The 140113-nt window shown below is 38.7% G+C and overlaps 4 protein-coding genes across 13 annotated transcripts; 3 read left to right on the plus strand and 1 right to left on the minus strand.

Annotated features, from left to right (window-relative positions):
• The first annotated feature begins 18724 nt into the window (after positions 1-18724).
• Positions 18725-37006, plus strand: LOC139696215 (uncharacterized). 8 transcript variants are annotated; one of them, XR_011702597.1, is made up of 6 exons: positions 18725-18843; positions 23723-23834; positions 29900-30064; positions 30162-30604; positions 30678-30786; positions 30876-31090. XR_011702597.1 is itself a non-coding variant. In XM_071594875.1 (5 exons), exons 1-5 carry the CDS (start codon positions 22414-22416, stop codon positions 36894-36896), a joined length of 762 nt encoding a protein of 253 aa, XP_071450976.1. In that variant the 5' UTR covers positions 22338-22413; the 3' UTR covers positions 36897-36996. The 8 variants fall into 8 exon arrangements, 4 of the variants coding, with proteins under 4 accessions (XP_071450976.1, XP_071450980.1, XP_071450979.1 ...); XR_011702596.1 differs by lacking the exons at positions 18725-18843; positions 30876-31090 and adding exons at positions 22338-22507; positions 36615-37003; XR_011702595.1 differs by lacking the exon at positions 18725-18843 and adding an exon at positions 22338-22507.
• A 16584-nt stretch (positions 37007-53590) lies between these two features.
• Positions 53591-78460, minus strand: D2hgdh (D-2-hydroxyglutaric acid dehydrogenase). 2 transcript variants are annotated; one of them, XM_071594874.1, is made up of 7 exons: positions 77921-78460; positions 77625-77822; positions 75204-75397; positions 71793-71961; positions 70304-70593; positions 65685-65853; positions 53591-54931 (listed from the first exon to the last, which is right to left on the minus strand). In XM_071594874.1, the coding sequence occupies exons 1-7, from the start codon at positions 78180-78182 to the stop codon at positions 54798-54800; spliced, it is 1416 nt and encodes a 471-aa protein (XP_071450975.1). In that variant the 5' UTR covers positions 78183-78460; the 3' UTR covers positions 53591-54797. The 2 variants fall into 2 exon arrangements, with proteins under 2 accessions (XP_071450975.1, XP_071450974.1); XM_071594873.1 differs by having other exon boundaries at positions 53591-54977.
• A 174-nt stretch (positions 78461-78634) lies between these two features.
• Positions 78635-88357, plus strand: LOC139696897 (uncharacterized). The gene is made up of 8 exons (XM_071595778.1): positions 78635-78724; positions 78919-79012; positions 81782-81864; positions 82390-82492; positions 82914-83043; positions 83803-83988; positions 88219-88288; positions 88348-88357. The coding sequence occupies exons 1-8, from the start codon at positions 78711-78713 to the stop codon at positions 88355-88357; spliced, it is 690 nt and encodes a 229-aa protein (XP_071451879.1). The 5' UTR covers positions 78635-78710.
• On the plus strand, positions 88342-121658 carry LOC139696778 (RNA-binding protein 33-like). 2 transcript variants are annotated; one of them, XM_071595615.1, is made up of 13 exons: positions 88342-88539; positions 90517-90827; positions 93602-94126; positions 97761-98169; positions 102359-102573; positions 104606-104695; positions 105197-105371; positions 107310-107500; positions 109047-109295; positions 109943-110077; positions 113572-113712; positions 117268-117432; positions 119818-121658. In XM_071595615.1, the coding sequence occupies exons 1-13, from the start codon at positions 88362-88364 to the stop codon at positions 119953-119955; spliced, it is 2922 nt and encodes a 973-aa protein (XP_071451716.1). In that variant the 5' UTR covers positions 88342-88361; the 3' UTR covers positions 119956-121658. The 2 variants fall into 2 exon arrangements, with proteins under 2 accessions (XP_071451716.1, XP_071451717.1); XM_071595616.1 differs by having other exon boundaries at positions 109047-109232.
• The last annotated feature ends 18455 nt before the right edge of the window (positions 121659-140113 follow it).

A 140113-nucleotide genomic window follows, 5' to 3' on the forward strand; every position in this document is an offset into this window, starting at 1 on the left:
TGGAGAAATGCGAGGTATTAGGGGAAAGCTCTAAAGAGCAACTGAAGAATGAAGAAGTTTTGAGCAAAGCAGGTGAAGAGGGGCGGATTCTATAGAAGACGATTTGAAGTCAGTCATCAGCAGTGGCATTACGAGTTGACGAGTACCGGACAGTTTAATTGAAGGCATAAAACCAAAGAGAAGAAGCCAGGCTAAAGTATGTGAAACTAATCATTGAAGAAGAGATGTATTCGTCTCTCGGAAATTAAATGGCGCGTTAGATAACATTGATAAATCGGGCAAAACACCAACAAACCCTGTTGAGGTGATAACCGAAAAGGATGATACACTAGGTTGGAAAATATATATCTTATAAAGTTCCTCATCTTTGGATAATTGGGGAAACCTTTCGAGCCTTAATCTCATTCCACCTGTTTAATTCTCAAATAACACGCGACGAAGACTAAAAACTGGAGAATATATTATATAATGACTGTTCATTGATGATTATTCAACGCGAATTAAAAATCCTATGTACATTTTCCTCTTTAAATTTAATGCGCAATCTCTGGAGAAAAAGAATCATTGATCTAACTCGTACAAATACTTGAAATCCTTCAAAATACTCTCCCCCTGCATCAATAATACACTTGCGGGGACGTGTCTGCAACGCCTCTGGTATGCACCCTGGCACTCCTCTCTACGAAAATGTCTCTCAACATGTTTTTGGATATTTTACACTGTATTCCAATGCTTTCCTTTCAGCTCATTCTCTCTTCAGTCGGGCGAGCAAAAAACAGTCGCGCGGAACCAAGAGGGACAGTAAGGTTGCTGGGGGACCACCCATGGGGGTGCTCCGCGCCAGGAAGTTGGTAACGATGAAGGACGTGTGGCTGGGGGCGAACGCTCCATCGCGCCGTAGTACAAAGTCGAAAAACACGTATTTCCATTTAGACTGCTCGGAGCAAACTGGCAGCCAGCAGCGTTGGACGGGTAGACCCCCACTACATTTCCCGACAAGTTTAACCGCGCAGCCGTGGATTGTCGCGTCAAAAGAAAAGCATGCGCATTACTTTCATGATGGCCCATGCATATTGTCTAAGAGGTGTTTAACTGGTAAGAAGGGCGTTCGGCTATTGGCTGAAACTGTCTTTCATTGGACTGGGTTAATTCGTCCCGTAGCCGTGGCACAGATATACTAATGCAACGGAGTCATTGGCATGGCACAGTGATTATGGATGATAGCATAGCAAAAAGGATAACCTTAGCCATTTAAAATATTTTCATAAATTCATGATAATATTTTACACTGGCCGGAGGACTCGCGTTCGATTCTCATGGAAAACCCATATTTATAGCGGTGTCATTTTCTAGTAACTGGAGCTTCGTGAAAAAAATTGAACCCTGTCCTCTTCCTTGGAAATCAACCTTCGGGCTGAAGAATGTGGACGATGATCAGAGGTACAGTATTATTAACTTACGACGATCCTCCACAAAAGCCTAGCCCGTGGAATAGGCATATTTCGCCGGAGGGAAGAGCTCCCGGGCGAATTTTCATCTCCCGTTTACTTGAAATAACATTTTTCAAAATCACCCTATCGCGGGAATATTCAAGCTATTTGCACTGCCTTTAATAGAGACGGCGCGTAAACTTACCCAGAAAAATAGATGTCGAATTCCCCAACCGGAGCAATTGACACCCACTCGTTGACTGTTTAAACTTTTCCTCCTTTCATTATCTAATCGTAAGAGAGTGTCAGATATCTCGCATCCCCTTACACGCATAAGTACTTAACCGTGTTTAAATCGGACTAATTGAAACCGGCATTCCATCTTAAAAGGCCTGAGGGGGCGATGAATCGACGGCGAATGAAGAACTGTAGCAAAAAAAATCACGTCAAGGTTCTGCAAGACGCCAAGCCGTGTGATTTGGGGAACCGATCGCGCAGCCACTTATACCGCGAGATAATGCGGCGAGGAGGCTCCCATCAAAGGAAAATAGATAAGCCAACGGCGATAGTAAAAAAAAGGACCAATTTCAAAGAAAAAAACATGCTGAACATCCATCTGAAATAATCTCAAGTGAGGGCTTTGACTATTTTTAAGTACCATTCGGGAAAAAATGAAGATCACAAGAGGCTGAAATTCATTGAAAAACTCCACCTGAAATATTTCCACTTCACAATTTGGGAATGCGTGCTTTTGAGAGTCAATCTCAATCGACTTCATTCGCAAAGGTGATAAAGAACCCCTTGTTCCTTCCTGCTTTTTTTATTACGAGCATTTCCATACGCCAGACGAGAAATTAATATCCAATCGACGTCTTTTCATTTAAATTATTAACTACTTCCTGAAAAATTCATAGGCGCACTATTCACTATCATTGAACTGTTATTCGCGACCTAGGTATGTCACTATCTGCTATCAGTTGTTTACCATCACAGGAGCATGGGATTCAATTTTCGCGTGCTTTCTGCACTTGCAATGTCACCATTACAGGACAAATGTCTTGGTGGGCCTTCTATGCAAAGGCCCATTTAAGCAGCATGTCTTTTTTTTATTTTTCATTCGTGAAAAAAAGTAAAAAACTACATTTATATACAAATTTAAAACTTCGAATTGGCTTGTGCCACCAAGGAAGTTAAATCTTATCACAAAAATGAAATTGGATACATGGCTAAAAAATGACTGAATGAAATGGAAAATTGGTATTCTTGTTGATTGTGACACTTGTTCGCCATTATGGGTTTGACATTAACACATTATGACGAACCTTTTGCCATTCTAAATGCAGAAATTGCGACCGGAAGTCACCATAAATATAGCGCGGTGGCTATCCCCTACTATAAACCCAGCATAATGACCATGAGGGTAATAATATTACACATTATAATTGCGACCCTATTTTCCAAAATAAAAGGGCTGGTAATGTGTGTCCATTATTTTCATCCTCAGCTGTGGGAAAATTGGTGGGACACGTACAATCACATCTGTTTCAAACGCCAGATTATGAAATGGAGATGTGAGGAGAGGATCAGCTTTATCTTTGTTGGCAGTCTACTGTTTACGGTAAGTTTAGGATGAGCACAGACTGATCATCAAATCAATTCATAGATTCCTTTAAAAATACACTACTTAAAAACCCACCATACATTAAACTTTCCATCCCATTTACTCTTCATCTGCCTTCATTTTGACTAATATGTCTATTCTATTCCTTCCCCTCCCTTACTAACTTAATGTTCTCCCTTATTCCACAGTCTTCAACAGCCCATTACCAATCAAAATAATCTGCATCCACTCTTTCAACAACCCTCTCTCTCTCTTCCCCTACCACAGTTCGCACTATTTCCTTAATTTTCCATTCTGTCCATTTCATCTTCTCCACACTCACATTACAAAAGTCTTCAATCCATGTCTCTCATTCTGCTTTGATCATCATGTGCCTTCAAACTCCATATCAAAATTTTACTTACAATCCTTACAAAACATGCCTGTCCTCAATTCCCACCTCCTGGTGAAAGGTTCTTTGCCTAATTAAATTCTTCTTCTTAGTCCAAACTGCTTCAACCATTATGGTCAAAAACACTTCCAAGTTAGGTTAACTATTCCAACTGCTCTAATTTTTCACCTCCTATTTTAACAAAATAAAGAACAGATAGTAACAATTTTCCACGATATAAGTGGCAAATTGTTACTATCTGTTCTTTAATATATTTGAATTCCACCACATCACGCTTGAAACTACTCAATTTGCTTCTATTTTAATGTTTACCTTAACCTTCCTCCTCCTCAACCTCCAAATAATCCAAAATTATTACACCAATTCTTCAATCATCTCAACAATGATATTAACACCTTCGCTGACTGGCTACATAAAACTTGATCTACCTGATTTTATGAATCCACCACAGACTTTTATTCCTATCTCCAATTTTTCCCATATATGCATTGAAAAGCAAGGGTGATAACGGGCACTACTCTTTCAAACACTGCCCATCTGCACTATCCATCCCCCACTTGTACCTGAGCAGCCTCCAAAATCTACATGTTGTGGATAAGACCCCTATCTTTCCAATATACTCCTATTTTCTGCAATTCATTCATTAATTATACCCAATTCACTCAATCAAACATCCTTTAGAAGTCTACAAACAGGCAAATACTTCCTGGTTGAATTCCATATTCCTGTCTAATTGTGACTTCTTCACTGCTCTGGCATCACAGGTACCTCTCCCCTTCCGGAGCCCAAACTATTCGTCCCATTTGTAATCATTAGCCCTCCTCTTCATCCTCTTATTGATATTCTTATGTACCATCGTATCTGCGTGTGAAATCAAAGGTACCTTATGTAGACCTCACCTTTTCCTTTTTTGAAACAGAAACAGACTCATCCAAAGAAATCTTTCAACCAAATTACTTCCTCATTTATGCTACAAATTAACCAGTAAAACCTCTTCCTCCCACATTTTCCTACACTGTTAAGGAGTTCTGCAGGAATGTTGTCTACCCCCACAAACTTATTTGATTTCAATTCCCTCACTGTCATCCCCATTTTAATTCTCTTGAAACGTATGCTACCATTCTTCAGCATTAAATTATTATCTGAATCTACATCCAGTACAGGAAATATGTTCAAATGAATTGCATTCCAAACTCTGTGTCTAAAAACCTAATTAAGTCTTCACTGATATCCTTCTGAATTTCTGGGATTTTCAATCAATATTGGGGTGTTTTCTGGGGATTGAGATGGTGCGGTGGCTATTGTACTGGCTTCCCACTCAGAGGGCCCGGGTTCAATTCCCGGTGGTGTTGAATATTTTTCAGAGGTATTTCTATCCCTACTTGAGGTGCTTTATGGAGGGCACTTTGAGTGAGTACGCCGTCCATTGGATGGGACGTTAAGCAGCAGACCCCTTGGTGCCTTTCGCAAAGAGTAGGCTGATGTCAATGCCGGCTTTCTCTCCACCCTTCATCATCACCTATTCATTCCTAATGGTGCAAATGACCTCAGCTGTCAGTCAGCTCCCCTAAATACTGAGATATTTTATCCAAGTGTTCCTTCTGAGGGATCTCTGTCTCCAGCAGAAGCCTATTGCTTCCTCCCCACAATAATTTCTTGCTCCTATTCTAATTGGTTAAGTCCTTGTCTGAATTTTCTTCTTTACTGCTACTTTAACCATCATCGATAGAGATATACTATGGACCCTAACAACTGAACATATTTACCTCCGCATAGACAGGTTAACTACAGCAATAAAAGAAACCATCAATGAAAGCATCCCAAAATACACTAAAACGGAAAACTTTGTTCCGAATACCAGAAAGGTATTACGTAAGACAAAAATATCCTAAGCAGTAGATACAAGGCCAAATTAAAGGAATATAAACTTAAAGTGAAAGAGTCTAAAAACAAATCATGGGAGAAGTTTAGCTCCTGAAACCTTGAAGAAAATGCCTAAGGATTCATTTATAAATTGTTCTTGGAAAAAATGAAGCTACCAACCATCCTAGGGACTCCCCTCAGGGATGACGGAAGCATCCCTTTGTTGGAGGAAAAAATCAAGCTATCCCTTGACACTCTGCTTCCGGATGACACATTTGACAACAAGGAGCATGAACAAATCAGGAAGGAATCTAAAATAATCCCCGAGTCTGAAAAACTTGATCCATTCACGGAAGAAGAAGTTCTCCATGCAATCGGTCAGATTAAACTGAAAAAAGCACCTGGACATGACCAAATCCACGGCCTTGTTATCAAAAAACTTGTTAACAACATAACAAGTTTCCTATCAAATATTTACAACGACTGTCTGCTGCTATCATACTTCCCCGACACTTGAAAATCAGGGACCCTACATGCAATTTTAAAATCATAAGAAAAAGACCATGCAGATTCCAGCTCTTTTCGTCCTATCACACTCCTACCTGACCTAGGGAAAATATTTGAAAGATTAATTAAAGAGAGAATACAAATAATTCGCGAGGACACGCTATATCAATCTAATCAATATGGCTTCAGGAAAAACCGAAGTACATCGGACGCAATCAAGGCCCTCTTAAATAACTTAAATAATCAAAGTAAATATACATTAGTGGTTTTCATTGACATAAAAGGTGCATTTGACTCTGCTTGGTGGCCTTCTGCCCTTCAGGAGCTGAAAACACTAAAAATTCCTTTGAACCTAACTAGACTCTTTTCAAATTACTTGACAAATAGACAGGTCGTATACAAAATGAAAACTATTTCAACAAAGAAAATCCTCACCAGGGGCTGCCCACAAGGATCTGTTTTGGGCCCATTAATGAGGAACCTTATTACTAACCAGGTCTTAAGGAAAGAATTCCCCATAGGATGTAGATTAATAGCTTTTGCTGAAGATATGGCTTTGTCTATTGAAGCTAACTCAAGAGCTAAAATGGAGCAGCTGACAAAAAGTTGTATTGAACAAATAGAACAATGGGCAATAGTTAATAAATTGGTAATTTCAACAACCAAGACAGAATACAAGGTCTTCGGAAATAAAATGTCTAGGAACCCCACTGTTAAAATCTACAATAGCAATATCCGACGCACACCATCTTTTAAGTATTTGGGCATCATTTTAGACGAAAAATTAACTTATCAGGCCCGCATTAATTTCATAGTCAGCAAAACCAAAAAAATTTTTCAAGCTGCCCGTAGGTATTGCAAAACTCATTTTGGAATGGACTCCCTTCAATTGATATACAAAGCTGTAGCAATACCCATTGTTACCTACGGCTGCTCCAATTGGGGTCATAAAAATTAATTACAGCAGAATCGAAAGAAAACTTCGAGAAGCACAAAGACCCTGCCTCTTAACAATTAGCAAAGGTTACTTGACAATCAGTACGGACGCACTATGTTTAATTACTGGACAACCACCTCTAAATACGAGGTTATGGAGCAAATTAGCATAATCAAAGTCAAATCGGGCCAAGGCACAAAGTACTTCAACTCCAAAATCGAACACATTTATTTTACTATTTATTTATCTATTATTTTGTCTAGAGTACGATAAAAAAAACTTGTATGACTCTGTAAACTGAAATGTTATCATAAACTAATATATTTTTTCTCATAATAATTATTATCTCTAATTGTACTAAATTTGGGTTCTACATTACTTCTGTAATTTAATGCTACTGTGTCATCTTGTTTGATATTTCTTTTTCTCATGTTGTGTTATTGATGTTAATTATATCAGAACAATAAAGGGGGATTAAGCGAGAGCAGGAACCCCCTCGACATATCATGCTATTTTATTGTATGCAATTTTTTTGTATTTGCTTCCACAATAAAAAAAGGAAAGGTGTGATGCGGGAAACTCCTTCACCACCTTTCCTTATTATTATTCATTCACTGTCAACTATACACTTTGCAAGGGTTATGTGTGATCATGGCAATGGAAGCCTTGCCTACCCTGCTGCCAAGAACAATGCACAACCCAAATCCTACCGTTAATAAATGATCTATTCCCATCATAGTGGCATGGGTCATTCAATTGAGGTAGTTTCCTGTTGACTTCCTAACCAGTTTTATTAACATCACTCAGTGGTTGCCCCACAGAGGTCAGATGCCTTTTTAGCAACCTCACTGAGGAACAGATGGTCACGGAGGTCACCAGGTGGGCCTCATGCTGCAGATGGCACACTAAGAGATGAAAGGGGTATCTGTAAACAATTGACCTGTATACAGAGCAAGGATACCATTACAAATGACCATCTTTCCCCTACAAAATATTCCACAATCACTTAATAACAGAACTCAAGGGAACCAACTAATAACCTTCCCCCCCAACCAGGACCCCAATGGCTCGCCACTTTAAACTTATCCCCACCCCACCCTCCCCATCAATTCTCACCCTCATACCTCCTCTCCTCTACCCAACCTCACCTCTTGACAGTGCATAATTAAGCATAACTTGACTTGTACCACTAGTCTCGATGATTTTACAGTGCAATAAAAATAGTTTCCAATAAAAATCTATTCTATGGAAACCCAGTATGTGTTATTTCCCTTTAATGACAATATAAAAAAAATATTTTTGCATGGTAAATTATGCAAATAAAAAGTTGATGATTACTATATTTTGGAAAATCCTTGTACAATTTAGTTCATATACATCTCAAAAGTATTTTTATAGTAAGCATAGTAAATATCTGTGCATGTGTAAGAATAAGTGCAAAAAGGAGTGATAAGCAACCACATTAATCAACCTGGAGGTTGGTTCAATGTGGTAGGGTAAAGCTAACCCTAATACTGAACACTAGCAGTTCATGAAATTCATAAAGAAACAGTTTAAGGGTGTGAGGGTAGCTCTCCTTTCCCTTTCATTCCTGCCGTTTCCCATTATGGGATTGGAGACTTACAAAATTATAAAAATTGGATGAGACTGGGATCACCAACAATTGAATCCTCCATTTAGGACCCAAAGCACTACCATCCTCTCGGCTGCCACACACCCAGAGTGAAAAACATAAGGACAAGGAAGAAGATAAAAGTTTGTAAATAACTATTTCCCAGGAAGGACAAAAGAAAAACAAAAACACATTTTAGGCATGAATCCACTCTCAGACAGGTGCAAAATGAAAACAAATTAGTACCAAGTCATCATGAAACAGTTAAATGCAACAATTTTTGAGTGTAAAACTCATTCAATAACTTAACTGGCTAAAGCACTCGACCGGACATTGAGGGATCCAGGTTCGAATCCCGGTCAAGGCAAATGTTTTTAGACTCTGAAATTGTTGCATTGAAATTCACATCAGTGGATGACTCCGTTAAAAGTTACTGTTGCAGCATCCCCTACAGTTTCTTTGAAATTTGTCAAGGTATAAACAGCCTGAGTGTTTAAAGTTGGCTTTAACCTCGTGGACTGTGTTGCAAGACTACGAATGCCAGTGACATTGTATGTCTGGTATTTTGTCACATCTTGTTCCTTTAAAGCTCCCAAAATGTCTGAGTTTAAGAGGATGCCTCAATTGCTTAACTGCCTATAGCACTCAACCGGAGATTGAGGGATCCGGGTTCGAATCCTGGTCAATGCCAATGATATTAACACTCCGAAATTGTTGCATTTAAATGCACTTTAGTGGATGACTCTGTTGCAAGTTACTGTTTCGGCATCTCCCGCAGTTTCTCTGAAAAATGAAACAATTCCATCTCAAAACCAACATGGTGCCAACTCATTTTATATATTCTGATTATCAACGAACATTCCATCCTCTTTCAATAGGGCCAGGAACTTCATTAGTTATTTTTCATGTGAGCCATTTCTCATTATTTCACGTGCCAATGGTATCAATGAAGCCCACCTCACTAGTTAGGGTTTTTGGTAGGGCCTGCTCGGACCAAGAAGCACAAATTCATAATACAACTAGGAGTATTGTCCTTACCTGGATATCCTGAGTTGAAATAACATATTCCCAGCATGAAATGAATTACTCTGGACAATTTTCTCTCAATTCTAGAGAAAAAAATAAATTTCTGACTCTTTCCTGAAATCCAATTAGTGACCAAAGAATATCTATAAAAAATTAATGCAAATTAATGATGAAAATGTTCCCCGTAATTTGAATCTAAAGAAGAGACCTTTAGAATAGTAGTGTCCACCACATTCAGTGACCAACACAAATCACTGATATGGTAAAAAAAATTAATTACTCATTTTTTGTCACATATTAAATGTTTTTTCTCATAAATTACAGATTTGACTAACCTTAAGGGAATATTTTAATGGTAAGATGGGTGTGTCATTAAATTATGACAAAGAAAAAGTTTGCTCCATTGATTGAGATCTGCAGGACTCAACGAACTGCTTTTATCAAAGGAAGACCCAATGCCGGCTTTTGGGTATGTCTTGATAATACTAATTTACAGTACAAACTAGGCACTTCATTCTTTGAAACCTCTTTTCAATCATGAAACCTGGGCCATAAATAAAACTTTTCCCAAGGAAAGAAAAGCATTTTCTTTCTTCATGAATGATTTCCATCTTTTCATGACAGAACCTTGTCTTATTGATTCCAGGTCATCATAATTGCCATAACAGAACATTATTTATTCATGAAACATTTTTATTTTCAACACGGTAGTAAAATTTAGAAACTAATATGAATAATATACCTCCAGATTTTTATGTCTTGTTTACAAAATATAAAAATTATATTCTTGTCTTCAAGCCTCCAGTGACGATTTTAAATTTCTGTCAGTCTGATGCTTTGGTGCACTCAGCTTGACAGGCTGTGAAATGAGAGTGAGGGTTGATTAGGTTGGAGTAGACAAATTTTTGCCCGCATGATACCCACATCACGTCAAGTACTGCAACCTGAGAGTTCCTTTGAGAGGCAAAGGTAGCGCTTCCCTCTCTAACAAGATGTCTTTACTGGAGTTTGTGAAACTCGATAAGCTTCACAAATTGATGGCCAGGTAAGAACTTCCCCGTAAATGTCACCCATTTAACCTGTACCTTTCAGTTTTAAGTTAAAGCTTCTGGCATTTTCCCTACATGCTTATTAGGTTTTATTTCCTGATATTACATGCTCAACTTAAGCAATGGTTGGGGCATTTTGTCTCCTATGATTCTTACAACAGGCTGGTAAAAATTACAATTTGTGATCCTTTTACAGCACTCGTTTTCTATTAGGCTAGGATGTTTAGATGAACCCCTAATACAGTGTGGTGGCTCTTTAAAAAAGACTCGCACATCTTAATCTTTGTGGTTCCAAGGATGGAACTCAAGGACCTAGGTTCATCAAGTCTTCCGCACAGTCCATCATTATGTAAAGGGACAGCTTGAGGGGAGAAATCATCCATTTGAAATGGCTGAAGATAAATGACTAAGCTGGGAAAAACTTCGCTTGAAGAAAAGCTGACTGTTTAGAGAAAATGATTAAAGAGGCCATGATGGAGTAGGTGGATCCAGTTGATGAGGTGGCTAGCATACTGGCTTCACACCCAGAGGCATTCAGATCCTGGAGACGGCAGATATTTTTCAGTGGTATCACGTATTGTTCCTTGAGGTACTCTGTGGAGAGCAGAGTAGGCTAATTCCTCCTTTCCAATCCATCCCTAATGGTGCATATAACATCAGTCGTCGGTCACCTCCTTTCATTCTACTACCACTACTGGTGGTACTGAATCATGCACAACAACGATAATAAAAATAGAGAAGTCTGGATACAATAATGAGTGGTAAAATAAAAAAGAATAAAAAAATCAACCACATGAAAATGAGAGCTTTTATGGCAGCGTGAGCAACACATCTGAACCTCTCAAATTAACATCACACAACATGGAGAACATTTTCTATTAACAATCATTCTTATTTCATTTTTACCATACAATTGGCATGGCATTTTCATTTCTCCCAATATTGACCACACTTTCAAGGCTAGAGCCAAAATAAATTCAACATCCCACACCGCTATAACTACACTGGTCAATTTAAGCATTCAAAACGAATATTTTCTAATCATGGATACTTCAGATTACATTGAGAAATTACCAGCTATTCCTCTTCATTGCATCACTAAGAGCCACACACATGAAAATATTTATACTAATCGCGCCAATACGCCTAACCTTAAACGGATTGAGCATCGACGCTTATTGTCCAAATCTAAACCTACATTAACGCTACATGATGAGGAATATCCATTCTCCATTTGGTTTCGTCCGTTGTTTTCTCCATTCGACGTCTTCGTGGGTTGATGGCTTGATGCCTGTAAAAGAGCGGATTAGAACAAACAATAAATGTACTGGGTGTGAGTGGCTCCAACGACAGAAACATCCGCAACCAACACAGCATTGGGAGGGCAACTCACAACAAAACCCCAAACAATTCGATGGAAGAGCAAGAATCAATCACTGAGGGCAACACACATGAAAATATTAATACTAATCGCGCCAATGTGCCTAACATTAAACGAATTGTGCCGTATAACCCTAACGGCGTGCCTGATAAGCCCTATACGGCGTGTGAAAATTCACACATCAGGGTAGGGGGGCCAGTTCCATGTATATATATATATATATATATATATATATATATATATATATATATATATATATATATATATATATATGAAAGAAAATGCATGAAATCTTTTCATGCAATAAATAGCTTATTTACATGTTGATTTAACCTCTTTTTTTTTAATTAGGTCCTCCTCCAGCATTCATAGATATGTGCATGTTATTTGTTAGAATTTTACTAAATATTTTCCCCTTCCTTCCTTTACCCTACCCTTCACACCTGGTTATTTCACTCCCTGTTACACACCTTTTTGGTGGATCGCACAGTATTGATGTTGATGAAGAGAATTATTATTTCCACTAGAGTGAAAACTATAGACAAAGCAAAAACAATGGGTGACAGTATGCAATTGTATGGTCAATTACATTTGAGCTCCTATACCTCAGTCGATTGGCCAGTTTTCATGTCTTGCATCAGTGAAAATGTATTCCTATGGGGCTGCTTATGCCCTTTCTTTTTGCCACATGCACACAGTACCCCCCAAGCCATTGCAAGGACATTAGGCAGGGGGTGGTAATTCACCAGCCAATCTACTCGTACATATATTTCTTCTCGTTTCTCATGCAACTGGCACCCCGAGATCAACCCAAAACCCAGGTCGAAAAGGGGCAACCAAACATCATTCATGCAACAACCTACACATATTACAAGTATTACATGGTTAGCAGCTATTCCTGTGTCTACACAAAGAGACAAGAAAAAACATTTAATAAGGGCAGGAACAATTGCAACTCATACACTCATTACCGGTTAGTATTGAACACATTCTGGACAGACAAACCCCAAATACAATAGACTTTATATACACTCACCAACAACTCACAACAACACACAGCAGGGGGCATTAGGATGCAACACTTGGAGAGAGTTTACAAGGGAGTTTAACCTTGCATGCCCCTATTTTCACTAGCGAATACCTATTGTTTTCATAGGTTTTCCCCTTTTTATTGTTGTTGTGAAAAATGTGTGGAAAAAACAATACTTTATTCCAGCAGTTCGACAATCTTAACTCTCTAATATTGTAGCAATTCTTGGCCGTGCAAACATAATCTAGCCCTGATTCTTTAAGCATCCAAACGTTCCAATGCCATTTCTGCATTAAGTGTCTGAGGCTTTGTATCCTTTCGTTCGAATTTTTCACAAGCCTAGCAGGCTTTCACTGTACCCTTTTTTAATTCTGCAATTAATTTTTTTTTAATGGATCCAAGATGCTTGTCATATGCTCAATGTGAGGCCTTACTAAAGACAATTAGAATGTTTCCTTTACTTTTTCATCACTAAACTTTGTCATACATGACATTATGTAAATGAATAAATATTTTAATTTCCACTGTAAAAGCATATTACTGTTTAAGCCGAGAGCAAAACATTTACACAAATTGAGTACACATTATTGAGTATTGCCATTGGCAACCAGCCTTGAGTTCACGTTTCGGTTATTTCATTTCAATGAAAGTTGCAATGATTTCAAATTTTGCCACATTTTCACCTTTTTTCTAAATCAGCTCCAATACTTTTGTTGATGCAGAAATTTAGCGCTGGTGCCCATGCTCACGGAATGCATGGGCACCCTAGCTCTACCACATCATTTTCCATCAAATGACTTGTATAGGTTCAACCATAAAAATAATATTTTTCCTACCATTAAATTTTTTCCCTGGGTGAGAATCTAAGATTGCCTTCAGGCATTCAAACAGGTATGCAATCAGCGTTTTGAATTTTAAGTTACTGGGTACCAAATGTGCACAACTAGCGATAAATGTAGATCCTTGACCAGTTGAAAATTATATTTGCACAACTAAATGATTCCTTTGGAAGAAATCAAATCAAATGCTAAGTCATAGCAAAACCTAATGTGATCCCATATTTATGTCACCCCTTCATAGTTTCTGGTCATCAAAAATGGAAGTATCTGGGCAAGCTACTACACATGAAGCAATTTGCTCATTACCTTATGTACTCCATCAAAAGGTGGCAGCAGCCATCAAAACTACAGGTGTATACGCTTCCAATCTGCCAACCTCTCTTCATACCCTCCCAGCTCCTTCATTCACCCATCTGCCCTTCATCGTGACTCTCCCTAATCCTTCCTTGGTTTTTAAGTCCTTCCACTCCATTTACCCTTCGATTGATGGTTGACATTCCCCTGGGTGTGTGTGCCCAACTATTAGTTCCCCATTCTCCTCACAAGCATCATATTCCTTAGACTCTCCGACGCTTCAGTGAATTTCTACATTTGCCAATCTGCCATCAGATTCATTGTGGTTCCATTCCAAGGGAAAAACACAAAGTTAAATAAAATAATACACTCCAAACAGAAATTTCATACACAATTATAATTTTTGCTGAAATTTGGTGTTGTAAACAGTAAATTGTTAAAAATCAGTTTTACTCCATACATTTTAGATTAAAAAAACCACAGTAATCAATCCAAGGTTTGTTTGATAGGTGATGGTATTATTAATTATTATTTTTTATTTTTTTATTAGCTACTTAATTATTATACTATATTTTTATTATATATTATCAGTACTAGGTGATTATAAATCACCTAGTACTAAGCCCAACAGGACAAGGGGACCAGTTCCTTTGCCCTCAGCCAACTATGGTTTAACAGGAAGATGTTGTCCCTGAAAGATCACAAAGCATGAGTCAAGCTGAGGGTGCTCAGAGGATTCCCCAGAAATCAAACCCAGGCCCAGCAGTTATTATCCCACCACTCCACCAAAGGACTACAATGCTCCAAAATATAAGGAGATCTGTTTTTTTAAGATAAGGGTGGCATAGAATATTAATTTGAAAATAAACATTAGCAAAGGTGGTATTATTCCCCTACTCCATATACCAATTCATTTAATTTCATATTCAATAACGATGCCACCATTTCTTTCTTGAATGCAATAAACCACATCTGGCATCATTGCTGCCCTTAGAGGACATCCATAAATGAAACATGCCTTCCACCATCGACGTCAGGGTCAAGGTTCAGTATACGTCATGCTCAACAGTAGACCAGAGATCATACTGCTCATTGCAAAATGCATATTGCCAAGTGATGGGAGACTGGAGCATACTGCTCAGGAGGATTTGAAGATGACAAAAAAGGGAGAATGGAGGAGAAGGAGGAGTTGCATGATCCGTGGGACTTGGCTGGGGCAGGGAAAAGGCACAAACTCAACTGGTGTCTTGATTATAGCATCTCAAAATACTTCAATCACATAAATGTTTTTTTTTTAAAGTCAAAATCTGAGCATGAAAATTATAGCATTTCTCTTTTTCTGAATTTGGAGTGAGTAAAACTGTGTAGGGTTGTTAAAGAGAAATTAATTACTTGTGAAGAGTGGACAGGTCATGACTCATTTGTATTACGCAAAAATGGATGCTCAACCACCAATTTGACAAACCAGAATAATATTTTATGCCAAATGTATTTCTAAAATATGTCTAGTTTCAAGATAGCTACAGAACACACTGGATCCACTAGAAAACATCACAAAATGGTGGCAAATAAGCAAGAAGCACTTACATGAGGTGTTTGAGAAGATGGCTCTTTACTGGCCCCAGTTAGCGGAGGCTTGAGCAAATTTGTTTCCAGAGAGGGATCTGAAAGTGGAATCATACTCTCTCTTGAAAATGGTCCATATGAGTCCAAAAAATGCCAAATCTGAAGAAGGGCACTTCCCAATGAATATATGAACATATCTGCAACCAAGAGACCCTTCTTTAGCACAAAATCATGAATCGTTTTGAACATAGGCATCACAATATATTGACAGCCCCAGCTGAAATGAAGTGGCAGTCATGAATGTGCAATCAGCCACAAAGGCTGACGGTAAGAATTTCCTATTGCACTAATACACTGTGTATATTTAGAAGTTATTCACAGCAACAGAACCATTACCAAGACAAAGGCTGCACTTTTATAAGGGAGAATGCCAAATAATCTCTTAACTAATCTATGCTACAAGCTCTCTCCATTGATGCTTTCTGTACAAAACAGATATTATGGGAAAAACTAATTTTAACTTTTCCAAACTTGTAGAAGAGTGCAAATTTGTTTTTCTCATATTGACAAACTTCCACTACATCCCACCTAAATATGTTCATTGTAGAAAGCAGGAAGATGAAACCAGAAGTAATAGCAAGCAGTATTAAATAAAGAGAAATAAATAATCTGAACTTGATGAGAACAATGAAGAATCAGCCTATTGAATGGAATGATGGTGGGTAGAAGAGAGCTGGACTTAAGAAGAAGTATTTCATTAGGTGAAGAATCTTTCACAAAGAGGTGGGAATTGATGAGAGGCATGTTTTGTGACTATTTTAAGGAAAGATTAGTGAAAATTTTGATATGGAGCGTGAAAAAAAATGTTCATCAAAGCAGAATGAGAGACATGGATTGGAGGCTTTTAAAATATGAGTGTGGAGAAGATGAAATGGACAGAATGGAAAATCAAGGAAATAGTGCTAACTGTGTTAAGGGAAGAAAGAGAGAGGGTTGTTGAGAGAGGTCTCAATGAGGTCAGAAAGGTGGATGCAGATTATCTTGATTGGTGATGGGATGTTGAAGACTGTGTTATAAGGGAGAACACTAAGTTAGTAAGGGTGGGGAAGGAATAGAATAGACATATTGGACAAAATGAAGGCAGACAATGAGTAAATGGGATGGAAAATTTAATGTATTGTGGGGTTTTAAGTTGTACCTTTTTAAAGGAATCTAAGAAATGATTTGATGATGTCTGTGCCCATCCTAAACTTACTCTAATATATAAGGAGAGTAATTCGCAAGGGGAAATATGAATAATTCAATAAATGCAGGTGGAGATGGCATTGAGACTTGGCAGGAAGTTTGGAGGCTGTGATAGAAGGGAGAATGTTGAATGAGCGTAATCTGGGGAGTAAGAAATGACAGTTTTGGACAATGTATAGCAGAGTAGAAAATATGAAGAACCAAAGGAAATCTTCTGTATTAACAAGAGTTCAGATATATGGGAAATTTCTTAGATGCTCACGGCTGTTTATAATAGTATCAGGTACAGTCTGAAGTCAATGATGTAAAGATATGCCTGTGCCACCTCTTTTTTCCTAAATGAGAATTTAAGAAAATGTCACTTCAATATATCTACTTCAGTAACTGCCTTCAATTGCATTCAATCTTACAAACTAATCACAGAATTAATGTTGAGCCTTCTCCAAAAAATATCGGGTGTGTGGTTACTGGCATTGAAAAATTCCCCGTATTAGGTACTGGTGTTGAAAACAGAACAGTGAGGGCAATAAGACTATTGGGGAACAATTTTTAAAATATCCTCAAGGTCCTACAATCCCTCATGATAAAAATATATTTGACTCAATGGAAATGAGTGCGGATGTCTTTCCTTTTTTTCAGTTAACTCAGTGATATTGGCTAGACAATGATTACCGGTAAAGCTGGAAAGAGTAACGAAAAAAGATAACGACTCAGCTTCAGTGACCACTTTAAATTTTTAATAATTTACCAGTGTCAATCACAAATTAGTTTGGTGTGTAAATTAGTCTGGTGGGTAATCACTCCCTGCCACACACCCTACCGGTGGTTTGCTGGGTACTAAAAACAAACAAACATATTTGGTAAAATATTTTGCCAGTAAACTTTTAGAATTCCCACTTTTTGTGGAAAGGAAAAAAATTACTGATTAAAAATTTTAAAATTTACTTATTAACATGGCAGGTGTTTCTATGTATAAATGATATTATCCAATGAATATTTAACACTGAACTGTGAAATTTGACTCGGTTTATTTCTTTCTTTGTCTATTTGTAAAGTCAGGGGTAATAATGACTTTTGATACAATTATAAAAGCAGGCTTGAGTGATGAGTGAAACAAGAGAGGACATTGCCATATTCTTTCAACAGAAAAGTTTTCACTCCAACATAAACAATAATGCATACATTTGAATGACCAGAATTTTTTCTGGCAAATAAATGAAGCTGTATGCACAGATTAAAAAAATAAAGTATTATTATTTGCTATTTTAGGTTTTTGGGAGGGATTATTTTGATATTTTCATAACGTGGTATCTTTTTCAGTATTCTCAAGTGATAATTGCGCCACTTGTGCGCCGTCCCTTTCACTCGGACCTCGGCGCGGTCTATTAGGTATTTTGCAATGACCGTTCCTCACTTATGCTGGTGAAAATGTAATTATATGGTGGTGTAAACAATAATTGGAAATGTTCAGTGAAAGTTTTTTGGGCTCAATCGTGAAGGGGAGAGTTGTTGAAAATAGAAATAATCTTTAAATGTTATGCGAAAGTGGAGAAAAAGAGTAATTCCAATATTTCACAAACAAATTTTACATTAATGTCGCAATTTATCTTGAATTTGCATTCTTTTCTTTTTATATTGCTCCTGGATGAATTTATTAGTACTATTACGGCGGCTAGTGAATCAATCACCCCTTAAGATAACAAAGTTTAAATTTGGCGGTGAAATAACAGCACTTGTAACAGCCGCGTTGGCTTTTGCATATACTTATTAAATAACTGTTTTCAATTTAATTCATGATTTCTGCTAAGAATTATAATAAGGTTCATTTTATTTATACTCTAATAATACTTGCGGATACTGGTGACTGATATTTTATGAGGTCGGAGCCGTCTTGTGGAATGTTGAACTCTTCGCGAACAGCCGCTGCGAAGCATCGGTGCGTGGCAATTGTTGTGTTGAGGTAGGTCACGTACTTTGCTGCCATTAAAGAATTTCTTTTGGAAGACGTAAGAAGAGGAAGAAGGCCTGGATATAAAATGCATGCGGTGGCATGTAAGTAGGATATTTTTATTGCAATTGTGCGTCGAAGGAAATGACACCGTAAAATTATCCCTGGAAATTTGCATTGAGCAGTATATCCGCGAATGTAGCAATCAGATTTGATGACGTGGACAAACCTAATTCTTTGACGTCGAACAAAATTTCAAACCCTTTGGTATTTAGAAAATCGGTAATTCATAATGTACACTTTTTGTCGCTAACCTTTGTATTTAAGACTGTGCAATGAGCATAAAGTATGTATTTGGTTCAACATATTCTCGCTGATGAAGATTAATTGCGCATACTGTTATATTAGCTGACAGCTTGGCCATGGGAGTTCATGCTTTACCCTTGTAGTATTAATATATATTTTGTGTCGTAAGTTATGGTGTCAGATGATAGTAGCATAATATACTTAGCTTCTCAAATAAATTTTCTTCCAAGGGCTTTAATACAATCAAAATATGATATGTAATATAATGTTGGTTTTAATTATGCTTATTTTTCGTATAAATATGTTGGAGCTGTGCGTGGCCATTCACCTGGTGACTTCTTCGAAGTAATTGCTTCCAGGTGACTGCTCTATATGGCTATATATTTTCACCACAGCTGTGGTAAAAATATTTAGCCATGGCATACCTATGCTTTGAGTTAGGTGCCTACTAGCTTATAAATTTGTTTATTGATGTTGAGAACATTTTACAGGCATGTAATATATGAATTGGTGTTAATGTTTATGTCCTGATGACCTAAGTACTAACTGTAGTAAACTGAATTGAGGAGCCTAATTTAATTTAACTTAATACTGTGTATCTTTATCTGGAGTTGTCCGCTTGTGTACTGTCAAGGTTATAACTACCTATAATTTATACCAGTAAACAAGAAGTACTTAATTATGAATAGAAACCAATATTTAAATGGTGTGTTCATGTTTATTAGAATAAAATAAGGCGTCATTTATAAAATATGAAGTTTTGTGGGTAATGAATTTTTATGGCTACAATTCTCGCCTACCAAATCGTTTTTCTGGTTGGTTACTGTGTTATATTATATTTTAAAAACCATAAACACAGTAATCAACCCGAAGGTCGGTTTGGTAGGTGATGGTTGAGTTCACCCAGTACTAAGGTCATTGGAAATTTACATATCAGGGTAGCATAATTTGATGGCTGTGGACACCAAAAATTTGGACATTTCAAAAACTTACAATTTCGAACAATTTTTAGTGGTGAAATATTAGATTCGTTAAACAAATCAATTTTTTTGTTATCTAGATACATTTAGTATTTTGACACTCAAACAATGATTCATTTCATTAACGGTGAGTAAATAAGAAATATGATAAAGGTTTACAAGACTGCTTGTACAATAAATTATTTACAGAAATTTGCAGTATAATGGTTACATTTTGTGGCAATGTGTAGCATTTTTATGTGCAAATTATGGCTCACTGGAGTCAATGTTAGGTATAAATTTTATGGGGGTCAACTTTTGAATACTAAACTTGGGGTTATTTAATTATTATTGACTGGTCACAATGATGGTGGAGTATTATCTGTCATTTTTGAAACTGCAGTTTTGACGTCTACCTCTGTGAGTTTTCCTACGCTTGGGATTTTGGCTTTCGTGGTTCAGATTCATGCGCACCGTAACTGTTCTGTTGAGTTGACCTTTAAATAAGTATATGCATAATTGGATCAATTATGATTTACATTAACCATATTTGTTGAATGGAAGTCATTTGATGAAATGAAATCATGAGATGAAATATAAAAATTTACCCATTATATCATTTCTATTAAGTTCTTACAGAAAACATTTAGATCAATTATTTATGTCTCTTCAAGTCTACGGAATAATTCATGCAGGTGCGGGTCAGAGGTGAAGTGTGATGCCAGTGTTATATTTTCATGCAGTGCATATCATATATTATCAGTATGGCTCTTCCATCAAGCACAAATAGATTTTATGAAGTGTGTCTTAATGTGTCATCTATTGATTGCCAATGTTGTTCTATAAAATTCTGGAAAATAATTATGTACACCAGATTTATATTTTAAAAATTTAAGAGTCTCAAATATTCAGATATGTCACTATCAATTTTGGATAACCTATTGAAACTGTAAAATTCAGTTTTTTTCTGGTCTTGTGTAGGCGGCACAGCCATGTGAAAGGTTTACTTTTTGTTTTATGGTCACGCACAGAGCCCAGCCAGTTTTGGTTTTGTGCTTGTTAGGCAGCTGACTGGAATACTGAACCCCTGTTATGATAACTTCTGTCAAGATTCTTTCCTTTTTGACATTCCTATGTGAAATTTAAATATATATTTTACATTGTGACGTGATCAGCTTTTGTCTTAGTCATGTGGTTTGAATTATTATTATTACTTTTTCACCAAAGTTAGCTTTTGAATGGAAACAGCCTATAGTTGTAAGCACAACGATACACATCATGGCCTTGTCTAACAAAACAGAACCCAGCACCGCAAACTATAATAATCCTCTTCAATTCAGAATACTTTCTTCCTCCTTTTGTAACATCTGTCATGCCAATTTTTTGCCTACCCATTTCTGTCTTACCTACTGTTCTCCCCTCTATCACCGATCGTTATCAACATACCATTGCTAATCAAAAGGCTCCACATCCATCTTTCCTGCTGACATTGGATTTCTCCCAGTGGCCTCCTCCACTCCCCCGCTCCTGTCTACCTCTTTCCCATTTGTTTTCCTTTTCACCTTTTCCATCCTCCTCTATTCTCCCATTTCCAAAGCCTCCAATCTATGTCTATCCTCCTGATTCGCTGACCATGTTTCCACTCCGTATGAACCCTTTCTTGACATCATTACCCTGACATCCCTGTTATCAATTTCCTCCTCCTTGTAAAATCTCCTTTGCCTAATGTAATTCTTCTTCTAATGTTCATACTACTTTGACCATTTAGTCCCAAGACACTTCATAGTTAGGTAGCCTTCTCTAGTTTACATATTTAGAAAATATTACCTTTCCTCTTTCTCATGAAAAGCATAATATCTTGTTTTATTTACATTGATTCTCATTCCATACCTATCGCACTAACTTTCCAATGCGCTCAGCAGGACTTCCAATCTCCTGGCCGACTGGCTAATTGGAGCATCATCATCCAGAATCCTGACTGTATGAATTCCCCGCCAATTTTCATTCCTATCTCCAGTTCTCGCCATTTCTCTTCGACCATTTCCTCCACTTATACCTGGAAAAGCATGGGTGACAATCGATACCCCTGTCTCATCCCTCTTCCTATCACTGCCCATCCTGACTCTCACCTGAGCAGCCTGGATGTGTGAAGGTTATGGATAAGTCCATTAGCTAATCCTATTTACTGTAACACATTTATTAATTGTACTTATTCACTCTATTGAACATATTAACATTCTGGAAATGTATGAATGAAAAAATACATCAACTATGATCTAGTGCTTTCCCAGTGTATTGCTTGCTGGAATTCCTCTCTGGTCTTTCAGTGGGTGAGAATAGCCATTCCGGCTGGTGCTTTGATGCTTGAATCAGGCATTGTCTTCCGGGCAAGAGTGGAGAATCTCTTGCATGGAAGACGATGCCAGAGTTGCTACATTGAAAAGTCAACAGGAATGGAGACTCTCATTCAGTGACAGACCCAAGAGGAAAAAAATACATCAAGGTTATATTCCATTTTCTTCTCGATTAGTGATCTCATTACTGCAATGGCATCACGTGTGCCTCTCCCCTTTCCAAACCCAAACTGATCATCCCCTAAGTAATCATTTTCCATTCTCTTCATCCTCTTATTGATTAACCTGAGCACCTCTTGAGGGGTGTGTGAAATCTAACGACGTAATTGTTTTATTGTGCTCACATTTGGCTGCCTCTCCGTTTGTGGAAGTGGGAACTTGATTTGATGAAATCTTTTGGCCAAATTCCTCTGTCATAAATGCTGTGAATTATTCCGTAAAAACTCTTTCTCCCAAGTTTTCTTAAATCTTTCAGTAGTTCTGCGGGAATGTTATCTAATCCACAACCTTTTTTTTATTTTAATGCTCTTTCTGTCTCGCCATCAAGCGTGCCTGGGCTTAAGCTATCGTCAACTATGTTATAACTTCTCCTTCTATGTCGAAGCTTGCTGGTTTATATGCCTTTACTCTATGGATCTTTTACATAATATTCTGTTTATACTCTTATACATATTCCTGCCATCTCTCTTGAATCTTCAGTGGTTGCATTAATAATTTTCCTGACATAAAACGGTAAACACAGTAATCAACCCCAAGGTCAGTTTGGTAGGTGATGGTAGAGTTTACCCAGTCCTAAACTCTTTACGGCATGTGTGAAATTCACACATCAGGGTAGGGGGGCCAGTTCCTTTCACTGTGCTGGTTATTATTTCCGAGGAAAATCTGTCCTGGGAAACTGTGTCTGTCCCAGGTGCCCAGAGAGGCTTGCCTAGAAGTCGAACCCGGGCCCTCCGGTCAATAGTCTACCCCTGGACTACCACTACCCACTTTCCTGACATCTTTGATATTTTGCATGGATTTTCCCTCATACTTGATGATAAGTTATGCAATTTCAAATTGGAACTCGGGCTACTCCTTCTGATCAAGTGTTATAATTCATCGGATGATGTTTAAAATGACAAGCAGGTAAAATTCGTTGTTTTTATTACATACTTAAATGTATATACTCTTTTTTAAGCATGTTCATGGTGTCAAAATGTAACTGTATTTTGTACTTTTCTTTGTTTGTGATGACTACAATACCCCTATGGTACGTGTGATCAGTGGGCATTAGAATATTATTTCTCACCATGGGCATCTGCATCCAGCCCTTGTATGGAGAAGGAATACTTAAGCCTGCACTTTCTTTCTTTCTGCCACTTCAGAATTCTTGGACCTAATGGCTTTGGGAGATATTCTCCAGCAATGCAGCAAAACGGCTGGTGTATGCAAGGATTCAACCTGGCGGTGGTCGGAGATCATTGAGGAATTGTCAGGGTAAGAACTGCAAAACCCAGTTGACTAATGATCCTCCAGAGGTAACGCATTGAGCCCTATGGCCCTCTGTTTTGCCTAGCTTTACCTTTGAATTGCCACACTTAAAATGAGTCGTAATGTGTCAAACTGATGTGCTTGTATGGTCACATGCTTCTTCACCTAAGTACCTGTCATTATTTGCTGAATGCATCCCATCTATTGACATCATAGTCTCGTGGGTGGAGTGACCCATATACTGCATTTTTAAAGTACGAAGTGGGCTGACCACAGAAGAAGCTCGGTGCCAGTTGGGACTTATTGCATTACAAGATGGATGACGAGTAGTTACGCGGGCCTACTTGTCCACTTTTTAATGTGCCTTACAATAATTGCACCATAAATGACTGTGTGTATATTTTTCCTAAGTACTTCTTTGTAAGTGATATTTAAATTGAAATAGTCACACTAATCGCCCAACAATTTCATGTATAATTTACTGCATTAATTTAGTAGATTTTTGGTTTTTAATTTAGCTGTGATCTTCTAATTTAATTTGTCCTTGTCAAATACAATGCAGTATTCACGGTGAAGTGCTTTTTATCTCCCCATGACCATATTGCACAAATGTGGTCACAGGGAGATCAAATATGCTTGTCACAATTGTGGCAATTCATGTGTGCTTTCTCACATTTTTATCCTTCAATTTAATTGCAGTCACTGAATCGTAATAAAAAGCAATGACTTATGTTTTTTAAAGCATTATCTGTATCCTGTATATCACAGAACGTCCTTCAGTGATATAGTGATATATTGTTGTGTTCTTCATTGGTGATATTTGGTTCACACCCAAGCCCCATAAGTTTCGGCTTTAGAAATGTCAGCTTTCCAGTTTATGTGACAACTGGCCACAAATATATGCTGCTTGCTTCATAAGAGTTGACGATTTGTTGAAAAAATGTATTATTTGAGGGTAAACTATTGTTAGAATGTTGCCAAAATGAGGTCAATGGAGGATATATTTTCATTTGCTGTCTCAATGAAAATTTTAAATTTTTCCTTCAAATGAGAAAAATTGTATATATTTTGCAGTTTTGGCATCCTAACTTCAATCTCGTTAAGTGATGAAATTTGTAAATGTTTTCAATCATTGTTTTTCTAATGTGCATCTATAAAACATCAGGCTGATATGATTCCTTTTGTTGGTAAAAGATTGATTTAAAGGCGATCTCTGCAGGAGCCCCTTGGGGGAAGGAAAATGAAAACCATAGCTTTTTTTTGCTATTCTTGTCAGGTTTCATGGGTCTTGGTTTAACTGATAGTATTTTGCTTCTCCTTAGTGTAATTTGTGGCCTACCAGCACACAAGTCACCGAAGAAGGTCGAATTAACTGGAATAGGCACTTAGAATGTTAGGACAATGTCGAGGGCAGTAAAATTAGAGAATTTAGAGAAAATTACAGAACCGGTTTGACCTTGAAACTCAAACCCGAATACATCAAGAAGTATCGGTCGCAGAGAAAAACGAATGACGTCACATGAAAGAGGGGACATTTGTCCTTCATATGCAATCTAATTGCATCACGTCAACCCAACCCACGCAGGAAAAATCATGAAGAGTAGCGTCGAGAATTTTCAAAACACCTCCTCCTTCTTCCTCCATGAGATAGAAGGAGGGAGGTGCAAGCATCAACCTAATTCCCACTTCGACTCGATCCAGCAATAGTTGCGACTGATTGAACAAGTCCACGTGCAATTTACCGAATAGTTCCACCTCGGCGCCATTGTTGAAGCATGATTTTCGTGTCGCGTACCCTGCATTGGAAGAAGCCATTTTATCGATATCATTTCCCATATCCAATTCCCAGCCTACATTACGAAGGTGCGTTCTGCTCGCATCGACCCCATAGTTTAACGTGTTTTCGCAATCGCTTATATGGTGGTAATTATCCACGGAGGGTGTGACAAGAGTTCCATTGAAATATACATTACACTGTTCAAAGAGAGAATGGAGAAGATTGTTGACAACTCCCGGCTGATTGGTATTACTCTCGGTTAAGTCAGTTAAATTCTTTTTACCGAGTTTCACTTTAAGTCTCAGATAAATGCTATTCAAGTCCTTGTATGCATCTCCAGAATCTGATTAGAAATTCGACAACGGATCTATTATCCAATGAAGAAATGGGTTTATATTATACAAGTCGCTTCTAGAGAATGTTCGTCTGTATCAGGGGATTGGGTTGGAATATGTCCAGCAAACTCAGCATGGGCTCACTCATTATGAAATCACTCGGCGCAATCTCTCCTCGTTTCCGCCTGCTAGTCAAATGCTGTTTTTTCTTACCACCAACGGGTTTTATTTTATTTAGCCTTGGACGTTTCACGAACCTCAATCGTCCACCAGTCATACCTTTCAACTTATCCTCGGCCTTGCATTTCAAGTTCTGCCCCGCCTCGTTTATTCTACTGCGCAGTATATCCTTTACAGGTTTAGTCCCAAGGTCCGCGAGAGCCGCCGCTCCCACACTCGCTGCTTCCTTACCCACACTTTTCAGTCCACTGAATAGTAATGGCTTAGCAAAACGCCACAGGCCTGCGAGAAAACTTCCAATACCTCGTCCCTTTTGTACCCTGTACAAAGCTCTATACAATGGCCCAATCTCTCCCCCCACCTGCTTCGCATAATTACTGTAATATCGGTCCACCACCGATGCCATCTCGATGCAGAATGATAAACTAACGTGAATTAGTTCTTTTTTATAAAGTGTAACCCTATTATAGAGCTTTGCTCACCACTACGAAAAGATATGGGCTCACCGAGTTTATCACTCAGTAGAATTTCGATGCTTTAGATATGGTTCTTCTCAACGGGGAAATAATATATCGGATTGAATGTTTGATGTTCACCAATTTTAGTATTCAAGATGCATATGCATCAACTGAGCGAATCACCCACAAACTGCGGTTTGATTATATCAGTGTAGACATATATGTTAGAAGAGGAGTTTGCTATGCTTCCTTTTACCACACCGCTTTTGTTTATTGCATGTGCTTCCTTCGCTGCTAGTAGGGATATTATACCTGATATGTCTCCACGAATGTAATTTCTACTAATCGTACCAAAATCCGACAGAGTAGTAATAAATAAATCTCGAAAGGAATTATACGTGCCCGGAAGTAAAGTGTAAGTAACGTTTTTAGCAGTAATTAACATGCCAGGTTCTATACGATCATTCAATCCTGACAAGTTTTCAGTGAATGGAAGATCATCGTTATTCGCATTAAAGATTTCCGTTTGTACTGCTATACGTTTCGCTTTATCTAGTTTTAGGAATGGTTTGACAAAGGCCTTACCTAGTGATTCGTATGCGCCAGTAGGTACCACAAAGAACGAACCATCTATTAATCTAATTTTAACGTCGCTAGATGCATCCTGTGGTCCTCCTATTTCTCCGCGAACTAATCCCTTTTCATTTCGCGTTCTATTATGTTTAGAAGACGCTTCTTCTTCTTCCTCCAAAGTTCCAGCATCTCCAATTTCCTCTCTAACTTCACCAGAAAGAATATGAATAGATGGAAGGAAAATTTCTGCCAGACCTACGTACCAATCATCATTCATCAAATCGATACGATGACTCAATTTTGTTTTGTAGTTAGCTATCGTATTTCTCGGATAAAAATCCCTCGAACTGTCGCTAGGTAGTGTAAGATAAAATCTGTTCATAATGTCCGCACGGAGGAGGTAGGAATCCAAGAATTAAATGAGGATGGTATCCTTCCCACTTGACAAAGTATTCCAATTTAGGTCCACTCCCTTTACGTCTCAAAACTTTTTCTATCCTATATTCCATCTCGGAGGAAACATTCACCTTGACTAGTTCTTCCACATGGAAACTACCCTTTATATCCTCACTGTTAAGGTCCTTCAATTTATATGTCAGTATTGACCTCGATCGATCCACGTCCGCGATTTTGAATATTTCACTAGCATTGTTTGGAGTGTATCCTTTGGTAAATGGAAGTCGCTCCTTACTGATTCTCACATAATCATTCGCGTTCAATTTAAAATCTTTGCTAGTAAGTGGTTTCCTCATGTGAATAGCAATTGAAAATGCATTTTTTGCATTCACTTTGGAGGGTGCGATACCTGTGCTAGAATGAACGCTATTGTTATATCTACTAATGAGTTTTGGGAGCACATCGACATATTTGTAGGTTGTGTATTTCGTGAAATACTTCTACATTTTAGACTTTAGCGTGCGATTGAAACGTTCAACGAGGCCAGCCTTAATGTCCGGATTATTTGTGGTGTAAAACTTTACCCCTCGATTCGAGAGAAAAGTTTTAAATTTACTATTAACAAATTCACCCCCTTTATTGCTCTGAATTTTCAACGGTTTGCATTCGCGAAATAAAGCCTTAAATACTTCAATTATCTCCTCCGGCCTCTTTGTCCTCAAAGCTTTCGCCCACGCAAAACGAGAGAATAGGTCTATTATAGTCATAATGTTAACAGCACCCGTTGTTGTATTTTTTCAAACTTCTCAAATCATTCAAATCGCACTGCCACCACTCATCAATGTAAGTTACGTTATAGTGATTTCTGGGGAACCTTTTCCTCACCGGTTTGTGTCGTGTATATGCCTCTTGAGATTCTAACCACTCACGAATCACCTTTCGACCTATTCCCGTAGCTTTATGCAATTTTTCAACCGATGAAAACCCGGCAGGGTGCTCTGGGCTATTATAAACTACCTTGATCAAAAATTTCCCGGACTTTATTCAGAAAATTAAAAATACAAGTTTATTCATCTAAATCTATATTGTCCCCTTCAAAGTAATCCCCATCGACTGCAACACACTTATGCCAGCGCTTGATCCAATCCTCGAAACATTTTTTATATTCGGTTTTCGGTATGTCCATCAGTGCTTCCTGCGGTTTTTCCATTACTTCCTCTCGGCTGCTAAAACGCGTTCCCCGTAATGGTTTTTTAACTTGATTGAACAGAAAGAAGTCACAGGGAGCCAAATCAGGTGAATTCGGTGGCTGTCGGATGGTATTTGTTGCATTTTTCGTCAAAAAATTACGAATAATGATAGCACTGTGCGACGGTGCGTTATCATGGTGCAAAATCCACGAGTTTTCTGCCCACATTTCTGGTCTCTTTCGGCGAATTGCTTCACGCAAACGTCTCATAACGCCCAAATAATACTCTTTGTTTACTGTCTGGCCTTCTGGCAAAAATTCATGATGCACTACACCGTTGTAATCCATGAAAACCGTCAGCATTGCCTTCTTTTTTGACTGAAAACGACGTGGTTTTTTTGGTCTCGGCTCATTTGGTGAACGCCATTCACTTGCCTGATGTCTGGATTGCGTGTCGTACTCATAAACCCACGTCTCGTCTCCAGTAATGATCCTTTTGATGAATGTAGGATCGGATTCAGCCCCGCAAATCATGTCTTTTGCGACGTCAACACGGTCTCTTTTTTGCATGAAATTACCAACTTTGCTGCTACACGACGGAAACCCAAATCATTAACCACAATGTCTTGGGCGGATCCATAGGCAATGTTCAAGTCCTCCGCTATTTCTCTGATGGTTAATTTACGGTTATTGACCAACATTTCTTTTACTTTATCAATTTTTTCACCGACTTTCGATGTCGATGGTCTGCCACTGCGTTCATCATCTTCGATTGACTCACGACCACTTCTGAACCGCTCGTGTCACTGGTAAACGACCGTTTTTTTTAGAGAATCGTTGCCGAAACACTTTTCCAACATTTCCAACGTCCGTGCGCCACTAAATCCGTTTTTTACGCAAAATTTAATACAAGTTCGTTGTTGCAAATTTAAATCCATTTCTGCAATTGTAAAAAATCGCCAACACACACAGAGATAGATGTACTCTTGGCTACGTAACTTTTGCAAATGTCAAGTTATGACACTAAGATTTAAAGGGAATATCAACAACAGATGTACCAATTTAACAAAAAAAACAGAACTCAAATCGGAACGATGGGAGTGCCACACGGTGGTTATTCCGGGAACTTTTTGATCAAGGTAGTATAAACCCTCAGCTTTCAGTCTCCATCATTCAACACCTGGCAGAGATAGTCTACTACCGTCGCTATCATCCGCTCTGCTCTCCTCTGATCATCGCCACTCATTGCCGCATTGCACCATATTCCGGTCTGATTGTCACCACTCCTGCACCAAAATCACCATGGAGGCTTCTACTTCTGCTTCTGGGTAATTATGACTTAGAGATAATTAACATTTTTTTAAATGTCATTTAAATATGGTTGATTAGGGATCTTAAATATATTTATAATATTAAAATTTTCAGAATTTCCATCATCATTAGGAAATTACACCCGTTTGCAATTGTCCCCATGCCTTGCTATGAATGCCCAACTGGATATGATATTAGTGCTGTCCAGTGGGATATAATTCCTAAGCGGGGGCAGGCTTTAATACCTTGCGGATTCTCCCTTGAAATCCCCAAAGGATTTTACGGGAGACTCGCATCCCGCTCTAGTCTTTCGTTGAGGTATGGGAGAGAAGTTGGGGCGGGTGTAATTGATCCTGATTATAGGGGGGAAATTAAGGTTCTCCTCTATAACCATGGTGATGAGGATTTTTTGGTGAGAAGAGGAGCTAGAATATGTCAAATCATCCTCGACAGAATCGCTACAGATGTTTCATTTGTAGTGTCTGATGACGTTACCTCTAATACTAGCCGAGGAGAGGGTGGTTTTGGCAGTTCTAATCACCCTCCAGTTGATTGATGTGAGTAACGATTAATATATATATATATACATATGATTTATTATATACAAAGTTATCGTTTTTACCTTTGTAGGATGGAGTCCACCCCCTCAACCACGACGCTGATCAGCACCCCCACTGTCAGCGTCACCACCTCCAACTCAACGTCACCCGAAGCGTTGACCTCTCCATCAACTTCTGTGGTAGCTTCTTTTAACTGGTTATATCAAATTTTAATAATGCTCGATGTGTAATTAATATCTACTGATGTGGTCTTTTTTTATTCTGGCAGGCTAGCATCCGGCAAAGATTCTTTCGGTTGCAGGAGGAGGGGTCATTTCTGAAGGAGGACTTGGAGGAGGAAACCCGCTACCGGGTGGAGAAGATGACCACCCGATTCGGGGAGGGGCTGGTGGCAACCATCTTTTTTCGGGGGAGGGAGAAAAAACTTTTTCTCCCCCGAATGTTTACAATGACGGTGGGGGAGGTGATGATTTACAATTAACAGTACAGAAAAGTTTTTTATATTTAAAAAAAATAATTTAATAAAAATTGTTTAAAAACAAAATGTTCATTTTAATATATATATATGAATTTCAACAATTTTGTATCCCTATTCCTTTTAGAAAACATTATATATTTGGTCCACCTATTTGGTATATCAAAATTTTAGAAATTGGGAATGTTATACCCTATGTCTGGTATTAGAATTTTAAAAATGGTACCTCAATTCGGGTTGTTTTCCATACCCTTAGTTTTCCAAGGGTAAACCCTTATAATTTTATGGGTAATTCCATGCGGAATAGATAATTTAATTTTCACTGGTAAACTTTTAAATTTAAACCATATTTTTATTTTTTCAAACAACGGAGTTATAAGGGTTTTTTGTGTAACGCCACCGCCTAATTCTTATCCTTTCCTATTAAGAATAGTGGTCCACCTATTTGGTATATCAAACTTTTAGAAATTGGGAATAGTAAACACTTATGCTCGGTATCATTTAGCATTTTGAAAAGGGTACTTCAATTGCGGATTTTACTATACCCTTATTACCCTAGGGTAAACCCTAATATTTTTACGGGTAATTCCACGCGGAATCAGTAGCCAGCTCTTTTCTGATAAACATTCAAATTTAAATCATATTTTTATCTCTTCAAACAACGGAGTTATTGAGCATAATTCCCGAAAATTTCGGCTTTTTTGGCCATAGGGCCAAAACTGCTGGTCCGATCGGTCTGAAAGTTCTGGAAAATACTGCTCAACCCGCTGCTCAACCCGCTAAGGGGTACATAGGGGGTGTCCTTACGACAATGATATTCCCGTACCCTAAGAACCCTAGAATACCCTGGAAAGGGTCTCCGGTTTTCTCACCAGGATTCGAAGGCGGGCATCGAGAGTGACCCATCTTCACATTTGCTTGCTTCTAGAGCGTATAGAAAAAATGAAAAAAATCCGAAAAGCCAATTTGGCTAAGGGGTCATACTTACCCCACAGCTTTTGGTGTTAGCCCCACGGAGGAAGATCTCATCTGGAACCCTACACGATGAAAAGTTGGGCCTATAGCCTGAGAATAGCTCCCAGACTGCTGGCGACTTACCGCCGATTTGCTCCCTTTATATACTGCGTAGAAGGTGTAGTGGAAAGGGAAAAAGCTAGGGGTGAGGGATGGGCGTTTCCCGGTTAACGCAATTCTACTCTCTTCATGCCTCCGCTTTAAATGTCAATTTCCGAATAGGAGAAGGAGACTGATTAATCGGGATAGAATGAGAGAATAGCAAAGCGGAATTAAAGAGAAATAGCGGCATGTTCAAAAAATTAGGTCTTGAGAACTTTAATTAATTTTTTACGGGCTTATTTAAAGTGCTATCAAAAAAATGATGAGGAACTTTTCTACGTATAATCACGCTGTCTTTTGATTATTTTTGTTTACTTGTTGTTATCCTTATTATTAAACGAGATAATTGATGAAATCTATATATTGTCCTATATAAAGAGGACACTTTAAGGCATCTATCTGAAGTATTATTGCCTCCTCTTTCAATTGGCACCATTTGTTGTACTCTACACTCGATAGTTCTGGAGATATAAGAGGCGACAGCCTTGGGTCATGATTTTTCCTGCATGGGTTGGGTTGACGTCATGCAACTAGATTGCATATGAAGGAAAAATGCTCCCCCCCCCTCTTTCACGTGACGTTATTTGTTTTTCTCTGCGACCGATAGTTGTTGATGTATCCGGGTTTGAGTTTCAAGGTGAAACTTGTGCCAGGATGATTTTTCCTGCGTGGGTTGGGTTGACGTGATGCAATTTTATTGCCTGTGAAGGACAGATGCCCCCTCTTTCACGTGACGTCATTTGTTTTTCTCTGCGACCGACACTTCCGGGTTTGAATGTCAAGGTCAAACCTGTGCCAGGACAAACATTTTCCCCCTACTATTTGCAACCTGTCTCTAGGATTCTTAAAGGCGACGGTATACTTGGAATTTAAAGAGATGTTTCTCGCTTGCGGGCTTTGATAAAAAATATTCTGCGTAATTAAGAAAACCAAAATCTTAAAGTGATGGCTTCCCCCTGGTGATTTATACTTTTGTTTTCTAGAGCTACTTTTCTGTAAATGCTCACTAGCACCTGTTCTAGTTCATCTTCGGTTCTATGTAAGTTGTTTTTGAAGTTTAAAAGGATATCATGAATGGATGTCATGATGGATTTATAATCCGCAATAATAAGAATGACAATCAAAACCAACGAAAAATTTCTAGCGCAGTATTTTCAAGATCAGAAAAAATTTCTTTCGGTAGATTAAAATATTCTTTATTATATATGTGTAAAACTTCACCTTTCAACAAATCATAATAATGGTGTTGATTCAATGATTTATGTAAATTTCTCTCAATACGTAATCGTTCATTTGTTACTGAAAATATATTGTTTGCAATTGTTTCTAAGCATAGCTGATATAGAGAATTCATTTAAAATTTTAGATTAACGATGTTTTGATGGGGGACAGAACTGAGGTGGTGCGGAATTGAAACCTTTCTAGGTTTGGCTTGCGTTTTATGGTTTCAAGTATCTGAAAATATTTGAAGAATTAAAATTTTGATATTTTTTCAACGTCTTCACAAATTACGTCGGGTGAACTTGGAAATTCCTCACCACACAGCACTCACTATATCAATATAGTAGTTCAAAAAACGCCAAAGGTTACTTTTTTTAAATGGTTATTCGGAAACTCGTCATCATTCTGAAGTTTTCCCGCCATATTGTGAATTTTATCCCCAACAACAACTAGGCAAATCTGGTAAAGGGTATTCATTTTTGTTTATATGTATAGCTGTAATAAAAATATATAATTACAATTATAAATGAAAAGAATTATGATTTTGTTTTGCTAAGCATTAAATCTTTAAGATCAAGGGGTTTTGTTGTAAATTTTATTCTAATAACTGGTGCTTCTAACTGATTAAATTGAATAGAATTAGTTGAATTTAATGAACCACAAGCATTAATAAAAGGTTGTAATGCATCTTGAGCACCAACTATTGTAATTTTGTATAAAGTTTTTAATGAGATAATCTGTACAAATTACGACATATGTATGATATTCTATGGTAAAATTATAATTAGATACTATCCTTTCATAGTCCTCAATATCCTTAATTGATGTTGCAGTTGAGCTATAACATTCGAAACATAAGAAAAACAGAGCACCATTTTGACTTGAAACAACCCAACACTTTTTCTTGACATTAAAAGGCGTCATGATTTCAAAATCAAACCAATCACACTTATGAACAAAATCCTCCAGACCACGAGTCATTAACAAGACAAATGTATACTCATCCATAGTAATAAATCTATCATTACGGTTAATAAATAGCTGAAGAGTAGTTACACTTTATATTCAGTGCATTTATTATTAGGAGGAATTAAGCTTACTGTAAAAAGTTCACGTTTGCTTATCCCAAGTCGTGAGAGAAACTTTAGGATATCATTTATACATTTTTCATTTTCCCATAAATTTATCCAAGTATTCACAGGAGCATAGTATGGCCGATACATAGTCAATAGTGCTGTTTAAGTTAAAGATTTTAAGGTAGGTACTTTAAACATCACTGAGAATATTAGTTCGACTTACCAAGATCTAGATAAAGATGATGATCGTCTTTGAAGAGAGCACTAGTTGGTTTCCTGGTGGAAGTTCTCGGATCAATTGACAAGATTGCAATAAATGTTTCTGTCTTCGTTCAGTATTTATAATAGAAAAATCTCCTTATTTATTTATTTATTTATTCAGTATAAGTCCGAAAACAGCACATTTGGGCCTTTATATCGAACTATTAACAACGATAACAATGGTCACATTTACAAACACCCAAGCCCTAGATGGAGGGAAACTCACCCAGGCGGGAATCGAACCCGCAACCCTTGGAATGGCAGACGAGGACGTTACCCCGCCGCCACCGGGGCCGGCATCCTCCTCAACGGATGTTGGTTGAGGGGGACTGGGTAAGGATGATGGAATACGACGGATGCTTTTAATTTCAAGGCTTGGGTGGAGCCGTTTTCAACCAGATTCTCTTCCTGGGCACCAAGGCTGATACAATGGCTCGAAGCCAATACAAATACCTCAAGGAGCATTCTAACTTTTTTTTCGATTCAAGGCTTGGGTAGAGTCCTCTGTGAATAAGTGGAAGCTGATACAATGCCCCATGAATATTGAGTGGAAAGAGTTGTTATTGAAAGAGGTTAAGGGGATGAGGAATTCCTCAAGGATGTTGGGATATGTCTAAAGAGTGCGCTTCGACAGAAACTGGGTGAGGTCAGCAGAGTGAAAAAACCCACTCCGCTCTCCTAGGCATCTTGCTGAATGCAACCTCCTCTTGCTTCCTAGTTTTTGTAAGTAGCATGAAGCTCTGCTGAAGCGCTCCTGTATATAAACCCTCAGCTTTGAGAGAGTCTCCATCATTCAACATCTAGCGGAGAGATAGTCTACTTCCGTCGTTATCATCCGATACAGCTCTAGCTCCGTTATCTCATCATTCTTCTTCTCCGCTCAACTCCACTGCACTGTCGTCTTCATCTTCTTCGCTCTCCAATCACCAACTTTGATCATCGCTGCTCATTGCAGCATCAATAGCACCATCTTCCACGGTCTGATCGTCACCATTCTCTCGTCTGCACTCAAATCCAATTATGGAGGCTTCTACTTCTGCTTCTGGGTAATTATGACTTGGAGATAATTAACATTTTTTTAAATGTCATTTAAATATGGTTGAGGAGGGGTCTTAAATATATATATTTATCATATTAAAATTTTCAGAATTTCCATCATCATTAGGAAATTACACCCGTTTGCAATTGTCCCCATGCCTTGCTATGAATGCCCAACTGGATATGATATTAGTGCTGTCCAGTGGGATATAATTCCTAAGCGGGGGCGGGCTTTAATACCTTGCGGATTCACCCTTGAAATCCCCAAAGGATTTTACGGGAGACTCGCATCCCGCTCTAGTCTTTCGTTGAGGTATGGGAGAGAAGTTGGGGCGGGTGTAATTGATCCTGATTATAGGGGGGAAATTAAGGTTCTCCTCTATAACCATGGTGATGAGGATTTTTTGGTGAGAAGAGGAGCTAGAATATGTCAAATCATCCTCGAAAGAATCGCTACAGATGTTTCATTTGTAGTGTCTGATGACGTTACCTCTAATACTAGCCGAGGAGAGGGTGGTTTTGGCAGTTCTAATCACCCTCCAGTTGATTGATGTGAGTAACGATTAATATATATATATATATATACATATGATTTATTATATACAAAGTTATCGTTTTTACCTTTGTAGGATGGAGTCCACCCCCTCAACCACGACGTTGATCAGCACCCCCACTGTCAGCATCACGGCCTCAACGTCACCCGAAGCGTTGACCTCTCCATCAACTTCTGTGGTAGCTTTTTTAACTGGTTATATCAAATTTTAATAATGCTCGATGTGTAATTAATATCTACTGATGTGGTCTTTTTTTATTCTGGCAGGTTAGAGTATCCGGGAAAGATTCTTTCGGCTGCAGGAGGAGGAATCATATCTTAAGGAGGACTTGGGAGGAGGAAACGTGCTACCGGGTGGAGAAGGTGGAAAAGATGACCACCCGATTCGGGGAGGGGGTGGTGGCAACAATTTTGTTTCGGGGGAGGGAGAAGAAAATGTTTCTCCCCCGAATGTTTACAATGACAGTGGGGGAGGTGATGATGTATAATTATAGTGAAGATAAGTTTTTCTTATTTGAAGAGAAGAAGAACCAAGTAAAAATTGTTTGAAACCAATGTTCGTTTTAATATATATATGAATTTCAACAATTTTGTATCCCTATTCCTGATTAAGATACATTTCCTTTTATAAAACATTAAAAATTGGCTTACCTATTTTTTATATTAAAATTTTAGAAATTGGGAATAGTATACACTTATGCCCGGTATCATATAGTTTTTAAAAGTGGTACCTCAATGAGGGATTTTACCATACCCTTATTAACCTAGGGTAAACCCTTATAATTATATGGGTAATTCCTTATGGAATTGATAACTAATTGTTATCTGATAAACTTTAAAATTTAAACTTTTTTTTATCAAATAAAAAAGTTATGGAGCATTATTCCCAAAAATTTCCAAAATTTTGGCCCTGGGACCAAAATTGCTGGTCCAATCGGTCTGAAAGTTCAGGAAAATACTCAGTACGATAGTACTGAGTACCCCCCACCCTGCTCAACCCCTTAAGGGGTACTTAGATAGATAGACAGATAGAGGTCTTTATTTGGGCAAAATTGAGACCAAATGGTCTCTTCTTCCATTTAACTCATCTTCGTATACATATTATATTAGGCATTAAACTTATAGTTACATTCATAAATACATATGGACACAAATTCATTTAGCACATATTTACACATCGAAAAGAAAAAAGTATATATATATGTGTGTGTATATATATATATACACACACACACATACATACACACACATACGTGCACACACATACATACACACACATACATACACACACATACGTACATATATGCATACACATACCTACACATATACATACATAGCCACATACACATACAAACATACATGCATGCATACACATACATAATTATGCACATATACACCCATACATATACATATATAAATTAAGAATACACCTACACATACTCAAATTAAATGACAGTGAAGATAGAGAACAATAAAATGAGAAAAGTCTACGCAAAGAATGATGTTTGTGGGAAAAGCTAGGGAGAGCGTGGCATTGCCCGACTAGTAAAAACCCACGCAGGAAAAACACCCACAAAGAGAAGGGGGGTGTGAAAAACCTGCCAAACTCCTATTAATTAGAGGAAAGATACATCTACATTGTAACAATCATTTTTACATTGCATACATATAATTAAGTTATTGAAATTGAGAAATTAAATACATTGACAACACATGCGGAGTAATGAGAAGCGTAATATTTCTAAAAATAATGATGCAAACTCCTACCGCTTGAAATGACAAGACAAAAAGCAGAAAAAAAGTAGACACAGTGATCTGTATAACAGCTGAGTGGAATGACGGAGGGTAAACTGGTTAAGTTAATTACCTGAGGAAAATGAACTTGTGGAGTGCTCTTCTAAATGTTGTTATTAATGAAGAGTTTTTTATGTCATCTGGGAGAGAGTTCCACAGACGGCATGCTGTAACACGAAAAGATTTGTGATAGATTTCCGTGCAATTGTGTGGGACAAGAAGTTTATTATTACCCCGAGTATTTCTGTTGTGGATTGAGCTGATGAAGAGGAAATTTTTGTATAGATATTTAGGTGTGTGGTTTGAAAGTATTCCGTAGAAAAGTGAAAGAATATGTAAATGCCTGCGGCCTTCTAGCTTTAACCAGGATATTCTATTAAATGAGTCGGAAATATGATCGTATTTCCTAAGATCACATATGAACCGCACACAGGAATTATGGGTCCTCTGGAGTTAGGTTTTCAGTTTGCCTGAAAGGTCTTGGTATACTGCATCACAGTAATCAAAGTGGGGTATGAGAAGAGAGGACACAAGAAGCATCTTTAAGGAGGGGGGAGCAATGTGCTTTAACCTTTTCAGTGAATGCTGGGATGAGTTAATTTTTCTGCATATGGCAATTGCATGATCAGTCCAATATAATGTTTCATTTATGGTTAAGCCTAAATTATTTACTATCCCTAGGTATGGTATGATAGATACTTGCAATTTTAGTGGTGGTAGTTTATCAATACTTATTTAAGAATGTAGTTTATGGTATCCGATTATAATGGACTGACTTTTGATTGGGGACTTGGGATTGGGACTGATTTGATTGGCTTTTAATAAATTTTTTATTTCCCATAGCGACAAAGCAGCTGGGTCTGAATTAATTTCGTTTATAATTGTAGGTAGGTCTTGAAGGTGGGAATGGTGATATATTTGTAAATCATTGGCATAAAGATGATGATTGCAATTTAAAATGCATTTACTAATATCGTTTATATACAGGGAAAAAAGCAAGGGTCCAAGAATGGATCCTTGTGGAACACCCCTGTGTATTTGAAGCCAGTTAGAGGATGAATTAGGTGTAATGACTCTTTGGAATCGGTGACTTAGGTATGAGCGAATCCACAGTAAAGACGAGGAAGAAAAATTCAGGTTTTGAAGTTTTGCTAAGAAAATATCTTAGTCAATAGAGTTGAAGTCTTTGATAGTCTAGGAGAGTCATTATTGTCACCTCTTTGCGATCCATGGATAGTCGGATGTCATCTGTTTTGTTAAGGAGAGCGGCAGCTGTGCTGTGAGAGGACCGAAAGCCTGATTGTAGAGGATCAAGTAAGTTATTTTCATGAAGAAACTTCGAAATTTGTTCGTGAATGAGTCTCTCGAATGCTTTTGATAAAGGAGGCAAAATGCTGATTGGTCTGTATTCAGCAATGTTAGTGGGTGTGGATTTTATGGGGATGGGACGGACGAGGGCAACCGTTTCCAGAGTAAGGGATATGTTCCAGTTAGACCAATTAAAGATATGAGTTAGAACAGGAAGTACAATGGGAAGTAACTTTTGTATGAGAATAGCTGAAATTCCAACAGCTCCATCTAAGGAGGACTTGATTTTTCTTGAGGGCCTGGAGGACTTCCATTTGTGTGACGGGAGAAATTTTGAATGAGCTTCCAGCAGAAACTGGAGTTGGTCCAGAATTATACAAATTGTATAAGTATTCATTTTTTGCATTGAAGTCGATTTCCGTCGGTGGGGTTGTGAATAAACGGTTTAGGTCGTCAGGAGAAATGTCAGCAGGTAAGGAGTGTTGATTTTTAGTTTTTCCGACACCAAGTTACTTCAAGCTTTTCCAAATATGTGACGGGGGCTCTTTAGATATTTGGAAGGCATATCTGATTTTGGAATTTCTAATGACTTGTTTACTTTTGTTACGTAGTTTTTTATAGATATTGAATACATTTTCGTTTTTATGTTTTTTAAACAGGCTATAGACTGCGTCACGCCTACGCTTCAAGTATTTTATTTCATCTGTTATCCAAGGGGAGCGTGGTTTTGATGGTTGGATTTTTCTAAACGGTGCATGTTTGTGTCCTAGATCATTTAAGAACGTATTAAATAGTTCTACTTTTTTATCTATGTCGTCGATGAATTCTATGGACTGCCATGGAATGGTAGCTGCATCGGATACTATGTTTTTGTCATCTATGGACTTGAAATCGCGAGTAAGAATGAATTTCTGCTTAAATTTAGGACATCTGAGTATGTTAAAAATAATGCATCATGCATGGATATTCCTGGGCTAGAAAGTTGGCCATGTGTTGTGATTTTGTCAGGGTTGGCTGTAATTATTGCATGAAGCCAAGTGGCTGATGAAGATATATGATGGGTAGGTTCTAGGGGAAGTATGCTAAGACCGAGGTATGACCAGAGTTAGTAATTGTTTTAGTCATGAGTTGAGGAAAGAAGGTTGGCATTGAAGTCACAGGTAATAATAACATGGTCATAGTTCGGAATGAGGGAAGATAATGCTTCTTCCAACTCAGAAAAATAACCTACCTTTGGTGGGCGGTAAACTATGCCTAAAAGAATTTTTTGTAGATTGAAGGTTATCTCTAAGAATGCGAACTCGGGTCTTTTGCAGTAAATGGAAGAACTTTTTGATATAATTTTGAATGAGAGATCTTCTCTCACGTAGACACCTACGCCTGTACCACCCTTGCCAATACGATCATGTCGATAGAAGTTGTAGCCAGGGATGTCGATGGACGTGGTAGACATATGAGGCTTAAGCCAAGTCTCAGCGATGGAAATTGCATGAATGTCATTGTCAGGTAGAAGTTGACACAATTCGTCAAGGTGTGCAGAGAGACTTTGGGCGTTGAGGTAAATTATTTGAAAAGAACGAGGATGAGATCTAAAAATGTCGCATAAGGTTAATTGATTGTTAAAGAATTTACTTGGAGCCACGTATCGTTCACGTAGATCAATGGTTGCAGAGGAAAGGCTTCGAGATGTATTTTTACCTTCAAGTTGGAAAGAGACGAATTCCGGTGCCAGAGGATTTAGGGATCTGTGGTGGCTTTTAGGGAAGAATTCTGGCGCAAAAGGGTCTAGGGGTGAAAAGGTTTGAGAAAATCCAAACCGGTATTTTGTGGGTAGTTGGGTAAAATGTGATGTCTCAAGGTCATTATCGGGGAATTCAGTCGTGTATGAGGGACAAAGATTAGCGATGTTACCTGTGGGGGTCAAGGTATTTTGAGTGGAAAGGAGTGGGAGAGCATCCTGTGGTGATGGTGTTACTGGCGGGGTATTGCCGAGGGTGTCCTGCTGTGGGGGTAAGATGGTGGGTATGTGATAATGAGTTTGGGAAGGGGTAATGGCTTACGGGTGATGACCGGGAGGTAGTGTTTTTAGGAACCTGGAAGTCAAAAGAGTGGTTCATCATACTTCTTAGATAATTCAATTCAATTTATTCATTCACCATAAGCATAGAATTATGCATGGCTTTGTCAATACATGTTTTACACTTCATATCAGTAAAAAAACATTATGCAAAATATCAAAACAATATGAAAAATACAAATACATACAATTTACAATTTTTTTGGGATTAACACATTTAAATTATACATTTAAAATGGTATGCATTAGAAAATCATCTACACTATAGAATAATTTACATGAAAGTAGTTTTTTCACGGCACACTTGAATTTAAAGGAACTTTTGATATTTTTAATATAAGCAGGCAATTTATTGTACATAAGTATTCCCTGATGATCTATCCCTTTAATCGTTTTATTTACTCTGTGCTGACTTACATGGAATGCATTTTGGCTTCTCGTATTATGAATATGAAGGTCACAATTTTTAATAAACATGTCTTGATTTTTGTTAATAAGAGACACTGTTTCAAGGATGTACATACAAGGAAGAGGTAAGATTTCTAGTTTTTCAAAAATAGGTTTACTGGGAGCTGTATTATTAGAATTGGTTATTATGTACTGTAAGATGCACCTTGCTATCCCTGCAGCAAAGAGCTAAACACCGAGAAAACCAGTGGCTACTAAAGAAAATGAAATAAATGTGACACTCACCACCGACGGTCTCAAGGTGCCATGAATCGGCAGACTGGTCTTACACTCTCTGCCCGATAATTCTGTCGAGGAAGTCCTATAATGAAATAAGCAAAAAGGTAATTAATTGAAAAATAATACCATTCCAAGATATCTCTAAATGATAAAATGATCTATGTATCTAGAAAGGGATATTATATTCATGGTTATTTTTCGACGAATTTTTAAAAAATAAGAAATAATTTATCGTACGCATGATCAGTTACACTTCGATCTGCATGGTACAGCCAACCCAGCGTCCCATCACATTGTTGTTTCCTGCCCTCAGATCGGTCGTGATTACGGGACAGTATTCTTCTGAAGACGTCCTGCAAAAAAAAACAAAAATGAGAACATATCAAACAACGAGCCCAATAACATATTAATGAATTACTATGAGAGGACGAAGATTAAATTAAAATGTATGCCAAAAATAAGAATCAAAGGAATTTCCCCTGTAAATTACGACTTTCTTCGCGCGGCCACTCAGCCCCTTCATTCCAGGAGCGAGAGCCCGGTTCGATACCTTCGAGGAAATGAGAAGATTCATCGGAAGCCGAAAGAAGGCGCTGGGCACGCGGCGTTTAACTTGCACAATTAACGTAGTGAATGGATTTCTTCCCTGGGCGAATAATGATTCTGATGGCGATAAAAAGTATAACTGCGAATGCGTCCATTTGACCGTGAAATACTACCAGCCAAACAGAGTTAGGGGCCTCAAATAGGGGGGGGGGGGGAAGAGAGGGAATAGGGGCTCGTGGTCCTCCTTTGTTGCTGTTACTGGGCGACCCGAAATGAAATTCCGCGATTGAATGGCGCAAGTGTGGAACGGGCTTATCACGGGATGGGAGAAGTGACGGGCCTTCAATTAACCTCGTCTGACTCTTACTACCTCACCCATTGTATGGATCCTTTAAATATTAATTCCCTCGTATCCTTAACTGTGTCTTTTATTTTATGCTGGCTTACGCTAAAGTCAAACATTCCTCAGTTTTAAGGCTTAGTGAATCCCTGTTTTGCATTTACATGATTCGATAAGGGGGATAAAACATATTGAAGATGCATTATGTGCCTAGGGGATTATTTGGAGTTCGACAAAGGAGGGTAATATATGTTTCGAATTCACGAAGTGTGGCACCCGCGCAGATGAAATGATAGAACTAAAAATTGGAAGAGTCCCAAGGAAGGGGGAGAGATATGCATTTCGTTTAAAATACGAGTAAAAAGACCTTGAGTGGTTCAGTGGCTTCATCTTAAGGAGAACTTCAGATTAACTCGGATAACTTAAAAAAGAATTTAATAAAATAAATGAAAAAAACGAACGAAAATAAAAATTTGCGGAAAAGTACATACAGTGTAATTAGTATGGATAAACTAAGTATGTTTAATAGGTTATACAACCAAAAGCACAATATTAACAATCGAGAAAAGGCCAATCCCTAGGTTTGAAACAATAAATGCAATGCATTCTAAAATACACATGAGCAGTACGAGAAAGGAGCCGATCGACTTTAAATAACCAAATGAGAACGTGAAATTAATAAGGTAAGACCGAAGGAGTGAAATATAAGAAGGATTTATATGATAGTGAAAAATAAATTACTTGGTAGTAGACATCATGTATGGTTCATAATGCAGTAATTATTATTTGGCGGGGGGATGAGTGACAGATGAGGAAATTCGTTTAAATTAGGGATAAGTGTATGATTAGGCAACGGTGGTATTTCAGGGAATATTGAAGTACGGGCGTAAAAATAATACCAGTGCCGGAATTACCTTACTTCCAATAACGATAGACGCCGAAGTAACCGTGAGTGGGCTTACTTTCATGAAATACCACCCATGTGTACGATACAAAATTGTGACCAGGAAAGTGTTCCCCTCCTTCCATTAAAACACTGAACGGAGTCCAATCATTATACAAGGTCAAGGGTGTACTGCATTGATTGAGGGAAGAGTGTGCGAAGGTCTCTCTTTGAAAAATCATAACAAGCTGATGTTTCCGTCTATCTCCCGTCCTCGTCTTCTCGGGGGACTGTTTGCATCCTTCCATTCTTGGAATATCAAGCCAATTCAATTCCCTCTTTTCTTGGGACGGTTGCATCCCTTCTTCTGCGGCAAAGGCACTTTCTTAGCTTGGCAATTCTCCAAGTACGAGTCATTCTCCAAGTCGTATATCATTCCGCGCGCATCACTCAGAAAACTGATATGGGTATAATTACAAAGGTAAAGGCACTTCAAAACACAATGTTTAGGGTATTTTATGGTCTTATTTACTTCAAGTTCATTGAAATAACAAGAGGTCAGATTTTGTTTTAAGACTCTCACCGTTGTCCTCTAAGTACTCTGTGTTATAGAAATTCTTCCCTCCACATGAAACACACATTGCCCAATGTACTTCTCGCATTAAAAACATGGAGAACACCAGGGACGCTAAAACAAGTGAAGATTAACATGCACGAGAACATACGAACACACCCATGAAAAAACAGCTATAATAAATGTGTTCGCAGTTACCCAAAGAGCATTCATGCAGGTCCCGTGGAACACATTTCAGGCTGGCAAAGGAAAATTACGTCTTTCAGGAAATTCTACTGCGCCCAGGTTTCCTTGAAATCGTGTCAGTAAAATGGCAACATTTAGCCGTTAAATTCTCAAAGTATGCGCTGAGAAGGAAAGAAATTCGACCTGCTTTCTTCAATGTTTGGTGTCCGTTTAGTCACTCCCACGAATTTCAGCTAGAAGAGTCTCTATGGTCCTGCTCTTGTTATTCAAAGGAACGTCGGTCGAGCAGTGCTTTGTTGATATGTCCGCCTTTTCCACGGATTAACCGTACCAATATTATCCAATATCATGTTAAATATAACAGTGGTCGGTGTGAATGCAAATGGTAGACGGGAAGTGATTGAAAGGTGGCATGGGACGATGTCATATTCTGACTTGGAGACGATTGGTTCAACCATGGAAAAGAGTGATATTTAAACATAAAGTGCCCTTAAAAATATCACTCTACGGTCAATCAGAATGTTTCATAATATCCACAGAACGACGATTTGCCCCGCCAACAGTGAGTTCCGAATTTCGTGTGATTGTGTTTTAAATCCAGGTGGATCGCCTTAATGTAGTGTGCATGAGCAATGCAAAATATTGAACAACCGAGATGATTTCAAGAGGAAATAATAATATTACTTCTTGCTAGGAGAGAGGACAGTAAGCATATATTGCCGGTGGAAGTGAAGGATGGACCGCGACACAAATATCTAATCCGATATTTCTCAGGTACGTGTCTCTGTGCAATTACGCCCCTTCGCCGTGTCGTACTAAACGTCCTGAGATTGCATATGCAAATGGTTATCTATTTCCCTTGGCGCCATCTTAATCTCCTTCCCGTCTGGCCTATGTAAATCCGGTTACAGTCTTTGCAGAAGAGTTTGTACACCCCACTCTTGTGTATAGGTTTTACTTGGTCCTTCGTGTTGCATAACAGGTTGATTAATTTAGATTTATTTTAGAAGGCCGGTCTCACCTTTTCTTTTGGGAGGATTCATTGTACTTTTAATGACAAGTGGCCAAGAAAAGGAAATCTCCGCCACTGTGGTTGGTTTTCTGCAGATGTGGGAGAACTACACAAGGCTAACTTGGCTAAACAGGATAGTTTCTTGTTGTAAAGTTTATCAATCAACCCTTCTCTATACCCATTGTTCACCGCAATCTGTTTTATGATGCTGTTCTTTCAGTGTGTTCTCTTTAGACATGGGGATAGAACATGCTTTGTGTACCATGGCGTGGAAAGCTGGTAATTTTTGAGAGAAGCAGTGCCTAGAATTATGGTGAATGACTTCGTCCGTACAACACTTCTTCCTGAAAATGGAAAAATCAAACCTATTGTTTTTAATTTTAATAGTTAAATCTAGAAAGTTGAGGGATCCATCTGCTTCTAATTCCTTGGTAAATTTTATATGTTTATCTCTAGAATTAAGGAAATTTAAAAAACCGTCTAATTTATTTATTTATTCAGTATAAGTCCGAAAACAGCACATTTTGGCCTTTACATCGAACTATTAACAACGATAACAATGGTCACATTTACAAACACCCAAGCCCTAGATGGAGGGAAAGTCACCCAGGCGGGAATCGAACCCGCGACCCTTGGAATGGCAGACGAGGACGTTACCCCGCCGCCACCGGGGTCGGCTAATTGTCTGTCAGAACCCGTCCAGACACAAAAACATCATCTACATATCTATACCAGCAAAGGATATTCTTTAAGAGGGGATTCCCTGAGGACAACGATAGTTAGTTACAAACTTTCCTCTTCGATTATTAACACTCTTATATTTCACTTTAGAATCCTGTCCAGTTGTGTAAGTCAAAGGAGTACAGAACCCATTACTCACTGTACAGAACCTGTTACATCCATCAGTTTCAGTAGACGGTGATGAAAATATTTGATCCAAATTTATTAAATAATTTGAGTACATCTCGAAGTCGAAGTGTTAATCATGACGTTACCATGGAAACATCCATTTACCTGCACAAGACCATCGGATTCTGGTAAGACTACATTTGTAATAAGATTTCTGGAAAATTTACATCTCATGGTCGATCAACCAATAGAACAAGTGGTCTGGTGCCGTAGCCCAGTAAGCGAGCCGAGTATAGACCATAGAGTGATCATTCAGCACGAATTACCCTCATTTGAAGAATTTGCGGGTACCCCGACTTTACATGTGACAGATGATATGATGAGCGAAGGGGCGTATAGTAAAGATGTGTGCAATTTGTTCTCCCGAGGGAGTCATCATTTTAACATATCTGTATTTCTCATTACGCAAAACATTTTCTATCAATCTACCCAGTCTTGTAGCGACGACGGGTAAGTTAAGGCCATCTGTGAGTGTTGCTTGAATACCATTAAGGGTAACCATAAAATAGCATCGGGGTTAAAACGAAAACTTACAAAACATCGTGGTCCTTTGAGAGCCTTGGCATCGCGAAACGTAAGTCTAAGGAGTAAACGTGCGCCACTAGTGTAAAAGGTGCGTTTTTTGCCAATGTTACTTGGTTGGATTCTGAGTGGCGTGATCTGTAGTTAAATAGCAAAATGAGCTTGAAAAAGATGTTGATTGTCAGCCCCGAAGCTTTCGAGCAAAGACATTTGAAACGGAGGCTGAATTCATTAGACGCGGTAGTGCGGGCGGTCTTGGGCAAGAAAGGTTTAGAAGACATTGACAAGGGGCACTTATACAAACGTGTTCTCGATAAATATCACGATACACTTTCCGACATAAAATCGCACATTCACATTCCTATAGTGAAATCCTTGACTTAGAACCGGTCTCCCCAAGATACCCTCCGGGGGTTACTTCCACAAAGTGAGGAGGAGGTGCGGACCCGTCTCTTATTGAAAGTTTTTCATCGGTTGAAAAATTACACAAAGCTACGGGAATAGGACGAGCCACTAAACAGGGATGGTTGGAAGGTCAAGAGGCAAATACTCTTCACAAGCCTTTGAGAAGAAAATCACAGAAAAATAGCTACGTTACGTCCGACATAGATGAATGCTGACAGTGCAACTTGAATGATATGCGAAGTTAAAAGAAATTCAATCGTGCCGAGGTGGAATAATGCGGTAAATTACACTTGGATGCGTTCAATAATGCACATCTATTGCTTGATCGGGTTGATGCAGGAATCAGGCTAGAGCTAGCACATCCCTCTTAATCCATCCATATTAGTGGCGCATAATAAACTGCTGGAAAAGAATAATGCGAAATATCATTACAAGACCCCCCCCCCCACCGCGGGCAGGGGAATAGAGAATACTCCCGCAGGGTCCCTGCTTGTCGTGAGAGGCGACCAAAAGGGCGGGGAGGAAACCCCAAGCCAGCGAGGGATGCGTCCGGACAGTGCTGTGGATCCACTGTCTGTGAGCGGCCATACCATCTGGCCTGCGATCCGCCCAGGTGTTTGCCGTGCCTGGAGACCCGTAAGGGAGAGAAGGGGATCCTGGAGGGTGGTGATCTTTCTGGTTCCTAGCAGGGTTTCGGATGCCCTGTATGGACCAGAGAGCAATATCCCCCTTCGGCCCCGGATTTCACGTAAACGGGAGGCCGGGAGCTAGCCACTCCTGGTCAATCGGCTTCCGTCGCGTTTTCGCCCCGGTGGCGAGTGCCAAGGTTGTGGGGGTCTGCGTAGGGATGTCGGAGATGTAAGGGTTTTGGTTGGCCCTAGCATCGAAGATCCACCCCGAAACAGACCACCACACCTGAAGCACTATATCCCTCGAGTTAGCCCTGGCGACCGCTCCGGTTCGGCGGAGCGGCGTCCCAAATGTGTGGCTCCATGGCGGGTGGGGAAGCCGAGGGACGAATCATTTATTATTATGGAGGAAAAATCTTTCCCACCACCTAAAAGATCCCGTCCGGTCACAGGCGGGGGAGATAAGTGTATTGGCGCATGTAAGCGCTATTTGATTATGTCGTGCATAAAGGAAGGTGAGACCTTGAAAAAGGTTTCTCAGTCCTTAATTCGCAGAGTGTTGTCGAAGATTGTGCCTGGGGACCCAAAGAGCGTGAAGAAGCTGAGGGATGGTAATCTTCTGATCGAGACCTTAAAGGAAAAGCAGAGCGAAAAACTCTTATCAATGGGAATGCTGCATGACATTCCGATAAAGGTGCACCGCACTCTTAACACCTGTCGGGGAATCATCAGTCATTAGGACCTCCTATACGTGGATGCCGACGAAATCAAGAGAGAAATGTTCTCCCAGGGAGTGACTGATTGTCGTCGACTCACCACGAGGCGCAACGGAGAAAAGGTAAACAGCACCTCCGTGATCTAGACGTTTCCTCGTGGTAGACTACCCGACAAGGTGTTTGCTGGTCCCAGTGAGGCCATTTATCCCAAATCCCATGCGTTGTTTCAAGTGTCAACGGGTCGGCCACGTCGCGTCGCGCTGCGAGGGCAAGGCAACCTGCCCGCGCTGTGGCAAAGACGCGCATGAGGATAAAGAGTGCTCTTCGGAACTTCTTTGCGTCCATTGCGAGGGTACGCACCCAGTGTACTCTCGTGATTGCCCGAAGATGAAAGAAGAAAGGAAGGTCATGGAGATCAAAACGTTAGAAAAAATCCCATAAGCGGAAGCGAGGTGAAAATACAGGGCGCTAATCGCCCCAACTTTCTCCCGGTCCTTTGCGACCACGCCATCTTTAAAGTGTACCATCGCCACCCAGACAAATCCCAAAAGACTCCCCTATCAACACGCAAGCGCCGAAACCAAAAAGGGTGAAAGATCTAAAGAGTAAGGTGGACAACGAGCCACGTACTCCGGTGGGCCCTTCAAAGAAGAGCCCACCAAAAACCACCAAGGGGAGCACGCCGAAAGGTCGTGAGAATACACCTTCCCCACCACCTACAGCTAAGCCTAAAATGCAAGAGGTCATTGAAGAGGACCACAGTAACTTGGACACTGAGGTCTTCGCAAGCGAGTGGAAGAGAAAACATCGCTTCAAGCGATAACCTCAATACAGTTGGTCATCTCACCACCTTTTAATTAACCTATTTATTTATTTATTTAATTTAATCTTACGCGTTTAATATCTTTTATATTGCAGTGGAACTGCAATAGTTTTTATCGGTACAAGGAGGAGCTGGCCGTTTTAATCCAAGATTTTAAACCCTCTTGCATTTGTCTGCAAGAGACACATTTTAAGGCCAAGGACAAGGGTGTTCTATAGGGGTTCACTGTTTTTAGAATGGATGACACAAGTGGCCAACGAGCTCAAGGTGGAGTAGTAGTTGCGACCCGTGAGGCCCTTTACACCTCCCGAGTCCAACTGAACTCTCCATTCAAAGCAGTCGCTGTCACGGTGCACACCCCTGAGAGGATAACGTTATGTAACGTGCCGGAGGGTGCACCGGTGACTCGTTTTAATCTGGAAGCCCTCGTCCGCCAGCTACCTCGGCCATTTATACTGATGGGAGACTTTAATGCCCATGATCCTCTCTGAGGAGGGCAAACAACCACAAGTAATAGGAGAGGACGAATTTTATTGAGGATTTAAACCTGTTTTTATTAAATAGCGGCGAAAAAACGCGCTTGAACAGCTTCAATGGGGAATTCTCAGCAATAGATCTCTGTTTACGCTCGAGAAGTCTAGCTCCAAAGCTGAACATGTCCACCCACAACGATCTCCATGAAAGTGACCAGTTTCCTCTTCTACTCGTAAAAGAAGTCATTTCGCTCAATGTATCCAAACCTCCGGAAAAGTGGCGTATTAGCCGTGCGGACTGGCCGCTTTTCAAGCGATTGTTTATATATAAACATGACGCAAGTTTCGACGCGTTGCACAACGTCGAGAAACTAAGTTCAACGCTCTCGGTGGCAGCTACCGAAAGTATCCCTCGTACGTCCGGGTACCTTAATCGAGCTCCTGTCCCTTGGTGGAACGGGGAATGTGACCGGGCGATCCGGACGAGGAAAAAGGCGTTGAATGGTTTTAAAAGATACCCCACGGCAACAAATCTGACATCATTCTGCCGCCTACAAGCGCGAGCTCGAAGGGCCGTTAAGGAGGCAAAGAGGGCGTCCTGGATAGAATTCGTCTCTACCATCAACCATCGAACGCCACTTGCTCAGATATGGGACAAAGTGAAGAAAATCTCCGGGTCCAAGGGCTCTTTTGTCATCTCGCCATTGCTTGTAGCTGGCCAGGTGGTTACTTCACCCGCCGAAATAAGTAACATATTTGCCGGTCAGTTCGCGGCCAATAGCAGTGACGAGGGCTATGCCGCGGGCGATGCGAGAGAGTCCCTCTCAATTTTTGTGCAGGTCCTACACAGGAATATTGCAATGAGCCTTTCACGCCATGGGAGCCTAAATCCGCCATCCAAGACTCTCATAACACCTCGCCAGGTGCGGAACAAATCCACAACGCTTTTCTCCGGAACATTCCGTAAACTGCGATTGGGGAGATCCTAAATACCCTCAACCAACTGTGCAACGAGGGAAGTTTTCCAAATGCCTGGCGAGAGTCTATTGTGATACCAATTCTGAAACAGGGCAAGAACAAAAATCACCCGAATAACAATCGTCCCTTATCTCTCACCAGCTGCGTGTGCAAGGCGATGGAAAGGATGGTAAACCGACGTCTTGTTTGGTGCTTGGAGAGTCGAAACCTGCTCTCCGACGCTCAGTGCGGCTTTCGGCGTGGCAGATCCACGACAGACCATCTGGTGCGCACTGACAACTTCATCCAGGAAGCCTTTTTCCTACGTCAACACGTCGTATCATTCTTTTTCGACCTGGAAAAGGCCTATGATAGTGTGTGGCAACGGAAAATCCTTAATACGTTGCACAAGTGGGGATTTAGAGGCAACATGGCCCTATTTATCAGAAATTTTTTAACAAACCGCCTTTTCAAAGTAAGGGCTGGGAAGCACTTATTCCGATCTTTTACACAGGAGAACAAGGTACCCCAGGGATCAGTGCTGAGCGTGACGTTATTTGCCGTCGCCATCAACGACGTGGTGGAATGCATCAATGCCCCGGTGATGGCATCGCTCTATGTGGACCACCTATCCATATTTTGCCGGTCGACACGACTGACAAACGCCTCCAGGCAAGCCCAGGTGACTCTACATAAACTGGGAGAGTGGTCGCGAAAGAACGGATTTTGTTTCTCCACGGAGAAAATGAAATGCGTGTATTTTCACTGACTTTGCGGACGCCACGTAACCCCGGATTTAAGCCTGCTGGGTAGGAATCTTCCATTTGCGGAGTCCGTCCGCTTTCTTGTCATGATCCTCGACAAAAAGCTGAACTGGCGGGAGCATATTCACGTATTACACGAGAGGTGTCGCCAAACACTCAACGTTTTAAAGTTTTTAACTCATTCCACATGGGGAGCAGACCACACTACGATACTATTATTGTACCGAGGCTTGGTCCGTTCGAAACTGGACTATGGTTCCATAATATACTCGTCGGGACGAGTCTTACTTGATACCACTTGCATGTGTCCACAATGCCGGGATACGGTTGGCCACTGGGGCATTTAGAACCAGCTCAGTCCCAAGCTCACTTGCTGACGCAGGGGAGCCTCCGATGGCAACCCGCAGGATGATTTTGATGGGCAATTATGCCTGTAAAGTTTTATCAGAGTCCAACCACCCTTGTTTTAACATAGTTTTTAACCAACAGTTTTTGGAATTATTTAACAGGCGGAGAAAGGCCCCTCGCCGTTCGTTTTCATGATTTTATCCATGATGCAAATTTTACCTTTCCTTAAATATACCCTGTCTCCTACGCTAAATATCAACCTTGGTTAACACCATAGCCGGATATTAAATCCATGTCTCATATGCACTGTAAAGCAAAGACGACTGATTCAGAATACCAGCGACTCTTCAGTGCCGTCCTTGGCTCGCATTCTAACTTCTTCCCTGTCTACACCGATGGGTTATAGTCAGAATCTGCATGTGCCTATGCGGTCGTGTCCCACTACCATGGAGTCGTGGGGAAAAAATTGCAAACATCTTGCAGTGTATTCACAGCCAAACTGTCAGCCATAAGGACCGCCCTAAGAGAAATCAGAGAAAGTAATGGCTCTTTCCTCATCTGTACAGACTCGTTGAGTGCCCTAAAATCTATATCGGTCTTTGCACCTATGCACCCGATAGTTCAGGAGATCCATTATACTCTCTTACTCTTGTCCCTTCTATACCATACTATATACTCTTGTCCCTTCAGAGAAAGGGGAACAGGGTATCTTTTATATGGACTCCTGGTCACATTGGGATACCAGGTAATGAAAAAGCTGACAAAGCAGCGAAGGAAGCCCTGGGCAAACCCGAGACCGACTCCACGTTGGTTTCTGAGGAGGATGTAAAGGTTGCCTTGTGGAATTTGGTTCTGCATCGGTGGAAGGAGGCTTGGCGGTCCTTGCAAAATAATTAACTTAGGGCAATAAAATCGGTCATTTTACCATGGCCCTCTTCCATCCAGAACATTCGGAGGGAAGAGGTCATGATTCCGCGCCTGAGTATAGGGCACTCTGCCCACACTCACTCGTAACTCTTTGCGGAGGTAAAAGTGCAGCCCCGCTGAAAGAGTGCCTCCAACGCCTGAAAATAAAGCATATCCTGACTCAATGCAGCAATTACCAAATGGCCAGAGAAAGGTTTAATACAAGAGCAGATTTAAGTAATATTTTAGGGGATGACTCTGGCCATATGAATAGAATTTTAACTTTTTTAAGGGAAACTGGCTTAACGAGGCAACTTTAGCTAGGGTATCATAATTTTAAAGCCTTTTCTTTTTTAACAATTAACTATTTATTTATTTATTTGTACACTTATTTACATATTTATCAATAAAATGGAACTGAGGTTCTAATCATCTTGAAAGTGGTGCAAAATGACCGTAGCTGTCGACACACCTGACAAACCCCCAACACTACTACTACCACTACTAGAAGTGATCCTCAGTACGGAAAGTGGTTCGCTGGAGATGAAAGAGTAATGAATGATGATTTATTTTGTTTAATGCACACACAATGGTGTCTCAAAAAACTTCTCAAACTCCAACGCAAGCAAGCAGGGGCATGGATCAAGTTTTTTATTAAAAGAAAACCACTCAACTTGGTGGAGATGAAGGTATGCAACATGCATTTTGTCAGTTTGCTGTTAGACATGACTTTTGGGAAACTGAGAGAATTATGTATTTATTTATTTATCTATTTATTGACTTAAATGGGCGAGGTTGAGACTAATAGTCCCTTCTTCAACCTGTCAGAATTATACAGGAGTAATTCCTGCAAAAGCACACCAGTTGACTCCTCCTGCATCGACCGCCAGCAACTCCTTTGATGGGGAGGAAATCCCGTCGGAAGGAAGCTCCACCCACAGACAGGAATGCACCATGACCATTCCTGACTGGATGATGGAACTGATAGGAGGAGGAGGTGAGCCAGCAGCGCTGGAGGACAACTCAAAGGATCACCAACTCCTCAAAAGATAGACAACTCTATTTGGCCACTAGGGCTCTTCCTGGGTGGCTGGGTGCTTCTGGCTTCCCGTCCATGTCGGGAGGTGCAAGTGATCACATGTGTACATATTTGGATTTCAATATATAATAATATACAAATATCGATTATAAAAATATATTTTGGGAACAGAGTTTACTAAACCACGCCAAAAGATAGTATTTCCATTACTAACACAGTCCCATTAACCAGTGTTTGGAGCCAGATAAAGCTGATCTTCTTGCTTAATACCACAGTGAACTTACAGCACAGGTTTGCCAAAACTTTTTTTCCCCGGCCGTGAGCTAAACCATCCAAGGATGCTCTAAATAGATGAATACCTAAGCGTCCACAATTACCTGAGGTCCATAGGGAGAGAGAGGGATCACAGGGAGTACCCATCAGGAGGAGGAGGCCTTTGGTTGATCCAAGCTAGACCCTTGCTATATAATCAGTGTGGGTCACTTGGGAGGACTTTGTAAGGGTTGAGGATCCCTTTGGGGTCCATGATGGCCTTGATCTGTGCCATCAGCTTCAGAGCTTCAGCAGACTTGGAGAAGTGAACCACAGACGTCTTCTTGAATCCGATGCCATGCTCAGCGCTGACACTGCCACGGTGCTTGGCTGTCCACTCGTAGACAAAAGGTTCGATGAGATCAAGGAGGTCTCTATCAAAAGATGGGGCGGTGACGTTCAGATGGAGATTGCCGTCACCTTGAAATAGGATGCAGGGTAATGAGCGGAACGGTCAGAGAGGAGAACTCTACATATTATCTCCTTGATGCTCTCAGTGTTTGGGTGAGCACTTCTGGCCCTACAGCCGGACATGCTCGCCCGAACCTCACCATGGGCCTCTATCCCATGTATCGGAAAAGAAGAAGTAGCCATGCTGTTATCATAAATGCATACTTGAATTTTATCATCCTACAAAGGTAGCAGTGATGAATGGAATGTGTGCAGGGAAAATACTTGTAGGCCACTGACTATTTAATGCACCCATTGCGCTTTGTTCTTACGAAGGAGAGCACCGAAAAGGCGCCCGAACTGTTTTTCCCATGGGTTTAGAACGGGATACTCGTGTAAAATGCAGTTTTGGGATTTAGCCAATATATCGGCAACGCAATAGACGAAGGAAAGGATGTGGATGGATGCAGTAATTGTTGATTTTTTGACAGCTTTTGACCGAGTGCCTCACGATAAATTATTGTTAAAGTTGGATTCGTTACCATTGGACTTGAGGGTAAAACAATGGGTAAAACATTTTCTTTGCGGCGGAACTCAAAAAGTAAAATTAGGGGATACATTTTCAAATGAGGCGAGAGTTTTAGCAGGAGTTCCACCAGGCAGTGTTCTAGGGCCATTACTCTTCCTAATTTATGTAAACGATCTACCATACAATTTACATTCCCAAATAAGACTGCATTATATACAGATGGAAAGAGCATGTAAATGACCGTGTAATACTACAAAATGACATCGATCGCCTTGGTGACTGGGTTACAAATAATAATATGAGCATTAATATAAGTAAGAGTAAGCATATAAATTTTTCAAATAAAAAGAATGCAGAAAAGGACATTTACACCTTCTTTGGAGAAAGAATCCCATGTACCAGTCAATACAAATATTTAGGCATTTACCTCACTAGGGACCTGGGGTGGGGAGTTCAAGTAGATAATTTGACACGGAAGGCTATTGCATTGGGTAACGAGAAATTTAAAAGGAAGTAGCGTAGCCACAAAAGAATAAGCATATAAGGTACTGGTTATTCCTATCCTAGAATACTCCTCCATAGTATGGGATCCATATGAGGTGGGACATATTAAAAAGATAGAAAAAGTTCAAAGAAAGGCAGCAAGATATGTACTCGGAAGGTACAAAAGAGCAGATAGTGTCACAGAAATGTTTTGGATATACTGAAATGGGAGAGTTTGAAAAATAGAAGAGTTGGTTAGGCGCGATGTATAGAATTGTTAAAGGACGAAGCATGGGAAGATTTACGGAAAGAGATAGAAAAGCCTAACTTTAAGGAAAAAAACGACCATAGTTTCAAAATAAAAATAAGGACGCAAAAAACAAATAAGAAAAAATACTCTTTTTTGAATAGAACTATAACTGATTGGAACCAGCTGCCTGGAGGTTTGCTTGAGCCCTTTCCATCCGATTTTAGAAGTTCAAAGTATAAATGTAAAGCAGCCACTGGGTAATAAACTTCATTGTAGTTATTAAAATATTGTTTGTATGTGATGTGGACGGCATTTTGTATGTGATGAGGAAGTGTCATTGTATGTAAAAATATTTTGTCTCTCATCTGTTTTTATAGTACCTATATGTATGTAATTTTCGTTGTAAGAGTTATCTTTGATCAAACTTGATCGTTGCCACCAGGAAAAATCACCTAATTGCAACGTAATGATAAATAAATAAATACATAAATAAATAAATACATAAATAAATACATAAATAAATACATAAATAAATACATAAATAAATAAATAAATTAATTAATTAATTAATTAAACCCCCGACGGTTCCCCAGTAAATCAGCGAAACTTGGGCCAACTCCACGACGCAGTGCCCGGAGGAAAGACGGCGGAGGGAACTGCAAAATATTTTCCCTTAGAAGTGCCAGATGGTATATAATTTTGGTTTCGCATGCCGTGGGGTTAAATTACAAGAAATTATGCAGGCATTTAAATCCTCCTCCACACTTGAAAAAAGTGGAAATGGGACAATTTTATTTTCCGGATGTGGTCCACCATTCCCACTTGCTGCGTGCGCTCCATTCCAGAAATTACCTGATTATTCTCGCAGGACTGGGAACTAGGTGACGTACGCGGTTGAATTTTAAATGCGCGAAATATTATCATAAATACTGGGCATTTTTAATCCTGCGACGTCTAAGGGTCCATGCTGATTCCGGGAATCATCGTCCTAATCGGCGAGCGTGTCGGTCATTCCGGGAATTACCGAATCGTTCACTTCAGATAAGAGTTATCTGATCTCAGCGCTTGGGGAGAAACTGATATCCGGAACATGTGGATCAAAAAAGGATCGCCAAAAAAAAGGCAGTTCATGGAAGACGGGATTGTGGCCAAGAAACAGAGCGAGGAAAAGCCTGGAAAAGAGAAACCGAAGACGGATGCTACCTCCCCTTATGTCCATGGAACGGCTGAAAAGATAACAGGCATGATGTAACAACTAGGTTCTCCACAGCAAGGAAGATCAGGTACTCGTCGAATTTAGTACACACCGTTAATGATGTGTCGACGCTTTAATTTGAATGAAGGCGACAATGGGCACGTCTTTCCATGGCAACCGCGTTCAAAATAAATAATAAATATGAGTGGCGGACGACTCAACTAAAATTAAATAAAAATGCTTAGAAATCAATTGAATGTCAACGGAATTCAGTTCGATGGCACTTTGCCTTCTCTGAGTTTATGTCATATTTAATCATGAACACTCACAGAAAATCGCGCTTGATTTAAAATATTTCTTAGGCGAAGAAATACGTATTACACTTATTCTAGCATTGAGGACGATCCATTTACCTTCCCTCTCAATGTATAAAGTATGATTCAATGACGTCATTAGAATAAATACATTGTCTCGAGTAAAAAGACGAGGACATGTCGCATAACGAGCAGTATGAAAGCCATGAAAGGCGAAAAGATTCCCTCCAGTTCTACAAGTGGCACTCGGGGTGGAGGACCCAGACCCATGCTCACGGTGGATTGGTGTCCAAGCCATAGTGACCATGCCAAAGTCCCGAGGCTGTGGCTGGGGTCCACGGCAGCTGCACTTTTTTCTTCTTTCCTTATCCTTTTTTAAAAATGCTTTTGACATTCACTAAATGGCCTAAAAAACATAATTTTCCAAGTCCCCATTGTTGAGATACCCCGTGTACCAGAAGGTCGCCGGTTCGATCCCAGGTCATGACTGATATGGCAAATTATTTTTTCATAATTATTTTTCCGTTTTCCAATGTATTTTTCTTTAATCTTTCGATAATTTGCATACCAGATGAATTATCTACTTTGTAAATCATGTTTTCTTAAACGGTGCTATGTTTTACTTTCAATTTACTCCATGTACCAACATGCATAGATTTCCGTTATTAATTTCCGATCCTGCGAGAGACAACTATTGCTTTTTGTTCATGATATCCTTAATTCGGAAGAAAGCAATGTGTGAGAGTCGACGCGATAGTTCAGGATTTTAAGAAAGCCTTCGACAAAGTACCGCATAGCAAGCCACTCACACTTAACCTACGTTAACAATTTGCACTCCGTAGTCACTAGTAAGGTACGTTTGTTTGCCGACGATGCAATGGTTTACCGTGATATCCGCGATCTTTAAGGCGCATTAGCTTCATCATATTATTTTAAGTTTACCCAACGCTGATTCGAAACTTGGCAATCGGAATTGAACTTAAAATAGGGCGTTCCCTTCCGAAGGGCTACTGCATCGGGACCGCCGAAATGGAGTGTTTAGACTGGAATACCAGGGTGTTACCCTCGCTCGCTCACGATCTCTCCTGGGTGCAACACGTGGGCAGGGAATATAAGCAGACGAGCCAGCGACAAATTAGGATTTATTAGAAGATTATTTGGTAAATGCGATGAGAAGGTCAAAGAGTAATTTTACCTTTCGCTGGTTGAGGCTCAATTATTGAATATGCTGCTAGTATGTGCATGGGGTAATCACATGAAGTTGGATTAATTGTCGATTTGAATCGCGTGCATCGTAGAGGAACTAGATTTTTAAAACTTTTTTAAGATAATTTTAGTAGCATATCGAAAATATTGGAGAAGCTAGGGTGGGAAACACTTAATGGAGCGAAGGTTAAATTACAGATTACATGTCTAGCGTAAACTGCAAGGGAGTATCTTTAACAATGACGTTGAAAATGTATTATCAACCCCATCTCACTACGGTAGGAGAGATCATATCAGTAAAAGTAGAGAGATTTAAGATGTAGAACAAATAGATTTAAGATGTCATTTATGCCACTAACGATTAGAGATACTAATAACATTGTTCGACCGCGGTAGGGTCATATTCGGGTCAACATTAGTCTGCCGTACATTCAACCCTTGCCACACACCTTTGTGGTGGCCTGCAGGGGACTAAAATATCTAATGATCATTACTAAAGTTATTTCCCACGATTAATATTCCATTTATCGGCTAACGATTAAAACACTACCATGTTTCCATATTGTCAAAGAGATATAAATCTTGAGCGAACTCAAAATTTACAATACACACACACAGACACACACACACATATATATATATATATATATATATATATATATATATATATATATATATATATATATATATATATACACATAATATTAGTAGGACGTTGAAGACTGTAATAGAGGGGAGAATGTTAGGTAAACGAGGAAAGGGCAGAAGCAGGATAGGGATGTTGGATCAGATGAAGGGAGGGAGGAAGTACTCAGAGAGAGGGACCTGATGTAGACTAGGTTGCTGGATTTTGTGTTTTTTTAGGCAACACAAAATATTTATTTGGTAGTCTTGTACATCCAAAAACCTACCTTAGCCGGTATATTACCTAATAATAACAATATATACTAGCTGACCCGGCGAACTTCGTACCGCCCTACAATAAATGAACAGTTTAGTTAAACCGTTTGTAAATCAAGAACGAATGCACCAATTTTAATCATGCTTGACTTGTTACAATATCATCAAGAAAAAGTTCAATAAAACTAAAGTAAAGCATTGCAATGCCTTGTAAGAAGGACATTTTTTTTATTCAATCTACATACTTATACGAGTATATACACTCCGGTTTATTCTCTTGAGTCAAGAACCTTCTTATATAGAACATATTTTGTTTTGTTATCAGGCGCAAGAACAAATAAAACGGATGGTTTACTGACACGTGAATATGCCACACTTTGACCATGAGATAATTATGGATTTTCTATATTCAGACCACAAACACTCAACGATTGGCCTTGTGATTTGTTAACCATCATCGCGAATTTCACACGAATTTTAAATTGAATTCGTTTGAACTCGCAAAAATATTTTGTCTCTTATCTGTTTTTATAGTGCGTGTATGGATGTAATTTTCATTGTAAGAGTTATCTTTGACCAAAGTTGACCGTTGCCACCAGGAAAATCACCTAATTGCAGCTTAATTCTAAAATAATAGATAAATAAATTTGCATGACAGTCCCTATCTCATATTAAATTAATCATTTCTCTAATATATGAAAGAAGACACTTTGCCTTTCCACGTAGAATTTTAGTTATTGTGACCTAGGTTTCATTACAGCGTAACATCTTCACATTTTTTGTTTTAAATATTCTCGTAGTCCGTTAAAACTTCGCTTGCTGTTTTAGGATATTTTACCCATTTCTTTGTCTTTTTTCACGAACTTAGTTTTTAACTCTATAAAAATAGCCTTAGGTCCCTGACCCAGTCCATCATTTCCATGATTGTATGGATTTCGGCTGTAGGAGTCACGACGGAATCAACTATCAACCTTTTCAATGTTCCAAGCCTCTTTTTAGTTCATTGCCATTCTTCTTACGAGCGTTAAACGCAGGAAATTACAGCAACTAACTTTTTAACTCTAGAAATATAATGGGGCCCCCTAAATATATTGGCAGGGCCCACAATTGTCACAAAATTAGAGTGTTAGATTGTCGAATTGATAGATTCAAGCAATCGTTTTTACCGAGTACAATTTCCGACAGCAATAAAAGGGGGAACACCCAAGAAAATAACACATACACCAAGTCGAAAATAGGGAAATGCAAGGTTAAAATCCCCCAATGCACTATCCAAGTCTGGCATCCTAACGCCCCCCGCCGCACAGTGGTCCGAAACCACAGGGAAGCTGGCCATTGTATGATAAATGTAATATAATTAAGTTGTAAAAATAATATAATTCGTGAAAAATATTGTCGAAATTATTAGATTTGATGTTTAAACTGTTTTGCGCATAAAAATCAATCTACGAATTGCATGTTTTAAAAAACCAAATAATCTTCTTATTTGCTTCTTAAACGCCCTATTTGTCGCTGGCTCGTCTGCTTATATTCCCTGCCCACGTGTTGCACCCAGGAGAGATCGTGAGCGAGCGAGGGTAACACCCTGGTATTCCAGTCTAAACACTCCATTTCGGCGGTCCCGATGCAGTAGCCCTTCGGAAGGGAACGCCCTATTTTAAGTTCAATTCCGATTGCCAAGTTTCGAATCAGCGTTGGGTAAACTTAAAATAATATGATGAAGCTAATGCGCCTTAAAGATCGCGGATATCACGGTAAACCATTGCATCGTCGGCAAACAAACGTACCTTACTAGTGACTACGGAGTGCAAATTGTTAACGTAGGTTAAGTGTGAGTGGCTTGCTATGCGGTACTTTGTCGAAGGCTTTCTTAAAATCCTGAACTATCGCGTCGACTCTCACACATTGCTTTCTTCCGAATTAAGGATATCATGAACAAAAAGCAATAGTTGTCTCTCGCAGGATCGGAAATTAATAACGGAAATCTATGCATGTTGGTACATGGAGTAAATTGAAAGTAAAACATAGCACCGTTTAAGAAAACATGATTTACAAAGTAGATAATTCATCTGGTATGCAAATTATCGAAAGATTAAAGAAAAATACATTGGAAAACGGAAAAATAATTATGAAAAAATAATTTGCCATATCAGTCATGACCTGGGATCGAACCGGCGACCTTCTGGTACACGGGGTATCTCAACAATGGGGACTTGGAAAATTATGTTTTTTAGGCCATTTAGTGAATGTCAAAAGCATTTTTAAAAAAGGATAAGGAAAGAAGAAAAAAGTGCAGCTGCCGTGGACCCCAGCCACAGCCTCGGGACTTTGGCATGGTCACTATGGCTTGGACACCAATCCACCGTGAGCATGGGTCTGGGTCCTCCACCCCGAGTGCCACTTGTAGAACTGGAGGGAATCTTTTCGCCTTTCATGGCTTTCATACTGCTCGTTATGCGACATGTCCTCGTCTTTTTACTCGAGACAATGTATTTATTCTAATGACGTCATTGAATCATACTTTATACATTGAGAGGGAAGGTAAATGGATCGTCCTCAATGCTAGAATAAGTGTAATACGTATTTCTTCGCCTAAGAAATATTTTAAATCAAGCGCGATTTTCTGTGAGTGTTCATGATTAAATATGACATAAACTCAGAGAAGGCAAAGTGCCATCGAACTGAATTCCGTTGACATTCAATTGATTTCTAAGCATTTTTATTTAATTTTAGTTGAGTCGTCCGCCACTCATATTTATTATTTATTTTGAACGCGGTTGCCATGGAAAGACGTGCCCATTGTCGCCTTCATTCAAATTAAAGCGTCGACACATCATTAACGGTGTGTACTAAATTCGACGAGTACCTGATCTTCCTTGCTGTGGAGAACCTAGTTGTTACATCATGCCTGTTATCTTTTCAGCCGTTCCATGGACATAAGGGGAGGTAGCATCCGTCTTCGGTTTCTCTTTTCCAGGCTTTTCCTCGCTCTGTTTCTTGGCCACAATCCCGTCTTCCATGAACTGCCTTTTTTTTGGCGATCCTTTTTTGATCCACATGTTCCGGATATCAGTTTCTCCCCAAGCGCTGAGATCAGATAACTCTTATCTGAAGTGAACGATTCGGTAATTCCCGGAATGACCGACACGCTCGCCGATTAGGACGATGATTCCCGGAATCAGCATGGACCCTTAGACGTCGCAGGATTAAAAATGCCCAGTATTTATGATAATATTTCGCGCATTAAAAATTCAACCGCGTACGTCACCTAGTTCCCAGTCCTGCGAGAATAATCAGGTAATTTCTGGAATGGAGCGCACGCAGCAAGTGGGAATGGTGGACCACATCCGGAAAATAAATTTGTCCCATTTCCACTTTTTTCAAGTGTGGAGGAGGATTTAAATGCCAGCATAATTTCTTGTAATTTAACTCCACGGCATGCGAAACCAAAATTATATACCATCTGGCACTTCTAAGGGAAAATATTTTGCAGTTCCCTCCGCCGCCTTTTCTCCGGGCACTGCGTCGTGGAGTTGGTCCAAGTATCGCCGATTTACTGGGGAACCGTCGGGGGTTTAATTAATTAATTAATTAATTTATTTATTTATGTATTTATTTATGTATTTATTTATGTATTTATTTATGTATTTATTTATTTATGTATTTATTTATTTATCATTACGTTGCAATTAGGTGATTTTTCCTGGTGGCAACGATCAAGTTTGATCAAAGATAACTCTTACAACGAAAATTACATACATATAGGTACTATAAAAACAGATGAGAGACAAAATATTTTTACATACAATGACACTTCCTCATCACATACAAAATGCCGTCCACATCACATACAAACAATATTTTAATAACTACAATGAAGTTTATTACCCAGTGGCTGCTTTACATTTATACTTTGAACTTCTAAAATCGGATGGAAAGGGCTCAAGCAAACCTCCAGGCAGCTGGTTCCAATCAGTTATAGTTCTATTCAAAAAAGAGTATTTTTTCTTATTTGTTTTTTGCGTCCTTATTTTTATTTTGAAACTATGGTCGTTTTTTTCCTTAAAGTTAGGCTTTTCTATCTCTTTCCGTAAATCTTCCCATGCTTCGTCCTTTAACAATTCTATACATCGCGCCTAACCAACTCTTCTATTTTTCAAACTCTCCCATTTCAGTATATCCAAAACATTTCTGTGACACTATCTGCTCTTTTGTACCTTCCGAGTACATATCTTGCTGCCTTTCTTTGAACTTTTTCTATCTTTTTAATATGTCCCACCTCATATGGATCCCATACTATGGAGGAGTATTCTAGGATAGGAATAACCAGTACCTTATATGCTTATTCTTTTGTGGCTACGCTACTTCCTTTTAAATTTCTCGTTACCCAATGCAATAGCCTTCCGTGTCAAATTATCTACTTGAACTCCCCACCCCAGGTCCCTAGTGAGGTAAATGCCTAAATATTTGTATTGACTGGTACATGGGATTCTTTCTCCAAAGAAGGTGTAAATGTCCTTTTCTGCATTCTTTTTATTTGAAAAATTTATATGCTTACTCTTACTTATATTAATGCTCATATTATTATTTGTAACCCAGTCACCAAGGCGATCGATGTCATTTTGTAGTATTACGCGGTCATTTACATGCTCTAACCGTCTGTATATAATGCAGTCTATTTGGGAATGTAAATTGTTTGGTAGATCGTTTGCGTAAATTAGGAAGAGTAATGGCCCTAGAACACTGCTTTGTGCAACTCCTGCTAAAACGCTTGCCTCATTTGAAAATGTATTCCCTAATTTTACTTTTTGAGTTCTGCCGCAAAGAAAATGTTTTACCCATTGTTTTACCCTCAAGTCAAATGGTAACGAATCCAACTTTAACAATAATTTATTGTGAGGCACTCGGTCAAAAGCTGTCGAAAAATCAACAATTACTGCATCCATCCACATCCTTTTCTTTGTCTATTGCGTCGCTGATATATTGACTTAATCCCAAAAGCTGCATTTCACACGAGTATCCCGTTCTAAACCCATGCTCGTGTTTGAATAGCCATCTATCTCTTGCCCACCATTCCCGAATGTAGTCAGCGATTCTTTTTTCCATTATTTTGCAAACAACTGAGGTTATGCTTACCTGTCTATAAGTGTTGGCTATTGCTTTATCCCCATATGTGAATTAGGTTATTTAAAGAAAAGTAAACATTCGTTAAAGCCTCAACTAACTGGCTTGCAGAGCACAAAAATCTTTGACTCCTTTCATAATTTGAGGATTTGCTAACATAAGGTTGCAAAGAAACTACTGAATTTGAAATTACATAGTATTTAATGGTTATGCCATAACATTATTGGCAATTTTCAAATAGAGGCAATGCCTCAGCTAGCTAGCATGATCATATGCCAGACATGCACCCCGGTAAAAAGTTGCACTCGTTTGAAAGTTCACTTCACAACTCTATGATTCTTAGGTAACATTGCTTATCCAGATCATTCTTCACAGTTGCCATGAACATTCACTTTAAAAAATTCCAATATGCAGATATTTCTTTGCTAAAATTTCTTAAAAAAATTTCAGCATAGTCAGTAAAAAATTTTGCTAGAACTTATTGAAATATGACAAGAGATCAATTTTAAGAGAGATGTAGCTTCAACTAACGCTGTACAGAGGCATCAACAATTCATTTGAATCCAGGACTCTCATATCTAAGGAAAAAAGTACCATTCATTTAACCACCACATCACATTTTAAGCAGAGTGTAAATTATTTAGAAATGCCCATCACATTCTGCAATCCAAACATTTCAGGTATGGCATGGCTTTTGCAACCACAAGTAATTGATCCATGTATGATTAACACTCACCCACATGTCCATATCCACAGCACCGGATGAAGGAAGTTCCCTTGAGCCTTTCCTTCATAATGGAAACTATATCATAGAAGTGCTCCATCGGAAGGGAAATATCATACTTGTATACGTATCCATCCATGGTCAGCGACTGTGTGATGCCCTCTCTCAAATCCCAGAGCATCTGAGAAAAGAAGAGAGATGGTGCTCAGTAAAGAAACGGGATTCAATTTCATTCACCAATCGACATTTATCATGTTTCTTTGCTTCCCTTCCACAAAAAATTGTAACGAAGCTCTAAAACCAGCTTACATCTTATGGGCTGAGGGGGTATTCGTGTCAGACTTTGTCCAATAAGTTGCAAGCCAATTCACGGGGAAAACACTCACTATTACGTATTTTTCCCCTCATCAGGGGAAATCACAAATTTCAAGCCATCCGTCGGAAGGGAAGTTAAGCTGTGGGCCCCCTGTGCCGTTCATTAAGTGTAGGCTGATGCTGACACCGGGTTTCTCTCCACCCGTCATCCTTTCCATCCCTAATGGTGCAAATGACCTTGGCTGTTGGTCGCCTTCCCTAAAACTACTACAAATTTCAATAATAACAGTGTTTTAAGCCAGAAGTAAGGAATAGAGCTTTAATAATTCCTTGAAAATAGTTCCTAAAAACATTACAAACTAAATAATAAATGCATACAATGCAGGGCAATTAGTTTCATCTCACATGTGGTGTAGCTGCGAAACTTATATGAATAGTACCAATTGGGACATTGACCCTCCGCTCAAACACTGTCTTTTACGGTAAACTCAAAGTCTACAGGTACTCATGTAGTATGATAGTGGCATTCCATGAATTCCTTTCTATTTAGTGGGGGTATCTGCTTTTACACACAGAATCTGGGCTGCATAAAAAGTTAAATTTAGATTAACCACATGGGATCTAAAGAGAGAAGATTTCATACAACATTGCATTTAAACTTGGAAGTCATGAATCACACTTCAGAAAAAAGAAACAAGGTGGCTGGAAGGCAATGTGGTCCACCTCTGACTGAGGACATGACATGAGAATGGAGGAAACAGAGAGTGGATTTAGCGAATGCAGACATGGGTACAAAAAATTTACATTCGTTTGGTCTTAATTGGCCAAAGCTTGAGTAACATGTTAAGAAATGGAAAATAAATCACAGGAAAAACAGGATTACTGTTTCAAAAAAATGATTTTAATTGAAGAGAAAAAATTAGCAAGAGGTATGTTTACTGCTGATTTTCTGGGCCAACATCGTGGTGTGATAGATTCACAAAGGGAAATGGGCGGTGCACCACTACATTATCATAAATTTGCCAATTTTTATATGAACATAAGTCTTGTAGAATCCCACAAATTCGTCATAAACTTAAGAAATAGGATGGGCTTTGAGGGAGGACAACTAGGGCACATGGATGAGGTGCCCTTAATGTTTGATGCACCATCAAATAGAGCATATAAATATCACTCTCCAGAAATTGTTTCCTAAGAAAAAAAAACAATTGGTTGACACATGAACAAGTTTTTCTGCATCCATGGACATTTTTTCACTGTGCTTTTTACACTAAAAATCTAATCATACATTTCTTAGCCTCTCATTACAAAACAAAAAGATATTCAACACTATAATAAATGCTCATTCAACTCCACATGCTTCCTTACTCCATTCATTCTGTCGAATATGCACCTATCCTATTTCTACTTTGTACTCACTTTCTCCATACCTATTGTACTGGCTTTACACTGCACTGCACTCACTAACGCCTGCAACCCCTTGGCCGACTGGAAAACTAAAGCTTGGTCACCAGCAAACCTAACTGATTTCATGAATTCCCCAGAGACTTTCATTCCTATCTCCAGTTCTTCCCATGCCTCTTTTACTATCTTCTCCACGCATAAAAACAAAACTGGTATTCTACACCCCTGTCTTACCCCTCCACCAAACACTTCCCATTCTGACTTACAACTAGCCATTTGCACCTGTGGAGTCTGAGACATGCACAGGTAGGGGAATATCCTCCTTTCCCTCCAATCTACTCCTACTTTCCGCAACATATTCATGAAATTCAACCCAATTCACTCCATTGAAAACCATATAAAATTCTACAAAAGAGACAAATTATTGTCTTCTATTTTCTTCTGTATTAGTGACCTCATTACTGCAATGGCATCACGGGTGCCTCTCCCCTTCCTAAACCCAAGCTGATCATTTCCAAAGAAATCATTCGCTCTGCTCACTATCAGCTGATTGATGATCCTGAGAACCATTATCTGCAAGCAATATCACACTTATAGTTCTGTAGTCCTCATATAATGTAGCCTTAACCTTTTTTGGGATAGAAAATAACAGTCTTCCGACCAAACTCCTCTCGCATAAATGCTGGAAATTACTCCATAAAAACTCTTCCTTTCATGCCCTCCCAGGAATACTGTGTACCCCACTCCCTATATCTTCATTGCTAGTACATTCGAAGTGTGTTCACTTTTTGGTATTCCAACTTTCATTTTCTAATTGAAATGTACTTTCACAAATGTATATTTGAACTGCTCATTCATTTTTGCATTACCCCCCCCCCCCCACCCCAACTTAAATGAAGTCAGATACACCCTTGTTTAGGTGGTTGTTTGCAGCCATTATTAAGAATAACCGCACAAAAAGTCCAGCTGGTGAATAGCTTTATTCTGCTGCGTACATTCCTCTTGGGTCCTCCATCGGGTTATATCGTCCATATTGGCTGACGTTTCGATGTCCGACTCGGTCATCGTCTTTTCAGGGCTTCTGAATGCCGTTTGCCTCTTTTTTCCAGACCAGAATTATATGCCGATCCAACGGACATATAATTCTGGTCTAGATCAACCTAAGTAGAATCGACCGTAAACTAAAAGAAGCTCAAAGGCCCTGCCTGTTATCAATGTGTAGGGGCTACTCTACGGTCAGCACTGATGCGTTGTGTATAATTTGCGGCCTACCACCCTTAAAATACGAGATCCTGGAAAGAAATGCTATGATCAAATTACAATCTGGACAAACGGCTAAACACTTCAATCTTGAACTTGATGAAAATCAATATATAAGGAAAGACGTCGTAAAAAAGAGACTGAGGGAAGAATCCATCATTCAGTGGCAATCTGACTGGGATAACAGCGATAGAGGCTCATACACAAAGGACATTTTCCCTGTTATTTGCGATAGATTAAAACTAAAAATCAACCCTTCACACAAATGTACCCAAATGCTATCAGGCCATGGAAATTTTTCAAATTACCTTCACAAAATTGGGAAATCGAGAACTAACCTATGTGATACCGCCAAACACAGAATTGAAGAATGTATCCGTCATGAAAAAACAAGACTAGAAATATGGCATAACATGGCGGTGAAGAAAATTAAATTGCGCGAAATAGTATTATTCTGCTTAAACACCAATTGTAAACTCCTATTTGATTTCGTCACATGAGTAGTAATTAAGCAATGTAAGCAGACACATCTAACACATTTTACTGTCAGTGTAAATTTTCCTATTTAACATGCTCTCTACAACTAGGCGAAAAATCAAAATATATCATACATTCACGATACAAATTATTTTTATCTGTATACATTGTTGTATGTTTCTGTACTTGTGCTGATTGTTGTGAAAATATGTACTAATTGTACTCGAAGTGCCTAAATTCTAATGTTCTGTGTATTCTGTGAATGGTTAAGGGTGTAATTCCAAATGTATTATTATGTATGTTTTGGACACTTGAGAGTTTATGTAAATAACTGTTTAAAAATCTCACATCGAGTAACTTTGGCGATTGAAGACAAAAGGGGAATTTAAGCGTGAGCAGGTATCCCCTCAATCAACATATAGCAGTGTTATATAACTATGTATGTTGCTACTGGAATAAACTATTGATCTACGGGGAGGAGACTCACCGTAGTATTTTTTTTAAAAAAAAAAGATCCAACGGACACTGGGGCCGACTCACTAAGGAGGCCATCAAGATCCACCTCCAAAAACATAATTTCAACAGGGACTCGGGCTTTTACCTGAGAAACACGTGGAAACCAATCCTTAGAGTAATGGGTGAAACCAGGAGGCCAATGGGAAGGCGCCCAGATATAGACCAATCAAATGACACCTGATTGGGGGGAAAACCATATATATATACGGGAAAAAAGAGGCAAACCGCTATTCCGCAAATGCTACCCTCTTTGTAGCCTTTCCTATTCTCCTGTTTCCACCCCAAAGAGGATTTAATCCTAAAACAGGGTTTCCGTATTGTTGTTTTCATGTTTCAACTATATATTTTATATTCATTCTTGTACGCTGTTCTTTACAGAAATAAAAACCTTTTAAATTGAAAGTGGGCAGATGGCATTCAGAAGCCCTGAGAAGATGATGACCGAGTCGGACATCGAAACGTCGCCTGATATGGACGATATATAACCCGGTGGAGCACCCGAGAGGAATTCACGCTGCTGATACGCCGGGAAAACACCAAATCTTTTATAACTTTATTCTGGGAAGTAATTAATATCAATCAGTCAAAGGTATCAGAAAGTGTGTGTTCGCAAAAACTTCTCAAGGCTAAACATGTTTGTTGAATCCCAATCAACTTGCCTTGATTCGAGATGGCTCCGTGGCCAGTGTTCCATCATTAATGAAGCCTTTATTGGTAGCCTGCTCAAGAAAAAGTGACAGCTTTGCCTCATCGTGATCTGAGTTCCCACCAGACGTCTCAATCAGCAAGGAGAATGGAGTGTCCTCGGGCACGGGGCTTTTCAGCTTGAGCCCCGTCACGGCAACCATCAGCGAGTCTCGATCCATGAACTCAAACGAAGAAAGGACTTCGCCCAAACATGACCTCGCCAGGCGGTATGTTGCCAAGACTTTCTCAAAGGAGTCCAGGGCTATTGAAGGTGGCATGAGGGAGAATAAAATTAATGGGGAACGGCGACAATTACATTTTTATCTGCATCACATTGGGACATATAAATGCCAATATTCTCCACTGCATATAACTCCCCCTCATATTTTTTATCTATTTTAGTTTTTTTTGTGTGTGCTTTAACTCTCTTAGTGTGGCGGGCCGATATATCGGCTTTCGTATCCCTGGCAAAAAGTGCGGCGCGCCGATATAACTGCTTACGGAAATGCTTTGTAATCATTTTGGTTTCTCTTGCCGTCCATCCTATCTAATCAATTGCGCCCTGTGTAATGGATTACATTGTCAGCAGTTCTCTGTGAGTTAGAACTTTGTTTTTTTCAGCCTTTAGATTGTAGGCACATTGCCGCAGTCTCAAGGAAAGGGGAAAAGTCCCAATTTGACTCAGTGAGATCAGCCTTTTCAACAAAATGGAACTATGCAGAGGCTGACAAAAAAATTTGCAATTCACTAGTTTTTCTTTATTTATTTATAATATTTTCTACATGTCTTTTTGATTCTTTATTATATTTAAATATAGTAGTTTTATTGAAAAATGTTTTTAAAAAAATATTATTTTTGTGTCTACAAATTGAAATATTATTGCTAAAAAAATATTCTTCAAATTTATAATACTGTAATAATTACATTTACTTTTCAGATGATGTAAATGTATTACATCATTATTAACTACAATATTTTATTTTAAAGTAAAAAAACTGCATATGGATATCTAAACAAATAACTTCATAACGCTTTTCTCCTAAGGTGATACATTTTCCTAAATTAACCTTTCGCACTTTTCACCAGTACCCCTGGAATCCCCGCCGCACTAAGAGGGTTAACTTGCATGCTGAGACTAAGATAAGAAGGGCAGAGAATGTGCCTAAAGTAGGAATGAAAGTGGGAGAGGCTTTACAAGTTGGAGTATATGTACAAGGGTCCAACCTTAGAGCATTGAATACAAACCTGCCAAGGAGAGAAATTAATAATTATCATAATTTGAAGGTGCCCATAACCAAACATCTCACGGAATTTGCTACCATGTACCTTTCACTCTCATTCTTATTCTAATTGGCACGCAGAATGCAAAACTGTCTTTCCAAGTTTTTCACAACAAATAATAGTCACTGTAAAAATGATACTGTCACTTGGCATTTAGAAACCAGCTTGTGAAATACTCACCAAGAAAAGCAACATTCACTGCTTGAGGTTTGGGTGGGCACTGGATGGCCACTTTAGTCACAATACCCAATGTTCCCTCCGAACCAAGGAAAAGATGCTTCAGATGATAGCCAGTGTTGTCCTTCTTCAAAGTCGAGAGACAATCAACCACTGTGCCATCAGCTTTCACCTACGATTGCAAATGGGATTCGAATGACACATGTCCTCTAAGCCAACACAAAATGCTAGTTATAGAACGCCTAAGAGTTACAGGAAGGGTGTAATAGTATAATATAATATATTTTCTTCAATGGATGTATTTCAGTCCGGAAATGATGGGTCAATGGGATATTTTATGCATCATATATCTACATCCACCAAAAAAATTGCCTTAATTCTTCTAAAATTGCAATTAATATTATCAGAGAAGATTATTACAGTGGGAGTAAGTTTCACTTAATGTGCCCTGCCAAAATACCTAATCTCATATCTGAACCAAAACACAGTAATTAACCCAGAGGTTGGTTTGATTACCTGCCACTCATAATGATATATATAAAAAAATTAAAACTGTAGCACATAAGCAAGATATAATGGTTAAGGCCTTTGGGCATTCCTCTACCTCAGGGCATCTCTTGGTCACAACAGCATTCTCCAGCCACGCCGCTGACATTTTCAGTTCAGAAGTGAAGATCTGTCGATTTTGGCCATCTTATATACGGGACTGGGAGCCCTAGGTTGGCTCTGATTGGTCAATTTGGGCATAAATCCAGAATAACCTCTTCCAGCCATTGGCTAGCATACAACTGTCCTCTCGACTGTGGATGTCGTGGTTTTTGGTTATCTCCACAGCCTCCCGGATTAGCCTTGAAAAGCAGTGCCTCTCCCTGCAAATCACCCTTGCTTTCTCAACGTCCACCATGTAGCCCGGTTCAAACCAGATGCACTCCGAGATGGCGGAAAGGCAAAATGTTTCTTCTCTATGCCATGTGCACGTTCTCGCATCCTTAATTTGATCAATCCTCCCATCTGCCCTAGGCACTATTTTCCATGCAAGCATTGCAGCTGGTTGACCTCCCCCCCCATAGAGCAAACGGGAGACCTTGCCTTTAGGCTTGGGAAGACGGTCGCCTGTTTTCTTAAAGGGAGTGAGTGTCGTCTTCACATTGTCAGGAAAGGATTCTCTCTCCATGGCTCCCGCAATATATGAAATAGCGGCATATGCTGCGGGTTTCTCTCTTTAGATTACCCTGGTGCTTTCCCCCTTCCCTTAAACTGTTGTCGCCAAGAGACACCCTAAGGTGGATGAATGCCTCAAAGCCTCAACAATGGCGGAGAAATGCTGCAGAAAACTCAGATTCCAAAAGCAAGCCATGTTTATGCAATTTCATTACTATGATAGATATGCATGCACAGAATTTAAAGTCTTAAGGATTTCTTGACTAGTACCCACTTCATGAAGAAATGCAGTTTTTTACTCAGTCAGACAAGGTAAAGCAGTAAAACCTATGGCCTGCAAAAAAACCTCATAGAATTTGAATGATGTGTACACCTAGAGTGATGGAAATAATATGTGGATGCAATAGTTGACTGTGAAACATATTGAGGATGTAATCGATGGTTTCTGGCTCAACTTGATGGAAGTTTATGTTCATTAAATGAAGAACACAATGTATTTTCCATTGTTCATTATTTTGGTACTACTAGTTTCAACTCTTAGGCATCATCGCCTGGTACTAATTCACTCAAGTTGTGGTCCATTTATTGACCATTCTTGCACGGGAAGGGGGAGGAGAGGGGGAAGGAGAGGGAGGGGAAAGAGGAGGGGTTGTGATCGGGATAGATGGGAAGGACAAGAGGGATGTTAAGCCTCAGGCAAGGCAATTAGCATTAGAGGGGGGAAGGGTAGTTAGATCTTTCCTTGAAGGAAAGGGATGCTTTCAGGAATGGGGTGAGGTGCTAAAACAATAATTTTCGGGGATCGAGATGGTGCGGGGGCTAACGTGCTGGCTTCTCACCAGGAGGGCCTCGGTTGAAATCCCGGCGGTGTTGAATACTTTTCAGAGGCATCTCGATCCCTACTTGAGGTGCTTTGTGGAGGGCACTTTGAGTGAGTACGCCGTCCGTCGGATGGGACGTTAAACTGCGGACCCCTTGGCGCCTTTCGTAAAGAGTAGGCTAATGCCGACGCCGGGTTTCTCTCCACCCTTCATCCTTTCCTGTCCATCCCCTATGGCGCAAATGACCTCAGCAGTCGGTCGCCTTCCCTAAATGCTGTTACTACTACAATAATTTTCCCCTCCCTCTCCTTCCCCCCCTCTCTCATCTACCCATTCCCACACAAGAATGGTATATAAATAGATCGCAACTTGACGAATTCGTTCCTGATGATGACACCTAAGCATTGAAACTAGAAGTATCAAAATAAAGAACAGTAGAAAAACACATTGTGTTTTTCATTTAATGAACCAATTGAGGATGGGCGTTAGGGGGGAGCAAAGAGGACCCTGATTTCTGAACCAGGAGGAAGAAGAAAATGGGGAGGGCCAAGTAAAAGATGGCTGGAAGGCATGATGGAGGGTGATGGAAGGAAGTTGAAGGGTGGAAGAGGGGGCTGACGGCAGTGGATAGAGGGGAGAGTGACAAGGGGGGCTACGGCCCTCAAAGGGCTCTTGCCCCAAGGGCGATGACATTTCAATGTAGATAGGGGGCCAGATGAAACTTTTAAGGAGCTATTTTAATGGTTTAAGTATAGCATATAATTTATTTCAAAATTTTCAAAAAACACATTGTTATTCTTCATTCATTATTAATTTTTTTATTCAGCAGTATTTTTGGAAAGGTGTTGAATACATGTGAATTCTTAATCATGTGCTGGTATGTATCAAGATAGAGCATTACAAGATTTCAAAATGAAAAATTATATTAACAGTCTACCTTTAATACCCCCAAGGTAACTACATGCATATAACTATGCAACTATAGTTGATCTGTGAACAAAATCCAGGAATTTATTTTGGTATTTCAAAAGTCTATAATCCAAGAAATTCTGAAAAAATATATTTATTCTTAGTTCTAGAGCTCTTTCATGAGTATTGAATTTCAGGTAGTGGTCTTGGTTGAGATCACATGGAATAAGGATTGAAATGTCAAATGGCACGTGAATTACCAGTGGGAAATAGGAGTTTTCATGGTGGGCAGAAGCAATAATTAGTCCTGCAACAGCTTAAATTACTTTTCTGAGGAGAAAATGTCAGTATTTGGTAATCAAGTGCACGTGCCAAGTTAAGTTGATGCGCCACACCATCGAACTGAGATCCACGACATGGGCGTGAGCACATTTCGTACGCCACACAATTTTGTGATTCTCGGCAACAACCAGTATTCGGTTGCATCTGCACCATAGTCTTTTGAACGTCTCCAATTACTCACGGCTTCGACGCCAAGGACACTGCCATGCAAACTCCCATAGCGAAGCAGACGGATCCCGCCCGCATTTGTCGAAATGTTCCCGCCAATGTGGCAGCTGCCCTTGGCACCAAGGTCCAGGGGCATCACCAGGCCCCGCTCGGTAACTTCCGCCTCCAAATTCTCCAAAACACATCCAGCTTGGCAAACAAGGACTCCTAAAAAAAATGATTAACAATCATTAAAAACCAAAGGGAGCTGAATGGAAAACAACATTATTTTCGCATTGAAACAAAAATACAACCTATCTGATACTGACACATCATTGATAGGTAATTGACTGAGTTATGACTAAGTCACTATATTAAAATAGCAAGATTTTGGATAGGTTCACAGCCTATTGTAAATTAATAAATGCTGCCAGGCCAGTGCCCTTATTGACATGAAAATGGACAAGTAGTATCATTGTTATTATAAATGGAATTCAAAACTTAATAAAGTATTAAACTGAAGAATAGAGCATCTCATCACTGGTTCACATAAATCTTGGAGAAACATAACATTTGACGTGATTCGACTAATTCTGCTTTGGGTGGAACCCAAAAACATCATTGAAGCTTTCACCGGAGATGTAGCATTTCAAAACATAAAACATAAGGACTCCTGCTCCTAAGTTTATTTTTCTTCACTGATAATTGTGAATTTGCTTTTCCCTCAAAGTTATTTTGTTGTGTTTACCAATCCAAATAACAAACCATTACCTAGAACTCAATGCAAATATGATTTTCACCCATCACATCTGGCAATATTCAAATGCAAAATAGAATCAGCCCCAGAGGAACAGGAAATCAATATATCTACCACACCTGATATCATCTTTTTAAAAAGTAAAGTGACCTTAATTGCCAAGTACACTTCTACTACATTATACTTGGTGATCAATTCAAGGAGTTCAATGATTCTGCATGTCTGACTGTAACAAGCATGAGTGTCCGCTGAAAGTGCAATAACTTGCAAGTGAGTGAATATAAAACCCGTTTCCTCAATTTCCATAATAGAATTTGTTCCCCAATACCGAGCCCACTTCTCAGGACTGATACTAATCAATTAATACTTCAATCTAGTTTCACAAAATGTTTGGGGCTTATACTAAATGATACTCATGACTATCATTCTCACATAGTGTATATGATTAATAAAATGGCTACGGGAACTTTCATGATTTGTGAACTAGTACCATATACCTCAATAAAGGTTCTAAAACTAGTACATTAAGCCAAAATCCGTTCATACCTGTCCTATTGTGTAATTTTGGGGAAACACTAGTGCTAAGGCCTTTTCCATTTAAAAAGAGGTCTTTAAAAGCTACAGTTAACATATCCATCAGAATCCTGGAGGGCCACTGATTTTTTAATTCAAAATAATGTCACTTCTATACATATATATTTTTTGCTGTGAATTTCTAGTAAAAAAATCCAGGTTTATTTTTACCCAATTCATCCATACATTGTCAATTCACTAGGGGAAGACACACTATGCATTTAATTCAGCAGTCTTGGGGTTTATCTAAAAAAATTCCTCAATAATAATAATACTTTATTCATTTTGAAAAATGGTACAACCATATTAAATGCCTCTCATCAGTCTCCTTCGCTTATTTTTAACAAATTGCCCATGGGTGTGAAAAATAAACCCACAGTAAAATGGTTCAAAATTGAACTCAAGAAGCTACTCTTAATCAGGTGCTATTACAGTGTGGATAAGTTTATAAGTGAGAATTTGAGATTGTCAGAGGTGTCAAATGTAAGGTATGAAGTGGTGTTTTAGGGCATTTTTTCCAAATTATACATGGACTCTACTGCTATATTTCATTGAAGTGTGTATTTTCGTTTATTATTCTGATTCTACTTCGCATATCTTTATGACTACGTTTTATGTCACATGCCTGACCGACAGAATGATATAATAAATAAATAAAACAGAAATAATAATACATTATAACCAGATTGAAATCCAAGGCCTAACTATTTAAAGTTTTGTGTAGGATAAGAATGAAATTACTATTAGTTTCATGCCTCTCTGATTCTAAATTTCGAAAGTCTCCCTTCTATTGCATCCTTTAACAGCCCACTCTTCCGTCTTAATATGCCCAGCTTTATTTTTAATATATCTAGTAGCTACTTCTCTTCTCCACATATTATTTAAAGATACGTCGTCACTATTCCTCTCGGTCGAACTCCCTTTCTCCATTACCACATTAAAAAGTATCAATTCGACGATCATTTCTCTCTTTTAAGACCAAGTTTCTGTTCCATTCAGTCCCGTACGAGGCATTACTCTTTACTGAGCTGAACCGATCATCGCCTTTAGACATTTCAATAAAAATAGTTGCTCATTCATTCCTTATAACAGATCCACTAAAATAATTGTTGATTCAATTCTAACCTGATGTTTTATTGATGCTAATGATCTCATTCATCAATACTGTGGATATGACAATCTCATCAAAAACTGGTACACTGCCACCAACCAACCCGGTGTTTCCTCCTTGAGGACACACTGCCAAAACATTATCGTTACAATATTTCAGAATTTCCGATACTTCCTCAGTTGATTTTGGCTTCAGAACAACTTTGCTGGCTCCTAATCCCAGAAAAATGTTTGAAATTCATAAGTCCAAGTAAAGAACATTGGCAATAAAATATAAAATGTAATACATTTACAAGTAGAGCACAAAGTACCTCGCATGGTTTTTAACCAATCCACATTGTAAGATTCTACGTCTGACTTATCGGTAAGAACTCTGGTTTTAGAAAGAAGTGATTCGAAAAAAGAGACGTGTTTATCTGCAAGGCTTGTATAATTCCCTCTTTTCAGATTTGAATACCTGATTTGAGTCAACTCTACAGATGAACATTTTACCGGGGAGGTATGTAAGAATTTTACAACTGTGCATTGGGCCGGAAAATATCTGCAGGGCCTTGCGAGATAATTAGAGAACATCTCTTTTGAGTCGGCGTACGTATGAACAATGAATAAAAATAATACGATCAACAGTCCACTTCGAGGAAAGGAATAAAATTTAGCTGGAAATGTAATATATCCATTAAGTTTGTTTTTTAACTTAATAACTTATTGGCATATGACTTATAACAGTTCAAACTACTCGGTGCGCCCAGCAACTGTGGTCTTTCGCTCTTCCCTCTCTCACTCTTGAACAGACAGGAATATCCAAAAGCCCTACATCCAACGATTAATTCTTTAGTATAAGAGGAGAAAGATTGACAACTTATAGCGTAATCATTTTCAATCATAGAAACGACTAAGACATCATTTCTTTGCCTCGAAAGGTCTTAACCAGATAGCCGTATCTCTGCAAAAATGATAAAATTTTGTAATCAATTTTTTACGTAACACTCTGCCATCTGTGGTGCAAAAGGCTTAACCGTTGAAGAATCGAAGTTCAAAATGGCGTAGTATTTGCGCCGCCCAGGATTTGTTTGTGGAAAATATATTTAAAATTCTCTGGCAATGTCTGCTGCAAAGTTAGTATTGGTGAATTCTTAAATAGATAAATTAGGTCATTAAACTGTCTCCTATCACACCGTCGGTCAGACTTTTTGAATGGTCTCGGTGACCAACAAGTTGTACCTAACTCCTTTCCTGTGTGTTTGGTGTAGATTCTGTAGGTGACTAGTGGTCCTTTTGAAGCTTATTTTTGCATTTTTCTTTATCATAGTGTTGATAACTTACTCGAAGACGAGGATGGAGAAGAAGAGTATGATTTGGGCAATGAAGAAGAAGAAGCACTTCTTGCTGGAGATGATGACCAAGTAAGATTATCAGGTTTTTATATTTAAACTTTCTTTTCAGGCTAGATTGTATTTCGAAAGCATTCGTTTTTTTTATTTTAAATATTTCTCAGTTCAGTTGATGTTCATTTTTGAATGTAAACATTCCGATGTTTGTAAACTCAAAAACTAATTGGGAAGTCAATATAATTCTGTCGTTATTTAGAAAATCATATGAGGTGATCCTGAAGAATAAGTTGGCTTTCAAACTGTTATATGTGAAACTTGGCACAATAGCCAACAATATCAATCTTAATCAAAAGTAAATTTAGTATGAGTGTGAGAAAGATCAACGTCCACTCCAGTCACTCAGGTTTGCAGCTGTTACTTCTAACTATACTTAGTGGAGAAGTTTGAATAATAATCCACATGTCATTAATGCTTGCTTTGGATCTTTTGTAACACAATTTAAAAATGGCAAATTTAGTGGAACTTTCCGGCAATATATTGGAGGTTAGCTTAATATATAAAATGCCTTCTCTGAAAGTCAAGTGTGCATATTAATAGATTGCTAATAAATACAAGTAAAGTGAGGCATCCGGAGGTGGATGTATTTGCATAGCGGATTGATCGGGTTGATTTTGCTTGTTAGTGCCTTTTTGTGTTGGAATATTTGGGAAATACGACGAGAAGGTTAAAGAACGATGTTATCTTTCGCTAGTTAGGCCCCTTTTTGAATATGCTACTAGTAAATGGAATCTTCATGAGGCTGGATTGACTACGAAATGAGATTTATAAATTAGCGTAGAGGAGGTAGATCTGTTAGACGTATAACTTGAATGGTATGTCAAGATTATTAGAGGAGCTAGGTTGAGGAACACAGAGCGAAGGTTATATTAGAGATTAAATCGGAACAGATCTCTTAAGCAATGATGTTGAAGTTGTACATTTTAATAGCCCAATCGTAAAAATCTTAACCAAAAATTAAGAAAAAATTAATTTTTTGTTGCCAGCCTTGTGTTGAACCCATCTCTGCCACGCACCCTAGTGTTGGCTGGCAGGGTACCGACTAGAAGTTTTCTTATATCCTAATTAGAGTGAATAGAACGTATCACATAGTTGAAAAGTAATTGAAAAGTGGGCCCAGATAATGTGACCTGGCTCTGTTGGTGGCATATGAAAACAATAAAGTGGCCTGTTGACAAGGGGTTGGACAGCAAATGTGTTCCTTAGAAAAACGTAGTTTTTGACTTCTCTGCCAGTGGTAGTATTTGGCAAAAACCTTGACTTTTCTTCGGGACCACCCTTTTTCTAAACAGGTATTATGGATTTTCCATAACTTACACATATATCTGCTTCTGTGAGTAAATACTGATATCAGAGGGAAAATGATAGCCTAGATTGAAGGTTGTGTGTGGGATATGTGGTTGTGAAGAGTGGTGGGGAAAATGTATTAAGGAATGAAAGAGAGCTGTTAGGAGAATATAGCAGAATATGTGAACTATGGGTTCACAAAATATTGAGAGGCAATGATATGTTGAAGGCCATTACGCAGGTGAGAATGGGGATTGTCAATACTAGGAGGAGATTTGGTATTTTAGACTAAACAAAGGTGATTATAAGGTAAGTGGAGCTATAAAAATGATTTTATATTGCAGATAATCAGGGTTTTAGTATGCTTGTTAGTTGAATACTACAATATAAGCATTACTTAATCTTTGAGTTCATGAAAAACGTCTGAAAACTGCTAAATATTAGTAAATAAATAAATTATTAAGTAATTATGTGGCATACTCATAAAGTAAGGGCTGTTAGGTCACAGGAAAAAATATACTCGAAGCACATTTTATTGGCATTTTTAGTTAGCTGCAAACCTACTTCACTTCTCTACATAATCGTCGTTCACTTCTAAGCATTTTTCGTACTGCTGCACCAGCTTCTTTAATCCCTCTGCATAGAAGCTCGCCACCTGAGAGTTGAACCAATTGGCAATTTTTGAGTTCCTCTTCGGTTTTGAAAGGTTGTCCACTGAGCCACTGTTTCAAGTGCAAGAAGAGGAAGTAGTAGCTAGGTGCAAGGTCAGGACTGTCCAAAACTGACGGCCCAAAAACTCTCGTCCACTGGACATTCTTTGCTCTTTGTGGTAGTTGGTGAGCATTTTCGGTTCTCACCTTGCACACAATTTGTGGTATCCGAGTTTTTCCGTGACAATATTGTAGACAGTAGTGCATCCAAGTTGAGGAAATTGTTCAGCCAGGCCATTAATCGTCAATCAACGATCACATCAGTTTTTGTTCCACTTGCAAAACTATTTAATCGGTCAGAATACTGGGCCTGCCACTTCGCTCTTCGTCGTGGACATTTGTGCGTCCATTTTTAAAATCACGGCACCATTGTCTAACCTTTCCTTCACTCTTAACCGTAGGTTTATAAACTAGGCACAACTCCCGATGAATTTCAGCAGCCGACAATCCTTTTGCATACAAGAATCGTATGACAGAACAACGCACTTCACAGCTGGCGGGATGGACGATTGTCGCGGACATTGTTGTTTGCATGCACGGACAAGCAAACGGCTTCTGAAACAAAACAAATGCTGCTATAGCTTCTCAATGAATCATTAGATGGCGCTGCAGGAGTAAAACTGTGTTCTGAAGCGCCAATATTTTAATATAAGCAAACGGCCTTTACTTTATGAATATGCCTTTTATAAATCAGAATAAATAAATATCCCTGAACTTACTAGCGTCATCCTATTTATTATTTTTTGCAAGACTGGTTTCCTAAATGTGTATTTTTTTTCATTTTCAGGAAGTGCATCACGAAAACATCAGTTATTTGAAAAAGTCTAGTGGGAGGAAGAATCAGTATGTTGGTGACAATAAAATGTATCGGTAAGCATTCTCCAGACCATTTAAAATAGGTTTTTTTAAAAACTTAATTCTGAATTGACTGTCTTAAATTTTAAACCTTTGTCATCTGCGACGTTCCGAGGAAAGCTAGGAGATTAAAATTTGGTCGATTATGGGAACAAAAGAATGGGACAATGACTTGCATGACATAGTCCCCTTCACGTGATTCCTATAAGAGTTGGGCACTTCCAAATGAATGGCTGGATTTAGTTTACTGAAATAAACCAACTCTCTTTAATTACTGTGACACATGTACAAGGAGCATAATTTGTTCTGCATTTTTTCTCTTAAAGCAAAATACTTAGTTTAGCGAAATGACTTTTTGTGTATAATTTAATGTAAAATACCAAAATGCATTCCATGCTGAAAAAAATTAAACTATTTAATATATTTTTCATCGTTGAAGAGTTTTAAGTGTGATGAATCTAACTAAGTAAGCTTCTTTGACAGTGATGCAGCATGATGGAGTTAGAGTCAGCATTTAATTTTTAGTTTGTACAATTGTAGGGATTCTGATGATCTCCTGGATGACATTTTGGATCTCGATGATGTGGAAAGTGATTTGGAAAATACAGAGTATACAGAAGATGTGGATTTCAATGAAACACAGGTTTGTGGTAAAACTTGTCAGTTTTGATTCTGTTTGCAGATGTTTGGATCATTTTTGATTCAATACAGATTCCTGAGGTACCGCATATCATTCAACTTGTTTCACATATTGTACATCTCTCGATGCACTTCCTCAATGAAAATAAACTCATTCTAAACGACTTTGCGTTGGCATAACATTTTGTGCTATGTTGGTGTTCAGCATGTGTCAGTGGTGTGCTGCTAAATACTCCACTAAGAGCTTGATGCAATGCCTTCATCCATTGATTTTTAATAAATAGAAGTACGGTTGGGTTGGACTCGGTACTTCGATTTTATAGATTTCAAACAAAACTGAAATATTTGGAAGGAATTAATCTTTAAAGTTGGGACACAGTGGAGCCCATGTTTCTGATCTTAGTGAACCTTTTTCTAATTTGTAGGATGATTTAGACGGAGATGAGCAGCATGCAGTTGTTATGGGATACCATGGCCAGGGGATGCACAAGTCGTTAATAGAGTCTGAAATGGGAGATAGCCACAATGCAAATGCAGATGTAGGAAACCGGGAAGGTATGTTGTCAGCTGTGCTTCGTTCCCTTATCATGTGGACAAGTAACGCTTTCTTCTCTTGCAGAGGTTGTGGAATTTTTGTGATGCCATTTTCACTCATTGTCACATGTAAGGAAGCATTTGCTCGTGGGAAACCTTGCTTTTGTGTCTCAGGAATTAATGTGTTCTCTCTAGTCACATCTTCAAGAACACATGGGTCATTACAATGTTATCTTATGCCTCTATTTACACTTGAAATTTTGATGCAAACACGAACATGGATTTTGCTGCTTAAATAAAAGTTACCAGCGGCTGCTGAATGTTAAATCTATTCCCAGAGGTGGTAACTTGCATTAAACAGTGGCTTGCTAAAAGTTCAATTCCCTTCACTGCCCCCCAAGTTTCTTTCTGTTTTATTGCTTCAGAGAATGTCCAGCTAATAAAGGAAAGTAAGATTTCTCAATTAAAGCGCTCAAGTTTCAGTTATTAACCAAAATAAAACAAATAAAATATTCCTCAATTGATCTCCGGCTGTAGTTAGAGCGTTTGTGTACTTTTTCATATTATAATTCTTTTTCCCGTGATATTGATTCAAATAGCATATTATCGATCATCAAGAAAGCACATCTTTTTAAAAGATTTTTTAAAAGATTTAATTTTGTTTCACCTAGGACATTTGGTGAAACTCTGCTCTCCGGATATTTTTTTTAACTCTTTAGAAATACAACTTTTGAGTCACAACTGAAGGACAAAGTAAGTATTCACCTTTTTTGCTTTCAGATATGACAGAGATGCTGAAACAGAATCCCATGGAGACAAATGAAGAGCAAATGGAAGGCCAAAAGGACTCTGAGGATGAGGAAGAAGAGGAGAGGGAGGAAGGCAGGGGGAGGTTCAAATCTGAAAGGACAACGGTCATATCTCTGAAAGGATCCAAGACGTATGGAAACATCCCTGACACCCTAGGTAAGCCCTTTGCTTACATTCTGACAGGAGAAAATTGTCTTGGTTCAAAATGTCTTAGAGAAGATAGCCCTCGCTCACTTAAGATCTGAATATTTTATATTCAACAGGTGAAACCTGAAATTTACATGTTCATGGGGTCCATTGGGAAATGTATAAAATCTAGGTAACCAAAAGAAAATGTTAAAGGTTTTTGAATGTTTAATTAAATAAATCACAGGAGTATAATCAATCAAAAATAAAAACTAACTTTTGTAAGTGCAACTGGTGCACATTATCGTATTCAGTATTGCTAGTTTGAACAAAATGTTATGCTAGGACTCTACAAGTGGCAAATTGTAAGTTAGAAAGTTCTAGTATTAAAAAATTTGAAATGCTTTTTCTCATGTATGAATTAGTAATCTAATAAATTAGGTGGAATACTGCTGACTATTAGTACTTCCATAGGTTTTCTACACCAGATTTACAAGTACTTGTAAATTGTTGACCAATAGTTAATTTCCACATCCCTAGGAAAGAATAAAGATATTCTACTCTTGCTTTGTCTTCTCCTCACTGTTACGCATGTGAGTATTTTAAAAATATCACATATTTTTGATAACAAATTGCTTTGTAATAATAAGTAAATTGTGAAATAATACGAAAGGGTGGGTATTTAGTTATTGCTTGGTGGTGAGAAGGTACTGTTATCTAGCTTACTCATATTTTTAAATGTGATTATTTCATTTCCTTGTCAAATTTGTGCCTGCTTTGTGCAGAATGTCAAGCTATTTAATTTTAAATGTATTTTTATTTTCTTCTATCCATTGAAAATTTTTATGACTGGATATTAAATAGAAATATTCCTTGAACTAAAGTCAATCAACATTTGTGAAGTCATTTTAGGTATTTAAAGAATGAATTGCCTCTGCAGGAAAATGAAAGCTTAATGCTTAGAGCTAGAGACTTTTAAAGGCTTATGAGTCCTTAGATAATTATGTAACTGATGTATTTGAAGAGAGGGAATCAGTCTCTGTAACACCATGTGATTTTAGTTAAAACTTGTCACCGAGTTAATCATTTAGTATTACTTTCAAAGCTGGAATATTATAGTTTCTAGGGAGTTGCACTGAAGCTAATAAAGTCATATTTGGATATCCATACTAAAAAGAAAGACTCGTACTTTTCCACAGATTTTATTATACGGTACAACGCGTTTCACCATATAATAAAATCTGTGGAAAAGTACGAGTCTTTCTTTTTAGTATGGATATTAAATACTTCCACCAAGTGAAGCCTGAAACAATAGAATATATTCATATTTGGATGATTGCGACCAATTGGTTGAACTTGATGGCTGTCAATCTGCAGCTCTTAAAATAAAATGTGGTGTACCACAGGGCTCTGTGCTTGGCCCAATACTTTTCATCATCACGATTAATGATTTGCCCTGTAATACGAAATCTACATCTGTTTTATATGCCGATGACACCACTTCTGTAAAAAAAAGTCAACATCGAGGAGATGCAAAGGCATGATATAGAGCTGTGCAAAGACATGCTAAAGAATTATTTGATATTAATCATTAACATTTATTTATCAAAATAACTGAAATTGAAACTGCTGACATAATAAGAAATTATATTGATACAAAACTTAATTGGGAGACTCGCATCAGTCAAATCTGTGATAAACTGTGTAAAGCTGTTTATATGTTAAGAAAGCTCAACTTTCTCATTTCCAATGAGTAGCGGTCAACACTTAACCATGCCTTCTTTCATTGTGATTTGAATTTTGGTGTTGAGTTATGGGGTCATTTCCTCTCATGTTAAGCAAATTTTGCTACTACGAAAAGAGAGCTATTCGCTCTCTTGCTGATGTACCACCACATGATTCCTGCAAACCTTTTTCTCCTTGATGTGGAATCATGACTGAAATTAGTGTGTATATTTTTAAGACTGATTGATGTTAAAGTTAATGTAGAATCTTACCAATTAAGATATCATATCCATGGGTGCACCATAAGAGATAAAGCAAATTTGAATACTACTTATTGTAGGCTGTCCTCGGTGTACTACTCATTTCATAATGAGACTATTTGATTGTACAGTTGGCTGCCAACTCAGTGGAAATCAAACTGTATCCCAAAATTCAAGAATAGGGTATATACCTGGTTACTTGCCAACCCCTTTTCACTCAATTGATGAATTCTTTTGTGATAATCTTCATAACATTAAAGAATTTATATTTATATATTTACTAATAAATGTATTGACAACATTTAATATGGTTGTGCCATTTATCCTAATGATTTAACGAGATTTGTTAAGCTGAAGAATCATTCTGATGCAACAGACCCTGAAGGTGCATCTAATGATATTTTGCTACTTCTGAAAAGAATACATTTTTTTTGCAACTTTTCCAATAAGTAGGAGCATCATCTTCAATGAGCAATAAAGGTTCTTTTAGATAGTAATCATAATTCGTACTTTGGGGATATTTTGGTCTGGGCTAGAACTGTAGGTGATGTATAAACTCACTCAAGGAGGATTCTATGGGGCACTCATTTCGTTAAAGTTCAAAATGTCCAAACTGGGGTGCTTTTCCATTGCATGAATTTTCATGCAAATTAGTCGTTTCTGTTTTATATTTCTGTAATGATTCTGGGAAGAAAATACGAAAATTTTTGAACTTCGAGTCTACCAGGGTAGCTACTGTATGAAAATGACAGTCTTCTGTATAATGAAACCTGTGCTTCAAGTTTATAATTAAAAATTCAAGGAATGATTTGCATTGAGATGAGTAATTGTTAAATATAGCATTTATTTTTGCCATCAGACCACCTATCAATGGACTACAAGCACTGGATGATCTGTAGCCTTTCTAATTCACATCAAAGAGTAGTGGTTCGAAATACTTTCAGGGTTCGAAATACTTTCACGGACTAGACTTTTGAAATATCTAAGATTATGAAGTTCCCAGGTATTAATATTCAATGAAGGAGTGAGTACTTGTAAGTTATTCGAATGTAAGATGGTTCTGAACCAACATCTGACCAATTTCGTGTGCAGTTTTCTTCTGACAACAGATGGTTTTCCAAATGAGAAAAAACTTTTACGCAGGTTTAACCTGTGGAAAAGAGCAAATTTATTTTTTCTCATAGTGACGAACTTCCTCCTGCATCTCGCCTGAATCTGTTTAATTGTTACTTAGGTAATTTATATTATTTATTTTGACGTCCATGTTGAACTTGATCCCATTAATAAAAGGCGCAATCAATTCATTGACCTGATGGTGGACTAGAATCTTCAGGATTTTGTCTTTAGCAACAGGTGTAGAATGTGGTACAGGTACAGCTTGATGACTAATTTCATCAATTTAGGAGATCTTTTACTTTATCGAGTTCTTGAAATTGGTCCAGATTATTATTCTTTGAAATGTATTTGCTAGTGTGTAGTCCAGTGCGACCAAGAATTTATTCTAACTTGAGTCAAACGTGACTTGATGAATAAACTTGATGGGCAACTCGAGTAATCATCATACTTTCGAAATACGTGCTTTCTCTCATCAGACAATCCCACGTGCTTTTGGTTGTGTGCATGTGCATTTAACACATTATGGTGACAACTGGTAGACTTTGAAGAGATTGAGAACGAAACCTATCCGAAAGCACCAGAATACAAATATTCAATCAAAATTATACAATTTAAATTTAAAAAGTCTTTGTACAATTAGGAAAAAAATATGTCATAGTTTGCTGCTCAGATACCAGTTATCAGCTGGAATTTCATCGGAATGCATTATCGGTTTGGACATAAAGTACTTGATTAATAATTCCAGGATACAAAACCACCTCTCCATGTGTTACTGCAGATTAAACAAATTGCAGCATTACTTAAATAACAATAATGGCTAGTATCTAAAGCTCTGTACTCATTTGAATGAATTTTTTATTCGTTGAAAAACAAATGTGATTTGCTTATGTGTTATATGCTTGATGTGCTGAAGTGTTTTGTTTGACGAGGTCTGTTGAATGCCTACCTAATGACCAATTAAATTATAATAATAGTGGTTACAGCTTTCAATAGAATGCATGCAATGAAATAAAGTTGTTAAAGAATTGTATATAAGTTACCGTTTCAGGATTTCATGTAAATTAGCCATTTGTTCCCCCGAAACATTTTGTTGACCCGTGAAGCCCTTGTTCAGGGAAGAGCGCCATCCTTCACTTTCTCTTTTCTTCTCAATCCGCAGACGGTGTGCTCACTGGGGAGGAAAAGGGGGAGGTGCCTGGGCGTTGGAGGAGAAGTGGCGGAGGCCGGGGGTTCCAGAGGGGGGGAGGTTTCCGTGGCAACCAGAGGGGTTTTGGGTCTAACTTTACAGGCAGGCGTAAGCAGATGGGGCAGAATCGCTCCGGAGGTCATCAAGGGGGCATGGGCTATGCTCACGGCAGGGGCGAGGGACCCATGGATTCAATGAGGGATGCAATTGGCCCCACCCCCTCACAGTTCATGCTGTCGCAGAATATACACTTCAACCCTCACTTCAAGGGGAACATCCTACCACAGCCTGAAGGTAACTTCGATTTCCCTATGGCAAAGTTAAGTTCTTGACTTGTAAATGTTTTAGGTACGTTTTTATCTAACTGATATTAATAGGATACAAAAAAATAGTGTTACCCCTCCTGCCTTTCCTCATCTTGTATCCCATGGTAATTCTTGGCAATGCATCTCCTTAAAAAGAAGAAACTTGTTTTGCACATTCTGATTGCCTTAATCTTATTAGCAGCTCTGAATCATTGCATCGATAACTTTAATGTGCCCAAAAGCCACTAACTGATTTCTACATGCACATGATTAGAACTCTTATTTATGATCATTTTGGAATGCTTTAATTATTAAATCATGCGAGGGTAGTCTGAAAAATTCCCGACCTAACAAATAAATGAGACATTTATTCTTCAAATTTATTTTTATTGTTTGACATATTTTCATTTAAAATTTATACACTTTTCCCAGTGATGCTCTAACTTCTTAACACTTCCAACTTTCTTCTTCCTTATATGTGGCCTTTTTTTGCAGTTCCTGCCTTCATCTGGTAAATTAATGAAGTGTAATACTCTCCCCTTATTGCTTTACCCTTATGAAGATAATTGAGGAACAAAATTCGGTGACTCTCCCAATAAAAAGTCACCATCGCCATCCCAACCGATGAAACCATCTTTGCCTTAATTGGAGGAGGTTCACCCTTTGCAGTCCACTGTTTTGACTTCATTCGTCTCAGGAGTGTAGTGGTGGATTCAAGTTTAATCTACAGCTAAGAACTGATGCAAAAATTCTGACTCACTTCCCTTAAACTACTCCAGCAGGGCCTTGGAAATGTTCATTAGAATGCATTTGTGGTCCGAAGTGAGTAAATGTGGCACCCAATGTCCAAATAGCTTGTGCATATCCACTTCTTCAGTCGATATATGACCAAAGCATTCTTTTGATATGCCCGTAGCCTCTGCTTTCTCTCGAACCTTACTTTGACGGTCGCCTCAAGTATCATTTGGTAAACTTTTTCGATGCTATTGGTGGTTGTTGAAGTTTTTGGCTGTCTCGAAGGCACATCAGCAGCCAAGCTGGTACAGCCACGTACAAATTCAGCAGCCCAAAATTTCACTGTCGTAAATGATGCTGCATAATTCCCAGACACAGCAACCATCTCATCTTTGATTTGCGTAGGCTTATTGCCTTTCAAAAACAAATATCGAACGACATCTCAATGCTCAATTCTTTCCATTTACTCGGAAACTCACAACAACTAACGCAAATGATTGTTCAACTACAACTGTCCAAAGTGACTGAAATTTAGTACCTTTCAATACATGCGCAAACACATTCCCCAACTATTTTGAAGAGTGCTGTGATCTTGCGATGTTGAGGTGAGAAACGTTTTGGACAACCCTTGTAGTTGTTTGGTCTTAGTATTTCACTTTCAGCACATAGTAAGTTGTATGTTGTTATGCTGTCCCAACAAGGCCATGCCCATACAAGGAGGTACGCAAAAGAAACTTGAATGTTCTTGTAAATTAATTTGTTTATAATTGTATGAACTGAAAATTTTGAAACACTCTCCAATTGAGTAAACCAATTAGTACTCACATTTTTAAGTCACAATCAGTGATTTGAAACTTTTGATCATCACTTAAGTGGAACTTCATGATAAGTTTATGGCACCTTTTGTTGGCCATGGACTAGTTGTTGGTATGGGCTAGATGTGATCGAACAAGTGCCCTTGACCATAGACGGTTACGTCTTGTATTAGAAAAAGTTTCAGAAATTATCCGCTTTCCATGGGGTCTGTAATTCTAACATTTTGAAACTTGTGGTACGGAGCTATTAATTTTATTTTTAACTAGTTACATAATCAATTTTGTGTAAACTCCTGATTTGAAGTCCTTCTCTCTAAGAGAAGAGTGTATTCGTGTGTGGTTATGGTCTCGTACTGTGCTTGCGAATCCCATTGGATTTGAATCCACCCCGACATCTCCTTTCTCCTCAATGCCAGGTCCCTCGTGGAATGAGGGCCATATGGTCAATCAGCCCCCTCCCTCGGGTAGCGTGGGGCCCCCGCCCCACACCCCCTTCCACAGCCTGCCGCGCTTTCCGCCACCCCCCGTGGGTGGCTACGCAGGTGTGGGAGGGGAGCACCATGGAGGGGGAGACATGCTCTCCAGTTTTGGGGACCACCAACGGCAGCCAAGACAGAGGTCGCCACCCCCCTTGCATTCGGCATACCAGCAGGGTCCAGGGGTGCGGGCAGGGGGCTATGACTCACCCCCCAACCACCCTGATTTCCACAGGGATGAACCATATGACGTGAGTATTTTATCCATCTAATCCCATGTTCGTAAACACACGACGCAGCATCTATGACCACCCATAATCCTGTCATTATTTTCATTGGAAAATGCACTGGTATTTCTGGTTAGTACTTCTTAATTATTCAGTAAACCTCCTTCACTGGCCTGTGAATGTGTGCGCTTGTGGTAAGATCAGTAAATAAATGATCAACCTCAGTGTATGTTCAAAATATTACATTTGGGTTAGAAAACATCCACTTCTCCGAGAAACATCTTGTGCATTACGTACTTCATTTCGTTTTCCTTCCTATGGCAGTGGACAAGGATTCCATTTAATAATTATTAATGGCGTAATGCATTTCTCAGGTCTGTTAAAAGTGATCCTTTGTGCCCCTTCTAAGTGAAGTGATGAAATAGTCCTGAATTTAAATGCCTTATAGTTTCAAAGAAACTGCGGGAGATGCCGCAAATGTATGGTATTTCGTCACAACATCTTGTTCCTTTAAAAGCCCCAAAATTTCAGAGTTTAAGAGGAAGCCTCGGTAGCTTAAGTGGCTAAAGCACTCGACCGGATATTGAGGGATCTGGGTTCGAATCCCAGTCAAGGCGAATGATTTTTACACTCTGAAATTGTTGCATTGCCTTATAGTTTATTTAGAAATGTAGGATTTGGCCAGCATAGGTTGAGGAGAATGGGCAATAATAGTGGGACCTCTTTGGTTACCACATTCTGAAGGGCCAAAAACACACTGAATGTCCATCCATTTATGAATGAGGAATTATAATGTTTTCTTTTTGAGTTAAGGGTAATGGTGAACAGAATCAATCCTTTATCTATATAATTTTTCAAGCTCCATGCTAATTTCAATGTAAAAATTCATGGAATTTCCATATCAGTTTTAATGAAACATAGTTCTCGGATCTCCTGCTCTTTTTATTGTTTTGCTGTGCGTCTTGTATTTCGATAAAAGGCTGAAACAGTCACAGATGGTAGTCGATTTTTGTTTAATCTAACAGATTCATCTACTCCTAATGAAAAAATATTAAAAATAATTTTTGTACAGTTCAGGTAATGGTATTTGAGTTGCCTGAAAAAAATCTATCTTGTGCACATGAAATGAGACATAATTCTACCATTTCTATGCTTTGGTCAGTGTATAAGTGTCTCATAAGTCATAACCGTAAGTTACCGCCATTTGCTGCTCTTAAGATTGAATGCTGACAGTTTAGGCTGTGGTATTGAGTGTCACTTGAGGGATCTATGGTAAATTATAGCAGCAGCCACTGGAAGTTTAATCAGACAATGGTTTCAAACTATTTAGAAAACAATTTTAGCGATAGAAGAAGTGGGAGACACACCTTGGATGTAACTACATGTACATAATAAGACAAAAGGTTACTTACTTCAATGTTAATATGTATGGGTCATTCAAAGAGTCCTAAAGAAAAAATAGAAAAACATTATTTTGTTTAGTATTTATTTTTCAATATGATCCCCTTGAAGTTCAAGACACTTCCCAGCATCACTCCAACTTTTTGAAGCTAACCAAAAAGCAGGATTTCAGGAGGTCCTCAGAATAGGAATATGCGTGAGCAATGGCCTCGTTTGTCATGAATAATTTTTGCCGAGCCATTTTTTCAAGATTGGAAATAAAGATAAGGCCCTGGGGGCCAAATCTGTTGAATGCGATGGATGTTGTAATAATGCAAACATTAAATCCACAATTTTCGTCATCAAAACTGTAGGTGTGCATTCATGGATTGTCTTCTGGGAAATGAATTTTTTTCTTTGCCAAATGTAAAAGGTTTTTTTTTATTTCTTTGCTCAATCAGTGCAAAAACAGAACGTAATTCTCTTAATTTATTGTTTGTCGTTTTTGCAAGTAATCGATGTAAATGATTATGCATGCATCCCAAAAAACCATGGCCATTACCTTGTCGGCTGATATCACTGTCTTTGGAGTTGGATTGCCTTCAGAAACTTACTTTTTCCATTGTTCCTTTGTCGTGGTCGTGCAGTATCCATGTTTCATCCAAAGCTATGCATCGATGCAGAAACTCTTCAGGATTCCAATGGAAAGCACCAAACCAGCATCCAAATCTACCTCATGGCTGCGTTTATTCTCCACCGAGAGCAAATGCGGCACCCTTCTTGCCGAGAATTTTTTTCACCCACAATTTTTCGTACAAGTTGCCATTATGTGGATTTTGTCGGTCATTTTGGCACAAGTCATGTTCAAACTCATCCACCCTATTGTGTTGACAGTCACAAACACGAGAGCCGATCTCTAATGAACTTCATCCATCGCTTTCTGCGTTAAGCCTTTTAAATATAAGTGTGAAATCACTGCTTGAACCTAATTTTTTGTCCATTTTTCTGAATAAGCACTAGTTAGTTGCTTCAATTGAGTATGATTATGAAGCCACATGATGGATGGTTGTAGCGGAAACTTAAGCAGTGAATAATTGAGGGATGAGGCTTACCAAAAGCAAACCTTTTCCAATAGAATGATGGCTATCTCTTGGATTTTCTAAGGACGTATTTTGAATGACCCATCTTGTTTGAAGTAAATCTGAAATCAGTTCGAAGAGGGATGCAAAAGTTACGCTTTTATAATATTTTCCCCTCCCATATCAGTATTACACACACCTTGATTGTACAGTTTTATTCGCTGGTACCCCAAGAAACATGATTTCCCCCGGAAAACAAATTTTGCTGTTCATTGACTTGGCTTGACTCTGACTGCAAATGTGACTGTTGCATGAATTTTGGTCTTTCCATTGGATAAGAACCGGAGGCCCCCCCACCCGGGAGACGTGTGGAACAGTTCAAGCCAGCGGATGCAGGAGGGGCCGATCGGGCTCCCTAGCGGAGGAGGCCCACACCACAACCACCACCACCATCACCACCAGCAGCAGCAGCACCAACAGCACCAACAGCAATATGGTGGAGGGCACTTCCCCATGTCGCCAGGCGCTCCCCATCACCACGGGGAGCGGGGGGGTGAGACACTGCAGCACTTCCGGCCCACCATGCAGCCGGGGCCGCTCTTCTCGCATGTGGCGGCCCCCCCCTCAGTGGCACCTCCCATGGGTGGCATTCCCAATCAACCGGGGCTCATGGTGCACCAGCCACAGCACCACCTGCACAACGTCCTGAGGTCGGCTCCGCCCATGCACGGCGGCAGTGGCGGTGGGATGGGGCAGCACTTGATGCAGCAGATCCCACCCCAGGAGCAGCCTCACAGCCGCATTCCGCCCCCGGGGTTCTCTCCCAACGAGGGTCGCTCTATTCCATCGGTGCACCACGGAATGGTATGTGCTGGATGTCTGGAGCTATTGATCTTGATTCAGTCATTCTGCTACATTTATGGTATTTTCCCATCCCCCATAAAGCGCACGTTATGTTTACACAAATGTCCAGATGATCGAAATAAATGACGATGCGCGTTATGTAATGAAAATTGAAAAAATCCAAACATAGACGTATTTTTACACACACTGTATATAATTTTTAGGTGGTATATATATATATATATATATATATATGTGTCTACAGATGTGTGGCATCTATACACGTTCAAGATAACTATGAAGCCCTGGACGTCTGGTATCTATACAAATTCATGATAACTACAAAGTTCCAGGTGCATGTTGTTGATGGGAAAGTACGGTACTTTAATTCTTTAGTAAAAATAGCAAGAAACTTATCCAGAGATAAGTTTAAGAGGCACAAGGAATAAGGCTGAAAAAGATTTTGTGTTTTGTTGCTGTCCTAAAATTAGGAAAAGGTGGCACTTGAAGCTGCCTCTGAGGTCATCAGAGCTACAAATCATTTTCTTAGTATTCTAAAAGCTATGATTGAGGGTTGAGGAAGAAGCCGTGCACTTTCACATGAAGATTTACTACTTCATACAACCATGGTTTCGATGCTGCACATCGGGTGACTTACATGATAATAATAAATCCCTATGTGGAAGTGCAAAGTTTCTTTCTCTATCTTCATCATGAAGGAATTCTGCAAAGTTAAGCCAGAAAGTGTTATGTTTTTCTAAAAGCAATGGTAAATTTTATGTAAAACGTTTTGAAGCACATATCCTGCCAGTTGTAGACTTGATAATTGTCGGTAGCATTGAGAAATTGGCCCCATTCCGACTTTATAACTCAGCAGTCCCATCTATTAATCTGTTTACATGGCTAAGGTGAAATGCTCTCGGTCTGACAATGAATGACTGCGATTTTCAGTTAAAAATGATTTTATTTTTGTACATAATCTCCCTTGACTTCAGCACACACGGTCCAGTGTTTCTCCAACATCATTAGTATTCCTTCCCGGAAGTAAGAGTCTGGAAGGCTGTGAAAATATCCATCTACGGCCCTTTCAACCTCTTCATTGGATGCAAATCTCTTCCCAGAAACAAATTTCTTCAAGTTGGGAACCAATGGAAGTCTTAGGGTGCTAAATCAGGAGAATAGGGGGGATTACCGAGCATATTGTACCCCAAGTCCCATAGTTTTCCCATCGCTAACGCTCATTTGTGAATACATGTGTTGTCTTGGTGAAAGATTTCCTGTTGTCTTGGTGAAATTTTTTCATCTTCAGGGCAGGCTTCTCATCTCTCAAATTTTGGCATCCAGCCAGTTAAGAAGGTTGGCGTAGCATTCGCCTGTTTAATGTTCTGCCTTTTTCAAGGTAATCAATTAACAGGATCCCTTTTGTATCCCAAAACACAATGGCCATGACCTTTTCGACAGATGAGATCATTTTCACTTTATTTTAGGCTGAACCACTGGCTCTCCACTCGCTGCTTCGACTGCTGTTTCTTTTCTGGCGTGATGTGGCGGTTCCATGTCTCATTCATGGTGACACATTGCCGCACACAATCTGTCGGTTCCCCCTCGATGAATCAGTCCACACGTGGCTGTGAAAATCATTTACGCATTCGCTTTTGCTCAGCATTCAGCAAATGCGGCACTCACCTTGTGCAGAGCTTTTGCATCCCTTGTTCTTTGCGCAAGATGTTTCGAACTCTTTCTAACCCCACAGCCTTTCAGCAATATCACTCACCTTCACTCGCCTATCGTCCAGAAAGATATAGTGCACCTTTTCAATGGTTTCCGGTGTGGTTGTGATTTTGGTCGAGCTTCGCATGGGTCATCTTTGAGGGATGTGGGACCACGTTTAAACTCAGCTGCCCACTTTATAACAATTGGCATTGAAGGAGCAGAATCCTCGTACTCTTTAGTCAACTTTGGATGAATTTCCTAATGGGGTTAATCCATCTGAAACGAAGAATTTTACGATCACACAATATTTAACGTTTTCCATTTTAACGAAAAACACAAAATATGTTTGCTGCATCAATATATGTAAATAAACTACTTGAGAGAACAAGCTGAAACTAGTCTTAAGAAGTAATGACACATGTACCCAGGCAGTAGTCATGCATTTATGCTGACTGGAATGCAATCTCTTGTGTCAGGACGAGAACGTTTCAACCTTACCCTTGTAATGCAGTAGAATCAGCCTCGCTATGGTAACAGTGCCAATATTTCCAGATATTCTGTAAATCTGCATTTCATGTGCTTAACCCTCTTAGTGCGGCGGGCCAATATATCGGCTTTCGTATCCCTGGCGAAAAGTGCGGCGGGCCGATATATCGGCTCTTGCGTAGGCTATTGTTTAAATCGCTGTAACTGATGGTTTTTTCTTTAATAATTTATGGTTTTTGTGCTATCGATAGGTTGAATTCCATAGAATTACGAAACTTATTTTTTAATTTTTTATTAGCAATTTTAAATGCTTTTCAAAAAGTATAATTCTTACTATAATTTTTCGTTCAGTTTTGTACATGTCGGGAAGCTCAGCCTAATTGTTTGCTCGTTTTTTTTTCTAAGTGGTCTTTCCACTATGAAAAGCCACTGAAAGGCTACTAATCTGTTTTCATCTGTAATCTCTTGAATGTGTTGTGGTGTCATGGTGTTGATATATAGCTGCTTATTCAGACTTTGTTGAGACGATGGAGAACACTGCTTTGTAATCATTTTGGTTTCTCTTGCCGTCCATCCTGTCTAATCAATTGCTCCCTGTGTAATGGATTACATTGTCAGCAGTTCTCTGTGAGTTAGAACTTGGTTTTTTTCTGCCTTTAGATTGTAAGCACATTGCCGCAGTCTCAAGGAAAGGGGAAAAGTCCCAATTTGACTCAGTGAGATCAGCCTTTTCAACAAAATCGAACTATGCAGAGGCTGACAAAAAAATTTGCAATTCACTGGTTTTTCTTTATTTATTTACAATATTTTCTGCGTGTCTTTTTGATTCTTTATTATATTTAAATATCGTAGTTTAATTGAAAAATATTTTTAAAAAACATTAGTTTTGTGTCTAAAAATCGAAATATAATTGCTGAAAAAATATTCTTCAAATTTATGATACTGTAGTAATTACATTTATTTTTCAGATGATGTAAATGTATTACATCATTATTAACTACAATATTATATTTTAAAATAAAAAAACTGCATATGGATATCTAAACAAATAACTTCATAATTTTTTTTTTCTAAGGTGATACATTTTCTTAAATTACCCCTCGCACTTCTCACTAGTACCCCTGAAATCCCCGCCGCACTAAGAGGGTTAAGGTCCTTCAGGAGATTATTGGCGTATACAGTCCAATCCCATATTTGTTTCAAAAATTTGTCATTTTATGAAAATAATCGGTGTTCACACAATTCCGAAAAATTGATTTATTTTTGGTTTTAAATTTGCCATCAAGATGCCCAAAATGCATGAATGTGTGGAAACAGTGGCAAAAATTGTCACGAAAACTTTGTTTTTATCTCATACACCAAAAAACTAATCCTGAGCATTTTAGAAGTGGTTTTCTTATGCATAAATCTATCCGTTGCCTTATTGGTGCTGCTTTTGGTGCGTGGCACACCTCAGTCGCCGTGGCATGATCCTCCCATCAACCGCTCACCCATGGGAGGGCAGCACATGTCAGTGCAGCAGCACTCGGCATTCCACCACGATGGCGGGGCCCCGAGGCCATTCCTTGGGGAGCGGCCCGGCACCATTCAGGGCGCTGCAATGCACCACCACGCATCCGTGGCGGCAATGTCCGCACCCCCACCCCCTTTCCACTCGAGCAACATCCCCCAGGGCCCACACCCACCGCAATCACACCACGTGCCGCCCATGCAGCACAGCCCAATGCGCCAGAACTCCTTCAACAACTCTCCCCCCGTGGGGAACGAGGCCGGGAACTCAGGTGGGCACAACAATGGGAGATTTCCAAGGCAGGGGAACTTCCAGCAGCAGCAAGGATACTCCCGTGCACCTCCATCTCATCAAGGTTTGTTGGCATTGTTTTGAAATTGATGTCTGACTCTAAATAACTGGCTCAGCGATGAATGTTTGGCTCTTAAGGTCAACCGGTGTTGCTGTGTCTTGGTATTAGTGCTGAAACCAGAATCAAAATGAAAAAGGGTGATGGCAGAACTGATATTAATGTAGAATGAAACTAATAATTTATGTGACAATATTTTGCATAATATTCAACTTCACCCAATTATTTAGTGGTATGCTCAAATAAGCTTGTGCCATTAAAGGTAATAGAAAAGCTTCTAGCATAACATTCTTGAGCACCAAATTGATGCCAAATCTCACTTCATTTTCTCTGTTAACATATATTTCAAATGATAATTAATTTTGCTTTTATTTCCTTTGGAGTAGTTATGTGTGGCATGTTAATCGAAAAGTCACGAAATGTTATATTTCTTTTCTTTTATGCTAGGGGCCTGGTTTCTATTTAAATTGCCAACAATAGTGCCACGGCTGGTTACTCATTGTAGGTGCATCATTATTTCATCTAAATATTGTTTTGTATTTTATCATGAAGACCAAAAGATACATATGCGTTGGTTTTCAATCAGAAGCAAGAACTGAGAAGTTGAGACTTATGAAGAACATGTGTAGGGAGGGGAGCACTCACGGGTTAAAAGAACAACGTACAAAGGGATTAGGGGACTTTTCTTTTCACTCTGCTCTTCCAAACGGGCTTAGAGAGCACAAGAGCAGTTGTTTGCCATTGTAAAGTTTGCGGGTTTACATTGCAGGAAATGAGAACAGGGAGAGGCCCATCTAAAGATAAGAGGTAGAGTGGTTTGCTGTGCCGTGTGCTATCAAATGTTGGGGGCAAAGTAAACCCCTCATGTTGTGCTGTTAGCAGTGATAGTATTATAGTTCTAATAGTGTGTATTTTTGCCATGCCTTAAAAGCTTCGTTTGGGGTAAGCTCAGCCCATGTCCTATGAAAGCCAGCCATGGCATTACCCCTTGTTACTGTGGACATATGCATTATTATTGCTTTGTTCTCAAAATTAGTTTGGTCAATAAAAAACGTAGGCCACTCTGAAAACCTTGACAAATGAGTTATGGGGATCATTAAAAAAAAATTAAATCTTTTCTTGTAAACCTCAGCCACTTGCTCAGGAAATCTGGGTAAATTATGACAGTCAATTTGTTCATGAATGTGGGAAAATGGGGAAGAGAGGCAATTTTGGCGATGGAAGTTGATAATTTTACATGAGATTAAGGGAATCCTGATAGGAATTATGCTCCTTGTAGTTGTGAGATCGGCTGATATTTAAATGCGATGAAGAGAACATGGCAAAAGATTTTCACCCTCTTTCTTGTGCTCCGTTGATCTCTAATGGATATTATATGACACATTTGGGCACCATTGCGTTAGAGGCATGCAATTCAAATTTGTTATCACCTCATCAGATAAAAATATTTGGCTTTTTTTCTCCAAAAGTTAAGTTGGCAGTAATTGGTAAGTGCCATTAAGCAAAGTAATTGTAATCCAACCTGGGTATCCCAATAAATTAATATATTCCTATTATTAAGATAACTAATTTATCAAGTTGTTATTTAAAAAGAGCTTAACTTGAGAAAACGGTACATGTTTTCATTTGTAATTTTAAGTTATAATGACCAAATGCGTGGTTTCTGCTGTTCCCCCAATTATTTAAATGTTTCAATCTGCCATCAAAGGATATTCAAATGCATTTATTTATTTATGTAACAATTAACCCAAAAAAACAGCCGAACTGGCCTTTACAGTCGATTTTCATGAAGTGATCAAGGAGTAAGAAATAATAAATAATTACAAAATACATAACAAGGATAGAATATGGTTAAATATAAATTGTTTGATATTGCTAAAATATTTATTGAGTATCACAGCTGTTGTTGTTTGATGTTGCTGCAGGATTTGTTTAGTGGCACTTGAATTCCATGAGATAATGGTGAAGTTTCTATGGATGAATATTATTAATGGAGTTAATCACTTGTTTATATTTAGATTGGGTGGCCTATTGTTCAAGGTAGGTGTAGGGTGGACACAGACTGAGCATGATTACATTTCTTAGTTTTCTCTAGTTGGACACAACCTGACACCTCAGACTACAATAAGCTGCTCTTCAATTCCACATACCTTCCCTATCTCCTGACAATATGTCTATTATTTTCCATAGAAATATTTTCATTCTTTACACCTTATAAAAATGATACCATTTTTTAAATAAATTAAATGACCAATACAGATTTCTCCTTTGGTCTTAAAGGTGTGATTTTTATTCCCCCTGGCATTTTACGGAGGAAAGCCACCTTGATATTCAGTCACTTTTCAGTTGCTCTCGGTTAGTTCATTCGTTTAGGATTTTATTTTCTACCGATATATTCTACCAGAATAGTAATTATTAATATGTAATATTCACAGAAAATTATGTTAGACCTCTCATACTTAAAAAGCAAATGATAATGTAGTATTAGTTGTAGGGGAGGTCATTTGAGATGCACAGGATATGATAAAAGGGTGTGGAGAAATCCGGCATCGGCATTAGCCCACTCTAAATGAAAGGTGGCAAGGGATCCGCAGTTTAAGGGCCCATCCCACGGATGGCATACTAACTCAAAGTGCTCTCCACGAAGCGTCTCAAGTAGGGATCAGGATACCACTGAACAATATCTTCCGCCTCCGGGATTCAAACCCAGGCCCTCTGGGTAGGAAGCCAGTACATTAGCCACCACTCCATCATGATCCCCAGGTGATAATGTCTTAATGTGTTTGTTTTCCATGGAAACTCAAATAAGAAGAGTCAGTTGGGTTTTTGTTCATTGAGACTTGATGAACCTCGTATTTCGCTAGTTTGCAAATGGTATTAAATAGTAATTTGACTCCCTCTCGATGATGTGTGCTGTGCGAATTGCCCCCGTCTACCCTCCCACCATAAGTTGATCCTAATGAATCCAAAACAGTGTATTTATTCATTGGGTAAAATTTTGAGCTTCACTATTGTAAAAAAACAGTAATTGAGAAACTAAAGGGAATTATTTTTGACGAATGCTGCTTCATGTAAGTATATCAAGAAGTTCTCATTCACCAAGGTAATTAGACAGATGCCCTGCTCTGAGCCTTTCCGTATGGAATGCCTTTGGACATCAAGCAGCGGATGGGATGAACGTGAGGAGCATAGCCGTTCTCTAAATCATGGAATGGATTTGCGAGATAAAGATGTCTGGTGCATTTAATTTGGTGGATTTTAAGACTCCTTTCATGCTTAGAAGTTGCCTCTGCATGGCAACTAATTCTACAACATTATGGAGGACTTGAGGTGAGACTGAGAGCCAAAGTTGTAGTGTGTTTGAGCATCGGTTGATCGAGGGGAATGTGGAAATGGAAGGGAGGCCAGAGAGGGAGCTTAGTGGCTGTGGCACAAGTGAGGAGAGTGGGCAGTGAGTTTGTGTTTACTCGTGTGGTGGGAGAGTTTTCAGGATGGACCAATGGTGGTATAGAAGAGCAGCTGTGTTCATCCGCTAAAGCATTGAGTGGCACAGAATAACTTCTAAGAGTATAAAGTGCCTCTTCCACTCAATTATTTTATGTCTCATATCAAGTTTATATTATTGAAATAAACTTGGCTTCGTAGTCTTGACAATAAATGAAATATGGTGGTGTGGACAATTTTTTTTGATTGCATAAATTGGGCTCTCATAATGTTTGTTGAAATGATGCCCCATCATTTCCATTGCTCTCACACATTTTTGTGTGTATGGTTTACCAGTGAATGAAAAATAATAAATATTGATGGCTCCCATGGGTGAATCATAGTAGCATCTTGGTGCCAAAAATGTAAATGATGGTGGCATAAAGTGTCTTGACAAAACACCTGCGAGTTATCTCATTTGTCTATATGGTTAGGTATAAAAAGCTTTCCAATAATATTTTCATATTTACAAATATTGTTTTTCCAATCTGAAACAGTGCAAAGACTCGGAAAACTCATTAATTATGAGAACCAAGAAAGCAGCAAACACAAAAAAAGTTTGTTTTTTTCAATAGATACCATTCTTCCAGAATATGTCTGTTATCCAGGTGGCAATTTTTCAGTGGAATGTCTCATAAGAAATGAAACATGGTAATGTTAATTTGAGAACCTTCACAGTGACCACTAATTCCTCATCTTTCTTCTGCTGCAGGTTTGAGACCTAACCGAGGCTCGGGTCACATGTCTCAGGGTCGTGGAGGTCTGGGATCAAGGAGAGGCATGGGGACGCCCAACTCCCGCCCCCAAATGGTAGCACCCAAGGCTGCCGGTGAGGACCAATTCCCCCCCAAGCGAACAAACCTCCAGGATGGCAGCAGCGGCTCCTTGCCTGCCATGAAGGTGTCCCCCCCCAAGAAGAGGAAAGTGGTAAGCCTATACACACGTATCTATCTCGTGAGACCTCCCTAGTACGTCCTCATGGCTACTATGGAACGAGTCCATTGGGAAATGGCTCGTGGAATGTCAAGTAGACCGTTTTGTATTTCAAGCAAGCCCTGATTGAAATGAAGATGTTGAGAACTATTAGCTGTAAATATCTAAGGTGCCAATCCTATGGCAAATATTCAATATTTAAGAAATGCTCTATACCGATATTTCCATCAACCAGGTGACCATCCACTGGAGTGGGAACTTTTGAAAATGGGGAAGACTTGAAGTATTGAAGTACTGCCCGTGGTCAAGTGAATATGTTTCGAGTGGGGGAGGTAGCAGGGATTGGTTTCTTGGGGTGGGGGGGAGGCTAGACTGGGAGTAGGGAGGGAAGATGCATTTTCTATTGTACTCTTAAGCCTGCGTACTTCTAAACTCGGGTTGAGCGAGGGAGCGTCGTTGATTGGTGGCTCATGATTTTGTCTCTGTGTAGACGCATGCACAAGCTCTTGGTGGCATCAAGCTTGAAATTTTGCAGTCCCCCAAGAAGTGATAAATCTTCTAGAATAATTGAATGGGAAGTTTCAAAAATTTGTTAAGCAATTACCGGTTTTTTGAAAGGACTGTTTTTATAGTGAGCCAAGTATTCTTTGGACCTCTTGTTGGCATTGCGTGTTGGCCCTCTCTATGACGTGCTCGGCATGTGCTGCCGAGCACGTCATAGATTGCAGATTTTTGTAGAGAGGACGTGTTGCGTTTGCAATTACCTAGTTAGTTTCGTGGGATGTTATGGTTTCTGAGACGGATATTGCCTGCTTTTTTGAAAATGTTTTGGAGGCCTTCTGTAAGTTCAGGTTCCAACAAAATGGAGAAGTATTTCTTGGGGTGTTGTAGTGTGGGGGGGGGGGAGATTATTTGCAAGTTTTTTCTTACGATTGATGATCAGTTTATCTATCATGTTAGAAGAGTATCCGTTGATGTGGCTTGTTAACCACAAATGATGAATATTGTTTGGGACGTCAAGTGAAAGTGACTTCCTCTGAAATAAAATGACTAAATCCACAATATGGATTTGAGTGCTCAAAGAATCAAAGTTCACTCTATAGTCAAGGCCAGGTGCGTGTCATTAGGTACTCTTGTTTTCAATTTTGCACAGAAAAGGGTGGGAAAAATATCTTGGCGAGATGGGTGCTATGTTTGCTCTTGGTGAAGAATAAACAAAAGTGTAGTGTTGTTTTGGAGGCTGTTTTGGTGTTTTCCAAATGCAATCCTGACAAGTTTCTGCGTTGATGCATAACTGTGGGCGAAACATGGATGAACCACTACATTCTGGAGATAAAGGAGCTTAGAAAGTGTGAGTTTACAGAGGCTCCAAAGAAGGTGAAGACTATGAAATCGGTCTCAAATATGATGGTCGTGCTTTCTTTTGATGCATGCGGAATCATTTACCTTGAATACTTACAAAGAGGACAAATGATAAATGAGGGGTCCCATAATGCATAGGTATTGCCATCGTTGAGCAAAGCATTCAAGCGGTTGGAGAAAGTGTATTGAATTAAAAGAAGATAATGTTTGTCAATAAAAAATTCCCCGAAACAATGTTTATCTGTTTTATTCTGATGACTCATTGAAGGACCCGTGTATTTTTTATCTCTTGCAATTTGACCCTAGTTATTCTTGTATTCATAATCAATTATAAATTGTTGCCCGAGAGTGGTTATTGCAGTGAAACTTCACATTTACTCTTGAAATTAAAGAAGTGTGTATCAGTAAAAAGTGTGTAGTCTGGTCAGTTTTGATAGTTATTGAATTCCTGAGTAGTCTTCCATTTTTGGCATTTATGGAATGCACAATTAGTTGACCCAATATTGTATTCGGCGTTGCATGCATAGCAAATGAGTTTTATGATTTAATTTTATTGAGTTTATTTTGGAAATATAGATTCATGCAAATGAGTTCAATGAAAAAGATAATAGTGGTGATTTATTCGTGAAATGGTATTCAAATACTGTTTTAATCTCTTTTTCAGCGGAAAATAGTGAAAAATAATTTGCTGGAAGTGGAAACAGTGGATACATTGCCAGACACCACTACTACTGGAGACAAGGAAGCCACAGCGGTAATAATTGAGTTTATATTATTTTAATTGCATTTAAAGTAGCATTGCTGTATGTTGAAGATGTGTTTTGAGATCCCTCAATGTATGTTTGAACCAGGAGGATGTCTAAAATGTCAGTTTGTCTAAAAATCAGGATTTCCAGCCCTGTTGACAGCAGGGATGCCTCTTAGTTTAGAGATGATTCGCTGGTTAACTTTCCACATTGTAGTATTTTCTTCCTATTAAAGTTTGGGCGTTTTTGATTGTCTTCTTGGTTTTATATGTTGATAATCTCGTGTTAAAAGGCCAAAAACGTGGCTGCTTTCGGTAGTGTGTTCAAATAATCAAATTATTACTCTTGCGTAGAGGAACCACAGTGCAGTAGCATGGTCAGATTCAGAATTAATCATCTGAATCTGGAAATTTTCCTTGGATGTTGTAAATGACGAAAGTTAATGTGGAAATATTTAGATGATTTGAATTGACTCTTGCGTGTAATTTATTGTATTCACTGAACGACAGAGGGATGATAGCAGCGCCAAGCCTGCCGAGCCAGTGGATGCGGAAATCCTTAAGTACCAGAAAATGATAGAGGAGCAGAAGCAGTTGAGGGAGGAGGTCCTGAGGAGGAAAGAGCAGAGGAGGAAGCTGATGGCCCTCCAGAAGCAGAGGGAGCTCCAGGAGAAGGCTGCAGGAGGTGAGCGGCTGAGCCACCCGTGCTCCGTGGCTCATTTTCAGAGAAAACTGACGGTGGACCATTCCATTCATTAACAATTTAGAGGCTCACCAAGTCTGCCCGAGCACGAGGCCATTGGTTTTTTATCTAATTGATTTTGAAAAGAAGTAATCCCTGACCTAAGTCATTCTCCTAAAAAAACCTTCATCTAGAGTTCAAGGTGACTAAAAATTCGTAGTTTCGCCATCATTAGAAGGTCTGCAAACTATTGTTACTGTTGCATTAAAGGTGAATCAGTCAAAATTCTATTAAATGAAATTGCATTGAAAAATATTCATGGACCGAAGTTGCTAAACATGTTTCATACCTCTGCTTAAACTTTCTCAGATGCTGACTGCCTGTACCAGAAAAAATATGTTATTTTTCTAGTGTTTGCGTGTCACGTGGAAGAATCTATCCCATGAATGAAAGTGTCAATTGTAGAGAAATGCAAATTGTGTGAAAAGAAAAAAAGTGGCTCATATTGTGAAACCAACTGGTTTGCATTTGGAAAAGCAAATTAGGTAACCTCATGTCATAGCAAATGGAGAAACTGAGCAATGTCACTGTACTAAATTTGACTATGACTATCAAGAGTTCAACTTTAAAATTCTTTGAACAAAAGAATAGCTTCTGAGACAATGTGGTGTAAATTCAAAGTAGCAAATTTTAATAGGTTTATCAATAACGATTACATTGTTTTCAAGTTGTATCATATTTGCTTATCAAGAATTATTTATTATAATCAACATATGACACACCCATTGGAGTAATTACATAGTATTAAGCAAGTTACTTTCGCATTGTAGTTGCTTGCATTCTCCTCCTTTCATGTGCTGTGCCCAAAAATACAGCAAATGCAAGTAGAAGCTCACATTTCTGTCATAAATGGCACTTTGAATATGTACACTATACTGCCGTTTTCAATTTTATAATCCAAATACCTCGCATTAGTACCTCAATTATAATAATTATCTATGCCATCAAAGGTGTCTTTTTGAAATTATTTGAAATTGCCAAAGTTATTTCTGTAGAGCAAATTCTAAAGTATTACTGAATAAAGTTAAAAAAGATCCTAAATACTTGCAAGCTGATGCTAAATATTTATTAAGCATAAATAAATAATTTTACTTCGCCCCTCCACCATACAATAGATTTTGCTGCCAATGTAAATCACAGCAAACAAATTTTAATGAGGTCAATGAACCACAGGAAGAATGCAGTTACAACTAACTTGTCATCTGCAGGGGATGTAAAGAAATCAGATAAATACTGGCTTTATAATCATAAATTTAAGGTCTTTGCTGCATTGGTTTATATGGAGAACTATCTGTCCCTCCAAAAATAGCATTTATTCCAGAGCTATGTAACTTTTGGGCGTGTTAAATTTGAGTTGGCCTTTGAGAGGCAGACACTGCAACGCATATCCCTTCCCAAGATCTAATGCTGTGGTCCTTGGGAGCTGAGATAGGGCAGCTGTTAGGAAATTCCACCCCTAGAAGGAATGAGAGAACTTGAGTCAAACATGCACTTTTTATTTCACTAAGATCAGAGAGACGTGTTGTCAAAGGTCTCGAAGTGAGAATCTCTTCGGAAAAGTACGACTCCTGTTACTTCTTTGAACTGTTTGATGTTCATATGTGGGTACTCATTTTAGTGAAACTCGGCAAAGGTAAAGGAGACAGCAATTCCTCATTTTATTTAATGATATCAAACCCAGGTTCATTAAATATATTCTGGGTGATTGCTGTATCCTTCATCTTTATCATGTAGGACTCCCTCCAAGTTATTTTATGAAACCTGCACGATTGCCCCAAAAAGACGTGGAAAATTCTGTTGATTTCTTGATGGCTGGCTGTTGTTGACTTTTGTTTACTTTTCCAATCATTTCAATGCTCTTCCTGCCTCGTTTGTTTTCAGAAGCATCCGGTGAAGTGCCCAAGGGTAATGCGATTGCCACAATCGTTAACCGAAATCCTGTTGAGCCAAGCACTTCCGTGGTGCAGGCAGTTCCCATCATGCAAAAGGAACCAATGGCCAACCAAAACTTCATCCCACCTCTGAACCCAGGGCAGCAGCCTCACCCCAACGTCCCGTCGAATCAGGCACAGGTAAATCAGTCAGTCTTTGAAACACTCAAATTGAGTAGTTTGAGGCGTGGCCTGTGTGTGGAATTTGAAAAGTAACAATTGTCCACTGGATGAGTTTATTGATAAGACTAGTTTTTGATGTATTTCCTGAAGGTGCTGAATACATCTCAACCATACTATTAAACTTTTCTAGTTGAAAATTGTTACTATCTTTTCTTTATTATAGCCCAACACTCAAGTGGGGTCAGGGCAATCAGCTTGCCATTTGGTAAATCCTAGGAGTGTAATTCTGTGGATACCAAAATTTTAGTCCTATTATTACAGCATAAGACTAGGCTATACCCTGGTGCAAATACGGGAATGTTATGATTAAGTGGAAATGATGGATGTAAAATTAATGTGCTTTTATACTAAGTACTATATTGCAAATCAAATGAAATGGAAAACTTGGGAATCAAATCTGGATATTTATTTTTTCATATGTGTCTAAATTTTATAATAATATTCATGCTAAATGTCTTTTTCATTATAAAATTCAAATATGTCTCCCTAATTGTCATCTCTTGCTTATTTGCCCAAAGGCAATGGAGGAAAGGTATTATGTCATTCCATGCTAAAATATTAGCTCATCACCCATGGCTATTGTGGTTCCAAAGGAAATGTTTAAAACTGGGGAGCATTCAGACTTTGTTTGAGCAGGCAATTTTTTTTAATACCGCAATGCCTCATTAATAAAAAATTCAAGAGACTAAAAAAATTGTTTTCAAATGCCAGGGTCAAAAATTAATCAGCTTAAAAAATTTCCTATTTTTTATATTGTTTCTTATTGTTTAAAATTGTTTGGCTATATTTAGGCATAAAGAAATTTTAGCAATATCAATTTAGCAAAGAAATTGTTGAAAAAAATGAGTGCCTAATAATGAATGAGCAAAGGATTGCCTTCATTCCTGTTGCTGAACCCATTGCATCGGAGCGGCTTATTTTTTCAGAGCACTCACTGAAACATTATCTTCATTCAATTGCTATTTTCCTGCAATTAGAAATCACACCCCGAAGTGTGTGCTCATCTGGCCTCGGTTCCATGGGAAGCCGATTGGACTGGTTCCGTCATCTGTGGTATGGTGAGGCCCTCCCTGATCATTGCTTATGGAAGAGCATCCATCCTTGGTTGAGCTAACATTGCTGTGGTCGACTCATATTTTCTTTTGAACAGTCTTTAAGGTGCTACCTAATTATTTTTGTTCAAATCATCGGAAGTAGTTGGAGTGCTTAATTTTTCATTCAATGGTTTCAGGCTTGACCTTGCTAGATCACATCTTATGAGTAACTTGATAAAATTTCCACAAACTTGACTAGGTTGTAGGATGACGCATTTAGACCAACTATATTACTGACGAAATGAGCAGACTAAGAGCTTGCTCGCTTGGGTGTATGATTTTCAGCTGCAAGGGAGTAATTCACGGAGGCAATCCTTTTGTCCATGCCGACCTGCTTCACCTCGATGAACCATGGTGGGCAGTTGGGCATTTATGTGGAAGTTGACGGCAACTCATTATTTATCCTCTAGCTCTTGGCTGCTCGGAGGAAGGCCCTGATTGCCTTGAAGGCAGCGAGGGGTCAGAATCCTGCGCAGATGCCCGTGGGCCGGGGCATGGCCATACGGGGCATGAGGGGCGGCATGGCAAACCAGCAGCTGCGATCCAACAACTTGGTCACCTTGGGGAGCGCACCGGGTGCGGCTGCAGTCCAGCAGGTAGGCCAGAGGATCAGGATCTTTCGAGGGAAGGATGAGCAGGGCCAGTTGGTGAGGAGAAAGGTTAGCTGAGATTTAGTGCATTCAAATTATCAGCCCATGTCCATCATTTAGTTCGGCCCCAGCCTGACACTGGGGAAACAAACATTCCGTTTCATTCATCAACCGCACAAGAGCACCACCACCATTCACCACTGTCGATTCCATTTCATGATTACACGTTGACAAAGTTGTGAAAAAACATGAAACAATGCATTTGATGTGGACGACATTTAAGAGATAGTTAGGCATTTCCATAATCATTGCCTTAATAATTTTATTTTTGAAGAATTAGTTTTATTATTTGTTTGTGCATTAAAAATCTTGCTTAATAAATCATGTGGCACTGAAGTTATCGTCTTCATAAACTGGGAATAATAATGTATGATGCCATTTTAGTTTTCTAGAGTTGGATCACATGTTCACTGTTCTTCCATTTGAGATGTCTTGTTTAAATCTTCTCCATGCTTCATTGCACTATTCATGCACTTCCACGCATGGGGAGGACTTGATTCTGTAATTGTTTGTAGCGCTCCATAATTATGTACCTCAGTGTGTTGTTTTAATCTCTGATGAGTGGTTCCAGTGGACAAGAGCAGTTTTGCACCTGCTTGCAAATTTTGGTGAAGAACTTGGTGCCTAAATGATGATCACAAATGTGTTTCAAACAGGTTCCCATTCGACCTGGGGGGGCCGGACGAGGCACTGTGTTGGGTCGAGGCCAAAGTGTTGAAGGGAGTCCGCAACCAGGGCGACCCACCGCACAGGGAAGAGGGCAGGGGGTGGTCAGTAAGCAGGGTCAACAGGTAATGCCCTCCTCCGAATTTCTTCCCGGCACAATGCTCCTGTCTAATCATGTGTGTTATTTGTTTATGATTAAATTTCCTCTAATCAGTCAATCTAGATATTTAAAATTGGGTTTTGCAATCATTATCAATTCAGATTCATGAGAAAGTTTGAATGCAGTCTAGAAGGTTTTTCTAGGGATCTGTGAATCAATAATTCTCCTTTGAATTGAGCGTCATCATACCCTCTTTAGTCAAAGTTGAGTTTTTAGACCACAGTTATCGTAGTCATATTTGTTATTTGCATATTAATTTAAATAACATCCTCAATCATGTCAACTGACCCTTGGAAAATTTAAGAAAATTTGGCTCCCAACTGGAAACAAATTGAAAATTAAGAAACTATTATACATAATGTTAGAAAATAAATGTAATCAGTGAAGAGAATCCAATAATAGTTTATTTATTTACTTAAGCCACCCCCCACCCCCATACACCTCTTTGGTGGATTGTGGGGTGTTTATGTCGATGTCAAAGTCAATATTCTGGATTAGCATATATACTCGAGTTTCATTTAACCTATAAATACCAAATTTTAATGAAAAGGAAATCTAGGTTTAATGTGTTCAGGAGAGGTGCATTTTAGCAAGTTAATAAAAATGTTTTTTTGAGGATGTGAGTTTTGCTTAATCAGTGAAGAGAATCCAATAATAGTTTATTTATTTACTTAAGCCACCCCCCACCCCCATACACCTCTTTGGTGGATTGTGGGGTGTTTATGTCGATGTCAAAGTCAATATTCTGGATTAGCATATATACTCGAGTTTCATTTAACCTATAAATACCAAATTTTAATGAAAAGGAAATCTAGGTTTAATGTGTTCAGGAGAGGTGCATTTTAGCAAGTTAATAAAAATGTTTTTTTAAGGATGTGAGTTTTGCTTCTTCTACGAGATCGCTCTCATAAAATTCATTGCCAATGCCAACATGTTCTGGTAACATCAAATTTATGACTTTCTTGAGTGCACAAAGTACTGTTGCTAATTCCGCCTGCTTGTTTGAAGTGCATTGGTGAAAGCAAACAATTATATGAGTACCGTTTGGGCAGTCATTCCACTCATTGCTGGCCCAGGTGGCGGTGCAGTAACGTCCTCGTCTGCCAACCCAGAGGCCGCGGGTTCGATTCCCGCCTAGTTAGTTTTTACTCCACCTTGGGCTTGGGTGTATGTAACTGTCAAATTGTTATATCAATGTTCAAAGTCCAATGCAAAGGTCGAAGTGCTAAATAGTAGGACTAATGCAAAATAAATAAATTCTTAAATCGAACTGTATTGTGAAGCTTCCCAAATTGCAAGGCTTAACCATTTTTTGTACATATCTTACGGAATTCATCTACCGTAAACTTTAGAAGCTATGATTTGGCCGGGAGTTATGTTGTATAGCATGTATTTTGAAATCAGCCATCGAAATATTGCATCTAAACAATTTTGTGTACCGTATATAGTTTGCGTTTCAAAATGACTGTCTTTTTATCCATTCTTGTTGAAGAATATGTGAGCATTGCATCAGCAGATAACATTTTTTGCTCATTTGCATGTATTATGAAAAATGCAAAAAATACTAAAAATAGAAACAGATTATTGTTTATTTCATTAAACTAATGACAAGGTTTTAATTTTGCTGCGTACCATACACAAGTTAGTAGCTTTCTGCTTTTCAAGCATTTTGTCTGGATTTGAGGCAGGACTTCCCAAGCGCCACATCTTGCACCATCCCCTGCTTTCTAACTCTCTTTGGCTTTGCGCTTGGTTGTACGTGGTAGTAGCCGTGGTAAGAGGCCAACAAGAGTTTGATGTTCACAGTTTTATGTCCAAAGCCATTTTTTTTGTAATTTTGATTTAGTTTAAAGAAATATTATTTTTTCCACAAATGAAATCCCTCCACATTCCATAGACAAGAAATAGTTTCTTTTAACTAGTCAATCAGTGACAAAAATATAAAAGTCATAATTAAGTGGAGTGGAGTTGGAAATCATTGGAAGAAAGACGATTCAATGCCCGGTTGAACTTACTAAATCAATTCAGAACAGCATGTTTGAGCACCAAGGTCTCGCAAATTAATCCCACTCCAAAATATACTGGTTGCTTGGATCATGAATATAAAATTCAGGAAATGGGCACCCGAACTAGCAGACTCAAGGACTCCTTCTTTCCACGGACAATAGGGGATAGTTACTCGAGGGTTAGAGGAAATAAAAATCCCACCTACAGTGTAGAGAGTAATTAGTTTTACTCAAATGCATGCGCTTTCCCTAATCTCGTGTGTTTTGTTGGCAAATCCCTTCCCGCATGACCGTTTTGGGCTGTCATTTAATGAATAGAATGCTCAGTACAACACTCCATACCCTTTTTTGTTGTGTTTTCCAGCTCCCTCCCTCGGGTGACGCCACCCACTTCCAGCAGTGGGTGTCACATTCCCTTCCTGTGACTTAAGGGCCAGGACCACGAGTTTCTTGGACATAAATCAATAGAATTTCCCCCTTCTTACCTTCCAACTCTTCACTCATTAATTAATGGTTGTGGTCATTTTTATTCCCTCCTTTTTCATTTTCCTAAGAACAATTTTATTGGTTTAAATTGGCACTTTGTTGAACTAAGTTTTCAGCCAGCATTCACATTTGCACGTCATTTGGAGGTGTTTCTAGTGAACATTTTTTCCCTCCTCCCATTGTCTTCCTTATCTTCCCGTACACGCATACCCTGGTGCTTGCACCCCCTGCTGGACACCTTTTGGGTGGATTGCTGGGTATTTATGTAAATGTGGAAATGAGATGATGCCTAAGTAGAGAAGTCAACTGATCATAGTGAATCGGCGAGTGAGTGAAAATGGTGGCTTTTTTTATTGCTATGCTTAATAGCGCAATGATATATGTGATGCTGCCCTTTTCATTTCTTCGTTGCTTGAAAATCCTTAAAATATATTTTCATTGGGGTGAAATTACTCTCTAAGTGGCAGTCAAAAATATTATGGTCCCTCTGGTATGTTTTTTAGAATAGCCATTGACAGACATGATGCATAATTCGTAATCAATCATCAGCATATAATAATCTCAATCAGCGATGAAAAACCCAAATTTTTTTTACATTATTGTTTATAAATACCAATTGCAATTATATCTTTTAATCTGCATTATTGTAGTGACTTTAAGCCACGTTATCATTGCACATTGTTTCACTACTGATGCCTCAAATGTCGATGTTGTTTGAATTATCTCCTTTCGTATGCCATCTTACATGTAGATTAGTTAACGCCTTATCTGACTCTTGAATTCCTCGTGAATGTGATCAATTATTATGACAGCAGAAGTGGAGCAGTTCAATGTAGTCCCGTATCATCATTGTATTGATATTGCTGACTGCTGATGTGTCACCCCTTCCCGTGTGGATGGTGGTTGGCATTGATGATTGGAAAGGAAGCGAGGAATAATTAAATGAATTTATTTTACTACCAATTAGGTCCAACCACCTGGAGGGCAGCGATTGGTTCAGATGCTGCCACCACAGCAGCAGAATAACGTTCAGAATCAAGACGCAAAAGTCCAGGCAAACAAACTCCAGAGGGTGGTGAAGGTCAACGTGCCCACGCCAAGCCAACCGGTGAGACAGTTTGAGGACACGCCTTGGGGTCATGGAGAAAATATTGCGTTCTCCCATCGGCTCATTTCTGTGGAATATGCACGGCATGTTCTCCATTCTAATGTAGCACATTCTTATTCAATTGTTTCTGGCTCAACCTTGTGGAAATTCATTTTAATGAAATTAAGAATACAAAGTAACTTTCCACTGTTCTTTATTAGCGTACACAACCGGTTTCAACGCTCAAGCGTCATCATCAGGTACAAAATAAATCAGGAGAAACAATTCAATAACGATTTATTGTTTTCAATAACGATTTATTGTTTGAATACCTCTCCCCAATCCTGGAAGTACCCCTTTCCCTCACAGATTGACCCGACAAAACCCCCCTACCCCATAATGAAAGGAGAAACTTTGTAATTCCACATAGATTTATTCGACGGACGACCTAGGTTTCGACGTGGCACGTCATCGTCAGGTGATTCCCCCTACCCCACCCCACCCCACTCGAAACCAACCTAGCACCTGTCCTGAAACTTAACACCCCTCTTCCCCCTCCCCATCAACGCCAATCGCAACCCCACTTTCTTTCCCTTCCTTCTCCCCCCCCTCTCTCACCCACCCCTCCTCTCCCTCATGAATGGTATATAAATGAACTGCGTCTTGATTTATTTTGTACCTGATGATGACGCTTGAGCGTTGAAACCGGTCGTACGCTAATAAAGAACAGTGGAAAGTTACTTTGTATTCTTAATTTCAATAGCACATTCTTTGCGTAATTTCTCATTGTTAGACACAGTGTCAAGGGCAGGCACTGACTTCGGTCCGAGTCATTATTGTGGAACTCTTCCCCTCCCCCACACACACCTTCACCTTCAAGGAAGACCACGTGGAATCCTCATTTCGAAATTCACTCGCATTTATACTCACCAAATATAAGATTTCCAATTGTAGCCTTAATAGGGATTTGAGATAAGCGTAAGAACTTGGTTTTGTGAATGGCTCTAATGGTTGCCTCATGTTCAGTGTGTGCCTCCCTTACCTCAGGAGGCTGTCGATTGGGTCTCTCTACTGCATTACATCTGAGAGCTCAGAATCGATGGCATTGCTATCTTGTCTTGACTCTTTTCTATCTAATTCACTGAGCAAGCGTAAAAGGTGGGGCTGGAATGAAACGCTTGTGCCCTGCATAACTGGCCCGGGTCTGGCTCCGAGCCGTCCTCCACACTCCTGGACGAAGCCCTGCATTCAATTGGATAATGAATGACATTATGTGGCTCAAGCATGATCAAGACTTCATAATAGATCCAGCAATTACAGCGAAGATGCTGCTTCCCTTTGTATTATTTCTATTGGTATTGCACGTTGGCCATGGACTATACAAATGGCAGTTAAATATATATGGTGCTATGAAGGTTTCTTTTGCAAGAAATGGAGGGAAAATACATGATATATTAATAATTAACCCTCGAAACTTTGTTGTATTTGAACACTTTGGCCCAGTTTCACCAATGGCACCCCTTGATTTGATTGGCGATTTAGTGATTTTGTTTCACCAGTGGAAATTGGCATTGACCAAGATCCAAGGATCACATCACCATTCAAGTTGATTATAGAATCGAGAATCAAACAATATGACAGAAAATTTGTCATCTTCTAACAAAAGAGAAAGAAGTTGTGCTATAATGAATCCCTACAGGCTTGTTAGAGGTAACAAAGAGATTAGGGCGGTATTTACTCTAGTCTTCTTAAGTTCAGGAAATACATTGAAATTCAATAACTGGAATTCAGACAATTTTTCGTCGAATATCTCCATGGTGCGTTCAGTCATTTGATGCTTCAAGGTCATCAACAGGCGGTGCCTCTTCTTTTGATAAGTGGGTCATTCAATAAGTCCCTAGGAAAAAACTCATTATTTTGGGTAGATTTTTTTATTTTTTGGCATAATCCCTTTGTAGTTTGATGCACCTTTCTCAGTATTTTTCAAACTTTTTTAAGCCATCCTGAAGGTAGGATTTCAGAAGCTCCTTAAAATGGGTATCTTCATTGATAATAACTTCCTCGTTCAACGTGAATCGTTTTCTGCTGAGCCATTTTTTTTAAGTTTGGAAATAAAAAAAAGCACTGGGGACCAAATCTGGTGAATGTGGTAGTAATTCTTACGTTAAATCTGTAATATTAGCCATCGAAACTGTGGGGGTTGTGCACCCATGGATTGCCTTGTGAGAAGTGAATTTTTTCTTTGTCAAATGATGAGTTTTATTTTTTTTTTGTTTAAATGATGCTAAAACAATGCGTTACCCTCTTTGTTTATTGTTTGTCCTTTTTGAAAGTAACTCGTGTAGATGATTCTGTGTGCATCCCAAAAAACCAGGGACATCACCTTGTCAGCCGATATCACGTGTCTTTGCATTCATCGGTGTTGGATGACATAGGGCAATACACATTGGTCATATATATATGTGTATATGGTAATAGAGGAAAGATAAAAGTGGATTTTGTCATTTGGGAGTCAGAAGAGGTCCCTATTGTCCACAAAAGTAGACTTCCGACCATGAGGATGAGCCGAGTGGAAAAAGTGGCATCGTTACGTATTTTAAGGCATTCCCCATTTAAAGAGATTGCTTAGTCGGTTGATTTTTCCAGGGGCATTTTTGTTAGAGGAGTTTTACAGTCCTTGTCTTGAATGAATTTATTAATTGAAATAAATAATTGAAAAATTATTGGAGGGTAGAATTTCTTAATCGAGCATATCATACTTGCCCGAGCCTTATTTCTGCTCAGGAAATTGAAATTATATGTGAGTAAGGACTACTTAATTAATGCCTACTATGCATTCTTTCACTCACATATTACTTATGGCATTAGACTTTGGAGCCATGCATCCGATATTAAGCTAATCTTGGTGATGCAGAAAAAGGCAGTCCGTACCTTATCTAATTCATGTCCACTTGAACACTGTAGACCTCTCTTTTTAAATTTAAAAATTATGACTATCTACAATTTATATATATTCTATTCATTAGTTCATGTAAAAGAAAATACGAGTAGGTGCTCCATTAGGGCTGACGTTCACAGCCATAACACCAGAGCAAAGTCTAATATGGATTTTCCATACTGTAGGCTAGATAGGACTTACAAAGTTGAAGGTCAACCCGTCAAATTGTTTAATATGCTTCCAAAATCTGTAAAGTCAGCCCGTAATGTAGTGTTCCGCAGGGTCCTGCGTGATTGGCTTACCTCCAATCCTTTATATTCAATAGAGGAGTATTATGAGCTCAACTTTACTAGCCTAAAATTACAAGGTCTAGCGTGAGTAGAATACTAGGTGTATGTATGCAAATATTTTCAAATAAGTATTTTATGTGATTGTATATTGTGCTGTATACTATATTATCTATGAACAACTGTATGTTCCTAAATGACGACATCTACCATTTGTGAATATGATTATAAGGTGAATAAAGTATATTATTATTATTACAGCCTGAGTTGGAGAAAATTGGGGCTGTACAAACTGTTCACTGGTAAATGTGATGTTGTTTGTTGATATTTTGTTATTTGTTTATCTCGTAGCAACCCCAAACAAGGAAAGTTGTGGTGCAGGGGGTAGGTGGTGCAGGGGACTGCATAGCTCCCGAAGGTGGTGTTGCCTCGGGGTCGGTTGTCGTGGAGAACCTGGCCATGTCCACGACCGAAGGAGACCTGAAGAAGATGTGCTCGACTGTGGGGCGAGTGAAGGTGGGTTAATTTAAGAATATTTATTGCTCCCAGGACTAAACAAAGTGAAATATAGGACAAGTCAGAGAACAAACAATCAGCTGTTTCAGTTTGCCAGAGACTCCGGAAACTCTTCCACACTATGATAGCATTTATCCATGAGAAAATGCTTGAGATATTTGTTAAAGGTGCCCCTAGAAGGAGGAGACCACGGCCTGGTGGAGGAGAGTGGAAAGTTTGGATGAAAAGGAAGTCTTCTTATATTTAGCAGGAGAAATGTACATGTGCAACACTCTGTCAGGTATTATGCCCAGGTACATGGGCATTGTCTCATAATATCCTTAACGTACATACACAAGCAATAAATATACAGGCAAGGTAAAGTTAGAATTTTCAATCATTATCAAATGAGGTTTGCCAGGGGGGTATTTTTGCTATATACCTAATACATCTTTTTTGCATTATGAAAACTCAACAGAAGCCAAATGAGGCCCCACTCACTAGATCAATAGACATAATCTCTCTCGGTGTTGTGATTATTTTTGCGTGTAATTGGCAGTATTTGCCTTGCAGAACTAATTTATTCATTGTTGCTTTAAGAAGTCTTTTGGAAATTGGGCACTGAGATGCTTGAATGGTGATGATTCAGAAATATTACTGAAAGAGGTGTAAAGCAGCATGAGGGGGAGGGCTCTCATCAGGACGTTCCTTGGGAGCGCGTTTCCCTTGTTGCCACATCCGTTCCTTGGGTTCCCCAGTCCTGGCCCACGTAAGTGCTTGCGGTTTTGATAGCCTTTTTTGTGTGTTCAGTGTGAGAGATAAAAATTAGAATTTGTCCATATGTAAAGGGATGTGGAAGTCCAGGGGTTGAGCGTTAGACTACTGATCGGAAGGTCTGGGTTCAACTCCCGGTTTGGCTTCTGGGCACCCTTGGCTTCATCCAACTTGTGATTTTTTTAGTACCAGAACTACTTGAGAAACCATGGGCAGCCCTGAAGGTACCCTACCCTGATGTGTTAGTTTAACATGCCATTGGGCTTAGTATTGGGGGCACTCAATCCTCACCTATCAAAACGACCTTAGGGTCGATTACTAAGTTTGATGGTCCATATGGTAGTGCAGAATTCAGAGGGGAAAAAATATCTCTAAAACATTTGTAAAGGTCGTTCTGATGGTGCGTTGGCTAGTGCTGTGGCTTCCCACCAAGAGGGCCCAGGTTTGAATCCTGGAGGCAGCAGATCTTTTTCACTGGTGTCTGAATCCCTACTTGCGGAGAGCACTTTAAGTGAGTACACCATCTGCCGGACGGGACGTTACGCTGATGACCCCTTGGCACCTTTCATTAAGGGTAGGCTAATGCGGGCACCAGGTGTTTCTCCATCCTTCATTCTTTCTCATCCAGTGAAGGATGTAGTTAGCAGTAGTGGGAGAAATGCTAGAAATCATGCAACCAATTCAATGCTATGGATAAGTACTGCAGGAATATAATATGACCATTAGCAAGAAGAAAACTGAAGTCTGTGGATGATAGAAATGGAAGACAGATATTACTATTGAAACTGGAGCAAGTGGACTCCTTCATCTAGGTGGACAGCAGTAAAACTTCGGATGGATTAAGGTTCAGCGGCGTCAATGAAGGAGGCCTGAAGCCAAGAAGGCTTTTATGAAGAAGATGTAGCACTGCTCTGTTCAAAGGACCTAAGGTCGCAAACAAGGAAGCAGTTTGTGAAAGCATTCATATGGGGCATGACATACTACGGATCAGAGACATGGAGCATTGGAAGAGTAGATGAGCAAAGAATAGAAGCAGCCTTCGAACCATGGCGTTGAAGAGGAGGAGGCTAAAGATTAAATGGACAGAAAAAGGGAGGTGCAAGAAAGTAAAAGGAAATGCATAGAAGAGAAAAGGGGCATTAGGAGAATTCCATGCCAAAGGAAAAGAAGTTGATGGATTGGACTCGCCTTGAGGGAATCAATGCTGAATGGTGAAAATTGGTTGGGGCTGTTGTAATTTTACCTTCAGGTTAAAATACTGATGATGATTAATATTTGTTTTTGCTCACTATTGACATAATATATCCAGTACATTACATGGTCAATAATTTCAGGTGATCGCAGTTGCTACATCAGCTTTTTAGTTGATACTCCTTTTTTAATTCTTTAGACAATGGCAGCTATTTGTTGTCTTGATTTCTGTGATGTGATGATATTTTAGAAATGAATGACCTTTGCTGTGTTTCACAAGATCTCCTGTTTGGAAATCCATGTCTTGTGTTTTGGAAAAACATAATCTAGGAAGCTCGTGACTTATTCGCGGTGATATTCTCTGTAAATGTGTACAAGAGGGATGTTAACGAAGGGTGATGACTTGTGTGGTTGATGTACATTTCTTCTTTCCTTTGGCAGAGCATCCGAATGGTTCCCGGCATGAGAAGTGCTTGGGTGGAGTTTGCTCACCCCACGTCGGCTGCGACATTCTGTCAGCGTTACCAGCGCAAAATTGTTGATCTGTCAATGATCACTGTAAGGTTGGCCAACTCTTGAGCTGTGCTCGAGATTATTCATAGTCACGTAACTGGGAAGATGATTCCCAATCTTCTTCCTCTTTTGATCGGGGAGGCGTGGTGGTGTGAATTCTGTCTTGCAGTAAAGGAGTCACGTGTGGGCAGTGTGTGCCATGATTATTGAATTTCCACGAGAAGAACCTGTATTGCCCCGGGGGCTGATGTGGAAGTTCATTCATGTCTTGCCTCTTTACTTCCAATCAACTTTGTCATTTGTGCACGCACTTCTGCATTTTGAACTCTGCCACATGCATGAAATGTCCTCTGGCCACTTTTGGTGGGCCTTCCGAAATCCCTCACTCTCTAACGGTCCTGACCAACAGATTGTATTATTTATTAAATATCTACCTGTGCCTTCGGTGGGTATGGGAGAGATTTTCCATGGTCTCCTTTCAATGGTCGAGATTCTCAGACTCCACCTGCCCAAATGGAGTTTTTCATTCATGGAAGTTTGATGCAATTGCCAGATCCTCTCCGTGGTACCTGTTGTCATTGGCTCATCAATGAGTACTGTTCATCCAGACCTTCTAGTCAACGCCATGGAGTATAGAAAGGAATGCAGGTCTGGATATGGGATAACCGAAGAAATAATAGCTCCCGAGCCTTCTCTCGTGAGAGAAGATATTGTTACTCTGTTCGTCATAGTTTGTTTTTAATCACCTGCTACTTCTTTCGCTTCATCATCAATATTACATTTTAGCATTGTGGCTGGAAGTGTTCAGACGATAACTAGTGTAAATGCCTGCCTCTGAGAATTCTCATCTCATTATGCAGGGTTCCCGTTAGTTATGAGAATATAGACTTTGGTATTAAAACTCACTCATTACACTAGGTTTAATAATGTTAACGTCCCATATTTATCACTGCAGCGTCCTTTTCAGTCTTTTCAACTTTGAGGTATGGTTTTGCTTCCACCTGTATTCTTCACTTAACCAAGTACCTCTCGAATGTCTTCATTTTTTTTTACCAAGTCTTGTTATTGGCTGAAAATGTTTGAGTATCTCGTTCACCTCATGCTAATTTTTAATCATTTCAAAAGTTGCCTGCTGCTACTCTTGAAATATTTTGCATAAATCATAGAGCGACAAGTTTTGAAGGATATCTATTCCATTTGTTGAACGATATCTATTCCATTTATGGCCTATCTAAAAGAACTTGCTTTGAGATGAGTTTTCTTAAGCTGGCAGTTAGTCCTTTTGTCCGTTAATGCTAACCTTTAAGCAGTAATTGAATTATGGCTGGCGTAGTCCGGTTAGTAATTCAAATGTATTTAAGGCAGTTTGATTGAGTGAACTCTTGACTGAGAAAGAAACTTAGTGGAAAGAATGTAGATGTTTCCTACAAATGAATGTTGGAAGAGTTCTAATTCTATTTTGCTTAGTGATGTTGTGAAAGGAATCATGCGTGGGAATAAATGTGAGATGGAGTATTTATCTCAAAAGAATTCGATTGTTAATTCAACCCCCCGAGTGTGGCTTTTTGCCAAGACGATGCAATTTTCAAATGTTTTGCCTTGGTTTACCATTGCCGTCCAGAAGCCAATCTAGAAAATTTTGTTAAGAAAAGTCATGTCCCTGCTAGAAGTAAACCCTTGTCCGGCATGAAAAAATTAGTCTGTAACAGCATTTGCTGCTCTTCAATCCAATTCGTTGGATGTGAATCTTGTTGGTGATGGAAGATGATCGTGTGTATGTTGGATTTCCATAAAAAAATCCACCTAATGTGGAATAAATTGTTAATTTTTTGTTGATTACTTTTTAATGTGACCTTCATTGGGTCATGAATTTTTAAGGATTTGTTGTTGCAAATCCGTTGTTTTTATTGCCATTGTTTATGGCATTGGTAATTTTTTTACTGCTGTTACCTCAGTGCAGGTGGTATTATTTTTAATGACTAGTGGTATTTTTAGGAGTTCTCCCTGTTATCAGATGGTGGTTGGGTACTTTTGTACTAGCCCACGCCATCACCTGAGGTCTCTTGAAGCCAGATTATGTGATAGCATTTGCTAATGTCAAAGCTACTGACAGTATTAGATATAGTTATTACATGGGGGGATCATGTGACCTCACCACTTTTTGTTAAACTATGGCTCTGGAATTGCTCTTTTCATTCTCCAAATTTACATCTTGACGCCTATGGATCCTGTCGAGAATGAGGCAGTAATTGGAGAATTTGTGGGAAGAAAGATGTTAAAGTCCAAGAGGCTCCAGAATGGTGCTGGCATAAGCTGTCACAGTAATAGAAACTTTGTTTGAGAAACTCTAGGGAACTCGGGAAAACTTCCTGTACGTGTGATATCATGTTCCGTGTCTGCTAATCTAACCATAGCCATGACTTTCCTTCAAAACCTTGTGCTAACTTGCGTATTTAGTCTTCCATCTTGGGCACTCAAACTCAGTGTGTCAGAACTGCCGTTTCGTAGTTGATAACTGAGCAAATGAATTACAAAGACTTCTATGACCGTCCACTCTATAGTGATATTAATGTCTCTTTCTCTTAAGCAAAGTCTTGTGCCAATTATTTTCTGCAGTTGTAAATTTTTAATAATATATCTGTTTCTTAATTTTCCTGTTGTCACGATGATATTTTTATTATTTTTTTAAACTCTTGTTGCGTCTCGTTATTTGTTGATCTTTTGTTTTGTTTTGTATGTTCTCACAGACTTTTATTTTGTTTCATTTTTAAGCTTTGCATCATCTTTTCTGGAGGCATTCAGCTTTTACACTGGATTTAGATTGTATACCATCCTTCCTGCAATTAATTAATGACAAATATCATATTTTTTATCGAAGTAAGTGAAACGTACATCCCCAAGTCATGTTCGAGCATCCTGGATCGTTGTGTTTTCATTGTTTGCACCAAGGCAGTTTCAATTTTTGGTGGCTTTTAATTTTGTGCTAGGTGTTATCATGACCTTTATCATTCCACGTAGCACACATTGTATCAAACTGTAAAAAATGTGGGTCATTCAATAATTCCTCTAAAAATCCACGAGATGGCACTCATGGTGTCGGAGAAGTTATGCTTTCGGTAAACCTCATCTCTTATTAGGTTTCTGTTTTAACCTTTGGCTATTTTCATCGCTTGGTTTCATTTTCGTAGGCAATTGAAGCAATAAAAACTTATTTAGAAGAATGGGAAAAATGATTTTCATGTGTTAATTAAACACGTTTATTTAAAATGACTTAACACGGAAAGAGATCATAGCCAAGATGAATGAAGTTCATTGCACATCTGTGCCTGTGTTTATGACTGTTAACAACAGGGTAAATGAGTTTAAACTAAGCCATACGTCCAGAAACAATTAATATCATTTTCAATGTTCAGTGGGAGTGACTTCTGCCAAAATGATTGCCACTATCCCAATATGCCAATATATATTATATGGTTTCAAGTGACGAAGGAATCAAAGTTGATGAAATAGTTGAGGCCGCTGGCACATCGCATTGCAGTACAGTATTTCCAATTTGCCATGAAAAATTGCTCTCGGTGGAGAATGAGTGTGATCGTTTGATTGATAGAGAGGTTGGTTTGGCCCTTAATTATGGTATTCCAATGAGTCTCTGCATAGATCCATGCCTGTATGTGATGCAGGTACATGCCGGACTCAAAGTAACAGTGGAAAAAGTGGATTTTCTAAAGCCAATCTTGCTCCAAAGAAGGCGAAGACAGTGAAATTGGCCAGTAAGATGACGGCCATGATGAGAAACTCGAGAAAAACTCTTCTCATTTAAACTGAAAACATAACCAAAGAAATAAATTCTCTTGCATTACTGCATTGAAAGGGTGTCCACCAGTGCGTTTTCTATGGTTAAAATTAAGGAATTAAAGTTCTACTTGTCACAGCACCCAACGTATTCACCTTATTTGACCCCCAACGACTTTTTTTTATTTCCTAACTTTAGAAAACATATCTCGGCGGAGAACGTTCACTTCAAACAAGGAGATTGTTGCCAACGCAGATGCCTATTTTGAGGATCTTTTGATATTCTACTTTTTGGACGCCTTAAAAAAAAGTCTGAGAAATACGGAGAAAAGTGTATCGAGCTAAAAGGATATTACGTTGAAAAATAAACAAAATCTACCCAAAATAATTTTTCAATTGTTTCCTAGGGACTTATTGAATGACCCGCGTAGTTTAACAATCAGGTTCATCTTTAATTCAGGTATTTTTCATTAGTGAGATAGTACAAAGTGACCTCCTTATTTTATGATTGGTTTTCGCTAGAAAATCTAGTCAGATTAAAGTTAGAGATGACTTGATCATTCCATAATTGAATACTGCTAGCGTATGTTCAACAGCTCTTAGAATCTCACTCCTTGAATGTGCTTGTAATTGTAATAATACCATATGTAGGTGACTCGGTCTCTTCGGCAGTGAAGGTGTTCCTTGAACCAGGAATACGTTAATGGGCAACTGGTTCAAGAATTCAGGATCCCTTTGAAAAGTGTTATTTAAGTATTGAGTTATACTTAGAGTATTGACATTAGCAAAGTAAATACTTCTTGGGTCTGAGAGAGTGTTGGATATCAGAAAATTATAATAAAATCAAGGATTAGGAATGCCTGGAATCATCTTAAGACTTTGCAGATGCTGTATGAGCCATCTTGTGTTCCATCCTGCGTCTAAGGGGATACACTTTAGCTTTGCTAAAAGCTTGCTCATATTCTGAGCATTGGAATAGTATATAAAAGAAACGCTCTTATTTTGTCCAAATTTATTATTTCCATCTTATCAAACGACAAAAATTTGCCTTAAAACTAATCTGGTCTCATTCATGAAATTTTATTGTGCCCACTGAATGGCATTTTTGCATTTCAAATGTTCATTATTCTTAATACGCAGATTTTCATTACTCTGTGCTTTGATGATTAATTTGTAGTCCTGACGTTATGTTGCGCGTATCAACTCCACAAGAGTAATTCTCTAAAATTTCAAATGAATGATAAACATTCCTAATGTTAAATGCTGTGTTGCAATTTATGCAAACGAATGTGTAGATCAGGAAGTAGCTGTCAATGGGAGGGCCTGTCTGCATATTTAAAGTAATTATACATTTCAACCAATAATTAATAATTTTTATACCTATTTCTCTTCCTTGTTTTTGTAGATTTTAAAGCGTAATTCCTAGAATACTCAGAGAATAATAATGCTTCTTTTACGTATTTGTAGGTTAGTTTCATTAGTACTATTTATGGAACCGAATTTATCTGTGGTGGAGCATTGTTGAAAATGCTTCCAATTATAGAAATTTTTGATTTAGTTTATTTGAATGATTATGCACTTGTACTTATACATAGGGGTTGATAGCTTGTGCGTTAGTAAAAATTTTATTTCAATGAACTCCTTGGCCAAGTAAAATCGATAATTATTTGTTGATCAAAATGAAAGGTTAAGTCAAAGCCTTGGAGTCAGTTCACACCTAAGTCTTATCTTCCTCCAGTTTTGTGGTGACTTAATGTGAAATTCCAAGAGCTCTCTTTGCACCCAAAGACAGACAAGGAACACCTCACAAGTCCCGCAAAATTAGGCATAGTATTTCCCAGGGAAAAGTAATTGCCAAGTCATTCCAAGTGGTATTTTTGCCACCAACAACGCATTCAAAACGTGTATTTGATTCTAGTTCCTGAATTTCTCTTCTATTATGAGAAATGCGAGAACTTGGCCGAGGGAAACAAAATTGCATTTCATGTACAGCCTATTATTTCAGATAACCTGCTATGGAAATATCCTTCCCAATTGTTTGCCTTTACAGTTAACACACGTGGGCATCTGTAATTGAAAATCATGTCGTGTTTAAGGTGGCGTTTAGTCCTTGGGGAAAGAAACATTTTTTTTAAATTTGGGGAAAATTTGAGCTGTTGTTTTCAAGTTACAGAATAAAGTTGGAATTGGTTGGAGTTGGTAAAGGAAAGTGGAAAGAACTGTCCTCTAAAAATGTTCATTTCTTGTACTCCTGTTTAAGATATGGGAGTAGAATAATTGGTCGTACTCATGGGTGTACATCAAAAGTCAAAGAATGTCTTCCAGAAAAAAATTCGACTTAACAAGAGTAGGTAGAGAAATGATAGAAGTTAAACCCATTCATAAAACGAGAAAAAGAAAGAAAGACTTAGGCTCTCAGCAAATTGAAATTTCTTATGATACAAAGAACAGTATTAATATACGCTACTTAATCAAGGGTGTCGATAACCCAAATAAAATGAGATGGATCAACTCTCAAACTTATATTTTTAATACTTTTGTTCTACTGCACATTCAATGGCCATAATGAGACCAAAGTTTGACATGGTGGCATAATTTCTCTGGATCCTGACAATAGCTGTTAACTGTTGTGCCAAAGTCCATTATGGGACATGTGCTCATCTGTTCATTGGGATTTCTCTGCAGTATTGAATTACCTGTACATTTCTGTTTGTCATCGGTCTGTAATTTCTGGAAACTTTGGCTGCATTGCCCGTTAACCTTGACCCACCAAATGATCCTCTGAGATTGTTGAATTTAAAATATTTGTAGTTGTGCAATCTTTGATTGACAAAGGCTTGTAAGAAAAACTGACATTGTGTGGCATCAATCCTATATAATTGCGGGTCATAAACTCCAATCATACCTATAGAATTCATTGTATCTTCGTTATGCAAGGTTTTTAGGGCATTCACATTTTAAATACTATTTTTAAGCTATTTGTGTGATAAAATGAAATCATTTTCTGTGAATATAACACAGTTTAGCTTTGCTGATATGACTGGATATGGGTCATGGGTTTAATTTAATTTTTTAAAGACTTCCCATATTTCCCTTCTTTAGCCGGGGTCAAGAATGAACGTGATATTTCTCTAAAAAATAAAAACAAATAGGTGGAAATTAATGTATTGGAATGAAACCATTTTCATTTGTTAAACTTGCAGTTGAGAAAAAGCGGGTAATTTCAAAGAAAGAAGGGCATGCAACTTCAAGCGATGCTTTGACCGGTGGAAGCCCAAAGCAGACCACCTTTAACAAATTTCTGCTTGTCATTTTCCCACTCTGCTAAGCTTTAGAGTGTTGTTAGTGCAAAGAAATGGTGCACAGGATACATTCCATGTGCGCCCTCAGGGTTGATCATTCAGAGGAACTTAACTTGTGAATAGCGTGAGAGGTATACATTACAGTTGCGCTGTATTCAGCCCTGACTGGCATCCATCTGATGTAGATAGATACATCCTGACTTGGACGAGTTTTCTGAATATGTTTTTGTGGCTATTTATTTCTAGTTTGCCGGTTTCATTATTCTTAATGACATCCTCCCGTCAATATGCAGGATTGTATAGCAGGGCACGAGGTGTCATTGTCCGTGCTCAACCATTCTGGTTGCTCATTATTATATCTCAAAAGGGTGCTTCATAGTTGTGTTGCTACTGGAAATAATATCTTAATAAGTACTCATTCACATACCTCTGCCTTTTTGTGCTTATGCATATATTTGTTCCTTTTTACCCAATGTCTTCTGTTGCATGCTTCTTAGTGAGCCCAAATAGTAAGATATCACTTGTGAAAAAGCTCACCAGTTGCATTGTGACTCATATGTAAACACGTACGATTGATGGCGGAAGCACTGCATGCAGTTGTCATGAGATACAAACAAAATATTTGCACGAGATGTGGTAAATTGCTCCGTAACTATTATTTTTACACGTAAAGGGAAGTGCTTTTGCGTTTCAGGAGACAAATTCAAGCGATTGTGCGAGGTGTGCAATAATTTGTTCATCTGAAATTGTTCAACTAGGAAGCCCATCATCTGCCGAGTGTCTTGTGTGTGCATTTGTCCCATTTACATTTGCCCTCTTGATGGTGTGCATTCAAGTTTCCCGAAAGGGTTGTTAGGAGGAGGAGGAGGAGTCACACTTAACTCTTCAATTGACGGGGAACGAAGCAAGGCGAGAGTTCCATGATAAAATTGTAGCGCAATTAATCACTGCCTTGGTTTCAAAAATGTCTTGGATAACTGACCTGGTTGTATTTTCAGTTCTATTACTGCGATGGCTTATGCTGCGATGTTCACAGAGTAGTTCAATGGAAAGTGTTTTTATAGATATATTTATAATATTATACTAATTAGTGTTGCAGACTGAATCAAAATCACTTTTCTCCATGTCTGCTGGTAATAACGATCTGCCAGGTGTGGACTTTAAAGCGAACCATTAAAGTCAATTGATGATGCCATAGTCTTCCCCACACACATTGGTCCCCCCCCCCCCCACCCTTCAACTGCTCCATGAATGTGTAATGATTATGGCAAGATCATTGTCTCTTCTATGGATCATAATGCGTGATTCCAAGTTTTGGGAAAAATATATGCTGTCAAGGTGTTGAGCATCGAATTGTTTGCTCCCTGAGTGTTGTACAGCTTGGATTCCAAAGCCAATTTGTTGTTTACTGACCTACTTATTTTTAATGTTTTAAGGTTTTGAGGGTGTACATACAATATCCTAGTTAGACAGAAGGCTAATGTGCTCTTCAAATTTATGACCGTTTATTTTATTTTGTCTCTGCAAGATGGTAAATCAAAGAGTTTGAATGACTAATTATATATGTTACTGTTCTTTCTTATGCCTTTAATGTTTCTAGCCAGTCATGACCATTTATGGTTATGACCTGTTATTTTAGCTGATTCATGAATTGGACCGTGATAGGTACATTTCATTTTCTGCCGACATGTTCCTGTTGTGTTTCTGTGAGTTTTTTAGATGAATGTATCGAAAATGTCATCATGAAATGGTGACTATAAGAGAAACGTTGGGCCGTGTCTTGAAATCAGTGGGGCCCATCCACCAAAGAAAACATTGTTCAAGGGTCACTCTGTGGATTTTCTTTTCAGCATACACGTTCTTTATTGCCATTGGCACTAAAGGAAGAATAGTATCTTTTTTTGGAAAGGCTTATGCTACCATAGTCTTGAGGGTGCTTAATCTGATATAAGTTCTGTAATATTTTTGTCTCTTTTAGTGCTCCATTGTTTACACCAGAAATTTAGATCTATGATCATGTTGAATATGGACGTGAAAGTAATGAGTTTATGAAGTTAGGCCAAATGTGTTGTAACCCGAAAGGTATTTTAGTACAAATGAGGATAAGATGTTTACTTTTTTACTCTCAAGCTAGGATATTTAATATGCTATTGCTCAACCAAATCCAACGGTTTGGAGATAGGAATATTGCGTTTAGTATGAAATGAAGAAATTTAAGAGTATTCCATATAGTTTTGATATAAAATTGTTTTTTGTTTGTGAATGTGTTAGGGTGAAAGAGTGAAATGGTTTCCATTATGTCTCTATAGACTTAAGTTAGCAATGTCCCTTCAAATCAAACTCAACATTGGGTCTGCCTGAGTGTCCCCCTGGGATATTCTGGCTGGGGAACTATAAAGAAATACAACTAGATATACAGCTGTATTTAATGTCAGGGTCTGAGCCAGGAGTTTTACTGCACATTGCCAATTATTTCATTTTTAAGACACTAACACTTGTTGAGTCAATTGGCCCCGCCATTTGATTTTAAAGGAAATAGCTCATTTTGTTGTTTTATGGTGTTCAGTCTTTTTCCGGTGTCCTCCTCTGTGGGATGGATAACAACACGTAATGATAAAATTTATCAAAACAGCTGCAGTTTGGTACTTTCGGGGACCAGAGTGGAGCCTGATGGAAGATTAAACTGGAGGAAAGGCGATTCTCGGTTGCAATTGTCAGTTGATAACCTCACTTGCTAATCATTATTGTAGAATGTCTTCTTTCATTCCTGTAATTTATTCTGAAGAAGATGCTATTGCTTTGCATTTCAAGTATTAGGAGAAATCTGTACTGAATTTCACCTTTCAGGCTGAATTGATCATCTGGCATATGTATTTCTATGGGTCTGAATTATGCTGAGGCAATTTTCGCTAAACTTCCCTGAAAATAAATCTCATTTCGTGTCGCATGTCTCGTTGTGCTAAGGGGAGTGATTTTTCCGTAGGAAGTGGCCTTTCTTGCTGTAAATTATTGTAAAATGATGGCGTTTTTTCTTTGGCTGTAGCGCAAGTCCTCTTTTATCTGTCGCCTGCTTTGCCTGCTGACGACCCATCCGCCCAAATATAAGCCGAACCCCTCAAAAGTCACCATCATAACTTGGTAAAAAAGTGAATGCTGAAGGCTGTGTGTTGAAGCTTTCCAGGGAGGCATGAGTAACCTGAATTTCATTACAATTCACATTTTTGCTCGGGTAACATGAGAAATGGTGGTTATTATGAATACATAGGTGCATCTTTTAAAATGTACTTAATTGTCCAAAATATTTATAATGGTGCCAAGCTGTGCGATTCGATGAATGTTGGCTGATTCATATTTATAGTAATAATGTCGTAGAATACCCTAAGGTGTGGAACACTTCAGCCATCCTCCCAGACCACGGTCTCTGGGAGAGGTTAATTTTTTTCCAGAAGCAGTTCTAAAGCAGAATCTCTCAGTCTGTAATGAATTTGGCAGACACTGTGGTTTCCCATTGCCGCCTTAATTTTAATTTGGTGGCATCATTCCATTCCTGATTGTGCTCCAATATGAATGAAATAATGAATGTCGTTGCTTTATGTCGTCCTCCATATCACTGCGACTCTATTTCTGCGTATCCCACATTAGGGATTGTTTCTCTATTGCAAACAATTACTGTGAGAGTGCACTACTCTTACAAATTGAGTTATTTATTTTTACTCTTCAATCGCCTCTTTTGTCGTCAACTGTAGACATTGCATACAGAGCCTCTCTCCTCCTTTCTTCATGAGTTAGTCCTCCATGTTGGCCAGATTTTTGGAGAACAATCCTCTGTATTTAGGTTATTGGAATCCTAGCAGTTTAGCGTTGAAGACCATGATTGAATTATTGAATTAATTCTGTTTAATCATCAAAACACATTTTAATAGATCCTGAGAATGGGATAAGAAAGTACGAATAATAGTTATCAAAATAAGATTTATAGATTCTTCTTTTAAATTTAATTAAATAAAAGTTAACATATATTCTTTACGATACATTGTATTGCACAATTGAAAGAATTTATCTCAAGGTTTAATGTAAGCCAATGAGTTCTGTTTTTCATCACAAATTGCTACAAATTAAATCAGTTATATTCAGCTAATGCGGTGCTTTCATTTTTAATTACCCCAATTTCTTTTGTTTGATTGAATGTTAGAAAGCTGAATGAACTCTTTTGCCGAGCTTTGCAATGACATGGACCATTGGCTGAAAATGCTTGGAATTACTTTGGTACTAGTGAATGTAATTGGAGATTATCAAGAAGTCTTTAAGTCGCAGGTCCATCGAGGAATGCTTTCTCCCTTTGGCAATTGCCTCATGAAAGAGTGTAGACTGCAACCTGGAGAAGTTGATGAAATGTAAAATGGCCCAAAGTATTGGAGTAAATTATAGAGGAGTGGATTGTGAAGCGTTCATTTTGGGAATGATAAGATTCAGAGTAACGTACATTCTCTGTATTCATATTGAAAATTAAGAATGGCACATTCTGTGGATGATGTAGCAATGTGCTTCAGGATTAGCATTGGTTTTTGGACCCCCATGTTTCTGGTTGTCCTCATTCAAAAGAGTGATTCAATCAAGGTTTAGAAAAATTTTCATGATAAACTTAACCAAAATGTAGTTTAACAAAGGGCTTATAATTTATAAAATTAGCATTAATGTCTAGTTTTGGGGTCAAATTTACCAGCTCAAGGAAGAAACTAAATATGTATTAATGAAATTTATCAATGCGCTATCTGAGGTGGGCCTGGAATTTTTCGTGGTCCTCGTTAACTTTCATTTCATGACCATTCATGCATTTTGGACATCATGTTTTTATTTCAGTTAAGTCATTATTTTTGTCATAAAGAATTAATTCAGTTGCAGTAACCTTCATTTTTAACTTCAATGATCTCTGGAAAATTGGAGAATATGTAAAATAATTATTTCATTACATGTATAATTACTAGTTTTCAATGTATCTAGTCTTCCAGATAGTTTTATTGTAGCTGATTTTGGATTCCTTATATGGTCTTTTCTTTCCAAATGCATAGTTTTCTGTTTCATATTTCATGCAAGATTAAAAGGTATTAACCTTTTTTTTTTTTTAAATTACCATTTAACTGTTTTCTGTGCAATATGTTATTGGTATACCTTACTCTAGAGAACATCTTATTGTAGGTCAATAAACATTTCAAGTTGGGAGATGAGTGTGTCTCTAAATACGTATTTTAATTAACGTATAATAGGAGGTTAATCATATGGAATTCACGACTCTTTTAAAGCCTCAACCACAGCATTGCAATCGATTTCAATCATAATTATTGAATATACTGTGAAACCTTGAATTTACATTCCCTAAATTACATTTCTGAATTCAGAGTCAATGTTAAATATCTCCACCCCTTGGGCATGAAAGCCCAGTGTTTTCATTTATTTTCCTTTTTATAGGATTGCAGAAAGACCTTTATGTATTCCTTTCATGGGTTTCTTTTATAACTCTTATAATTTTATGCTTTTAAAATGTGTATTTCATCATAAAAATTATTTTTATCATTAATTTGGTGTTTTAAGGCTTGTAATCATCACTTCTTTAAATGATCACTGAAGTATCTATCATTGTATCAACCTTGACTAAACAAAAAATTGGGAGCATTTTTATTGGAAAATTAGCAAAAATAACATTAAAGTTTTGTGTTTATCTTCATTTAAGGTATTATTTCATTTGAATATTTATTTTTAAAAGAAATTTAAATGAAAATGCAAAACATTTCCATTCTTCTTTGAGAACCGTTGATTGACGATGCACACTATCCATAGATACTGTACTGACCGTGGTAAAAAAATGTGCTGATTATATGCAAGGCATGTTCATAAAGTAAGGGCTGTTTATAAAAAAATATACTCATATGAAGCACATTTCATTGGCACTTTTAGTTAGCTACAAACCTACTTCACTTCTCTACATAATCGCCGTTCACTTCTAAGCATTTTTCGTAGCTGCTGCACCAGCTTCTTTAACCCCTCTGCATAGAAGCTCGCTGCCTGAGAGTTGAACCAATTGGCAATTTTTGAGTTCCTCTTCGGTTTTGAAAGGTTGTCCACTGAGCCACTGTTTCAAGTGCAAGAAGGGGAAGTAGTCGCCAGGTGGAAGGTCGGGACTGTATGGTCAAAGAGTTCCCAACGAAAATCTTGAATTTTCTTATTGGTTTTGGCAACAGTGTGAGGGCGCGCATTATTGTGGAGGACAATTTCGTCAGATGACAGTTTCCCGCGTCGTTTATTTTGGATCGCCCGTCTCAGTTTGTTGAGCGCTCCACAGTACACATCAGCTGTAATTGTTTTCCCATGTTTCATAAAATCCACCAAAAGAACACCTCAAAAATGGTGGCCATCAATTTTTGACTTGTTTACGGAGTAATGTCGCTACGACATCAATTGCTGTTTTATTTTTGAGTTGATGTAGGATATCCACGTCTTGACCCCTGTAAAAATCCGAGAAAACAAGTCATCTTGTTGTTAACGGCCCAAAAACTCTCGTCCACTGGACATTCTTTGCTCATTGTGGTGGTTGGTAAGCATTTTTGGTTCTCACCTTGCACACAGTTTGTGGTATCTGAGGTTTTCCATGACAATATTGTAGACAGTAGTGCGTCCAAGTTGAGGAATTTGTTCAGCCAGGCCATTAATCGTCAATCAACGATCACATCACAGTTTTTGTTCCACTTGCAAAACTATTTCATCAGTGAGAATACTGGGCCTGCCACTTTGCTCTTCGTCGTGGACATTTGTGCGTCCATTTTTAAAATCACAGCACCATTGTCTGACCTTTCCTTCACTCATAACTGTAGGTCCATGAACTAGGCATGATTCCTGAAAAATTTCAGCAGCCGAAAATCCTTTTGCACCCAAGAATCTTATGACAGAATGCACTTCACAGCTGGAGGGATCAAAGATTGTCGCAGACGTTGTGGTGTGCATGTATGGGCAAGGAAACGACTTCTGAAACAAAACGAATGCTGCTATAGCTTCTCGAGGAATCAGTAGATGGCGCTGCAGGAGTAAAACTGTGTTCTGAAGCGCCAATATTTAAATTTAAGCAAACGGCCCTTACTTTATGAATATGCCTCGTACTAATGGAATTGCTGTTTTATCTCTGGAACATTTCTTAATGTCGAAACAAGGTTGTGCTTCAAATTTTTCTGTGCGAGGAAATTTTCTATTTAAATTTATTGCAGTTGTTTGTATAAACATTCTCCCCTCAACTTAAATTTTTCATTTAAATATTTCATCGATCCTTGAAAACTTAAACTCAAAGTTTCACTCAGCATATTTGATGGGTTTTCCTTTTGGAAATGGGCAAATGCTCTGCCCTGAAATTCAGTACTCCACCCTGTGATGGTGGTGGTGGTTCACTTATCAATTTACCCCAAGGGTAGCATTTCCTAATATATATGAATAAGATTTCATAAATTTCTCGTTGCAGAGATGTTTCTTTAAATATTTTACGTGGAATGAATGAAAACGTCCTACTTTTTTTTTGTAAAAGCTGACATAATTCACGAGTTGTGGTAAGCTGCTCGTTTCCTTTTTCTTTTTACAAGCATTGGATCAAATGAGCTGTCAGTGTCAGTCACTCTGAATCCAGGTGAAGAGGACATCCTTTAGTGGTTGTAGTAGTTTTTAGGGGGGGTGACCGACGGCTGAGGTCATTTGCACCATTTGGAAAGGATAAAGGGTGGAAAGAACCCTGCCATCACCATTAGCCTACTCTTAACAAAAGGTGCTATGGGTTCCGCAGCTTAACATCCTGTCCAATGGATGGCACACTCGCTCAAAGTGCTCTCCACGAAGCTCCTCAAGTAGGGATCGGGATACCACGGAAAAATATTTGTCTCCTCCAGGATTCGAATCCGGGCACTCTCGGTGGGATTTGGCCTGCATGCTGGCCACCGCACCATCCTGATCCCCAACTTCCTCTAGTTTGTGTTTCAGTTAAATGGGTAAAAAAATGCCCTCAAGTGGTCCCTCCATCTCTCTCACTTCGTGGTGACTATTTCAGGGTTATTGGGAGACTTATGGAATATTTTTTTACAGTCTGCTTATTAGATTTAGGGTTTTAATCGTTGGTTGATGGCTACTTGATATGGCATCTCTGATTTCTAAAGCATTTTCTGCGCAATGGAAGTACCTTTTGCTCGACGTTACTTCCTCGCACAGGTGCTCTCGGCACTCCGGAATGGATCCTTCCTTCAGAGATTTCATTCCAAACAATTCATTCCACTTTTGTTCCAGTGTCACTTTCACCCTTGTTTCACTATGCTTCTATTCCACCTGACCGGAACTTAGATCCGAGCTCCCTCAGAACCATTCGGAAACGTTGGGTTCGGTTCTGGTGTGCTTCTTAGCTGCGTATCTTGGTTTTGGTATCTTTACTCTAATAGCTCCAGTGAGTGGATAGAGCTATCAACAGACACACTTGTAAACAGACACCTGATCACTTTATAAGAAGTTATGTGAATGGTTAATAAGAAGTTTGATACTATAGCTAAGTTGTGCATAAAAATTTTTTTTCTTCAAAGCTAAAAGATGGTTGTTCAAAATTTAAATACACAGTCACTTAATGATAAATTGTTTGCAATTCTTTCCTGCAAATTGTGAATGAATATGGTTTCCCGCATACTTTGATTTTTATGTGCAGACAACTGAATAGGTGAGAAGTAATATCGTGTATTTTTGATATGCAAAGCAAATTTTTCAATATTACATTTGCGGTATCATTTTTGGGTGAGAAACCTACATGTGAGTCTTTTTTTACTTGGAACAGCTGGCATGGCTGAGTTTGACAGATTGTGGATTCCACCAAATATCATATTTGAATTTAGGGGTGCTGTGCAAAAGCTATCGGTTGCGCACCATGTGGGCATGCCGTACCTGACAGAATATTAATAACAGTCTTTGAAGTGGAGGAATCGCTCTTGATTATGAATTTAATCCTGCAATAAATGTCCCCTGAAACAGCTATTTGTATTTCCCTTATATATTATGCTGCGTAATAACTACCTAATGAAAATAAGCAGTCGACATGTATTTCTTCCTATTAACAATAAAATAAGTGTGCAAAATTACAGAGAGATTGTTCTAGCGATGAGAACGGACGATGAATGTGATGAGAGTTGCCGTTGTCTACAAATTTTATGAAATGCACTTGCTTTGCCAATAATGAGGTCCTTGTTTGGTGTTAACAGAATTTTTCAATGATGCGTTGCGTATTAGGTTCTAATATTTATTCATCCTGGAAGGTTAATGATACTACTGGGGTATTTATTTGTCTGGGAAGGGTTTGCTTAACTGAGAAGTAATGCCTCCATCTTACACCTTCCGTGATCCCCCAACTAGTTAGCGGAGATGAATGATTGGGCATCATTACTCCGGCACAGTTCTTTTCATCAAGTTCCATTTTGGCAAGGATTGAAAGTTTGGACTGAGGTGAGATGCTGTTTCTCTGTATTTTAATGCGTAATATCTAGAATTACTTTTTCAAACAGGATATGCATTGTATACTTCATCTATTGAACAATGGAATATATCTTCCTGAAGTACTCATTTTATCATAATTTAGGATTCAGGGTACTGAGTAGTCAGTCACGTAATTATTTCTTTATTTTTTATATGCATTTAATTATCTGTGATGAATCTGTAAAGTGCCATTTAATGGCATAGGGTATAAATAAGACTGAATATGGCCATCATTGTCAAAAACTGCAGTAAATCAGTTTTTTTGTGGAATCTTTGCGAGAGGGGTCAACCAAGTCGATATCCAATTAAAAGACTAGGTTTGATTCTCACCTTTTGGATGTATGCTGTGTACTTATGTGATATTAATTAGCATTTTAATTGTAATGTGTCTTCCTTGAATAGTTTTATTGCCACAAATGATGTTTATTTTAGATTTTAAACCAATTTCCTACTTAAATGGCTATTTTTGTGGAGAGGAGGTGCCAAAATGCCATTTTGGAGTCACTTTTTACACGAGCGAGAATGACCTTTGGGACCCCGGTGTCCAACATACTTTGGTTCTCAGTGGAGATGGGTGTAAAAGTAGAGAGCGTGCTAAGTTTGTAATTTTTGTGGGGAGATAGTTAACTGTTCCTAATTTCAAGTTTCTGTGATGCTCTGACGTATACATATGTATGTATCTGTCATGTTTTGTGGGCCAGATGCCTTTAATAATTAGGTCAGCATCAACCCGCACGGTGCCTTCTGCTGAGCAAGAATGAAGTTGCAGAATATTTGCCTTTCACTTACAATCAGGTGATTGATTAGTTTGCTTGGCAAGGTCCAATCTCAGAGAAGGAGAACAGTGTCTTGTAATTGGTATATATGAGTAGTGTGGCCTGCATTTCACTGTTGCTCTAAAATTATTAACAAATAGTCCACCTCTCATTCTCAGGTAAATCTCCCTCTCATGGTTCAACAGCAGGTTTTAGATAATTTAAACTTTTATTATTTTGATCATGATAGTGTTGGGTATGCTCCCGTGCTCTGGAAAAGTTATATTTATATATATATATATATATATATATTCTTGATATTGAAACGTAAGATTTTTCAATGTATTTCAGATTGAAAATGTAACAGGATCAGTTGTGGCCCATTTATTGCTCTGTAGATATTCTTCATACTAAGTGCATAGTCACTGCTGCTTCATGCCTAATCATCTATGAACATTCCACATATCAAACCCTCAATCAACCTCAATAGTCATCGTCCTTATGTTTGTATGTTATATGTGCGAATAGCAGTCCTGCTCTGGACATGGACACCAAGGAGAATGTCAGCATTTGGCAGTCCACCCTTTTCATTTGAATTATTTTTGTCATCCCATCATAGCACTGTATTTACAATCTCTTTTCTTCCTGTGGTCGTCATCTCCTTCCAAAATTTGTATTGAAACTTAAATACATCCAGAATATTACTATAATTTTCTATTGCATGAGGTTTTTGAACATAATTTTTCTCTTGTGAATCCCTTTATCGTGGTCTTTCTCTTTGTGTTCGATGGCCCATGTACCACAGGTGTTTTCCCTGCTTAATTTATGAGGAAACTTGAGTGATTTTGAATGAGTACGATATTTTCATCTTTAGGAGTCCATGGTTTAATGCTGCAGAACAGTCTCAATGCAAGTCTCGGTTGGGGCGGGGAGTGCACAAAATCACTCATCTATGACTTCAGGAAATGGCATTGTGGGCGGACTTATTGCATATTTTCTCTGATACCATATTTTCCCAGCATTCGTGTGCCTCTTGTAGTTTGTTTTCCAGAATACTGCCATAAGGGCTCTGCTGCCTGTTCTCAGGTGTACTGAGCTGGGCACAGATATGTTCACTGGTCTATTTGAAGTGATAAAATATGGCCATGAAATTTCAGAATTCAAAGCTTACGCATCACTTAGAACAGTTTACCCTTATTTTCATCAAATGAGGTTTTTGGTTCTTATTTCTTTCTCTTTTGAGAAGTAATTACTTTTTCAGGGAGCTTGTCACTTGTTTGTTTCCCGCATTACATCCGTCATAGCATTCATGATATTCAACTTGATACACTTTGTTAAATGGTTCATTCGCATAGGGTCATTTTTTTTATTTCATTCTCTCCAAGTTGCATTAATTGTGATTTCTTTAGTTAATTTAATAATATTTATGCAGTGTTTTTTGGGGTTTTTAACTGTCGTCAACCTTAAAGGTTAAAATCTTAAAGATGAAATTGGGTGGATAGAGATGTGTGCGTGCAATTCTCTGATTTTGGCAAATTAACCATGACAATTGAGTTCTTCCCCTAAATATCCTTGAGAGTAATGTGTGTTAACCATATTCTCAGCCAAAGTGTACCGCATTAACATAGGGAAAGCCATCAATAGAGAGAGCATAAACCTGGGAATGTTTTACCAATGTAATTTTGTGTTATGGAAAACTAGGAGATCTCTAGAATGAGGAAATGTTTCCTCGCTGAGTCTGAGATGAATGATGAAAACTAGTGATTGCAATGTGAATTGTGTGTGTGTTGACTGTGCGATCTATTTAATAGGCAGTGTGTCCTCGAGTGATCAATTGGAAACCTTGAAAACCATTTATAAATATATTCTCGTTGTACATGTGGGTGATACATGTACAGTAAAAGAATTCAATGGTACAAACTTGGAGGCGTGCATCTCAGCTCGAATACATGGTGCCCCTCTGTCGGAACAGGAACATCCTTGTGCTGTTTCTGTCGTTTCACTTTGAGTGCATATCAGGCCCAGCTCTGGATTTTGATCATTTGTCCCGATTGTTTTGAGCAAGAGTTTGCTGTAATTTTGTGCATTACTCGTTACCATTCGCTTATAAAAATATTATACTTTGATTATGCATAGTCTTTTGAGTGATAGATCTGTCTTGTTCTTCGGTACATTGATAGATTCTCTCAAGAAGATGTAATGTTCATGTACTCACGCCATGGTATTCTTCGCAAATGGTGTGGAAGAACTAAGAGTTTACTCTGTACTTGTAGTTTTAAATTGTTAACCATCCCTGTGGTATTTGTAAAAGAAAGCAATATAGGCCATCATTTAAGTTAAATTATAAACTTACATCGAAAGAGACTGAAATTCATCAGTTTTTCGCAGCGTGTTCACATTAGGTTCTGGATGATCTTGGTTCAGGAGCAGCTTCTTTCATTCTTGTGACCCATGTAGATATTGCATGATGGTATTCTGCAGTTTCCAGATTTCATCCTCTATTTTTATGCAGTTGAAATGTAGATATTTGGAGATAACTAGTCATTGCAGAATTTTTCCATAGTTATAAAAATTGATTTAATTGCCGTGATTGTGCTTGCTTGGCCAAGTGTCCAAGTGCCCAACTATGCTAGAAATGTCAATGAAATTACTTGTCATCAGAGATATTTATTCCTTCACTTAATATTTTTTTAAATTAGTGCAAGTTATTTATACACCAGCCCCTGTATCACTTCTTTGAGGTGACGACATCGAAGCATCAGTAAAAGAATAGAATTCTGACAATGTAGCTTTATTAAATTGTTTCAAATGAGCATTGGTATTTTAAATATTTCAACTTTA

This window comes from Hetaerina americana, unplaced genomic scaffold (assembly GCF_022747635.1).
Source record: "Hetaerina americana unplaced genomic scaffold, ioHetAmer1.1.p SCAF_7, whole genome shotgun sequence".
NCBI lineage: Eukaryota > Metazoa > Arthropoda > Insecta > Odonata > Calopterygidae > Hetaerina > Hetaerina americana.

Coding starts and splice junctions, on each gene's coding strand:
- LOC139696897 (XM_071595778.1), top strand. Junction 82,493..82,913: donor TGGATTTCAATGAAACACAG/GTTTGTGGTAAA, acceptor TCTAATTTGTAG/GATGATTTAGACGGAGATGA. Junction 83,989..88,218: donor AAACATCCCTGACACCCTAG/GTAAGCCCTTTG, acceptor CTCAATCCGCAG/ACGGTGTGCTCACTGGGGAG.
- LOC139696778 (XM_071595615.1), top strand. CDS start 88,362: ATGGGGCAGAATCGCTCCGGAGGTCATCAAGGGGGCATGGGCTATGCT. Junction 88,540..90,516: donor CATCCTACCACAGCCTGAAG/GTAACTTCGATT, acceptor CCTCAATGCCAG/GTCCCTCGTGGAATGAGGGC. Junction 117,433..119,817: donor CGACTGTGGGGCGAGTGAAG/GTGGGTTAATTT, acceptor TTCCTTTGGCAG/AGCATCCGAATGGTTCCCGG.
- D2hgdh (XM_071594873.1), bottom strand. CDS start 78,182: ATGTTCTCTAATTATCTCGCAAGGCCCTGCAGATATTTTCCGGCCCAA. Junction 77,823..77,920: donor TTGGTTAAAAACCATGCGAG/GTACTTTGTGCT, acceptor TTCTGGGATTAG/GAGCCAGCAAAGTTGTTCTG. Junction 70,594..71,792: donor AGTGAATGTTGCTTTTCTTG/GTGAGTATTTCA, acceptor CACCTTCAATAG/CCCTGGACTCCTTTGAGAAA.
- LOC139696215 (XM_071594875.1), top strand. CDS start 22,414: ATGGAAGACGATGCCAGAGTTGCTACATTGAAAAGTCAACAGGAATGG. Junction 22,508..23,722: donor GAGGAAAAAAATACATCAAG/GTTATATTCCAT, acceptor CTGCCACTTCAG/AATTCTTGGACCTAATGGCT. Junction 30,065..30,677: donor GCTTCTACTTCTGCTTCTGG/GTAATTATGACT, acceptor TTACCTTTGTAG/GATGGAGTCCACCCCCTCAA.